Source organism: Lycium barbarum, chromosome 2, assembly GCF_019175385.1.
Source record: "Lycium barbarum isolate Lr01 chromosome 2, ASM1917538v2, whole genome shotgun sequence".
In the NCBI taxonomy this organism is placed as follows: Eukaryota; Viridiplantae; Streptophyta; class Magnoliopsida; order Solanales; family Solanaceae; genus Lycium; species Lycium barbarum.
In genome coordinates this window covers 134,191,896-134,306,563 of record NC_083338.1, presented here as the reverse complement: position 1 = coordinate 134,306,563, position 114,668 = coordinate 134,191,896, and the positions used below count along the sequence as shown (strand labels likewise).

Genomic DNA, 114,668 nt, shown 5'->3' with positions numbered 1-114,668 from the left:
TTTCCTTTTTCATTGCTGATATTTTTACACATTAATTCCTAATTAATTAGAATATAAATAGCTACAATATTTCATATACACTAAAACCCACCCACCAGGCCTTTATCTAACTGAAACAACCCATTTCTTCCTCTTTCATAAATCATAACCAACAAACCATCATAAAAGGCAACAAAAGAGAAAAAGAAGAGATTGGTTATTCTTGAAATTGAATTTTTGGGCTTGAATTTTATCGGCAGTTGCTACAAAGTGAAGCATTGGTAATTGATTGGAAATGTTGATGTAGTTTGCTAGATATTTCAGTTGGGCGTTAATGATTGTTGTTGGATACTTCAGATCTATTGGTTCTTTTTTAGTTGGACTTGTTCCTTTTGAAGATGAGCTGAAAAAATGGTGTCGAAGAACGTCAAGCTTTCCAACCACCCAAAATACCCCTCGACCTTTAACGTACTCCATTCTTTCTTCATTCCTTTTAATATCAAGTCAATGAACAAATCTCTTTACAAAGAATTTTTTTTTAACCGGGGGGGAGGGGGGGGGGGGGAAATGGCGTAGAAAGGGAGCTTGCAGTGACCTAGGAAGAAGAGAAGCAAGAAAGAGAAAAGGAAAAAAAAGAATCTGGAATGAAAAAGGTATATTAAGAAATAATAAATAAATATAATTAATCAAATATATCATCCAACTAGAAGATAGCACGTGTATAGTTTGAACCCAAAAATTTCCTTGGCCCGGCCACGGTGGACCTCTGCTAAAATTAGGGGTATTGTTAACAACTATACTAACGTCAAGGGTATTTTTTATCACATAATATAACAGAGGGCAAATGTAAACTATTTCGCAAAATAGAGGGGCAAATCAAGCCCTTTTCCCTATTAAAAATCATAGTAGAGTCGAATCTATTTATATGTTTATACAGAAGTGCAGTTGGTTCATGATCATCTGTCCTTAATTGTAACTCTATCCAGTTTTCTTTTAGCAAAAAAGAAGAAGACCAATAGCACTAAAGTTTTGGGATTTTAACACTAATTATTTAGAGAAGTTCATTCCTTCATTAATATAGCAGAAATTGGATTATTACATATTATATAATAACATAAAATAATATAAAATGATCAATATATATTGTTACTATTCTCTAATTGTCAATTTTGAAGATATTGAAGATATTTTAAATTTTCTTTTTCTTTTCTAGCTAAGCATTTTAATTAAGGAAAAAAATTTATATTGTCTTTTTTGTTTATGCTTAAAACAAGCAAGTGTCCACTTGTCAAGTAATAAAATATCCTCACATAAGTAGTGTTGATTATGTGACTTACAAAATAAAAAAAATCATTTTTTACTACTAATAAATAAATAAATAATTCAGGTTAGAGATACAACTATAAATTTGGGTAATTTTGATTAAAATAAAATAGTCCTTTAAATAATTTTGAGTTTGATATTAGATAGAGAAAATCCAAACTAAATCACAATCACACACACATACTAAGTTTGTCAAGCCCCGAAATGGATTACGATATGGCTGGCACACAATACCTATTAACTTGCACCGAGCGAACCATTATAACATAATAAACACCCTAAATCATATTCACGTAACTCAATTCATTAACCTAATAACAATATGAGAGCAATAAGGATTCAGTTGGCAAATAGTGAATATAAACACTAGGATGACAAAATGGACAAGTACTGAGGCCTACTAAACTATTCTGATGCTAATTTATTCTTATTTCTCGATATTTCTAGTTATGTAATAAACACAAAAATAAATAAACCCAAGAAAACGAAAACAACTTAAACCAACAAAATTATCCTAAATTAATAATAAATTTTTAAAAATATTTAGAAATCACTAATTAATTTAATTTCCTTTTACACAAAATCGAGTCAATCATATCATAGAAACCTCTAGACTCCAGGTATGAGCAGTGGGCGCAATGCTTTAAAAGGCAGGGTGTTAGGCTCGAGGAGTTAGTTGATTAGTACCCGAAACTTTTATTTTTCACTCCAACAAATTATAGAAATAAATTACACATCAAATTCGTGTAAAATTTGAAAGTGGAAGACGGAGGGTAAAATTTGAAAGTGGAAGACGGATTAAAATAACTTAATTATGGACAAGCAGGGTTTTCTAGATTTGCTTTAACAGTTAAGAAAAATATTGCTTCCCTTTATTTTTCTTTTGGTACAATGGAAAGACAAATAATTAAAAACGTTCATAAACAACACGGTTTATATCCGCTAGGAGAACAAACTCCATGTCTTTAAATGCATGACTTCGGAGTATCAAAGCCTCTTCTTGATTATGACTTTCATTTGCTAGAAAATCAGCACGCTGGTTTGCCTCCCTCCAGACATGTCTAATCGTGGTCTTGTCAGCCCGCAACAAATATCTACAATCTTCAATAATATGTCTAAGTGGAGGATGTTGTACGTCCTTTAATTTTTCATGATAAGCTTGAGAACCGGTAAGCAATATGTTTCCACTTCTACAACTTCATAACCCATTTGGTTTGTGACACGTGGCCCTTGCTTGACGCTTGAAGTAGGTTTCATTTTACTCGAGTATCCTAGCAGTCACTTCCCTTGAGCATCTCTAAAGAGTCATCCAAAATCAACATCACAAGATTACAGATTAACACTTTCATCGGTGTTCAATTTTATCTTTCCTGTACAAGGAAGGGATCGCGCTATTAGTTTAACATGTTTAGATGTAGTCCTTGGACTAGGAAATGCATTAATAATTTCTCGAGCAAAAGGGTGTAATATGATTGTATATAGTTTTAGCAAGTAGATAGTTATTTTCAATCAAATTTCTTTTACGCTCTTTCCATGCATGCACATTATTGAAAATATAGATGTGACCTGCCACAACGATTGTAAGCCAAAATTGATAATATCATCAATCTATTAAAGCATTGGTTTAGCAGTCACTGATTTAGACTTTGGACAAACCCTAATAATATGTGAATAATCCTCCACATCACTATCACATCGATTATATTTTGGTGATTCAATCATCTTTTTGTTAAAACTTTTGTAAATAGCGTTAAGAGCATTTCTGTCATTTAAACAGATTTACTGATCACTTTTTTATCATACATTTCATTTACTTATTATTATTTTCAACATTTCTATTCAAACACAGAGTTATTTGTTTATAAAATCAGTTTAACACTTGAAATTACTCTTTAACATTTGATGTTTATCAGTTATTCAATTAAGCCCAAGGATAAAATACTTTAGGCATCTACTTGATGATTTCCCCAGCCACCATGAGTCCATGAGGTTGGTGAAAAGTGAAAATTCTCATAATTTCTGAAAATTTTGACTTTATTTCGTACGACTTCGAAATCTAAAATCAAGCATACCAGTAGTAGGATGTTTAACACTTCATAAACTTCAAGAATCTTCCTAACAATAAATTAGTCTATATACTTTGGATTCAATACCATGCCTTAAATATTCTCTTTTTCACGTATTCATTACGTAGAAAATCTATTTCCCTTTCAAATCAACTTAAAGAAAAAGAGAAAATTTCATAAATAGTTATATTTTAGAGCGTAATTAAAAAACGTTGTAACAATTGTTATATCCAGCGGAAGAGATGCATCATGCGGGTATCAGCTCAGATGTATCAAACGGGTATAGTCGTATCAGCGCATGTTGTATCAGCTGAAATCTGTGAAAGAATTGTATCAACACACACTATATCAACGCTGATAGCTGTATTTCGTAAATACGATAATTATGTTTAATAATATTTTAAAATTATAACTATATTTCGTAAATACGGTCTAAATGTTTGCCACGTTATCCAAAGAGAATCCCGTATCTTGATTATTGGGCTTTTAGTAACAGCAGTAAGTCCATCTCACCGACAGCCCAATTGGCACGAAAATACATATAACCCTCCACGTGGATATTTCAAAAGTAGGTGCTAGAACAAGATAACTTAGCATGCACCCTCTCTCTTTCACAAGTGGAAGAATGGAACAAACAAACAAACAAACATAACGTAACATAACATTTTACAAGCTGTTATAAGAAAAAAAGCTATACATTAACATTAGCTTCCATTTACAATTTCTTTCAATTTCAACCCTTCACGCCTCCTCCACCTCCATTAACCTATCTCCGCCGTCCGATTCTCACCGTCCGATTCTCGCCGTCCGATCATCAGAACGGACCGAAACGAGAGCGGTTAAGTTATAGAGAAAAAAGAAAAGAAACGTAGAGTGAGGTTGAAACGGTGTCGGTTTGTTAGGGTTTAGATGGCGAAGAAACGGAAGTCGTTAGCATCGAGTCTAGATGAGGTGGATCGAACCATGTATTCGACGTTTTGTAGCGCAGCGAATTCGCTATCACAGCTTTATAGTCAAGCGTTGAATCAACAGAAACTTTCATTCCAGGCTGGTGAACGCCATGGCTTGGTATATATATATATTTATTTATTTATTTACTTTTTGTTTGATTAATTGATTAGTTTTGAATTTATGTTAATTTGTTTGTTGTTGTTGTACCGCTTTACGTTTGAATTTGATTAATTAAGCAGAAGAAAAAGTAAATAAGAGTTGTTTGATAAGTGTTGATGTTTATGGAATTGGTGTTTCTGTGTATTTTCTGAGACTTGAGGTTTTACTGTGGAGAATTATATGTATTTTTGTTTTGATTAATTAATGTTAAATTTTATGTTAGTTGTTTGTTGTTGTAGCTCTTTATGTTTTACATTTGATTAATTAAGTAAAACAAAAACTAACAGAGGCCTGTTTGAATAAATGCTGATGTTATGGTATTGTTGTATCTGTGTATTTTTGAGAAGGTTTTAGTGTGGAGAATCAATTTACTTATTAATTAATTATTTTTAAATTCTGTTTATGGTTTTTTTGTGGCTCTTTAAGTTTACAGTTGATTAATTAAGCAAAAGAAATAACTAACAGAGATTTGTTTGATAAATGTTGATATTACTGAATTGTTGTTTCTGTGTATTTTTTAGACTTGAGGCTTTAGTGTGGACGATTGGTATTTATCTATTTTGTTAAATTAATTTTTTTTTTTTTTTTTTTTAAAATATATGTTATTCGTTTGTTTTTGTAGCTCTTTATGTTTACATTTGATTAATTGAGCAAAAGAAGAAACTAACCAAGACTTGTTTGATAAATCCTGATATTATGGAATTGTTGTTACTGGTTATTTTTAGACTTGAGGTTTTAGTGTGGAGAATTATTTCTAACTTTTTAGTTTTATGGAGTTGTCATTTCTGTGTGTTTTTGAGACTTGAGGTTTTAGAGTGGAGATATGTTGTATTGCATATCCCGCGTTGCATCCTTAACCTTGAACTAGAGACCCGAGGACACCTCACTTGTTGAGAAATGTACATTTCAATTTAACTTTAGTAATGTTGTTTGAATATGTCATTTAAAAAGTGGAGTACTAGCCTAAGAGGGACTCGGTTTCTCTTTACGCTGGTGTTCAAAAGAAGTGAAACTGGTTTGTATCTGGCTGATTCAGGTCTAGATGTTTTGAACGATCGCGAATACTTGGAGAGCTTATGTATGGTATGAATCATGGGGCTAAGTTCTTTTTTTAGTTGTTTTCGGTGTGTCTGCTCTTCTCTACAGGAATTTTATTGATGTCTGCAATGGTTGGATTGGAATGGTCAACTGGATAACCGCGATTAGACAGCTATCATTTCAAAATCTTGCACTAGTAGCCTCATTTCTTGGTGGTAGCTAATGCCCTTTAGTCACATTTAGATACTTATTATTTTTTGGAATGATAATACCATCTGGTCCAGTAAATGTCTCTTCTTAGCTTGAGTTAGATGTACCATGTCTATGTCAACTCATACATCTTTGTTCTCTGGCTTAAGAGATTCTTTGAGTCTTTAATCAGGGCTTTACTTTATTAGGTACATTTGGTCTAATTTTGCAGTTTCATCTGGCAACCAAAAATTCTGTCTATAGAACACTGAATAGGAAGACATGACCTTAGATAGGAGGGGTTGGAGGACCCAAATTAGGGTAGAAGGCTAGTAGATAGTCTCGTTATCCGTTCTTATTAGTAGTCGCAGTATCGCAATATAATTTCTTGTGCTCCGATGTATGCTATTATCTGCTATTTCCTGTGCTTTGATTATCCTGTGGTATCTGTGTCGCTTGCATTATTTTATTTTATATTATTTCATTTCCATATCGCTTTGAATCTCTTAGCCTTATCTGACCTTTTTTTATGCTTTTTTTTTGCTTTTCTTGAGCCGAGGGTCTTTCGGAAACAGCCGTCCTACCTTGGTAGGAGTAAGGTCTGCGTACACTCTACCCTCCCCAGACCTCACGATGTGGGATTTCACTGGGTTGTTGTTGTTGTTGTTGTAGAACACTGAATAGGAAGTGGCCAGAAATTGGTTGCTTCTGTTGGTCCAAAAGTTTTCGAATTGGTTTGTTGTTCTCCTTGCAGAAATTCTTCTTTAAACACCAAATTCTCAACCTTTTGATGTTTGCCATGCTCAGTGATGGCAGTTTGTATCCAAAGATTAGAATGATTGAGCGTGAAATTGCAAAACTATGTTCAATGAATTGGTCTTTTTCGGAACCCATATTGCAGGCTTCTATAGCATCGCCTTAGCCAGTTGCATGAAGTAAGAGTTCATTGATTGGTTTGGCGAACAGTGCGAATAATAATTATTGATGTCAATCGGTTTTAGATAGGTAGTTGAGAAGACCAAACCACAAGAGCTATTTGCACGCGGGAGTTTTTCCCCTTCAATTAATGAGATTATTCCATGATTTTTTTTATTTTTTTTTTAAAAAGGACAAACTACAAGAGAAGGAAGGAGTGGGTGGTTAATATACGTGAAGAAACGTGGGGAGGAGTATGGAAGGGGAAAGCACACACCTGATGCACTCAGTTAGAATTTTGCAAGAAAGGGATTAAAAAGAACCAAACAAAGGTAGCAGGGAAAAGAAGAGACGTGAACAATTTCTACATGCTTCGGGTAGCTTCTTGTTGAAAAAACTAAGTAATGGGTGGCAGGGGAAGAAAATCCCTAAATGCTATATTTGTACATCAGATTGCCTTTGCATGTAGCATGAAATAAGAGGTCATTGATTGTTTTTGATGTGAAGAATGAAATTAATAACCAGATACCAATAGAATTTTACCTATCGGAAAAAAAACATTAATAGAATTTGGATAGGCAGTTCCGAATACGAACCAACCAGAGAAGGAAAAAAGGTAGAAGGTAATAGCAGGTTTGATAACAAAAGAGTAGAAGGTAGGTGGTAGGCAGATACTAGAAGGAAAGAAGCAGTGGGTGATTGATATACATGAAGAGGTGTGTTTGTGCAGAAACAAGCAGAGGCTTTAGAGAAGTTGGGGGAGGATTATGGAGGTGGAAAGCATGCACATGATGCGCTTAAGTGGAGTAATAAAAAGAAGAACCAAATAGAAGCATCTAAGGATAACTGGAAAAAGAAGAATGATGAAAAAGCGCTATATTCTAAGGACCAGTTACTGAACGCACCGACAAGTGGGTGACAGGAGATTGGAAGTGTGTAAGTTGGGAAGGCCCTAGATGCTAAGATTAGATGTCATTGTCCTCGTTGGTAGCATGACATAAGGGAGTATTACAACAACAACAACATACCCAGTGAAATCCCACAATGTGGGTCTGGGGAGGGTAAAGTGTATGCAGACCTTTTCCGTATTATCTTCTACTCTCTGCCCTTGGAAGATCTTCCAGATACTTCCTTTTGGAGCTCTTTCTTCCCGAGAATATCCCAGCCAAGGGCATCCCATGCATGTTTTTCCCTACCATACTCCTCCGACTTCTCTAAGCCTCAGCTTCTTTCGGCACAACGCATACCTCTCACGTATATCACCACCCAGGGCTTATCAGCTGTTTATCTAAAAGCTATTAATGACAATGAATACTCCCTTATGTTATGTTGGGCTTATGGTGCGTGAATTGCTTATGCGGTGAAATAGTGTTGAAGGGATTGTTGTGCTGTGGATAATAATGTATGAGTTATTATGTAGAGATTACCTACTTTAAGGGCGTTTTGTCTTTAAATTTAATCTTTGTTTGTTACGTGTTTTCTTATTTCACATTATCCCGCGTAAATAACTATTCCTGTTTTAGTTTATGTGATACTGTTTCATTATCAGTATGTTTCAATAAAATGACACATTTTTATATTTGAAAACGATTTAACTTTAAACTCTCATTTTACTCTTTAATGAGAAGCTTGTACGGTATTTATTTCTTATACGACCAAGTAAACGTTACCTTGACTATGCATATATTATTTTCTCTAATCCGTCAAATCTGGCCATTCGCCTTATTTTATGCAAAATCTTATTTGAGATTATTTTCTTAATACTTCCAACCAAAAGACCCCAAAATGCTTAAGGAAGCTTTAGCTCCCTGGAAAGAGTAACGTGGAAATAAATATGTGGTAATGTGTCACATAATGATGCACTTGGTCTCTAAATAATAGATCATGGAAAAGTAATTCATTTTAGTTTTAGATTGGACTTGGTGTTAACTGATATTTATTTACCAAATTGAACAACGTAGTTACGCCCTTAATATAGCTAGGAACGTGCAAGTACATCTCATTTCTAAGCTTTCATTATGCCTTGTGCCTATTAAGGTTTTTTGCTGTTTTTACTGTTATACATTTTGCTTTGTTATGTTTTAAAGTGAATGATCTAGTTAGGTTGTGGGGGTTTAGTTTCCAATGAATCGTGAGATTTATTTTTGACCTTATGTGACATGTCTTTATAGGAGAAAATGTATCAATGGATCTTGAGGCAACAAGAGGGAGGATCCAGAGTAACACCTGCTGACATGATGAACTACCTGCAGGTACGTTTGGCTAACTTTTAAGTTGATGTCTTTGATTTGCATTTGATGTCTATGCTGTGGAGTTCTTTATCTGCTAAGAAAATAGCTTGTAAGATTTGTTCTTTGGTTAGGAGCATTATGATCCATGAAAGCTAGATGTTTGAGATGCTCTAGTCCATTGATCTCTATTTGTGCTCAGGGTCCTTCCATAGTGGAAACTCATTCCTTTTCCACTGGAAAGTGGGGAGACCCAGATTTTGATATATAAGATGCTTCGCGTCCAATTGTTATCTTCTCTTTTACAGTTCTTTTCTGAATCTTATTCAGCATTCCTCGTGAAATCCCACAAATGAGAATCAACACTATGTTTTGTAGTATTGTGCATTCTCAATTGAGAATTTGTATTGTATTATGGTGCTTTTCTATATCAAAGAAATTACACTTTTCTTGATAATTGAGAAATCCTGAGGGCACGGTGCACAATAGAAACTTGGAGTTAAATGGGCCCGCACTTCTACTATTTATCACTTAAATACCAGGCATTTGTCGATGACAAACCTGTGTCGTGTGGCCAATCCATGCATCAGGTGTTACGCAATACATGAAAGCCCCCTTCCCCAGTAGAAAAAGAAGAGAATAATCTGAGTAGGAATAAAGGACTGAGATGATTCGATAGAGGGACGTGGAACCAACGGGGAGTCCGTGCAAGGAGACTCAGTATTATTTTATTTACTTTGCTTGTTTAGAAGTTGTCTTTGTCTGTAGATTTGTTTATCTAATCATTTTGGCACCAGCTTAGTGCAAAACTAATTAAGGCCTTGCAATTTGAAACCCCCCCGCCCACACACACACAAAAAAAAAAAAAAAAAAGAAGAAGAGAAAACCACCAGCAAAGAAGAAACTCATGCTTAACGTTTATTCAGAGCAGCCTCACTTCTTCCAATATGGTTTAAGGGTGTAGTATCTATCCCGGTTGGAGAAATTCAGATAGACATGAGAATGAAGATCTAGGACTTCAGATTGTTTCATTGACTCTAGACCTGCTGTTTGACAGGCTGCACATGCTAACATTTTTATTTTTATATGGACTTTCTCCATAAAGTTTGCTTAAAGGTCAGTTATCCAAATTGGTTAATGACTTGTAGATGGCTCGATGAAGAATATTTCAACCTTAATTCTTCCAATATGGTTTAAGGGTGTAGTATCAATCCCGGCTGGAGAAATTCAGATAGACAACCTATCAAAAAAAAAAAAAAAAAAAATTTAGATAGACATGAGAATGAAGATCTAGGACTTCAGATGGTTTCATTGACTCCAGACCTGCTGTTTGACAGGCTGCGCATGCTAACACTTTTTTTTTTTTTTTTTTTTTTTTTTTATAAATTATGGACCTTCTCTATATAGTTTGCTTAAAGGTCAGTTATCCAAATTGGTTAATGACTTGTAGATGGCTCGATGAAGAATATTTCAACCTCACTTCTTCCAATATGGTTTAAGGGTGTAGTATCTATCCCGGCTGGAGAAATTCAGATAGACAACCTATCAAAAAAAAAAAAAAAAGAGAGAAAAAAAAAAAGAAATTCAGATAGACATGGGAATGAAGATCTAGGACTTCAGATGGTTTCATTGACTCCAGACCTGCTGTTTGACAGGCTGAGCATGCTAGCACTTTTTTTTTTTATACGGATTTTCACCATAAAGTTTGCGTAAAGGTTAGTTATCCAAATTGGTTAATGACTTGTAGATGGCTCGATGAAGAATATTTCAGTTTCACTGTGGTTACGTGAAAAGTTTGTATTGTTTTACATTAATGGATGATACCGTCCTTTCTAGATGACGTGATCCTAGCTTTCTTGAGATTTCTCAAGGAATGAATATATGGTGTCAATGCTACTAAGTGTGTAGTAGATAAAGCCTACTGATTTCTGGACAATTCATGTAGTATTTGATATGGCAGGAAACTTGGACCAGGAGGAGATTTGAGACAGCAATAATTTAAGCCTCTTATGATTAAAATCTGATTTTCTTCAGTTATGATTTATATACGTGTGTTATTTATAAAAAGAAATTATTTGTATACTTGTCTTATGAAGAACCTTGTAAATTGTGAATGAGCTTGAATGTGTTCTGCATGTGGTTTCATGTTACAGTCTATTGAACTAATTGACTTCAAAGAAATGCTTTATGAGATAAGATGATTGCTGATTATAGATTTGTAAGTGTCTTTTTTAGCTTTTCATTTCATTTCTTCTGCAATATGTTCATTGTGGAGGACTCAGATTAGGATAGAAGGTTGGGTTGTTTATCCTTTCACCATAGTAGTTGTAGTTTTGCTCATTCGTTTATTGCCATTTGATTTCTCCTTATATTTGTTGGGCCTTTGTACTTTGATTATCTTATTTATCTACGGTAGTTAATGCTCCTTTCTATCATGACTTCCTCGCTTTTGTTATTCCTCGTTTTCATATTGTTTTTGATATGCTTGGCCCTATCTGACCTTTTGTCTTGTTTTCCTCTTGTTTTCCTCTCTTGAGCCGAGGGTCTTTCGGAAACAGCCGCCCTACCTTTCAAGGTGGGGGTTAGGTCTGCGTACACTCTACCCTCCCCAGACCCCACATGGTGGGATTCTACTGGGCTTGTTGTTGTTGTTGCAATATGTTCATTGTGATTATTTGGTTTCTAAGAGGACCAAGCGGCTTTTCAGCATTATTGTGATGGTGTTCCGTGCTTCTCGTGCTCTTTGAGAAGTATCCTTCTAATTCTCTCCATTTGCCTACTTTTACTTGAAGAGTGCATGTGCATGTGTTATTTATATGTAGAACAAAATTTATCAGGTACTGACAAGATGGTATTTCTATAATTTTATTATAATCTTTTTGCATGTAATTCGTGAGATCATGCATCTCTGGATCCTTGTTATAATGGAAAAATGGTACCCTAGTTGATGATAATTTCCTGTATTCTGTGCCTGAGAAGCTGATTTCATACTGTGGTGATACTGAATTTGAAAATTATGTGGAGTTGCAAAACGTGTTTCCTTAGGTTTCCTATTTTCTTTCTTTTCTGGTAAATCTTCAGTAAATGATTGGTCATAATAATCTGAGACATCCTCCACTTCTCTTTGTTCATCTGATCTGTGTTTTGTTTGTCTGAAAGTGTATTCACTGATCGTATCTGAAAGTGCATTTAATGATCTTGTCAGTCGGAACTGGACTATAGTGGAGAGGACCATTCAATGTCGCCTAGACCACCGCAGAACCAGCATTCTCAACCAATGCATTTTGCAAATTCAGGCTTCCCAGTCTCTTCAGGCTCAATTGGTATAGCAGCTCCAGGACATGGCTTACGAGCGGATCATGATCCGCAATCGAAGAATTATGTTTTCTCAAATGCTCTTTCAAGCCCTGTTCGGCAGAGCCTACAGAATTATCAAGTTGCTCAAGGAGGCTACTTTGTAAACAACGTTCAGCCTTCAAATGGGGCAAGAAACAACGAAACGAACCTGCACCACCAAAATAGGGAGTCCAATAGCTGTAACTCAGCTGATGCGTCCATGGATATGCATTCTGATAGCCCAGGTTGTGATTTTACTTACTGAAGTAGTCTGTAAATAGGATGTTTCGGCAGCTGCTTCTTGTCATGCCATGGTATTCAGCCGTTGTCAAGGAGCAAATGCATTGTTAAATTGGCTGTTTCATTCAGAGATTGAAAGGTGCGTCGTAAATCGTCATTATGTAGACATGCACATGTGCTCTTAGGTAAAATGCAATGTGGTGGGCACATTGCCAAATACACTGTTGTTTCTGTTGAACTAGTTAGTTCTTTTCGGTCTCTGATATATGTGGAGTGTTTCTTCAGTAGGTATAAATATATATATATATATATATGATTGCGCTCATTTGTCCTGGCCTTCGACTGCATATGTTTTTTGTCAAATCGACATACTGGCATCTTTGCCTAGACCCTTTTTTTCCGAATGATCGCCAAGTCGTCAGAATGTGAATAGAAATGAACTCCCTCAGTACGAAAGTGAAAATTGAGCAGTACTGGAAAACTTTTGGGCTCCTGAACCAGTTTATCAGCTCAGACCCTCACGCTTGGAGGTTCATTTAGTCTCCCAAGTTTTCTCCCCTTCCTCCCTCGCCCCCTTCGAAGAGCATGTCCCTGTAAGGAAAATTTTTACTCGTATATGTTGTGTTGCATTCATTTGTTCGGTGTGAACACCGAGTGCAATACATTTTCTCCAATCAGGAAACTGTACCCAAGTTGTATACTATAGGCTTCTGTGATGTATTGACTTTAGAACTTTAGTATAGAAAATTTTCTTTGGCCAAACAACACATTAGGCAATATAATTAGTTAGAATTTTCCAACGTCTAACAATGTTGACAACATCAGCTACTATGATATGTAATCAATATATATAATAAAGCTAGGAATCACCAATTTTATGTGACACCTCTTTATGGCCTCCATTGACATTTATCTTTTTTCTCATTTTTTCGACCTTTTCCTCTTCATTTCTCTATTTTACTCAATAAATTAAAATATTAAAGATTGCATCCATCCAGCCATAATAAAGACTCACTTACCATTTAATAGCATTATATTTGCCACCACTTCCCTTATAATTATTGTGATTACTTTGTATTAAATTTATTAATTAAAAGCAATGAAACTTTCCTCATTCTACCCATTCAATCTATATGTTATATTATTATATTATCTATTTATTTATTATATAATAAAGTTAGGCATAAACAAGGTGATGTGATACCTTTCTATGATTGCTATTTATATTTATCTGTTTTTTTAATTTTTTGAATTGTATCCTTATTTTATGTTTAAAGAAATCTTCAGAAATTAGGTACTCTTTAATTTTTCTCTTTCCTCATTATTATTACTACTATTTATGTCTGTTTCAAGACATAGAGCCCGTTTGGATTGACTTATAAGTTGCTTATAAGCTGTTTTCAGCTTTTTTGAGTGTTTGGCTGGCCAGCTTAAAGTCATTTTGTGTTTAAAATAAGCTCAAAAAAATAATTGGGCTCATTTGACTTAGCTTATCTAAAGCAGCTTATAAGCTGAAAACAGCTTATAAGCCAAAAAAAATAAGTTAGACTATCCCAACTTATTTTTTTAGCTTATAAGTTGTTTGCAGCTTATAGGCATAAGCCCATCCAAACAGGCTCATAAATAGTACTTCCCTCTTTCTGCCTTCTTTATCTTTCGTTTTTTCATTTAACATTTTTTGTTTGAGGTTGTTCTTTTCATCTTCCTCTATTTAAGTTTTTATAGAAAGTAATTATATTGATTAGCTCTATTTGGAGCACTAGGAAATAAACTGACGGAAGCTTTTAATAATAATAAAACTCATTAATCATTTGGAAGGAGTTATAGAAATGAAGAGTTGTGATTTGTGAGATGGATGTGGTCTATATAATGACTTATGGGGGAAGGAGAGGAAACAAGCATGGGAGCACGAAAATTTCTAGGATGGTACAATAAATTTAAAGGTGATCATCAAAGAATTAACAACTTATTTGCTGTAATATGATCTTCTCAATCTATTTATCTATTTCATCTTTTTTTTGGTCATTTTTATTTCATTGCTACTCAACCTCTCTCCTTCCCCTATAATTTTTATTTATTGAACAATATTCAAGTATTTTAGTATCTATATATGTGGACTAGATAAGCATTTTTCATATATAAAAATGAAAAATTTCAAGTCCTGTAAAAGGGGAAAAATCTGAAGAGGTGTGTCACATTTATAATACCTCTTAATTCTCTTTAAAGAATTACTTTAGCTTTCGGGTTAGATTTACACACATACAATCGGAAAAAATGAAGAGATCTGCCCCATTATAATCATCTCGACGCTTCAACAACAAAAGAAAAAGAAGAAAAGAATAAACACTTCCTCAATAATTGTTTAAGAGCAAAGGTATCAAAATATTTGAAAGGAATTTTTACTTTAGTCCGACTGATCTTATCAATCGATTTGATATAACTATAAATTGATCGCTATGATGAAATATTAGTTTGTGATACTTCTATACATGGAGTATTCCAATAGTTTTCACAATCATGGCTTAAGATTGTGGACTTCTCTCAACAGTCCATGTGAATGATTGGTCAATTAAAAAAAATCTCATTGTTGTGTAGGCTTTTTACAAAATTTGTCAATTTAAAAAGATCTCATTGTTCTTAATCTTATATGGCTGCAATAGATATGATAGTTCTGTTTTAAATTGTGGTGAAAGATTTCATTTTGAGTTATACACATCGAATATAAGAATTTTTTACGTTATCAAATTATCCAACTGATATTTATAGATAAACCTTCTTAAATATTAATACTGAATTTTATCCTCTTAAAAATAGAAACAAAATTACATTCATAACCGCGCGAAGCGCGGAAATATTCTCTAGTGAAATTATTATTGTCAAACTCTGTTAACACTGGCGATTTTTATTTAACGGCATAAACTATTTCGTAGCAAATCTGTTATGTTTTCTTCTTCAAAACTTCGTGGCCTCGTGCCAAGAACCACCTCTTGCACTTTTGAATGTTAGCCCCCATCAACTTGAAACTTAAACCCAATGGGAATATTTTAGCTTACAAGTTCGTTGCTTGTTACTAAAACTTTTACCCGATTTAGTAAATTAAGCATTAGTAGATCGTCAATGGCGGAACATACAATTACAATTTTTGAGCTAATTATAATAGTTGGGTTGGTTGGCTATTTGAACTTTCATTTTATTTGTCAGGAATTGATTTCCCACTCTGTACTCTGTTCAATCAATTCATGGTCTTCTCGTTTGTTATATAAACGACCCCCTTCTTGTCTCTCATCAACCAAACACTTGTTAAAGATTAAATTGAACGAGTGATATATGAAGTCTAATGGTGGTTGTTACCCAAATTTCTTCCTCACTTATCAAAAGGTAAAACAGAAAAGAAAAAAAAAAATCACAAACGATTTGGACCGAGAAGTTTATTTTAAATGATCTTTTTTTAATACTAATAATCCATGTTTTTGAAAGAGGAGGATTATCCCATGCCAAATTCAGATGAAGTAGCTCTTATTCACAATAAAATTTCCATTTCCTCTCATCACTAAGATGAAAGAAACTTGACATGGACATGTCGGCACAATTGTTCAAAGCTAAAGCTAGTATTGAAGAAAAAAGGCAAATTAAAGAGAGGGGGTCCAACAGTCCAAATTCCAAAATTTGTAGGTGCTATTTTAGGGCATTTGCATAAACAAGTAGGGTCTAAGAGGAAACCAAAAAATTCAAGTCACCTACACATAATCAAGTTGGTGCTACAAGGTGGAATCCCATGCAACTTGTTTGCACTTTTGTGAGTCTATAAAAATTGATTGACATGCCAATTTGGTCCTCTTGATGTGGAATTTTCTAGGACCCCTAAATTATTTAATAATATACAATAACATTTGTCACATGCTGTATTGCCCCACTGCTACTATTTAGCTCATAAAGATCAAAATTCTCAATCTTGAAAAGTGTAAGTGGAGACAAGCTGAAAGAGATATGACTTTTTAATTGCTAATAAACCTTTAATTTTTTTGACCAACTTTTTTTTTTTTTTTTTTTTTGCCCCACCCATTTAGGAGGATTTATAGTGTTTCCACACTTCCCCTCCAGTGTGATTCGAACCCAGGACCTATAAGTCGTAGGTGGAGGTGCTTGACCAACTTTTTAGACTTCAAACAAACAATTTTTTTTTTCCATTTCTAAAGGTAATTGAAGCCTCTTTTATAATTACAATTTACAACTAAAAATATTGTAAAACTTCTTGAGAATACACTTTTCTTTGCCGCTCCTTACTTCTCTCTATGTAGCATCATGTGTATAGGTTATCTCGATTTCAGTACTCTTTATTCTTTCTTTGGATGGAAAATATATTTCTGTACAAAGTGTTTTACTTTGGATTTTTTTTGTTCGAGATAATTCTTTAGTATTTGGTTGAATATCAAGGCATGTAACTTATAATAGAATTTGATGGACGGGGATGTGGATGGAATTGGTGTTCTAATGATAATTTTAAGAATTAATGGTTGGCAATAGTGTTCACACATAGGCGAAGACATGTGACATGAAGCATGAGCCTAAGGGCTCGTTTGGTACGAGGAATAAAGATAAATAGTTTCGGGATTATATTTATGATGAGTTTATTTCATGTTTGGTTGAAATAAAATCACGGTATAACTAATTTCGGAATTAGTTATCTCGGGATTGTAGTATTATTTTAATCCTGTGGGAAGGTGAATAAACTAATCTCGGAATAACTAATCCCAAGATAAGTTATGTTGAGATAACTCATTTCCAACCAAACTACCCCTAAGATAGTTGTAGCGGAAAGTGATATATGCCCATCAACATGTTGCTTATTTTAACAAGTTAGTGTAAATTAACTTCTTTCTTAAAACATTTCATAGTATATATATGCGACGCAAAATAAAAAAGTGAATTTTCTCAATGATTTTTTCCGAAGATGTCTTATGCCACATCAAACTAATGTTGATCATTTAGTCAGTGATGCCTCCATCCCGAGTTAGGCGAGATCGACTATATGAATCTTGTATTAATTGTTTCTCCTTAGTTCTATTATTCACAAAATTGATATATTTAGATTATCTTTGCGATAACTATGAACTTGTTTCAACTCGAATTATTCAATAAAGAAATGGACCTTCAGCCAAAATCAACCCAAAAGTTATCTCATGCGGTGAGAAGTGGCTGACCATATAAGGAGGATGGAGACACTTACACTCTCCCGATGTGGGACTCAATTTCACCATACGCTCAGGACTGACATTTGGAGCGTGAACAATATAAGATGCATGGGGCTCCAACATCGGATAGAAAATGAATTGAGGTGGTCTTGACTCTGATACCATAATAAAGAAATGAACCTTGAGCAGTTGAGTCTAACTCATTGCAAAAGGTAGTAGCTCATGCAGTAAGGAGTGTCCAAAACCATATAAGGAGACGAAGACACCCATAATCCACCGATATAGGACTCAATCAACTATTTATAAAAGTTTAAACAAACGTAATTTCAAAATTGGAGATGATTCTGTGAAAATGGATTTTGACTAACATGCGTGTTGGATTTTGGTTTGTCAAACAGATTGGTCTCATCTATCGCAATTAACAACCAAGAAACTTTATAGAACATATTAAAGAGTTTTTCTATGAATTTCAGGTGGACTAAACAAATACTAGATGCTATCTATGAAACAACGGACTAGAGTGCAGATGCCAGTTGGGGATGCAAAACAGGTGCCAGTAAGGATCAGGAAGAAGAAATGGAGGCAATTTTACAAGGAAGTTATAGTAGCACTTTAAGGTGCAATGATATACAATATATGGAAGACTAGGAACTGGAAACTCTATAAAGGAACACCTGTGAATACAGAAGCAGTGATCACACAGATAAAATAGGATTTTGGAACTAGACTAGATATAGTGAGGCATTCAAGAAAGGCCAGCAGATGTAAGACAATTCTGAAGTTTTTCTTGTAATTAGATGTTTTGTTGGAGGCTTAGTGCTATTGGTTAATAGGATTATGTGCTCTTTAGGTGTATTTTTTTTTTTAATGTTAATGGTAATATTTACATTTGCTAAAAAAAAAAAAAGGAAGAAGGGCCATTTCAAAATAGTATATTTTGCAACAACAAAACTCAACTTAATGTAGCGGAAATATATAGTATGTTTTTCCTATTTTTACAAAATTTGTTTTACAACTTTAGTTAGATAATGAAAGGGTGGAATTTACGTGTCCCCCCATTTAGCTGTCAAAACGAAGAGTAGGGCTTTCTATAGCTTTTGACCTATTAATATCCATTGTCTCCTAAAAGTTAACAGTAACATGTACTTCATGTTATTCGTAAATTAATAGTGGTACTACCTCCGTTTAAATTATGTGTCTTTTTTTGTTTTACATGCTTTTAAAAATAATACATTAATTATGAGGATATTTAACCTATTTTATCCTTATATGTATTTAAATTATATTTTTTCTCCATTAAGTATTTGTTATATTTATGTATTATCTTTATTAATAACAATATTCTAAGAGTAAAATAGAAAAAAAATTAATCATATCTTAAACTTTTAAAATGAAAATAATTTGAGATAATTATTTTTAGTAAAATTTAAAAGTGAGGGCTAGCTTAATTATTATCGAATTAAAGTGAAGAAGAAAAAGATAAAGAAACAAGAGATCTAGAAGTACAACGTGATTGATAAATTCTTCGTACCTACCAAGGGTGAATGAGGAGCACTAATCATACTAATGATTTGATTGATCCAAAATTCTTTTCAACTTCTTCCATCCTTATCAACTAAAATAATTAAAATATATTGCTCCCTCTGGTCTTTTTAAATGATATTTTAGTCTTTTAGAAATAGTTCAAAATAAGTGTCATTTAAAAAATTTAGAGATTTTTTTTTTATTTTCGACTTACTTTTGCCATAATAAATTGCGTGAACAGCTTTCTAAAAAGTCTTTCAACTACTTTACATTTTTTGGGAGTATAGAGTAGTATATCAAATTAAAGAGGGAGTATTTTTCCAAAGCAAAAATAAAAGGATTATATAGTTAAATGGCCACTTCAATTAATGTATTTTTTTTAATGATGTGTCACACCCTAGAAAGATATTTAAAATAGATTCGAGGGAGTAATTTTTTTCATATAGTTGTTGGACGATGGTTATATGTTTTTAATTAAAATAAAATAAAGACTTTTTATTCTTAAAACTACTTCTTCCATCTCAAATTAATTGTCATGTTTTGCTTTTCAAGAGTCAAATTGTGTGAACTTTGACCAATATTTTAAATTGTATATTTTTATCAACTTTACGTGAAAAAAGTTGTAACTCGTAGTACTTTTAATATAGTTTTTTGAATATCTAAATCTTAATTGTAAAATATTACATTGATCTAATTCAGTTTAATTAGCTTCGAAAATTAGTTAAATTAATTCTGACAAATAAAATATGACAACTAATTTGGGACGGAGGGAGTAATTGACTAAAAATTTTTGAGGTTCTTGGATTGGGCATTTTATAAGGTAGAGAATTGATCTTGTCAAGAAGTCAGCCTTGGTAAAAGCTTAGTTCTCGAGAGGGTACAAGTGATATCTGACTTCAATTTCCCATAGGATCTCTAGCATTAAGGTGCATTTAGAGAACATCATACACTATAGACGTATTTCGATGTAACTAAGAGTATATTTTGGCACTTAATACTCCGTTCACTTTTACTTAACCATTTTTTATTTTACACACCCCTTAAAAATTAATAAATGAAGTATGTATTTTACTATGATACGCATATTAATTGGTGTATAGTTTCATTGAGTAGCTAGGGATCTAGTAGTTCAGTTAGTTAACCACTTGAACTTTCACCTTGTTAGTGAGGGTTCGAATCCCCACATTATAATCCCTTCCCCATTTCTCTTTCCCCTACACTCTATGTAATAAAAACAATTTGAAAAAAAAAATAGTCTCATTGAACTTGGAGAATGATTTGGAAATGAATAATGGACAAATGTGCAAATATACCCCTCAACTTTGCGATTTAGAGCAGATATATCCCTTGTTACAAAAGTAGTGTATATATACCCCTGCCATTACAAAATGATGTAAATATACCCTTTTCGCTGACGGGAGTTTTTTAAAAAAAAAATCATTTAGGTTATTTTTTAATTAAAAAATGCCAGGTGACTTTTAAAAGAAGTCTACCTATTTTTTTGTTAGTAGACATATTTTCTAAAGCCATGATAATTTTTTTCCCTAGTGTGTCGAGTATGATTCATTTAACAAAATATCTCTGTGACTTTTAAAAAAATAAGTCTACCAATTTTTTTAAATGAACCAGACTCAACCCATGAGAAAAAAATTACTATGTGGCTTTAGAAAAGTATGTCTACTCAAAAGAATGGGTAGACTTTTTTTTTTAATTAAAAAATAACCTAAATGATTTTAAAAAAAAAAAACCGTCAACGAAAAAGGTATATTTGCACCATTTTGTAACACAGTGGTATATTTGCACCATTTTATAACGGCATGTTGTAACGAGGGGTATATCTATTCTAAATCACAAAGTTGATGGGTATATTTGCACCTTTGCCCATGAATAATTAATGTTAAGGGTCAAATAAGAAGAAAAAATACTTTGTCTTTCCTTGATATGTTAAAGTAAATAAGTAAAAGTGAAATTTTATTTTTAATATAGTGGACAAATAAAAGGGAACATATGTTAAAGTAAATAAGTAAAAGTAAAATTTTATTTTTAATATAGTGGACAAATAAAAAGGAACAGAGGGAATATTTATTCATCCTTCAACATAAATAAGATCAATCCATAAAGATAGTTTAACTAACTTCTACTCCATACACTAACCGTTTTTTAAAAAAAAAATGTATTATCAAGTCACTCAATACTCGATAGGCAACTACAGCAAATGAGGGCTTGTGACTAAGACAATAAGGCAACACGTTTGAATAGGTAAAATTACACTCATGTGGTAAAAATATTCTATACTATTAGCATATGTAAGTTAAATTTATGAAAATATAGTTTAATATGTATACTACAAGTGAGAAACTTTACACGCCAATCTCATCAAAACCCTAGTACATCCAGTCACATTAGCTAGTTACATGTTACATCTAGTGCCAGCTAAGGAATAAATAGGTAGCATGTCCTATAAATTATCCAATCACATAACGTGCTACTTATTTTTCAGTTTACCAAGTTTGCGGATTAATCAAACATTAAATGCTATGATTACAAATTATGATGGAGTGTTAATTACTTGTCATCCATCTTGAGCGAGTTCAAGTTTGAATCCTGGCTCCTGATGATGAAATCGCCTAGCGAGTGTTTTAACCCCCAAAAAATGAGATTTTAAATGTGAATATGAATTAATCGAATTTAAAACAGGTATGAAACATCGAATATTAAACAAACAAAGAAGCATTAATATTCAACGGTTGAGTTTGCTTGTGTTAGTCTTTCGCGCAATTATTCCTTTTTTCTGTTTGGTTAAATCCAATTGTCCTGAAAATGACTGCAAAACTAAAATTGTTTCTTTCTTCCTTTTTTGGCTCTGTACAAGTTTCCTCCAACTGAATATTTAAAATGTTCTGAACCTAACCGTTGATATTTCTCCCACACAACCTCTTATTGGGTTATACTTACTGTAGTTATAAGGAAGCACAAGAGGTTGTGTGTGGGAAATCTCACACACTATTTGTTTCATCCAACAATTATTTTTCTAATACGTACTCCCTACTCAATCTCATTTGGACCTCTCATTCAAACTCCCCTTATCCTTTCTATTTTCCTTAGAATACTATTTCGTCCTAATAGACATTATTTGTAGATAATGAAATGTGATTCGATAAATCAATGTTTGTTTTATAATTTTGTTTATTATTTAATTTTAATTTGAAACGGATGAAGTTGAAAATTTGGTTGAATATTACTTCGCGTGAAATAATGGTTTTTTCTGTCACAAAATGAATTCAACTTTTTTGAGAAATTAACGTCCAAACATACTTTTGACTTCTAGATGCTCTTTTTCAACTTTAACTTCTAACGATCATTTTTTTTTTTTTTTTTTGGGAAAAGGGCCTGATTTGCCCCTCTACTTTAGTAAAAGGTTCATATTTACCCCCCGTTATACTATCAGGCCATTTATACCCCTACCGTTAGAATAATTACAATATTTACCCCTATATTTAACCCTTATCCACTGTGGCCAATGTCGTGGGGCAGGCCTGTCCACTGTGACCAATTACATTGCCACGTAAGAGGCCATGTCAGCAACCCAATTAAATTAGTCCTAAAATTAAAAGATCAAATAATGCCTTCTTCTTCACCATTAAAATGCCATTAAAATGCCTGCTTGATTCCTGCATAAACATATATGTGTTTCTTCAAAAAAAATTAAAGACCAATGCATTTAAAGGGCAATCCGCACAAAAAAAAAAATGAAGAGCAAAAATTAAAGACCAGTCCAATTCGTGCAATTTCTTCAAGCAGTGCAGCAGATTATAGCACCAGATAAAAGCAAATCATCATCACAGCCCATTTTTCAGATCAATCAAGATCAATAAAACACTTTTTCCTCATTTTTAAGCTAGAATTTGATAAAGAACTTGAACAAAAACTGCAAAATCCTCTTTTTTTTTCTCCAAATACCTCTTTTTTAAGCTAAAATCCATCAACAAAAACTGAAAAAATCCCTTTTTTTCTCCGATTACCTCATTTCTGAGCTAAAAATTGATAAAGAACTTCAACAAAAACGAAAAAAAAAAAATCCCTTTTATCTCCTATTAACTCATATTTGAGCTTAAGTACTTCAACAAAAACTTAAATATCCCTTTTTTCCTCCAATTACCTCAACTTTTAGCTAAAAATTGCTAATGAACTTCAACCAAAAACAAAAACCAAAAAAAAAAAAACTTTTTTCTCCGATTACCTCATTTTTAACCCGAAATTTGCTTCTATGTTTCTGCAGGAAACCATATATGCGTTTGGCCATAGATTGCAAGTATATGTCTGCTTCTGCTGCTACTACTAGAGCTGTTTTTCGCAAATACCCACTTTTTAAGGAAATTTTTGCGAGAATTTGAGGGTCAAAAATTAAAGAGCAACCCTAAATAGGGACGTTTGTGCCAATGACCCATCTTTAAGAGTTGGGAACCTAAATGACGTGAATAAAAAAGGGCTATGATGATTATATTCTGGGCTAATAATCAATTCTTGAACATGTTGAAGACAACACTTTAATGGTGAAGAAGAAGAAGACATTATTTGATCTTTTAATTTTAGGATTAATTTAGTTGGGTTGCTGACATGGCCTCTTACGTGGCAATGTAATTGGCCACAGTGGACAGGCCTGGCCCACGACATTGGCCACAGTGGATAAGGGTTAAATATAGGGGTAAATATTGTAACTATTCTAACGGTAGGGGTATAAATGGCCTGATAGTATAACGGGGGGTAAATATGAACCTTTTACTAGAGTAGAGGGGCAAATCAAGCCCTTTTCCCTTTTTTTTAACTTCACCTGAATATTATCCAAACGGGCACCACACTTTGTGTTTGCACAAAATTATATAAGTGTATCATGATCAATGATAAAGTTGAAGAGTATATATTGATTAATTAAACTTAAATGGAGTAATAAGAATTGTTTGCACAAATCACATGTCATGTGTTTATTCAATTGGTGTAAGCGCAACGTGAGCAAGTTTTGTCAGCAACTCCTCCCCTTCCCCTCCGACCCCCGATATTCCTTAATGACTTGGCTTTAGGAGATAAAGGTCCTCTTATATTTTTCACCCGTCTATGAAGGGCTTTTGAATCCGTCTCCATGGAGATCTCCAGATCCTCAATCACAATTGAGATGGGACTAATATCTTTGGGAAAAAAAAATTATCACTCAGTTATATCATTGACGCTGATGAGGCCTCCTCTTCTACTTCAAAATTAGTTTCATCCAGCCCTATTTAAAATTATTTAGGACTTAGCGAGTAAAATAGTTTGAGTAGTCGCATTATCAATTGTTATACACTAGAAACTACAACAGTGAACGAATTGATAGGAAATACTGGCATCTTAGATAATACTGGCAAAAATAGTGTCATAGGATTTAAAAGAATTTCTTTTAAGATTATAGAGTGGACAGTTAAGTCATAAAGCGTACAAGAGATGATTTGGACATTTACTAAAATTGGTTACAAATACAATTGATTTTCAGATTTTACTTGCTCCATTTTTATGCTTGGGACTAGGAATGAGTATGTATAAGACAGATAATCTAATATATCAACCGACAATTATTACGAGGTACTATAAACTAGTATAATTAATGATGTCCACAAACTAAGAATAAAACCTATCTAAAGAAACCCTACTATAAAACAAACTATCTGAATTCAGCAGTGTCTTACATGTGACTGTTAATAGGGTGGGCCAGCAAGCTTATTAGGATCCAAGGTTTTTTTTTTTTTTTAACAGATAATTTTTTTCTTGTTTATTTTTGGATGTACAATTTCTTTTCTTCCATTTAGCCAAAGGACACTCAAAACAAGTACATGTTCGAGAATCATTAAACAATTCCTCATCAATCTCGGATTCTTTTAATATAAACAGCAATTCAAGTAATTTAATTTACTAGTATATAACAATTATTGGACAAACAAATATATTAGTATGATCAGTTTATGAATGTCAAGTTCTATATCACCTTTGTGAGTGTTCATGATTTCTTCTCTAATTTTAATTTCGGAGGCACTACAAGAAAAAATATATTTGGCAACAATTTTTTTTTGTTATCATAGATTGATTATTGTTACAAAAAGTACTTTTGACAATAAAAAAATAATAATTGTTGCATAGACTTTTCCCAACGGCTGTTATTGCAACAACGTGCAACAACTTTTTTTGTTGTTGCCAAAAGTATTTTTTGCAACAATAATCAGTGCTATGACAACAAAATTAAATTCTTTGGCAACAAAAAAGTTCATCTGCCAACAATGAAACTAAGTTGTTACCAAATATTAAATTTTTTGTTGCAATTTCTATACTTTCTTGTAGTGAGGTGTTAGTTTGGAGATAACGTTTTCTAATTTAACAAGTGGATATGTTCGTCGATCATTCATGGAGTCAATTCCTCAAATGGTTATTGAACTTGTAGAAAAGTCCTACCAAAGTAACTTTTGAATTTTTTTGGACAATAAGGTCATCAAATTATGCCCATATTTCCAAAAAGGTAAAATGTTCCATTTTTTGACATAAGACCCCTTGACTTATTTTTAAATTATATAACCCATTTGAATAGTTCTATTTTATTTTCAAAATGTGAAAAATATTAATTCAAACAAAATTTTCAAAATATTGCAAAATTGTGTCTAAAGTAGAAAATAAAAGGATATAGTTGACTGATAGTAGAATTAAGCACGATGCTTAATCATAGATTTTTTAACTGATTATAAATAATTTTTCCTGATATATAAAATTTTCGATTATCAAAAAAAAAAAAATTACTATTTTTATTTTCTTGAAGATGAACTTGAAATATTTTGATTTTATTTAACTACTACAAATAAGTGGATTACAATTAATATAAATATTTTATATTTTTAGAAAGTATACAACTAATTGTAAAAATGTTTTCATTTTTACGAAGTAGTTATCCAACACGATTTTTTCTTTGAGAAAATTTATCCAAATATTATACATGCATCATGCATCTATATAACGTGTCTCATGAGTTTCAATTATGTCCAAGCACTTTCATTCAATAAAATGTTTAACTTCCTGCTTTGAGCAATAAAAAAATATTAAAATAGTTCAAAAGAAGTTGATATAACAAAGAAAATCTAATAGCATACTTAAAGTTTGAATTGTGATATTGTTTTATTCTTATAACTTGACATAATACTTTGATTTTTTATTATTAAAAGATGAAAATATTATTTGAACAAGAATTTCAGAGTACCGAAAAGTTGTGCCTAGATAATGAATTTTGTAATTTAAAAATGGGTTAAGGGGATTATGTCCAAAAATGGATTGTTTTACTTTATTGAAAACTAGGGCATAGTTTGATGACCTTATTGTCCAAAAAATAACAAAAGTTACTTTAGTAGGATTTTTTTACAAGTTCAATGACCATTTGAGGAATTGACTCATCATTCAAGTGTTTTTCGTTGTTGTAGCAGTTGATATAGTGTAAGGATAACAATTTATTCTCTAGCTATTGTTGGAAATATTAATAATATTAATCAGTAAAACGAACAAAAGGATAGAATAAACTTATCGGATCAACGCTGCATCGTGGCAAGCTACTGCCTTGAAAGTAATTTCGTACCAACTACGGTGCAAATCGTTTAGTCCGGTCGCTCCCAAAGGTTCCACAACACTCCCAAACACTTGCACTAGTGATTGGAAGGTTGCACAAATTGAATTGGCCAGAAAACAGAAAGAAAAGCAGAACTCTGAAGAAGAGATGATTTTCGGTGTTGTAATTCACCAAGAAGACTGATTAATATAGGTTGAAAATATGAAGGGGTCAAAGAGGATTAACGGGTCATTTACTCACCATTAAAAAGACCTTAATGACCCATTAACATGGCTATTCAAATCCATAATAAATCAGCCTCTAAATGAGAATTGAAGATGTGAGGGGTTATTGATTTTCTTTGCATTACAGATTATTATTTTCAACAGATATACTTGATTTTTTTGTGTTTATAGAAATAAAAAAGTCACCCAAACTCGGGATCAATAATCTAATCAACCTTTACAAATTAAGTTTCAAGGTAAGATAGGCATTTTTGTGACTTAGGACGAAAGTAGCAAATATCTTGCATGTATAAGATATATTTAATAGTGCTTTCCAAGGGATTTTTAGAGATGATTAAAAAAAATTGCTAGGATACTCGGTAAAATATATCTATTCCCATCAAGTATTGCCACAGAATTATGCAGCATCAAATTAAAAAGCTAAAATTTGCAACAAAAAAAAAATGGATATAAAATATTGATACCGGAAACAAAGTACCTGCTTGTTATCAAACTTATCAAATAAGAGGAGACATGTAATATCACCCTCCTAAGGCTATAATTGAAGATCGTAAGTATTTGGTGGAAGCAAACAACAAGAATTTGATAATCAGAAAGAATAAGCCAAAGGAAATAATGTTTCTTCTCCTGACAAATTTGAGCTGTGTGACTTAGTGAAAGCATTTAAGATATTATTTAGTTAGATCTCCAATGTAACAGCAAAAAAAATATAGACTATCAATAGTGTATTAGACTCCTCTTGGGGTCTAATTGCTAAAGTTTTCAAACCTGAAAGGACCTAATAACGATAATAACCCCATTTTTTTCCAGATTGACTTTCATCCCAAATACTTTAGTTTTCGTCCCCCTAATATCAATAATAAATTTAAAAATAACGGAGAAAACTAAAATAAAAATAAAAAATACTATCGTGTCTCAAAAATAAAGAGGTACTCTTTGATAGGCAGTAGACTCAAGTAGGGTAGGGACAATTCTAAATGGAGACTTTAATTAATTAGGTAGTTCCATCAAAGTGCAGTTCTGGATTAAGTTTATGTTTGTGTTTAATCCTTTTATATTATGATCTATAAATTTGACCTACTTTGGGGCTGCATGCAATGATACAAGCACGACTCAATGAACTAACAATAGTAAAGCAATTGTATATACAGTATCTTTTTTATACGAAGAGAAAAAGTAGAGAGCCCTTGGAGTACTGCAATCTGCAAGAAAGGATATGTAATGTCTTTTTAGGACATTCAGTGAGACCAAATTAGAATGGGCACAAATAACAAAGAAGAAATAATAGACTTGCACAAAGATTGAGTTTTTGTAATATAAAAAAAAGCTGATTTACAAAAATGTCTCTTTTTAAGCATTATTTAGATGTTGTCCATATGTATTAAAGTCATGCAAATATAGCTATGATAAATTATATATCTAGATTCGATCTAATATTTGTTCATGTATGATTCAATCTTAAAAATAAAATATTGAACTACGATCTTAGATCGTCATCTAATGTTTTTCATAAAATTTTAGTTTTTCTAAAGAGATCTTTAAATTATAGTCTAAAAGATTCATAAGCTAAATAAAAAATAATTACTAAATAGCTATCTTAAAAAGGACAACTGCGCAAACATTTCAATTTAAAAAATCACTTTTAATTTAGCCTCTTTTTTTTGTTACTTTTAATTTAGCCTCGTGAGTCATGACATAGTTTTTTTACTCAATAAAGAATTCCTCCTTCAGTCTTTTGTTGCTTTAGATATTATAAAATCGATAGATTTCGTTATCACGTACAAGACTATATATAGTTCTGTTACATTAATCTTATTTCTTCAATTTTAGTCGATCTTTATAGATTGTTTCTTTTATACAGAATGGCGTGACAAACACACGATGCTTGTAACTATGCTAATATATACACATATTATTTAGCGTGATAATGTATGGGAAATGAATACAAAAGAGAACTCCAACAAAATTTTAATCTTTCTTCAAGATTTGATAATGGAAGCGAAGAAAAAAAGGGAAAAGGAAAAGAAGGAATTGGAGCCACATACTGTTTCTTTTGTTTAGATTAAGTAATACAACAGATCGATTTTATAAAAGATTTTCTCATTATAAAAACACAAAAGAGGTCCTGTGCATATGAGAATGAACTGTCGAGAGAAATAACTAGCTAGGGACAGAGCTATAACTAGAGAAAGGTAAAAAAAAAATCTATATATAAGTCAAATATTAGTTTACATGTAAGAAACAAATTTAAAATATTCTAAGGGACTTTAATTAAAGATGACTCAATAAGAAAATGAAAAAAGAGAAGTAAAGAATAAACGAGAGGCAACCACAGACTATGTTGCTACTTTATATATTTTAATTAATTAGGTTAAGCACTTTACAACTAAAATAATTTATCAGATGATACTATAGATGATTTTCTGAAGGCTTAATGCATATGCAGCCTCTTAAATTTGTCTTTTTATTTTGGTACCTCAACTAAGTTTTGTTCTTATTGAACCTCTGAACTCGTCCTCAAGTGTGTCTATCAAAGACAATCTGACTTGAATACTATTCTATCTGCAATGTAGCAGCATACTAGTACATATTCTAATTTAATTATGCCATCTTTTAGCTAAGATTAACAGCAATTGAGAGGGAAAAAAAAAGTAAGCTCTTAATTAAGCTGGTAGTGTAAGAGTAGAACCAACAGAAACCGACACATCCATGACCTAAAGATAGCTTACCACACGTCTAAAATATTACTTCACCTTCATTACATAATTTGATTTTTCTTCTAATAAAAATCAGATTTAGAGGGTTTGATAGACACGCTTGAAAACGAGTTCAGGAATTCAATAGGAACAACACTTAGTTAAGATGCTAAAATAAATTAAAAATAAATAAATTTAGAGCTGCATATGTATTAAGCCTTTTCACATTATTATTATTATAAGGAAAAAAAAAAAAAAAAGGAGAAAAACGGGCCACAGTTTAACAGAAGGGGCAGTAGCATCACAAAGTTGACTTTGACAAAGGCCAAACCACAAAAGAAGAGGCAAAAGATGTTGTTCCAGACAGGTTTGGAAAAGATACGATTCATTATTAGAGTTTATAAGACCCTTTCATAATAAAAGGAAAAGAAATGAGTTTTAACTGTTATATATGTACTTACAATATGAAATAGTTTTACATCATTATGATTCATGTCAAGGTGACAGGGAATTACAATATCAATTGTAGGTGAAATTTGATAACAGAAAAATAAAGTTAATAATATATATTACCTTCAACAAGTACAAATATAAAGTAATTCTACCATCAAAGCTTGGATAGATGAAAAAAAATTACCTAATACTTTTATCTATAATAGAAATTTGATTATGAAACCTCACGATTCTTAACATATTTCATTGAGTACTAGATTATCTCTTTGAATGAAAATACTAATTTTTTTTTATACAGTCCGCAGATAAATTAATTTCAAAGAAATGGCAACTTTTCCACTCCACCCCATTAACCTTCGTCCTTGTCAATTCTCACTGAGCTGACTTTCTACATATCCTAATATGCGATACGAATACTTATCAAAGTCCACGGTTTTAAGTTACTAATTTAAAGAGTAAGAAACAAATAGCATATAAACTTTGCTTTGTTTTAAATATTTTTCAAGAAAAGTAGAAGTTGCTTATATACAAACACAATTATATATTCAGAGTCAACAAGTAATCTGTTTTGATTACATGTTCTTACTAATTTATAACTTAAGTTCATTACTTTGGAGAATCGATCCTTCCCATCATCCTTAATTGTGTAAATTAATAGGCGAAACTCATTTCTCCCTTTAAACTTTGCTTTAAAAATTACGTAGTTAAATAATTTTGATCAACCATTGATATGAGTACCAGATACTTCTTTATCTCCCTACCCTTAACTAAAATATCACTTTAATAGCTGATCTCATATATATACTAATAAAATAGTTGATTACCTACATTCTATTTTTCTTGTTTTACCGACCGTCAATTCCTTTATTACGTATTATTAGTATTTTTTTCTTTTGGAGTCATAGTGATGTCAACTTAACTAACGGTTCAGACAAAGAATAATTGGATTTTTGTTTAGATACATCTTTAACATTGAGCTCATGGCAGTAAAACAAAATCTTGGACTAGTCAAATTCGTCAACTTGCATTAACAAATTGACTTTTCTATATTTATTATTTGTTTGTGTTTCTCTCTGAATGAATATATAAGCATGCCATTTTTTGTCATACATTTTGTGAACACCAATTGTTTTAGGGTATGTTACATTTGACCAAAACATGGACAGGTTCAGTCTCAATTGAGAGTTAGGTCAATGTGAAAATTAATTCCTCATTAATGAGAGTTGCCACTCCCTATTTGACGTATTCCAGATTTTCAGTTAAGCTCTCAAATCCTCTTCCATTCAAAAAGAAAATAGTAATTGTATCCCAAAGTGGAATTTCGTTTCCCTTTTCTAAATTAATGCCAAAATGAGCTCAATAAGCCGTAAAACCTCAAACATTTCTAATTGAGATTGATGTGTTTAACTAAAGGAAATAACATATTTCATGTAGTTAACTTAATTACCTAATAAACACTTGAGAATACACGCAAAAGTTTTATCAAAATTTAAACCGAAAGTGTCTAATAGAAACACTTTTTCATATATATTCAGGTGCTCAATTGGAATAATCTATAGGTCGAGTATCTAAATAAAATTTATAACCAATTTAAGTGGTTGTCATGTATTAAAACACAACTCATCAAGTAGTAACAATAACCACCTTTTGGCTGGAAGATTTTTATCCTTTTTAGTGGGCTTATTTGACCCCAATAACAAAAATAACAAAGTTAATTTAAGAGTCCGTTTGGCCATGGTAACTTTTTTTTTTTTCACATTATTTGAAAATCACCGCTGATCATGAAAATTTCAAATACAATTTAAAGTTTTATTTGAAATTTTAAAAAACACCTAAAATCTTGTTTTCACTTTTTTAATTTCACTTTTAATACATTTAAACAACTAAATATTCTTTGTAAAAAATTATAACCAAACACAACTCCACCTTCAACTCTAACTTCAAAATTCCAAATAAAATGAACAATATTTGATTTTCATGGGCAAACGCCTACTAAGTAGTGATTGAAACACAAAGAATAAGGAAGTAAAAAAGACGTAATGGTGTTGAAAACAAAAACAGTTCCACTTATAGTTTACACTTCATCCACTCGCTTTCCTAAAAGCTAAAACTGAAGAAGGACATAAATCCACAGCATTGTTTGTTATATACTAACTTTTTTGTTTAATTAAAAATAGAGGCAATCAAAAAGGGACCCATCACTATCATGCGCCACAGAGTCACTATCCCCAACTCTCCATTTTTATTATTTTACCAATTAATTTATTCACTTAAAACTAATACTAACAATTTTATTTTAGTACAATTTCCTAATATATACTACTATTCAGTAACTTCAATAAGCATACTCCAATAATATATATATCCCCATAACATAAGGCAATTTCTTCCTCTTTCAGCTCTTCATTTCCTCGGCGACTTTTTTTGTTCAACCACACGTTTTTTTGCCTAGAATTTTCTCTCAGATCTGTGAGTATTTTTATATCTGTGATTTGGATTTTGTTTACTTGATTTTCTAGTGGTAAATGTTTATTTTGCTTTGCTTTGTTCTGTGTGTGATTTAGAAGTTTCTAGATCTTTTCACTATATGTGACTGAGAGTTTTATACTCTTAATACTGCTCGGTTTATTCTTTGCATTGAAGATATTTATTAAAGTACGACTAGATGATTTTTTTTTTTTTTGTCTCTCTAAATTGTTGTTTAGTTGATTTTCTAGTGTTAATGTTGAATTTGCTTTGCTGTTTTAGATCTTTGAATATGTGATTGAGTGGTTTATTTTGCTTGTTTAATTGTTAATTTTGTGTAGATTTGTTTTGCATTCGAGATTTTTTGTTAAAGTGCGGCTACAAGTTTTTTATTTTTTTTATTTTATGTTGAAGCACAGATTAGTTTCGTGTTTTTTGTTAATAATTTTAGTTTTTTAAGTTTGATGTTTTTTTGAGTGTTATTTGCCTTTGATCTGTGGTGTCAATGCAAGTGTTGACTTTAGTGTCCACCTAGTTTGACTTCGATTTGACATATCTTGAACTGCTTTGTAGCATATGTTGAAGAATTGTATATTAAATTAATTTGATTGAAAATATTTTAACTATAATCCTTTTTGACAGTTATCTAGTGTTGTGCATTCTTACTGTGTGGAGTTGTGGCTGCAACAATTATTTAAGTAAATTAGTCTTAAAAAATAAATAGTAGTACAACCAGCCAGCAGGAGCACTCATATTAGTCTTTTGTGCATACAATTTCTTAGGCGATTTAATAATAACTGCCTTGTTTCATTTTACATGACTGGATTTGACTGAGTAGGGAGCTTAAGAAGTTAATTTGACTTATCTATTGTGTAAGTGAATCTGGAAGAAAAAATTAGAGTAATGGTTAAAAAGTCAAAATTTCACCTCGAAGTTTAAAATAGTTAAATGAATATGAAGTCTTACTCCAAGCTTAGCGCAAGGGGCAGGTTCGAGTGCCGCCCCATGCGATCTAAGGCTGGTATTTTAAGTAGAGGAGGGTAGGGGGGTAGGTCCATTGCCCCCCGAGTTTTGAAGGTTGCAGTTGGTCTTAAGGGTTGGCCCTAGACGGATTTCTCGGTCATAAAAAAAAAAAGAATTCATTATGGCTATGGAAGTTGTATAGAAGTGAAATGATGTCAAACATTTTAAAATGTCCCAAAAACGGGACTAGTGCAACTTAAATTGAAAAGCAAGGAGTATTAAACTCTTATACGTGTTTACAGAAATTATTTTTGTATAAATGAATTGTGTTCTACGTGTTCCTTTTTTTTCTATATTTGTGAAATTCCATATGCTGTCCATCTGACAAGCAGTTATGGGCAGTGTGAGGCAGGGGCTGCAGCTTTTTTTGAAGGTGGAAGTAGCTCTAGACACAATCATTTGCATGTTGACCAGATGAGCAGAACTGATGTTATTTGCAGTAGAAGGAGGAGGTTTCTTCTCGTCTTCAGCTTCTGGATATAGTAAGGGCCTGACCCTTCTACTCTTGGGTCAGAAGAACGAAGAGAAGCCCATGAGAGTTGCACCGTGGAACCAATACCAGTTGGTGGACCAAGAAACTGATTCTCATCTCCAGCTGGCTTCCGGGAAGAACAGGCTTGTCCGCGGGTGCGGCTCCTTTGTATGCTTTGGTCGTGCCGGCGCTGGACTTGAGAGCGCATCTCCCCTTAAAGTCGGCCCTACCCGACAGCCAGAAGTCTTGCCCAGCTGTGCCGCTTCTGACAAAGGCAACGATCAGCTGCAATGCGTTAATATTATTGAAGACAGTTATATCTCACCAAAGGTTGCTCTTAAGAGTAGCTTAAAAAAACCAGTGAATAGTGTTCCCATTTCTGGTGGCAATGGTAATGAACGTGACACAATTTCCGAAAAGATTGATGATGCCCCCAATCCTGTGGAGAAAAGGAAAGTGCAGTGGACAGACACAACCGGAGGAGAGCTTTTTGAGATAAGGGAATTTGAGCCCAGGTATGAGCTCCATTTCGTCATCTTTAATCTGATGTTTGTTTCTTACTGGTTCGCATTCTAGGCATTGTAAACTTTTTTACTAACTACTAAGGACATTCCAACTTTAAATGGTTTTAGTGATTTTAGTTCCAAAAATTTCGTCGTGGCTGCTAAAAACATTGGACTATTCATGTCAGATGGGGATCTAGACATATCCTGAAAAAATTGCTCGCCTAAAAAACTCTTGAAATGTCCTGATTAAGGCTTACATGCTGAATTCCATGGTTATTCAACTTAATTCTGTGTGCCTTGACTAATAGGCATGTTATTTGATGGTAGAATCAAAGGTTGTCTCTGACATCTTAGGCAGGTGGCAGCATGTCTTTCAATTATTCTTGTGAACCACAGCTTCAGGGCACAAGATAGATTTGATAAGACTGTATAGATTTGATAAGACTGTTGTGGTCCTTTCATTTGTAGCTTTATGAAGTATAATGCCCCATGATGCTGCAAACTGCTTATCATTTTCAAGAAGTCTTCATCTTGTCCTTCTTTACATTATCTACTTCAATGCTTAAAATTTCTGGTATTCAGTTTGTGGTAGAAACATAAGGTGCTGGAGATGATAATTTTTATATGGACATGCAGAGTAGATGCCCTTAAATATCTAGAGGCCATATCTACGGTTTAGCAGCTTGCTTTTCTGCAATTTTTAAATCCTCTGCCATCTTGATTGTTGCATCTTTTCACGCTAGTATCCTTAAAGTCTCAGGCGTACACTCTGAAAAAGCAATCTTTCCCTTGCTTAGGAGAGTACATCATTTAGCATTTTCTTTTTTCTTCTTTTTTTTTGCAAGAAATTTTTATAAGTATTTTATTTTGTTATATATTATAAATTAGTAGTTCCTGACATGAGATTGAGGTGTTGTTGATTGATTGAGTGTTGAAGCTGCCCTGTAGTCATCTAAGATATTACGTGTGCAGTAAACTTTCTGGAGAAGGGAACAGATTCCTCATAGATATCCACTTGGTTTCTTTAATCACATAGATACTCATTTTCCTTCCAAAGCAAGGGATGGAACAGAAGAGATTTTGGCTAGAGAAATAAAAAGTTGTCTCCAGTTGTCAACTGTGAGAAAGGGCCTGAGATTTAGGGCGCTACTGAAAGAGGTAAGCATGAAACTTTCAGTTGGAACAGTAAAAAATTTAGGATGTATTCAACAGAAGGTGAGGTGGTTAGAAAGGGAGTTTCAGCCTGGATTTTTTCATTTGGAGCATAAGATCAGAGTTGTTTATTTGTACTATATATTATAGTATCTCCAGACTCCAAGTGTCTGAGTTTATCAGATGTTTTAGATATTTTATATCTTCTTCGATTGTGGCTGAAGACTTTTCCTCCTTATCCGCACAATTGTGGGTTTGCTATCTGGTGTTTTGTCGCAATTAAGAGCCATGATGCTCTCAAACATGAAGTGTGAAACAACTCCAACGTCTGAATTGATTTCAATTTTTTTTTTCTTGTGATTAGCAGAACGTCTGCAAATTTTCAGTTTATAAGTATGGGGATCATCTGAATTTGCTTTTCTTCCATGAGTTGATATGTACCTACAGATTCATAACTAGTAGAAACTTTGGTCTGAGGCTTGTCGTTTTCATAACGAACACTTCCTACTTCTTTGTACAAGCATGCATATGTGTAATTTTTCCTGAAAGATTGTGTGTTTGTTGTATGTCGATCCCTTTTCTGGTGAATAGTCACTTGCTTTCATATATTCAGGTTGCCAGCTTCTTAAGTTTTGCATTTTACTTTACATCTGTCAAGTGACCCTTTAAACTGATTCTTTCATTGTGCCAAGCATGCGAGTCTTTTGTGCTTACTTTCATGTACTTGTGATTGCAGCGATGAGGGTGAATCAGATGATGAATTTGAGAATGGAAGTGAAAGAACTTGTTCTTGCAAGATAATGTAATTTTAGCTCCTTATAGTGGGCTGATTTTTGGGTAGGAAGGCAATAATCGAGGTGCTGCAGATATTTTTACGTGGAAAGTTGGTTTTGAGACGTGCCTTGCTCAACTATCATTCGATACAATTGAAATTTGAGGCTTTATTAGGTAGTGTCGTCAGTTGATCATGGGCTTTTCTGGTTTTGGCTGACTAATCTATTGTCTATATTCAAATTCTTGGGTGACATTTTTGTTTCTCTGGGGTCTGCTCGTCCATTGTTTTCATAATTACATATTTTATCTTTATCTTTTTTGATCTTCTTGTTTAAAAGATTTCTGGTCTTCTTTTCCCCCAGACAGGATGAACCAAATATGGACATATAAATTTGTAGGGAGCTTGTGCTTCGTCATATGGTATATATGTACATATATGCAGTAAATGTTTAAGCACTGAAGCTCGCCAGAACTCGTATATTCATGTATATCAGCTGTAAAAGGAGGAGGCCTAATCTTAGTGACAATGGCATACATTATCAGATAGTGGCGGAGACATGATTTTTATCAGTGATATTCATCATCTACACTCTTATCACTAAAGGGCAATTTAGCTCTTTGTGACATATTCAATGTACGCAACCAATTCACAGCAATTACCTTCTTTACTCTCTTTTGTATATTTGCTCATACTCCTATGTAATTAGAAACAACACATGCTAAACAATCGACTAACTGAAAAATTGAATGCTCATACATCACTCGTATTAGTTGAGAAGTTACTCGTCAGCATACTAACAATAAAAATTGCCAATTGAGGTACTCGTTGCTTTTATATTCCAAGATTGCCCTTTAGGATTTTGATCAATTACATTACATCCATTATAATCTAAGATGTTTTTGCAATGAAGGAGAATGTTTTTCTTAAAAATTAGTGTTTTTACTATCTTTTGGTATTTGGTTAATGCATATATCTTTCATCTTTCACTATTTCATGTATGAAAACAAAAATCTTTTGTAATATTGTGTTGTTAGTATGTTTGTACACTTAATTATATCCATTGTCTCACTAATTTTATAATTTTCTACAATTTTATGAAATTATACCTTTTTTGTGATTTATATGCTTATTTTATTAATTTAGAAAATATTAAAAAATTAATTTCCATGGGTCTTTTGCCTTGTCCAATTTGAGCTAAAACGTCTCACCTCACATCTGCACGTAGATTGGTTTAAGCAAACCCTACGTTTTTCCTAGAGGAAAAAAATATTTTTCCTAATTTTAGTTTTAGTGAATGGTAGTATCATCTTCAAATGCTTTCCGTTGGTGAATATAGCTTCCACGTGGTCTTTTCCAATTTCCACCACCAATATGCAATAGTCACTGATTGTAGCATAGTGACGCAGCAACTATATAATAAGTCTTTTTGTTCCTGTGTAAAAACCATACGACACTGATCGTTTAAATTTCTGTTTTATTTATTGTTGGTCACCTTTGTGTTTCCTGTTAGAGAAAGGAAACTATTGCTGCCATGGAAGTCAAAGGAAGCTCTGACAGTACTCTTTCCAATCAAAGGTTCTGCTTGAAAATTCTTACACTTTTTTTTAGATGCAACATTTGCTCAACTTCTTGTTTCATGTTAGAATTAGTTGATGTCTTTTCTTTTGAATGAATGGAATGCTCATGTTTTGGTTCATTTGTTATATGGAGATTGGTATTGAATATTCCCACCGTCCCAATTTATATGACGTAGTTTGACTGGGTACGGAATTTAAGAAATAAAGGAAGATTTTTGAATCTTGTGGTCTAAAAAAGCCAAAGATATTTGTGCGGTTAAATTGCTGCCTAATAAGAAAATATGTCATTTTTTTTAGACTGACTAAAAAAAACTTGTGTCATATAAATTGGGACAGAAAGAGTATTAGGTTGGTTTAATAAAATGCATTCTCTTAGTAACATTTATTATTGGAGAAGTAAACTTGGTTGAAATATTGCAAAACGTAGGAGCCATTGTCATTGTGTGGTGGAAACTGATCTACTGAGATAAGGAGTTTCCTTTTAACTTAACAGTGTAAAGCTCCTTTGGCTTTTTCTTTTCTGAAATAATTTGATATAAGATACACCATTCAGGTGTCGGCACATTATCGTTTACATCAAATCATCAAAAAATTCAACCAGTTGTTTAATACAATATGCAATATAATCTGTTGTAATGTAAAGAATGTTTTAATTATAAGAGTATTATAATCTGTTGTAACATGTAACCTGTTGTTGGCTTCAATAAAGTGGCATGAGTTTCTTTCAAAGGCGTTCCGAGGAAAAAGTTTCTTTCTTTATGCTCTGTATTCAATTTTTTCTTACTTTTATATCATAGTATGTTAGTTGAGTAATCAAATTACCTGACAAGTTATACTAATTGCTTAAAACAAGATTTTGTCTCTCATTCTTCCCCACCAATGAAGCCACTGCAGCCAGTGGCGATGTCTGAATTTTCATTAACAGGATTCAACATCTACTATGTATACATTAAGGGTCTGTTTGGAAAGCCACCTGGTAATTGGAATTGGTGTAATTACTACCCTAGTAATTACACAGTATTGTAATTACAATGACTTGTTTGTTTATCATAATGTAATTACAGTGTAATTACAAGCGTACTGTTTGGTTGCACAAGTGTAATTACACAGTTAGTTTAATTTTAAAATAAAACTTCACTATAAAAAATTTAAAATTAATATTTAAAATATGTGCCTTTATACATGATATTAAATTAACTATTTAATAACACATTATTTCTTGAAAATATGTTAATTAATAATCATATATTTGTAACTAATATTGTAAAAAATAGTTGATATATAATTCAATTAATAATATTTTTATTTTAATTGATTATAAATACTTTTTTTGTGAGAACATCATGGGATTTGATGTTTGAGAAAAAAAAAAAGAATATTTATAAATATAATGCCACAATATTATTCAAATGTTTAACAAGAATTCTATCAATTATAAGTGAAAAATAAACAACAAGCAATGTGAAATAACAAGTCAATAGTATTAAAACAAATAAATTAAAGTAAAAAATATAACCTAAATTCAAAATCCAAAAGAAATTTTTTTAAGATAATACTCTTATGTCAAATTCCAACATTACATAAGTAAGTTCTAACGTAACATAAGTAAATACTCCTATAATTCAAAAGAAAAGGAAAATATAAGTCTATAACCACATTCACAACGAAATTATACTTTAATAACGTCACTCATTATATGTCAAGTTTGTTAATGACTCATTCTTTCTAATATTAAGAGATGTAGTTTCAAAAATTAGAATAATAATACTGTTATGCTAAATGAATAAAAAAAATTAAAAACAAAATGAGCAATTACATGGAACCACAAGAAGTAAAGGTTGGAAATGAGAAGAAAGAAAATGAAATATAAATAATATAAAAAGAAAAATATATTTAAAAAAATAAAAAATAAATAAAAGTAAAAATAAAAATAAAAAAATAAAAAAATAAATAGAAATAAAAAAATAAATTAGAAAAGCAAAGAAATTAAAATAAAATAAAATAAAAAGAAATAAACTAAAAAGTAACTCTGTAATTACAGGGTGTAATTACACCCAATTCTCAGCCCCCCCCCCCCCCCCCCCCCCTGAGAATTGGAGAGTGTAATTACACCCTGTCAATTACACCCAATTCCCACCTAACTGTGTAATTATCTGGTCAAACAAACAGGCCAAACCGTGTAATTACACCCAATTACATCAAATTCTAATTACCTGGGTGGCTTTCCAAACAGGCCCTAAAAACAGAATTTTAACCTTATATGTATAGTGTAATTTTCTGGGGATGAATCCGCTTGCGCTCCCTAGCTCTGACCCTGACTGCACCCTCAATGTCATACTAATATATCTGACCATTTTGGAAATTCAGTTGACCTTTATAAGAGACATATTGTAATTTCATCTAATATATCACAGGCTATTGGGAAGAGTAGCTTTAGTCACGGGAGGTGCAAGTGGTATAGGAGAGAGCATAGTACGTTTATTCCACCAACATGGCGCCAAAGTATGCATTGCTGATATCCAAGATGAACTCGGACAACGTGTTTGTGGAACGCTTGGTGATGACCAGAACACGTATTTTATCCACTGTGATGTTACTTTAGAAGCTGATGTTAGTCAGGCAGTTGATTTTACTGTTGAAAAATTCGGCACACTTGATATAATGGTTAACAATGCTGGACTGTCAGAGCCCCCTTTATCAGATATACGCGACTATGAACTTTCTATCTTCGATAATGTGCTTGATGTGAACGTGAAAGGCGTTTTCCTAGGAATGAAACATGCTGCTCGCATAATGATTCCACGAAAGAAGGGATCGATAGTGTCTTTGGGAAGTGCAGCAGGGGCTATTGCAGGCCTCGGGCCTCATGCTTATACAGCTTCCAAGTTTGCTGTTTTAGGACTTACGCAAAATGTTGCAGCTGAGATGGGGAAACATGGTATACGTGTGAATTGCGTTTCTCCTTACGCTGTTGCAACTGGATTGGGCCTGGCTCACTTGCCTCCAGATCAAAGGAATGATGATGCAATCGCGGATTTTCATTCTTATTTTGGCAAGTGTGCGAACTTGCAGGGGGTGGATTTGATGGCTCAGGATGTTGCAAATGCTGTGTTGTTCTTAGCTAGTGATGAAGCGAGGTATGTAAGTGGGCATAATTTGATGGTAGATGGTGGTTTTTCAAGTGTGAATCACTCTCTTGCGGTGTTCAAATAGGTATATGTTCATCAGGATTCTAAGAAAGTCCCTAGAGATTGTAATCTTGTAAAAAAATACAATTAAACTATTATGTCTGTTCAGTTCAAATAAAAAGTACTCCACTACTATGTATTTGTTCTTTTGGAAAAAGGTGCAGTTGGTTTTATCTGAGTCTTACTGAGGGTCTGTTTAGAAAACCACCTGGTAATTGGAATTGGTGTAATTATTAGGGTAGTAATTACACAGTAGTGTAATTACAATGACCTATTTGTTTGTCATAACGTAATTATAGTGTAATTACAAGCGTGCTGTTTGCTTGCACAAGTGTAATTACACAATTTAAAAATAAAATTTAAAATTAATATTTAAAAAATATTTACCTTTATAAATGATATTAAATTAGTTATTTAATAACACATTGTTTCTTGAAAATATATTAATTAATAATCATATATTTGTAACTAATATTATAAAAAATAATTGATATATATTTTTCAAATTAATAATATTTAATTTTAATCAATTATAAAACTTAAAAGAAGACTTTTTTCGCGAGAACGTCATGGATTGGATGTTTGACAACAAAATAATATTTATAAATATAATGTCATAACATTATTCACATGTTTGACACAAAAAATCCATCAAATATAAGTTAAAATAAACAACATACAATGTGAAAGCAAATAACTTAAAATTGAAAATATAACCTAAATTCAAAAGAAAAAGTTTAACATAATATTCTTATGTCAAATTCCAACATTACATAAGTAAGTTCCAACGTAACTTAAGTAAATAATTCAAAAGAAAGGAAAAATATAAGTTTATAACCTCATTCACAATGAAATTCTACTTTAATAGCAGATTATCCATCTAGTCATTAATCTCTGAACTAAATTGGTAGTGTTACAAAAAAGATACACAGTATAGTCAGATTTCCAAATATATAATTGACATTACCCTCTCCTAAACGCATTTCATTAGCTCCTGTTTGGTTAAATGGGTTTTAGTTGATGGGGGAGGGCTGGTCAGGTTGTGGGGTTGGCGGGTTGAACCGGTAAACATACTTAAAAATTAATTAGATTAGTTAATAATATGGGTAACCAATTAAAAGCTGCCACGTGTTTAATGAAAAGGGGTCGTTAGCAATAAGGGTATATTAGACCCCATAGGTAGACGGCGGGGGTATTTGGGGGCTCAAAGGTGGATGGAGGGTATTTTTGCACCAATTTCAATAGTTCGAAGGTGTTTTAGGCCCTTTTCCGTATGCTTTTTTATGTCTCTACAACATATTTGATATCGAGTCCGGAGCCTAAAGGGCACGAATTTGCCACAAAAAGAAAAAAACAAAGGGGGTTGCCCTTTCCACGATAAACCGAAAGAGGTTTATCGTGGAGGGTGCTACGTTATACGGAAGAAAAATTTGTCAGATGATTTCGATTTTTTTTTTTTAAATTACAAGTAAAACGTTGGCTACCACATTTTACAAAATATAATTTTTCCCTACTATTTTTTTTAAAAATTTTTAGTGAAGCTGTTTTTTTTTTTTAACTCAAACATACACCACAAGTCATATAATAATTAACTCAAACAAATATTCTAACTCTAACCTTTCATACAATAATTAAAGATGTGTTTTCTAATACGTGAACATAAAAAAAAAAGCTAAAAATATAGGTTCAATAAACGTCACACATTATCTGAATAGTACATGTTAAATTAAATGCGTAACTAAACACCAAAAGACATATTATATATTTATTACAATAACGACAACAACATATTCTTGGAAGATTACATAAGGAAACAACAACCGTACAACTTAGGAAAAAATTTAAAGATTAAACTTGAGGTGAGTTTTGGAATTTTATCATTTGGGTGTGTTCTTGCTTTTTTCTTTTTCTTTTTTTCTCCGTGGAAAAAGATGAAGCTAGACCTTGATGATGACGACAGACGAGTCGAGCGGGGTGGGTCAACAAAAAAAGTGAGTAATTTTTTTGAAATTGGGTAATTTGAGAGGATTTGGGGATTTCCATCCAAATAGGGCATAAGTGTGAAGTTTGAAGACAACAGAGGTATTTTTATTAACTTTCACTAACGGAGGGTATATTTAACTCATAAAACAAAGTAGAGGGGTATATTTGACCCTTTTCCTTTTTTTTTATGTTCACATATTAGAAAACACATTTTTAATTATTGCATGAAAGGTTAGTGTTAGAATATTTGTTTGAGTTAATTATTATATGACTTGTGGTGTATGTTTGAGTTAAAAAAAAGCTTCACTGAAATTTTAAAAAAATGAAATAGTCGGGAAAAATTATATTTTGCAAAATGTGGTAGCCAACGTTTTGCAAAATATGATTTTTGTTTGTAATTTTTTTTTAAATTTTTTGAAATCATTTGATTTTTTTTGGGCAAATTCATGCCCTTTAGTCTCCGGACTCTTTGATATTGCAAGTCTCTATCTCATCATCAATATAGAAGCAATTGCCTATGGTCTCAAAGTTTTATTACATAAATATACATGGCCTGACCCTAGGTTAATGGGTGCTCGAGCACCCGTCAAACACTAACTTCTTACTCCCTCCGTTCCAATTATGAGGGCTGACCTAAGTCAAACTGTTCTTTCTTTGACTCAATTTCAAACATAGATTATTCAAGTATTTTACAATAAAATTTAAATATTTGAAAGCTACGTAAAAGTACTATAAATCTGCATAACTAATAACTCACAACAAATGAAAAGAGTTGAACAAAATCATAATCAAAGAAAGAACTGTTTGACTCCCCAAATATATCAACCCTCATATAAATTGGGACGGAGAAAATATTGAATTAAATTAAGATGGAGAAAATATTGAATTAAATTAACTCATATATTATAGGACTATTGAATAGCTGTAAACTAAATTCAAAATTCGATAAATATAATCCGGATTACGAGGGTGTTTGGCTATGGTTATAAGCATTTTTGGGCTTATCTCGACATTTGGTAAAAATGAAAGTGCTTATAAGCCAAAAATAACTAAATAAGTCATAAGCCATAAGTTAGTCTCCCCCCAACTTATTATTTTTGAGCTTATAAGCACTTTTAGTTTGATCAAGACTTCTACTATTCTATCCATAATATTATTTCGTAATTCCTGAAATACCCTTACTCTAATTAAAACCTAACCCTCTCCGTCACGTCACTTCCTCACCTTACGTCTTTAAAACGCAGCAGCTCTCTTCTACCAACGTTAAAAACATATGAGAATTTGAAGCTCTTCTCCATTAGAAGCAGTCGGATTGCTCAGGTTATTTGTAATAGCTGAATGTTTTAATTTAAGTAGCAACAAACAAAACTTCATTAATTGCATATGTGTTTATTCTATTCAAATATTTTGTGTACTATTTGAGTATGTTATACTAACGAACTTTAGTATAATTATTAACTATTTTATTAATTTAGCTTATCATAAAATAAATATATTCATAAGAAATATTTTATCTAATCAATTTTAAAATAAATATATTCATAAGAAATATTTTATCTAATCAATTTTGTATACAAAATATGAGGCATAAATTATTGTGTATTTGAACTAATTTGGGATTTAAAAAATTATAAAAATAACGTTTTTATTAGTGTAAACAATTTTAAGGATATTTAAGTTATTTTAATAGAAAAAAATACTTATCAACATTTTTCTTGCCAAACACTTCAACAGCTTATTATCAATTTCAATGCTTTTATCCAAACGCGTAATTATTTACTTATCAAATCAACTTCAGCATTTAAAATACCTATCAACAGACAACAGTTAATGCTTATCATATAGTTACTTTAAATCACCTAAGCCAAACCGGCCCTACAAAAAGTAGTATTCCCCTGTAACATTTTCCTTATATACTCTTTTCTATATTGAGTGGAGTAATCATTTTCACACGCCGTCCATTTGGCAATCTAACCGCCCACTGTGGTCCATCCCATAACCAAATACCATGTGCTTTAATTTTTCCCGTCAGTATCTACGTGTTCTTCTTGTCTTTATATGTATACTAGTTATGTGAGATCCGTGCTAAGTTTAGATCCAAATTCAAGATATAAAAGTAAATATTTTAACTAAAGAAATATAATTTATGTTAGTACAAGTGTACAACAACAACAACAACCATATACATATTGTAGTCCCACAAGTGGGTAGTTATATGAAAGTAAAATTTTCATTCCACTCTTTTAATATTTTAACTTTCATTTTGATGAAATTATTTAATTCAAATCAAATTTGGAACCAGAATTTGACATTATAACTTATGTATCCTAATTTTCTGAAGTTATTTAGTTCTAAATAAATAATCTATACATGGTTAATGAACTTTTAAGACAAATACATAATTTAACTTGTGCAGCGGATGGAGCTGCTCCTCTCTTAATTATGGATTAGGGGTTCGAACATGGATATGGAAAAAAATCTTTGGAGGAAGCGCTCCCCCGAATAGGCGCGATGCAGTGCGAATTATCTGGATTAATTGGGCTCAAATGCCGATATCGAGCACTAATCAGAAAATCAAATAACGTGAAAAATGAGGTAGGAGATTCGATAGCTTTTGAAAAGTAGACTTTAAAAACAAAAAATAAAAAATTAACTTAAATAAATAAAATTAGGACCTAAAAGTAATTAATTAAAAAGTTTTAAAAAAATTGAAAATTATTGTGAGGACTATAAAAGTCCTCAGGTTCGATAGCTTTTGAAAAGTAGATTTTAAAAACAAAAAATAAAAAAATTAACTTAAATAAATAAGATTAAGACATAAAAGTAATTAATAAAATTTTTTTAAAAAAATTGAGAAATTATTGTGAGGACTACAAAAGTCCTCACATTTGCTCTTATATAATATTACTACTTAATATAAGATTGATCCATGCTTTTTTGTCGTCCTCACATACGGTTTGATCCTATAAGGCTGCTACACGTGGCAGTTTTTTGAGATCTCTTTTATCACTTATTAGATTAACTTTTTGGATCATTTGCACTTTTACCCCAGCTTGTGCTGGTTTTTAGCTTTCGCCCTTCAAATGGGCATTTGACCCTGTGAAATTGCTCCACGTGGATGCTACTTTTTCTTTTGTATTCTCATTTCATCATTGATTTTCTTAACACAATTAACTTTGGCCTTTGTAAAAAGTGTAATTTTTTATGGATTTTTTCTTATCTCTTACTCCATCTGTTTCAATTTATGTGGTATTATTTTCTTTTTAGTCTATTAAAAAGAATTATATTTTTATAATTAGAAATAATTTAACTTGATTTTTTTTTTTTGCCCTAAATGAAATAATTTATAGACACACAAATGTCTAAGATTTGTTTTAAATTATAAATTTAAAAAATCTTTCTTTATTTTTTAAACGTTGTGTCAAGTCAAACGGTGTCATAAATTAGACGGGGAAATATTAGAGAAACAAATATTTCAATAATCACTTTGAAGAAGTTCAAATTACCTTGAATTTTGGTCATTATATGATGTCATATTTTATTCGTATTGAATCAGTGAGATTCTCATGTAATTAATTTTTTTCTAAGCTAATTTTTTAAACTGCAAAAGAAGATTTTGTGAACAATATTATCCACAAAACTTATCAACCACAAATGATTAATCTACCATTAGATTAAATTAATTATGAAGTAAAAAAATGTGACTCAAGTAACTATATTTTTTTAATTAAAATTATTGTTTCTCTATCATGAGTGTGAAAGCAGTCTCAGAAATTATATGCATAGTATAGCTTCGTAGTAATTATATAAGTATTTTATGAGCATGGATGAACTCACGTCTATAAACTGCAAATAACTTATAAGATAAAAAAAATAAGTTGAGGTAGTCTAATTTTTTTGTTTTGGCTTATAAGCTGAAAATAACTTATAAGATGCTTTACATAAGCTAAGTCAAATGGGCTCAATTATTTTTTTAAGCTTATTTTAAGCACAAAATGACTTTAAGCTGCCAACAAATACTCAACAAAGAGAAAAAAGCTTATAAGCAGCCAATCCAAACGGGCTCTATATGTATTTGCTTTTCTAGGTTCTTTTAGAAAGAAGGAATTAACTTTGCTGCCATGGAAGTTCAAGCAAACTCTGACAGTACTTCTCTTTCTAACCAAAGGTACTTCTTGAAAATTTCATATTGCTCCAAGTAATTATAATGCAATTTGTTTTTTTTTTTCCTTCAATTGGGGTATTCTCTTTTCTTTTTCAGAGTTGGTTATTGCCTTTTTATTTTCTGATGTTTTTTGGTAAGATAGATGTCTTGTCCTTTGACACTGTGAGCTAATATGTCTTTTGAATAACTGCTTAATGCTTATGGTCTGTTCATTTGTCATATGGTGATTGATAATTGATGTTTAGTTACTCTCTTTTTTTTTTTTTTTTTTTTTTTTTCTACTTTGAGAAATTGGTTAAAAATATCCTCTGTTATAAATTTGGGTAAAAAATATTCCTCTCGTCATTAAAGTTTTCAAATATACTCCCGTCTTAACGGAAATCCTCAACATAACCCGATTTTATTTTTAAATTCACTCTATTTAAATCCGATCCAACTACATAGAAAACTCATATGCCATCAACTTGTTCCTGAGTCCTACATCTGGAGCCACTAGACACCGGAGTGAGTAACCGATATGTGTTTTTTATTTAATTGGGTCGGATTTAAATGGAGCGGGTTAAAAAATGAAATCGGTTTATATTGATGATTTCCGTCAAGACAGGGGTATATTTGAAAACTTTAATAATAATAGGGGTATTTTTGATCCAAATTTATAATGGAGGATATTTTTAGCCCTTTTCCCGGCATTTTTGACCCTTCACCCCCCTCTCTCTCTTTTTTTTTTTTTTTTTAATGAGATCTATATTGAGGGTGAATTTTGATTGAAAATTTGCCAAAACCTAGGAGCCACTATGATGAAACTGTTTCATTGAGAAGCAGAATCTGTAACTACAGTGTAAAGCTTCTTCCTTTTGGTTCTTTTTTGTAGGATTACTCTAATTTTTTACCTGCTTCCATAGTTTTTTTTTTTTTTTTTGATAAGTCAGTATAATTTGATTGCAAATACACCAAGTTGGTGTCACTGCACATTGTGGATTTATATCAAACCTTCAAAAGAATTCAACTAATTGTCTGTCGAATATAGGATATCCTTTCTGTGCCAAAAGTACAATTGCCACAAACAGGAGCAGCTGATTTTCATAGTGGACATCTAGTTCTTTAAAACTTTAATATTCCCTTTTCTTGAATTTTTTTAGATCACTTAATTATTTTAGAAAAATTTAACTTTATTCCTCTATCTTACCTGAAGGAGAGCCTTGGAGCAACGGTAAAGTTGTCTCCGTGTGACCTATAGGTCACGGGTTCGAGCCGTGGAAGTAACCACTAATGCTTGCATTAGGGTAAATTATCTACATGACTACATCGCATCCCTTGGGGTGCGGTCCTTTCCCGGACCCTGCTAATGCGGGATGTTTTGTGCACCGGGCTGCCTTTTTTTCCCCTCTATCTTACCTGTTTTTGGTAGATTCTATATTATTTAATCAAAATAATTTGATTGATAGCCGGTAGCGCTGCACATTCTGGACATCAAGCTTTCAGAACAATTCAACCAATTTTCTACAGCTGGTATCATCCTTCCTACGTGAAAACACAATTGAAGCAAAAAGGGGATACTAATTTTCAAATACTGGACTTTCTACCTCTTTGAAGATTCTTCCTTTCATTTCTTTCTAAGTCATCCAAAAACTGCTCAGAGAAGTAGCCTTGTACAAATCCATTTCTTTTGGTATCCAACTTCTTCACACTCCAATGTCGACGATGTTCTGAAACATTTTTAGATAGCACCCATGCCATTTCAGACACACGAAGGATCGGCAGAAATGCGAAGCTGTGTATGCCACTTCCTCACTAAATGTGGTTCATATACAACACCAACTAATGACTATTCGTCTTCTGTTTCTCAAGTTGTGTGTCATTAGCATAACGTTCCAACACGCATACCTCATGAAGATCTTAGGTGCTTTCATCTTCCATATAGTTCTCTACTTGGACTAGAATCACTTATATCAATCAAACAATTATAGTGTGGCTTCGCCGATAACCTCTTCATAGTTAAACCCCTTCAAAACACTGTTTTAAACTAGTTTAAATTATGTTTGAAATATTTATTAATATGGTCCCATTTCCGGTCTAAGATAGGTTACCGAAAGGATATCCCAAAATACCTGGCATCATCTCGTCGAAGAAGTTCAGCCATTTGCGCCTCCTTATAATTGTAATCTGCACCAAGCAAGGAAACTCATACTTTAGAATTGAGTTCCAACGCCACATATCCAACCACAGATGTATACTGTTGCCATTAGCATCATATGACATTCCATTGGTTCATGATTCCTTTCTGTAAAGGTCATGACGTACTTGGAGAAGCATTCCTTTTGCTGACATACATATCTTGTGAGGATCACCCTCTACCATAGATAATTCTCTTTGCAACTAGACCTCCATAGCAGTGGCGGAGCCAGGATTTTTACTAATGGAATTCAATATAGGAAGTAAACACATGAAGAAGCCAAGGGGATTAAACATAAACTATATATACATAAAAAGAAATTTTGACCTTGTACTTGTATATACAATATAATTTTCCTGCAAAGGTGGTTCGGATGAAACCCCCCTTGTGCTTCCTACCTCCGCCACTGCTCCACATCCATTTTCTGAAGATGGACTTATTGCAGATGAGAAATATGCGGATGTCTCGGCCTCTCCCCTCGGCTAGAGCTGTTAGCTTATTCTATTCCACAGATGGTATCTCCTTGCCCCCATTACCCTTCCCATAAGAATCCTCTCATTATTTTCTTGATTCTGTTAGTATATATGGCACGATTAATGAATAAAAACATAAAAGTAGCCGGTATGCTCGATATAGTTGATTACTTGATTTACCTTTTTTTTTTTTTTTTCACGAATACTGGATCTTAGACCGCTCAGTCTCCCTTCTATTATGGGGACCAAGGTCCTAAATTCAACATCTTTAAACTTCCCTAAAAAACAAAAAGAGTCGTGACATGAACGCATTGTCCCTGCTCCTCTCTTTACCTCAAACCCAATTAGGTAAGGTCTTGGCCTTCTTACTTCTACACTCCTTTTTGAGATTTTCTATTATCAATAAAAACCTGCACATGTACATTGCCTGGGTGGTTATATTTAAAATCCACCAGGGATGCACTGTTTAAAGCACCTATTTATGAGATGGATCTGTGAAACAGATTGCTTTACTTTTCCGCTATTTTGATCCTAGCGGTGTGGTGCTAAAAAGATAGACTTCGATTCTAGATTTTGACCCTTCCCAGGTAGTTTGAGGTGACATTGATTCACGATTAATTTTTACCCTTCAATGCAGTTTTCTTTCTTTCTAGCATCTGATCCTGTGGACTAGAAAAGCCATGGGGTAAGTGTGTCGTTCTCATGTTCTGGTCAATTCTTACCATTACTTGGATTAGCATATTCTCAAATGAAATTGCTAAATTATGCATTCACCAAACCAATATTTGATGTAAATGGAGCAGCAAATGCATTTATATAGTCTCGATCTGGTCTAGATTTGTGTAAGGTACTCCCCACTGGTTTTGTACCTATATCATATCTTGTTTTTTCTCCAAAATGCCATCAAACGAAATTCTTCATTACTTTTTCTTCAACTATGGCTTGGGAATAGACTGTGTCGTAGAAAAAAATAATTCAATGTCTGATCAAATGTATATGAACTTGGGAATCATGATAGCATTTGGAGAACCCGTTGTACTTCCTCTAATAAGTCAGATTTCAACAGATTTTTTGAAATCATGATGTTGGGAGAAATGTTTTATCCGATTTGTTCTATTAGGCTATTGCTGGTCAGGGATGAAGTTAACTGAAAGCTGAATTTACTATCACAGGGAAAAGAAAATAGATACTCTAGTCTCTAGGTATCTTAATGATAGGCATCAGCTTTGATGACATGGGAAATATATATTTTAACTTTTTCAAGTTTCAAACGATAAGATTCAGATATACTCTCATGATAATTAATTATTGTTATACTGTGACCTGTAGCATATCTACTCTCAAAGTTATCTTTTACTGATCTTCATGAGAATCTATACAGCCTTATTTTTTTCATTTTGGTTAGTCCAATAGCCTTGTTGTTAATCAAACGAAAAGAAGATGAAAACTGTATAAATGCGCCTAGGATTTACTAATGCCTTTAATGAAGTGGCATGATTTTCTATCAAAGTGCTTCCTCATGTTTTATGTTCAATTTATTTGCTTGGTTCGTTTCCTCTAATGAAACTTTATTAAAATGCTTTTATATGATATTATTGTATTTCAGTAATCAAACTACTTGTGAAGTTGTACTATTAGATCGAGCTCACTTTTCTCTCTCATTATTTTCTCCTTTAGGTCGTAAACAACACTGAGCGTAGAAGAGAGTGATAAAAGAATTATAACAATTAAAACTTCGAGATAATATTTGTCTTCCTTTTTCCCTCTGCCCACCCTTTTTCTATCTCTGTTGCTCTGTTTGTGATCCTTCCTCCCTCCTCTCCCCCAAATATAAGTAATGTCTTTATTTTATAAATTGTTTCTTGCTCAACGGTTAAGATGCTGACTGGAATATAAGAGTTCACTTTGTAATTTCATCTGATATATCAGGTTATTGGGAAAAGTCGCTTTAGTCACCGGAGGGGCAAGTGGCATAGGAGAGAGCATAGTGCGTCTATTTCATAAACATGGTGCAAAAGTATGCATTGCTGATATTCAAGATGAACTTGGACAGCATGTTTGTGGGACCCTTGGTAATGACCAGAATGTGTGTTTTATCCACTGTGATGTTACTGCAGAAGCTGATATTAGTAACGCAGTTGATTTTACCGTTCAAAACTTTGGTACACTTGATATACTGGTTAATAATGCCGGGTTGTCTGGCCCCCCTATTCCAGATATCCGTGACTATGAACTTTCTGTGTTTGAGAATGTGCTTGATGTGAACTTGAAAGGTGCTTTCCTTGGAATGAAGCACGCGGCTCGAGTAATGATTCCGCTAAAGAAAGGATCGATAGTATCTCTGTGTAGTGTCGCGAGTGTCCTTGGGGGAATTGGCCCGCATGGTTATACAGCTTCCAAGTATGCTGTTTTGGGACTTACGCAAAATGTTGCAGCCGAGATGGGAAAACATGGTATACGTGTGAATTGTGTTTCTCCTTATGCTGTTGCAACTGGATTAGCTCTTGCTCACTTGCCTGAGGAGGAAAAGACCAAAGGTGCACTAGAAGGTTTTCGTGCTTTTGCTGGCAAGAATGCTAACTTGCAGGGTGTGGAATTGATGGTTCACGATGTTGCTAATGCTGTGCTTTTCTTAGCCAGTGATGAAGCAAGGTATATTAGTGGGCATAATCTGATGATTGATGGTGGTTTCTCTTGTGTTAATCACTCTCTTAGGGTCTTCAGATAGGTACATGTTGATCAATTTTTTAGTGTACTTTCAGAGATTGTCATACTGTTTGTGATTTTTCCATTAAACTAAGACTACGTATTTATTATTTTAGAAAAGGAATATCTGGTTGTAATCTGGTCTTTCATAGGATTATGCCCAAAAAAGAAAAAACAAGATAGGACTATGCCCAAAAATGAAAAAACAAGATAGTTCTCTTACAGATGTTAAAGGATGAGATTGGCAAGTTTAGATATAGTTGCTTTGTAGCTTGGTGTATAATCGTGTGTGGTGCTGGTATTTGTTGTGACATAGAAATTAACTTTTTCAGTACTAAGTGCATGTGCAGCTGAGATGCGCCGATGCGCCAGTGAGGAGGTGTGAGAGGATGGCAGTGGTGGGCCTGAAGAGAGGGAGGGGTAGGCCAAAGAAGGCCTGGGGAGAGGTGATTCGGCAGGACATGGCGTTACTTCAGCTTACCGAGGACATGACCGGTGATAGGAGGGGGTGGAGGTCGAGTATCAGGGTAGAGGGCTAGTGGGGGACCGCGAGGTTTCCTTTCTCGTATTAGGAGTATTTTATCCTGCTTCTATGTGTTGGTCTTGCCAATCTTTGCTGTTTTATCATGACTTCGTTGCTCTTGCTATTTCTCATTTTTGCATTGTTTTGATTTGCTTGTCCGTATCTGACTCTTTTCCCTTGTTTTCCTTGTTTTCTTTTGAGCCGAGGGTCTTTTGGAAACAACCTCCCTACCTTCCAAGGTGGGGGTAAGGTCTGCGAACACTTTACCCTCCCCAGACCCCACATTGTGGGATTCAACTGGGTATGTTGTTGTTGTTGTTGTAGTCCTAAGTAATTACCTATCCTGTAACCTCTTAGTTTAGATATCTTAGTGTATAAACTTGAGTTGGCATTTTGGGATCATTGCTCATTTACCTGTTATCACATATCTGGGAACAACTGAAAAGAACAAAAAGCATCCTTACATATCCACGTTACAACATCTAAAACCAAAGAACAGATATTATGAGGATTCATCGTACATTGACAAGTTTTATGTTGGTTACTAGCGTACATCAACTATCTTCCTTCATCCAGGCTTGGAACTGGCAATGTGAGCAAGCTCATGTTGCGGCGAAATTCTTATAGATCCATGTTATGGTATATAATTTCTTCTGATAGTGCAATTTTTCCCCCTGTTACAACTTTGTTTTTACCTTTAAGATCTTCAAGTCTTGACATAGGAGACTATTCCAGCAATCCAGGTTTCAGATTTGGAATTTTATTGCTGTTCGAGAACTCCCCTTGAAGTTCCACAGATCTTGTTTTCATTTGATAGGCTTTGCAGTTTGCATAAATAGACTTCCTTCTGAAGCTGGCTTAATATACACATATTTTGGTTTGGATTTGGTGTGCCTTGTTGATTATGAGATGAAATTAAAAGATCCATCTTCTCTCAAATGTCCTTTCATTTGTATTAGCATTGTTGGCCTAAAAATCAACATTACTACTATATATAAGAGAAGATCTCAAAGTTTTGTAGTCCTCACATAAATCTTTTCTCTTTTTATCCCTAATTGAAGTATTAATTACTTTGCAAATTTTGACACATTTTGGTAAATTTTTAAGAATTTTAAGGACTTTTGGCATGCTACTAAAGATGATGATGCCATGGAAAAGGTTGTGGCCCCCACAAAGCACACTCAGACATATTTGAGTCTTTTTATGTGAAAATATTACTATTCAAACTTATTTTAAATTATATTTTTTCTTAAGAATTTAATATAGACACGTAATAAATTACCATGTCATTTAAATTCTATCTTAATATAGGCTAAATTATTGAGTTAAAATGTTATTCTTATAATATCATTTATTATTTATTAATATTATTTATCATTTATCATTTGCTATTTTAATTTTTTATTCGTTCGATTAAACATATTTTTTTAATTTCTCATGTAATTTTAGGACGTATGTGCTAGCAAATATAAGTAATTAATAAAATTTCACTTAAGGTAGGGTTAAGCTTTAAATTAAAAAATAGATACAAATAACTTGTATCATTATTAAATACTTTCAAAAGTATAAAAAATGTAAATTATAGTCCTTCCGTCCCAATCAAAAAAATGAATTTCAAAGTAGGGTAGTTAATTAATCTAATTGTATGTGCACACACTTTCAACGTAAAATATATCTAATAAATTACTACATATTAAAAGAGGAATTATAAAATATAATTTTGTATATATTCTGAATTTTTTTGAGAAGAAACTGTAGTCAATTGTAAGAAGTATATATTTTATTTTTTTAATATTAAAGTATTTTGCAAATATATGGGATATTAATATGTTATACAATTTAGGACAAAATAGTTAAGTTTAACATGAAAAAGTTATTTCAATGTAGATTTCATTAAATGGTTCATTAAATTAAGATAAGAAGTTATTCTAACATGCATATGTTGGAAGGAAAAAGAAAGCTTAAAGTAACAACAATTTAATTGCATTGACTTTTCGGTATTTTTTTTGTGTGGTTTAATTTGAAAGAACATCTACAAAAGTATTTGTCAATACCAAGACTTTTAATAATTATATTTATTTATAAGTTAATTTTATTGATTTCATCGGATAACAGTATTTTTGAAAGTGTCAAACCGATGTTACAAAAACAAAGAAGTAAGAACAAGAAGTAAGAACAGAAAAAATTAAAAAGATATTTAAAAATTTAATCATTAACGCCAGTTTGCACGAGCCAAATAACACTAGTGAATTAAGATGCTGGCTGTTTGTCTAATTGGATAGTAAAGTACTGTGTCTTTGTGTGAGAGTATCCTTTTGGTCTAATTGAAAAAGGCCTTTTTTTTTCCCGTATATCTGGAGTATATTATTGGAATATGAGTAGCAGTGGGAGGTCTCTCTCATTCTCTATGTATGGAAGCAATGCTCACTGAGAAACAGAGAAGGGGTATGCATCATGCAGGATTTTATGCAAGCAGAATCGATCTATGATACAACTAAACTAATAAATGAGAATGTGGGTTTTAAAGAAGGCTTTACTTCTTACCCAGAGATGTTTACTTTGCATCATTTTCAAACAATGTCGTGTGTATATATATTTTACTTCTTACCCAGAGATGTTTACTTTGCATCATTTTCAAACAATGTCGTGTGTATATATATTAGTAATTTATTTATTTTTTTCAAAAAAAATTACAGTGTGCATATAGATATTTATTGATTTTATAAGATGCTTCCGGTGTTGTTCATAGCATCGGATGCCTGTTGCGTCCAGAGTGGATTTTGGGGCGTGACAAACTTGGCATCAGAGCCTAACCACATCAGAAGCAGCCAAACATAAAATACAATTCATCTCCTAGGACAAAACTTTGTTATTTTTTAACAACATATCATTAAGCTAGGTTCCCTATTAATTAGCCAGGCACCAACAACATTTTTCACGTCACACAAGCACACACATTAGGACACCAATTATGCAAGAGATGAGGTAGAGCTTAAAAGTTCACAACAGGTACCTATAATTTATAAAGTTTCTATTAGTAACTCGAAGAATAAGTTAGGTAACCTATTACGAAATGTTACTAAGTGCTTAAATGCTATTTTGGCTTAAAAACACCTAAAATAAGTCAATCCAAACAGGTTCTAAACCTTGTATGTATAAGTAAGTAAATCACAAATGCCTTAAGCAGGTGGAATTAAATCGAATCTCAACAACACGTACAATGTAATTCCAACTGACTAGTGTTTTTCTATGATTTGCTTTGCAAATTTAATAAGGAAACGCAAATCCTTTTTCCTCGTGAATTTCCTTTTCATTTCCGTAATATCCAAATCCTAGGGTTAATATATAGTGCCACCCGAAAAAGGAATTGAAAGAGAAAAGTCCAAACTGAGGTTTGTCAAGGAGTTTTTTTTTTTTTTTTTTTTTTTTTTTTTTCATTTTTTCATTTTTCCATCTCGTAGGTGAAATTCATTGGCATGATTGATACAAATTCGCACAGAATAGGCATACTAAAGGGTGAATCAGGTAAAAGCCACAAATAGTCACCTTTCAGTCGCTATAATTAAAAAATAGCTACTGTCATGAGATCTTAAATTTTATAGTAGTACTCAAAAATATTATCATGAAGTTTCACCTAAAGAATTTGAAATTCCTTGACATCGTCTATGTTTTAGAGCCAAAAACAAAAAGTGATCAGTAACTGTTATATCTACGGATAAATAGCTCCTTACTAAAATTTCACGGTTGGAATCGGAAATTTCTAGTTAAGGATACGGAGAGATCCTGATTAAGAAGAGCTTATGAATGTTGTGACTTGTGACTTGTATGCAAAGTACTATTGGCAATTGACAATCTCTTGTAAAGTTTGGTGAAACTTGGCCACATGCTATCCACAAAACACCTTTCACTATCCATACAATCTCCACTTTCTGATAAACAGTTAAACCATACAATTTTCCCTCTTCTTCAAGAATCCACAAAAAAAAAAAAAAAAAAAAAAAAAAAAAAAATTAACAGAAAAAACACACATATCAAAGAAAAAAATGTCAGTAGCATCATCATCTTCATTCCCATGCATCAAAATTCAAAACACATCTTCCCCAATTCCTTCTTCTTCCAATAATTTCAGTTTTTCTACTAAACTCACCATAAGAAGTTCTCAGGCTGATGGCCCTTTAAGAAGACCTATGGCACAACCACCTACCCCTGTTAAACCTGTCCCACCATCATCACCACCACCACCTTCATCTTCTCCTCCGCCTCCGCCGCCTAGTGCTCCGGCCAAGCAGGCTCTGGATGACAAGAATGTAATTACAATGGAGTTTCAGAGGCAAAAGGCTAAGGAGCTTCAACAATATTTCAAGCAGAAGAAGCTTGAGGAAGCTAATCAAGGACCATTCTTTGGTTTTATTGCCAAGAATGAAATTTCCAATGGCAGGTAATTAATTAACAATTTAAGAGAATTTGGATTAGTTTAATTGCTTGGGGGGTTCTTTTTCCTTTAATTATTTGAATTATTCCTTTTGAGAGTAGTGATACTGTGTGAACAGAGAAAAAAGAAAATCAATTTTGATATGAATTGTTTATCTGATTGACTGAATACCTCTTTGCAATGTGATACTAGTATAAAGTGTAGAACTTGAGCCTGGAATTTGTTAATTTAAGCAAATTTTGTATTGGCAGTTATTGATCATATTGAGAAATGAGAATATCTTGGACTTGTATTGAGAATTCCACTTAGCAATCTATAGAACATTATACTAGGTGTAGTGTTGGTTTTGGCCAAAATCTTGAAATGGTTTCATTTGAAGGCTGAAACGAAGCTGGAGTGAGAAGTGTTTTATTCGTCTGATAATTTGGTATATAGACTCTTAACTGATTAACGAAAACTTGATTGTCTTATCTACTCGGACTTAAAGGTATATTTACCAAAGAGGCTACAAGATCCCATTTTGAATGGGCAGAGCAGCAGAAAGAATTTGGCTAGAACTAGAATCATATGGAATCACTCTAAGTAACAGGCTAATAGCTATATTATCTTTTATATTTTGTTAATTAAATGACTATTAGTAATTCAGTATTTATAGTTTGCTAAGAAGTTTATATGACTGATTTTGGCATTTTGTCTAAGTTGTTCCAAAATGGTAGTTGGCAAAACAAGCTAGCAGAGGTTGATGCTTTGATTCAAGTTGGATTAGATGAAGATCTGGCTAACCAAAGATTTATGTTAGTCAAGTTAAAGTTTTGTTTCCTGAGAGCCTTGGACTTGATTATCCTTTAATCCATTGAATTGAAGAGACATTTTTGGTCATATAATATACTTGTGGTAGACCTGGCAGAAACACATGCAACTGACTCCTTGAATCTTCCTGTCAAAAAGAAGCTTCTAAGACTCGCCATTTCCTCGAGTGACTTAAGTTGCTGCTGCATAGAATTGTTGCCTATAGACAAGTTTAAAACCTTGATGTAATCTATACAACTCATTCTGGCTGGTTCGGTGAGAGCATTATATACATGGAGTTGATGCGCTTTCTTAGAGGTGTATTTCCCGGCTCACTGAGATTTGATTTTCTTAAAGGCGGGTTCGTTTTCCTTAGCCAATTTAGATAATGGACAGTATGAAGTGAGGAAAAATTGGTATTTTTTCGATAGAATGTACAACCACTTATGCAGCCATGCTGGTTGGAGTGAGAAATATAGTAGTAACAACAAACACTGCAGTTCCCATTAGGTAACAACGACTTTAATACCAGAACACCAGAAAGACTTTGAGGTGTATGATGATCGATCAACTATAACTCTCATGTCTTAACAGTTTTAGAGACTTAGATACTTAAAGAGAAAACCCGGAGAGCAAAATATTTAAAGATATGAAAGACTTCTTCTCACTTAGAAGTTGGACAGAAAATGTTGGTTTAAGTTGCATCAAGCATCAGTATTATCTCCCCTCCTTATCTGGCGTCGGGGAATAAAGATTGTCGTCCAAATAATAATAATGAAAGAGTATGTAGCTGACTTTCTAAAACAGTTTGTGCTAGCACTTCCATTTGCTGTTGTTTATTGTCAATTGCATAGAGGTGGTAAAAAGGGTAAAAGACTTATATTTCTTGGAACTATGTTACTCGGACCCTCCAAAAATGTTCCAACATCCGTGCCTAATCCTCCAAAATGCATAGATTTTGGAGGGTCATATCCAGTAGCCGACATTATTTTTGAAGAGTCCGAGCAACATAGCCTTGGAACATAGTATCTTATTTGCTAGTTTGACTAACTACTTTTTTTGCTTTGATATGACCTTGAATTCTTTTTCATTTGACGTAATAAGTATTAACTTGTACTGATATATGTTGGTTGAACAGATGGGCGATGTTTGGTTTTGCTGTTGGGATGTTAACAGAATATGCCACTGGTTCTGACTTTGTTGATCAAGTTAAGATCCTCCTCTCAAATTTTGGGATAGTAGACCTGGAATGAGGTTCCTCCTTATCACAAAATGCTGCCATAAAATACTTTCTTTTGTAATTTTATGTAAAAGAATCCAATTGGTTTCTTTAATTTTCTCACTTGAATTTTCAATTTTATTTGTTTGAGCCCCTTCATTGCAGTATATACAGTATTACTAACACACTCCTACCACTACAACAAAATATGTTTTTAGCGGCAATTAATTATATTCTAGAATCAATTATTACAGGCAATATCAAACTTTAGCCCTAACAATAAATGCCGCTAAAGGCTTTAGCAACCTTGGATCTAATGGCATTAACTAATTGCTGGTAAATATTTTTGTGGCAATAACTATTGCTGCTAAAAGAAAAATGTATTGCCACTCAAAGCCTTTTTGGTGTAGTGTACTTATGAAAGAGCATAAAAGTTTGTTGGCTTGCATGCGGCTTGAAAGAACTATTAGAAATTCTCTACGTTAATTGCAACTACATTAGAAAGCCGTTTGCTTGTTGCAAAACCTTGACCTTTGTTTCCAACAAAAGTGAATTGCTATTGTTGTATTTTAGGCGGTTCTGTCATGCTTGTTTGTGTATAGGCTTAGAGACCCATCTCGAAATAAGGAAGTTGCCTAATATCTCCCTTATTGTCTTGCTTGCTTTCATACAATTAACGTTTGTGACATTCTTCTACGTCAAATTCTTGTAATTACAGAAAAGAGAATAACTGAGCCGTATTTTTAAATATAAGCGTTTTTTTTTAGCTGGAGAAGGGGCGCACGTAAAAACACACACACACATCAAAAGCAGGCACATCTTTGTGTTATGGTAAAAGATTGGACTCACAAAGCATACATACTCGTACCTGGATTAGTGTTGGGTTATAAGTTTGGGTTTGGTGTGTGAATGGAAATGAAAATTTGAACAAGGGAATTTTGTCCTCATTGATTAAAGTGAGAAAGTTATTGTGCTTATATAAAGAGACACTTCTTCTAGCTCTTAAAGAGTTCAGAAGAAAGCAAGCCTCATCCCGTCGTCGTTGCTCGATTACCGATCTGATTGAATGATAATTATTTTGGACCAAATATTCTATTTTTAATTTTTTTTCATGACTTTTTCCATTTCGAAGACTCAGCTTGCTACGAACATGCCCCATTTCCTAATCGTTTGCTATTACAGAATAGTTTTTGGTTCTATTCTGAGAGGAATTAATCCAAATACCTTGGGCAACTGTGATTGTATTAAATTCCTGCAACTGTGATTGGATTAAATTCCTTAAGGACACGCAATGAATTCTGTAGTTTGATTTTTTTTCTTGTTTAACGTATTTCTATTTTCTAATTAGAAAACAAATAATGTTTAATTTACAACTGCTTTTGAATACAGTTTAATAGAGAAAATTAAAATAGCAAATCAACTTGATCTCCGAACTTGATCTTCCTGCCCTCAAACGGCACAAGCAGAACCATGAGATTGAAATTTCAGCATACCAGAACAACCTCCAAAATCAGATCTTTTAATTTGAAGGCTATCAAGTTTGACAAATCCAAATTTCTTAGAGTGTCCGAATGAATTCCTCAACTTTTAACTTTCTAGCTATGCCCTAACACAATTAACCTTTTCCTTGGGACCAACAACAATGTTTGCTCCAGTACGAGGATTTTATTAGCACTTGGTGTAACTCAGATAACGTTTTGCATTAATACTGCACTAGGAGAAGTGCTAGTCCTCTTAGCTTAGACTGCATAAGAAAATTTTAGTGCTTCTTGAAAGAAAATCATTATTACTATTTTCATATTTATCAAAATCTTCACATGATTTTTCCTCTTTAGGTTCTTCTAAAGAGGGAACCTTTGATTCCTTACATGATTTCTCTTCTCTTGGATCCGGAAGGATTTGATGTTAATACACGAAAGGGAAAAGGGTCAAATATACACATCTATTTTATTTTATTAGGCAACTTTATCATCCGTTTGTAATAGTGAATAAATATACTCCTACTGTCTACAAAGTTTATACCCGTACCCCTATTTGGATGGAAAGCCCCAAATCAAATTAAATTACCCAATCCCTTGCTTACCCGCTGCTACCCAACCCGATTTCATCTTCTTCTCCAAGTTAAATTTATCTGTGCCGTAGTCCTTATTGCTTAAGAGAAAACACGAAAAAACTACCATGCCATCAAAGATGAGAGAGATGGTAAAAGAAGCAAACAATAAGAAGGAAATAACAATACCAAAATTGACTCCAATATAAAAAGAGAAATTTATCATGATTTTAGGTGAACAAAGCTTTATTTTCCAAAGTGCATCTACATATTAACCATGCTAATACAATACCTGATAGATTTAAATGAAAAAGAGAGATAATAAAGGCAACATCATCACACTCCACGTGAAATTGATTTTCTTCAGAAAAAAGAAGAAGAAAAGAAGTAGCATTACAATAAGCAAAAGACTCACTTTTAGGGGACACAATGCCTTAGCGTGAAATCCATCATTAAGATTCAATCTCAAAATGTTAACAGAAGAGATAACAAAGTAGGTTAAATGTAAATGATCTCTGAAAAAACCGAGAGATTTGAAAGCTCAAAGTTGATGTTAGCCATGGTTAGAGTAGAAAAAATTTGAAAATGGGTTTTGTTGATTTAATGTTTGTTTGAAGAAAGTGATGGTTGAGATTTGTTCACTGAATTTTGAGGAAGTTGCATCTCAAAATTTGAGCTCATTTGATTGCGAATTGAAGGAGATTGGATCAAACTTTTTGAGCATTGTTTTTGGAGAAGAAATGAAATCGGGGCTCGATCGGGGCGGGTCAGGAAGGAAATGGATATATATTTTTTTAAAATCGGATAATGTAATTTGATTTGGGATTTTTAATCCAATTAGGGGTACTGATGTAAACTTTATAGATAACGGTGGTATTTATTCACTATTACTAACGGAGGATAAAATTAGCTACAAAACAAAGTAACTGGTATATTTAGCCCTTTTCCCCATATCAAAATACTTACAATTGTTCTCAAACTTATCGGAATGCAGGAAAATCATTACTACTGGTTTCAAGATTATCAGAATCTTCACGTAATTAAATTTAATTTCAATATAGGGAAATCATTACTAGTATCACATTTTTTACTAGAATCCATAGGTAGCTATGGGGTTTCCTTACTTGAGACAAAATCATAGTGTTAACCCTACGACGCCTAATTAAAATTAGTGTTCTAAAGTTAGATTTTAGTAAGAGACTTTTTTTCATATTCATTGTTTATAATATAGTATTCTTAAAAGGCATAAAACATTTAACTTAACATAGTACTATTATAATTTATCTTGTAAGAATTAGTTCAAGTTAATACGATGTTAGCCAGTTGTTTGCAATATATCACTTTGGATATGTGTTGTAAAAAATGTAATCTACTAATATGAAGATTTAAGTAGTTTAATTCATATATCTAGAATATTTATAATGTTCAAAAGATTGAGTTTTTTTTTCTTTCATTCTTTTTTTTTTTAATATAGATAACAACACCATACTTAATCCTACAAAGTGAGGTATGAGTCTTTTTTTAATATAGATATTTTGCTTTTTCATTCTCTCTATAAATTTCAATAGTAATAAGCAAAAATAAAATAATAAAATATATAATTTAAAAATTTTGGGGCTCAAAATTTTAGAGGTCTAAAACAAAGACTTTACTCGCCTCCCCTTAGCCATGCTCGGTCAAGACAAAAGAGTTTGAGAAAAGATAGTACTCTAGATATAAAAAAAAAAAGTTTTTTATGGTTGTTATTTATCACATTTTGTGTTAATTATGTTTCTCAAAGTTATTACTTAAGAAATAAAACAGAGTTTCCTGATTAAATATAGTCGGTCTAGAAAAAAGCTAGCGCTCATTGGACCGTTAATTAAAGTCCAAACTTATTTCATTGTTGTTATTTGGATTTTAGAATGGGTTATCGCATTTATAGTATTAAAATTACAAAAAAGTTATTAATTAAGTTTCCTAAAGAGAGCCGAGTAGTTTTCCTTAGTAGATGCATTTGACAACTAGAAGGCGTTTAGAATCATACTTCTCAAATATTCCATTGCATACTAGAGAAAATATAGGATTTTAACTAAAAAAAAGGAAAATGTCCAACTTTGTCTTTCTACTTTGCAATATGGTTTAAAATTTTCATTTGTTAATAGTTGGGGTTAAGTATATCTTGTCGTTGGTCCAGATATGGTCTTATTCACTAACGGCATGAACTATTCAACGCATGAATTTCGTTTACAAGTAAAAATGAATTTGCCCTACACTATGCCAATGGTCCAGATTTTCCCCCAAATTATGTGAAATTCTCCCGATTTTATTTTGCTCAACAACAATCCATCATTACTCTAAATCAATCACTGCATGAAATTGATTATCTCCACTCTCGAAAACACCACTTGGTCGAAGACCACTGTTACTCCCCCGCCACTTCACTCTGACAACATTCACAGAAAGAACAAAGAACACAGAAAAGTTCCATACAAAGACAACCCCATTAAAATGATCTTTACCACATCTTTATTTTTACCATTTTCTCCTGCCACCGTTTTACCTATGTCATAAGACCATCAGTGCTCAACACTGTAGCCCATCTTGATTGCTAAAGTTTGAAGCTAAATATATACTGCGCTTACTAGGGGGTTGATGAGGAGCGTTGACTCCACTATTGATGATCTAAGAAGGATGGATGATGGAGTTGTATCGATAGCGTTTGATAAAGGTGAAAATTTAGCTTAGTGGTGTAATTGTTCATTGTTTGAGTTCCATCCGGAATGATTTGAGGCTTGAGGTGGTTAATTTGATAGAGATATTATCATTAGAGGTTCTGAGTGTTGAAGAAGACAATGTTACACATTGATCCCTTCTTCAAAATTCAAGGAAAACTTTGGGTCATTTCGCATAGTTTCAGGCCGATTAAATTTGACCCATTGCCTTGTAAGAAAATGTCCATAAGTTGAAAAACTTTCGTTATTAGTAAATAAGAGAATATTTAGACCAATCATGTAACTGTAGGAGTATATTTGATCTCAATTATTAACCGAACAAATTTGGACCATTTCACAAAATTCAAGAACTAGTTTGAACCTTTTCTCTTTATTAAATCTTTTGCAGTTTTTCCCGAACTAATAAAAATATTTCGGAGATGTCTTTCAATTTTAGACAAAACCAGAAAAACTTCTCTACGGTATATGCTGATATAAACATGCTCTTTATTATGTACGTAGTTACGTACACTACATACGTACTACTATATAGTAAAATTTTCTTGATTAAGACAACACATTTTTTTTTTCGGAGAAAAGAAAGACGAAAGACAACACATTTTGTTTCGAAAAAAGAAAGAAGAAAGACAACACATTTTGTTTCGAAAAAAGAAAGAAGAAAGACAACACATTTTTTGGCAATAGCTGCCAGACCTAGTGGCGGAGCCAGGAAATTTATTAAGGGGTGTCAAATTTTTTTATTTTTAAAAAAGGCCAATGACTGAAGTAAAAAAAAATAAGCATGTCACCAACTAGAATCAAACACGCAACCTTGTTAGCCTGAACCTATAACACCCCTCAACCACTCGGCTAAGCTCTCAACTTATTACAAGAAGTGTTAATAGTAATACATATATGTATAAAATCAGAATTTCACATACCTATACAACGTAATTTTCCGGCGAAGGGGTGTCGCTTGACACCCCTCGGGACCAGGTAGCTCCGCCCCTGGCCAGACCTACATCATTAGCTCAAATTAAATCACTAAAAATAGTTTGCCACAGCAATAAAATAGCTGTGGCATCGTATCATAATTTACTAAGATTAATTCCGCCTCTTAGTACTAACACAAAAAAGAAGACGACACACAATGATGATAAAATCTTAGCTTCCCTTGTCAAAACGTTTTATTTTACTTGAAAAGATGTAGTAATAGAATAGGTCAAATAATAAAAATATATATTGAAGTTAATTTTTCCAGTGTCATGAAACTTTTGCAACATGAGTTCTTAAAACTGAAAAGCGAGAAGCGGAGAAAAGAAAAAGAAAATCAATGCATACATAGAAAATAAGGATTTACTAACATATATATATATACATTGACAATGTAAAATATGATTATACTACGGGTTTATTTAGATTGTAATAACAAGTTGCCTGCCATATTTCTCATGTTATTGATTCCACTTATTATGAACAAGTATTTATAATTATCTTTTCAGTGATTTTAATGTATAATGGTGTAAATACTCCGGAAACAAATATTGGCATTTATAACCTATTTAACACGTGTTTAACTCATTTTATTTGAATAAGCTAAATTAATATGCCATCTAATGGAGTACACAACAACAACATGAAGACGCAGCAAGATTATTCTGAAAATGACCAGCCTGCCGGCTAATTTCTCGTCACTTTCATCAACTTTCCTCTATTTCTCAAGATATTTTCTTTTAGTTTTTACTCAGCCTGCAGTGTGTTCATTTCCTTCTCTGTTCTCCATTTGTCTTCTGTTTGTTGGATTTGATCAAGAATTCATGACCTTGTCTTGAATATGTCACAATTCGTAGTCGGTTAGGTTAAGTTTCTAAAATCTATTTATTTCGAAAAGTGACTTTTAGTCAGAAGTGTTTTCTAAAGAAGTACTTTTAGAGCTTAGAAGTTTATGTTTGGCTAATCAGTTTGAAAAACACTTTTGTTAATATTAGAGCAACAACTTGGCCAAGTTACCAAAAGTCTTCCGGAAAAAAGCTACCGTTTTCGGCTTCTATTATTACTCAAAAGAACTTATTTATTCCTAAAACCTCGGCCAAACACCTCTCTGACTTTTAGCTTCCCAAAAGCTTGACTAAACGGGCTATCAGGCATCAAGATAATTATAACTATTTGAGAAACTTGAAAAGATATTGCAGCTTATGGGGTGTGCTCAAGCAAAACCTGCGATGGATTCGCCGCCTCGGGGATTAGAGAAGTTGAAGTTGGAGAATGGATATGCTGCTAGAGGTGATCAACAAGTTAGGCCAAGGAGGTCTACTGGACAGAGGCTTGATCAGCCAAAGGAGAAAAATATTCCTGATTATGGTGATGATAGGAGACTACTGAGTGATGGAAAAAGAGATATAATTAATGAAAGGAATTTGGTGATCACAAGTGAAGGGGAGACAAAAACTAATAGTAGTGACAGTGGTCTTGTAGCTGATGTTCCTAGGAAAATTAGCAAGACAATAACTGAGGATGAAGAGTTAATAGATGGATGGCCAAAATGGCTAGTTGATAATATTCCAAGAGAAGTTCTGGCTGGTTTAGTCCCAAAATGTGCTGATTCTTATGACAAAATTGACAAGGTTTGTCTCTTATTATTTTCACATTTATTTTAACTGTGGAAAATTGGTATTAAAGTTAAGAGTTTATGTTCTGTGCGCTAAGAGTATAGCAGAAAGAGTTTTTACACTGTCAGGTTAAGTTAAGGTAACTCTCCATGTGGTAACCTGAAAAATAGAGTAATGACCTGTTATAACTGGTTAGATTTCACTAATATATAAATTAACTCTTAAGTTATACTCTAGCTTTTGCTTCTTTGCTCTGTTCCTTCATTTGATAGCACTAGCAATTTCCAGTAAATATTCTTGTTTAACTAAGAAACGTCAGGCTTAAATTAGATTGTGTCTGTGCGCCTTCTTTTTTTCTTTTTGCGAATGTATTGGACGCAAAGCTGAGTACTGTAATTGAATTTAATGTATCCTTTTGATATTTTAGGTAGGTTCAGGGACTTATAGCAACGTGTATAAAGCGCGAGATAGGGATACTGGGAAGATTGTGGCCTTAAAGAAAGTTCGTTTTGATACCTCGGAACCGGAGAGTATAAAGTTCATGGCACGAGAGATTAGGATCTTGCAGAAATTGGACCATCCAAATATCATAAAGCTTGAAGGGCTGGCTACTTCCAGAATGCAATATAGTCTTTATATAGTTTTCGAATACATGCAATCTGATCTCACCAGCATAATATCTCGGGCTGATATGAGGCTCAATGAAGCACAGGTCAGCACAATTGTCCAGCCATTCTTTTCAATGTTTGATGTTTGCCATTGCAATTGCTGATTTTGAAAGCATCTGTCGTGTTTCAGATAAAGTGTTATATGCAGCAGCTGCTCTTGGGGCTGCAGCATTGCCACGAGAGGGGTATTTTGCACCGAGATATTAAGGGATCTAATTTGTTGATTGACAAAGATGGGATGCTAAAAATTGCTGATTTTGGACTTGCAAACTTCTTCAATACTGGAAAAAAGCGTCCTCTTACAAGTCGAGTTGTCACACTTTGGTATAGAGCTCCAGAGTTGTTACTAGGTGCTACAGATTATGGGATAGGTATTGATCTTTGGAGTGCAGGCTGCCTCATGGCTGAAATGCTTGCAGGCCGGCCTATTCTGCCTGGTCGCACTGAGGTACTAGCCTAACGTTGAAAACAAAAATCCAATTTTCTTATTAGATAAACATTGATGGCAATTTTTTCATTTTTGATGGCCAAAATTCAGTACGGGCGCTAGCCTAAATATACAAAACCTAAACACTGATTATGTATATTATATGTATATACATGTATATTTTAGGTATAGTGTATGTATAGTTAATGTATATATACATGTATATTTATACTTAACATACAAAACCTATACGTTTTATGGCTATTTTGTAAATTAGATTACCGAAAGGTATTGGACTATAGTTATCTCAAATTGATCGTCTGGATCGTCAAGAAGCTAAGAACTATTGATATCTCATCAATTTTCATTTGATTCAAGCATGTTCTGAAGGATATTTTATGATACAATAATTATTGAAAAATGCTCTAGGTGGAGCAGCTACACAAGATATTCAAGCTGTGTGGTACACCTTCAGAAGACTACTGGAGGAAAACAAAACTTTCAACTACCTTCAGGCCACCATATACCTACAGGTCTAGCAAGAAAGAAGCTTTCAGGCACTTTCCTGTATCTTCTTGGAGGCTCCTAAATGTTCTTCTTGCGCTAGATCCTGCAAATCGCAGTTCTGCTGGTTTAGCTCTCCAAGACGAGGTAAATGTAAATTGAAATATCAAATTCTGTGTCATTTGAACGACAAGTTTATTATCATACTTTAATTTAGATCATTTCTTTTATCTCTTGATTTTGGATAATGTTTCGATATAGTTCTTTCATTCAAGTCCCTTGGCATGTGAACTCTCGGAGCTGCCTGTAGTCTATAAGGAGGATCCTGAGGCAGTGTTAAAGCTTGAGAGGAGAAGGTAAGCGAGCTCGTCTATACACCCAAATTGTCTTCTTGAAAATGTTAGAATTCTTGTTTACCGTTGTTAGAGCCAGACATTAGTCGAGGGTATGGACTGAAATCTCTTAATATAGTCTTGTACAATCCGCACTTAAAAAGTTAGCTTTTGCGTTTGAGTTAGTCCAAAGTCATTTTCTTCACAACCGCTTTTGTCCTTCACTGTTTCTAAAGGTTTTATGGAGCATTCTTACGCGACCGATAATATTGTATCAGGATCAGTTTAAATTGCACATTTTTAACCAAGAACATGTCAAGCTGGAGCTTAGTCCAAATATTTAACGTTTTCTGACTTCTGATTGGAAACCCCAAAGGGACTACCTAGTTTTTGGAGAACAAGAAGAAAGATACAAAATTGCAGCAAAAATAACTTAAGCCTTATCTAAAACACTACCCTAGCAAATAATAATTGACTTTGAGCCCGTTTGGATTGGCTTATAAGTTAGCTTATAAGCTGTTTTCAGCTTTTTTGAGTGTTTGGCTGGCAGCTTAAAGTCATTTTGTGCTTAAAATAAGCTCAAAAAAATAATTGGGCCCATTTGACTTAGCTTATGTAAAGCAGCTTATAAGCTGAAAACAGCTTATAAGCCAAAAAAAATAAGTTAGACTACCCCAACTTATTTTTTTTAGCTTATAAGCTGCAAACAGCTTATAGGCATAAGCCCATCCAAACAGGCTCTTTGTACTAAAAGTTTCATGTCCTGGCACCATAAGCAAATTACATTGCCTGAATCATCTAATATCAAACTTAAATATCTGTTTAAAGTGATTTGACTTTCAAGTTCCTATTATTCCATTTTCCTTTCCTGCAGGCACAGGACTCGACAACGCTCTCAATCACAAAAGGAACGCAAAAAGAAAGTAATAGATTCGGAGGAAACAAAACCAGATACTGGTGGCTCTAATGAGGTACATTTCTTAATTTATGTTAAGATCTCGGTCAACCAAGAAACCAAAAACAACAAATGAAAACCTGGAAGACAAGCATCATTGTTTTATACGGATTTGACCTATATCCACTGACAGTATGATGAGAAGTTTATAACCATCAGTACAATTTAACGTACTACAGAAAGTTGCTTTAATTTCAGGTTACCAGTTTCACTTATTATGAGTAGTTACTTAAATGACCTGATAGAAGAAAAAACTCTTACAGTGTAAGTGTTTAAAAGTTAAACTCATTCAATCTTCTGCGTATTGAATGTTTCAGGAGCCAATAAAGAGTAGAATTTCAACAGTCATTAGCCTACTAGAGCCAGGAAGTAGCACTACTACTACTACAACAAGCACATCCTCAAGTACTTCAAAGCCAACTGAGAAAGTAGAGAGTCCTCAGGGTTCACCAAGAAGTACTGAATCTCATCCTGATGCTACTAGGAACATCAAGAATAATAGACCTCCATTGCCAAATGCTAGAAGAAGCAGAGCTAGTAAGTTCAGCAGCAGCAACAACAACAAGGAGGCGATGAACAAATTGAGTAAAGTCCAAAGGTCTCAATCCACCAAACATTTCCGAGATCTTGATAATAAAAAATTCCATAAGCTTCATGATCTTGTTGACTAAATCGCTTACAACATGTTAAATTACGCTGATAGTGTAAAAGTTCTTTATACTGCCAGTGTACATAAGTCTTTTCTTCTAAGATTTGGCTGGCAACTTAACGATCGGGTAAATAAATTGTGGTCTATGTTAACCGTTACGCATTCCATTGGTGTATTATGAAACAAGACACATTGTCTAATAAACAAGTATTTTGAGGTTATGCTATTCTTAAACATCAGAGTATTAGACAGATAAAGACCTGCAAAAAAATAGTTTTTGACTTTACATTTTCAACAATGTGTTTTTTTAAATATCTGATTGTAAAATGCTATGCCGCAGTTTCACATATAGGGAGTTCCGAACAAATTAATGTAAATTCAAACTTTGCAACACTTGGCCTAGTTCTATTGAAGTAGCCTGTCCACACACAAAGCTGGCTTCCTCACAACATAACTCATTGTGTACGTACTTTTGAAATTATAGATTCAGATTTAACATTTATTAGAATTTACTCCCTCTGTTTCAATTTATATGAACCCATTTGACTGGGCACGACATTTAAGAAAGAGGGAAGACTTTTAAAACTTGTGGTTCAAAATAAGTCTTGAAAATTTGTGTGGCTGTAAATCATTCATAAAGTGAATTTGTTTCTAAATTAGGAAAGTGGTCATTCATTTTGACACGGATTAAAAAGGAAATACGTTCAAACAAATTGAAACAGAGGGAGTAGTATTTTTCACATATGTATTTAAATTATGTAACGAATGTTGACACCCAATTTTGCCCCTCCTTTATTCCAATTAATAAATCAATATCTTATTTTACCCTTACTTCATTATAATTTCTACTACTACTATATTGTTAAATATTAATACGTTGTACATCACTACTTACTTATTATATATTAATCATAAGATATAACTTAGGTAATATTTTACTTTATTATTACTTTGCTTATATTTTATATACTAATGATAAGATTATTATATTAACTCTAATTATGAAATTTATTATTATTGTTATTATTATTATTATTACTACATAATACATTTGATCTAATTTAGAAGCCAAAGAAAATGTGAGAAGAATGGATTTTCAAATTAAAACAAGTGTCAAGTCCTCATGTGTATACATACTAATACACACGTGTATACGTGTATATCAGGTATATACACTTGTATATAGGCCCATTCTTTTCATCCAAATCTGGACCGAGCCCAATCCATTTAAGAATTTGACCCGGCCCAATCCAGTAAAATACAAAGGGGAGGCTTCAGCCCTTTTTCCCTTTCCTTTTCCCCTCCATTCCCGTTTTTAGCAAACCCTAATTCCCTTCCCCCCCTCCTTTTTCTCTTCTTCACCAGCCGCAGCCTCCCTCTTCTCTCTCTCGCTCAAACTCATCTCTCTGCCACTCACGTTCCTCTCCACTTACCCCTGTCCCCCACTTCGTTCTGCCATCTCCACCATCACTGCTCCTCACGTTCCCCCCACTTCACCCGACATCGCTCCTCTCTTTCCTCTTCCTCTCCCTCACGTTCTCTCTCTGCACCTCCACACTCCCCTGTCCCCCCATGCCCCTGCTCCCCACTTCCTTTTGTTCCCCACGCCAATCGTTTCTCTCTCATAAGCTCCTCTCTCCTCACTCTATAAAGGGAGAAGAAAGACGAAATCAATCCAAAAAAAAAAAGGACGGAAGAATCTGGAACCGCAAAATTCCCTACAAAACATCAATTTTAATCATAAAAAGGAGCCTTACTCGAAGGATAACAGCCAACAATCACTCACCCTTTTTCGTTTTTTTGGTTTTGAAACTTTAACTACTTTAATCGGTGTTCGAGTTCGAGCATAGATTCGACGACTTCGACACCCTAGTTCGTTGCACACAAAAGAGGTAAACTTCGATACATTCATTACTCATGGTCTTTAGTTTCTGTTTTGGTTAAGATTTGTAGTTTATTCTGCGATATGTTTAGTAGTTATGTAGTTTCTGTGTCGTTACATTATTTGCTTGATGTTTGGGAGCTGTTAGGATAGAATACTAATTGCTAAGAAATAATTTGAAAGGCGTATACTGTAGTTTTGAATATTTAGACTGAATTTCCAGGACTTGGAATCGATTTAAAGTCGAATATACATAGGATATACAGCGGGTTATCAAGCTAAGAAGAAGTTATACATTCGATATACATCTGATATATACACCGTAGAGTGTATATCTTAGGTATATTGCGTATGGGAACTAAAACTGCCCTGTTTTATCTGTGTCTTTTAGTTGTTCGAACATGATTTTAAGCCTGAACTTGTTTTCATCTAACTATTTTTGTTGGTATTGGACCTTTCTACCTAATTGCTAAAGATCCGACATATATACATGAAGAACACTAAATGTGATGCGTTGCTTGGTCTGTTGTTCAGTACTCTCCAGTTTGCTGCCTTTATGCATATCACTGCTACTTTGTATTTTCTAGGAGCTGGTCCAGTTGATCTGTGTATATGTAGGTGTTGTTGGTTATGATAAATATATACAAATGTTGTCCACGTTGAAAGAATACTGATTTTGAACATGTTTTGGACTGCTGTGTGCTTTTGTGCTCTGTTTGTACAATTCTGTTCATCGTGTCTTTTTTTTAGATTGGTTCAGTTACGTGCATAGTATCTAGGCTTTTGTTTTGTTTCTTTTGTTTAATCTAGTGATCATGCTCAGTATAGTTAATCTTATTACTTGTTTAGCATAATGCTTGTGCCTTGACTAGCATAGTTATCATGTTTAATTAAGGTTCAGTTTGTTTATCCTGCTTCAAGTACAATGGTAATTTCTTATTTAGTCTAGTGGACATGTCAATAGGAGGCCAATCTCCTACTTCTGTGTTAGGTCTTGGTTATTATTCTGTTTGAAAACAATGTTGATTTTTTTTGTCTCTCTATTCGGTATTTGTTATCTGTTTAATTATGGAGTCAGTCCGTTAAATTTCTTTGTGGAGTATTTCAGCCTGTCAACAGTATTCCTCCATTATAATAGGAGTTTGGATTAACTAACATTTCTCTGTGTCGACTTGAGTATTAGTAACCACTCAGTTGTTTCAAAACAGCAGCTGACTAAGACTTTGTTTAGCTAAACTGCTATTGCTTGTCTAGAATAACTATTGTTTTCAGTTGTATCTAAAAAATGAATCTCCTTTCTCTTTCAAGCACACTGCTATTTGTTACTATCATGAATGTTGAGTGTTTCTTGTCCCTTCCCTACTCTCTTGTTGATCAATAAGCATGTTATGTGTTTATGTGTTTAGATCCACATATAGGTTTTAACTCTAAAATACCTGACCTTATACCTGTTAAATCCTTTTGCTAAGTTCAGTGGAAATTGTTATTCTTGTGTCGATTAATCATATGCTAAGTGAGTTCCTTCATGTCATTTGCATATTTCCTAGTTCTTTCAAAAATTCCTATGTGGTCTGAATCTTGTCCATAGGATATTTGCTGGTGTGTTTCTTGAGAGGAATGACTGCTGCATTGTTGCTAAATTTAAACTACTGTGTTAGGGTGTGAACCAATTATTTCTGCCTTTAAAAATCAGTTATTTTGTTGCTCGAAATTTGGGGCAGATCATTGTTATTGGCTGCTTTCTAAACTACATAGTGTGCCATAGGATTGTTTCCTCTGTTAGTTGTTCTTGCCTTCTTTATGAATCTAAGAAACCATTGATGAGTTGATTTTGTGTTACCCACTGTAAATGGAACTGACTTATAGTTCCAAACTGTGGTTGTTTCCTTGTGTTCTTTCTAAACATAAACTAAATCGCGGCATTTGAAACGGGATGGTGGTGACCTCTTAGTTTTCCTCATTTCTAATCTTTGTTGTCATATTTTTTGGACTGAAGCTGCTGTTGCATTTTGTTATCTTTACTGCTGCATTTTGAGGATCAGTCATCGCATGTTCAAGCTGTGTAGTTGCCACTTTGATCAGATCCGTCGCGTTACTGCATATTCAATTTTGTGATTCTTATATTGCCAAGTATACCATGTTGATTATGTGTATATATATGTATGACCAGTAGTATACTATACACGTTTAGCCTTGTTTATCGATTGCATACTAATCCTGTTCTTTCGTTTTATGCATGACTATCGCATACGAGTCCAAGCGACTCGTCATCTCCTTCCGCATTTGGTGTTGGGCTAAAAGCCCAACGTAACTCCTCCTGCGTCAGCCCAATCCGCAGTCAAACAAGAAAGGGAAAAAAAATCTGGGCCAAAGCCCAATAGACGGTGAACAGTTCGCAGCAATCTATTAAACTTCATTGGGCCGAAGCCCAACAGTAGCAGAATAGCAACAGTCCGCAGTGGGCTGAGCCCATTTAAACCATTTTACTTTTTATCTTATTTCTGTGTGCATTTAACTTGTATTGTATGACTAACATTTGTGCTTGTTAATTAAGATAAATTTTAGTAACATTAAAGGTTTTAGTTTAGTAATGGGTAGTTAATTCCGTAAATTACATTCACTTCTATTTTTAAAACTATTTATAGTATCTATAACATTTATTTGAGTAATTGATTTTCAAAATAGCATGACTATATCTTTTGGCTAAGGGAATCATAATTTATGTTTACTATCTTAGAAGTTTAAAATGTCACAAATCTTACACTAACGTTAGCTTATTCTAAGAAATACAAAGCAAATTAGTTTCAACGGATAACTTTTTCACTTTAGTTCCTTGCCAACATTTGAAATACATATTTGTTTAAAACAACCTTCGCACAACATACATTAAACTAATAGTCTTTCTATGAAACTTTTAAAATTTATTTAACATTAATGTTACATTAACTCTTTTAATTTGTGAGTCGGCATAACTCACTTTTTCCAAATACATATAAAGATTACATGTTCCGCTTCTTTTAGTTTATTTTAACTAAACTCTTTATGCAATTACCAATTTTACTTTAAACAACTTTATCAATAATTCACAAAAAAATCATTTTCTTTCTATAATGTTACATTTAGCCTAATTAAATCTTAGTCTGGTTGGTTAACCATTGTTAATGGGTCTTAAAGGATGCCTAATCCCTTACCTTTAGACTAATTGAACCCTTACCTAGAATCTTAAGTTTCGCAGACCTTAAACAGAGTTAACTTTAAACATAACTTTAATAAACTTTAGGTGTCCTAATTCACCATAAATAATTAGGTGGCGACTCCTTAACACAAACAAAAAACAGGAATCTCCAATATATCGTACTTCTAATTTAACCGGGTTAAAAAGGGGTGTGACAGCTTGGCGACTTCACTGGGGAACACTTAGGTTCTAACCATAACGGACATAGCTTAAATAGGCATTGTGTGCTTATTTTAATTACTTTATTTGTTTGTTAACTGTTCTTACCTGCTATTAATTGTTTGTTTGATGTAAACTGTTTATGTGTTACTTGCTTTGATAAAACTGTCATTCCGTTCATACTTCCTCCACTCCTGGAAAATTCACCCAAATTCACACACCTAAAGCGGTTTCGCGGTTCGCGGCCGTACACTACAAGATTACCCCTTAGTTGGATCGATCTTGTGGATTTAGTCGATCGGCGGTGCAGTCGACGGCCACGGACTTTCCACTCCCAAGTTGTCCGCTTGGGGGAACCTTGTGTCATAAGAAGCCGACTCTTAGTCAGCCTAAGATAGAGCTAAACCAACACCCTTTATTAAGAGCATACATTTCATGACCTAGGAGGTTTAATACCCTTGGTGTATTAAGCCCATTAGATGACTTTACCCAAACATCCAAGTGGGTTCACGACCCCAGGTGACAATAATCATATTTTATATGCATGTTTGAAGGATAATTGTGCCTAAATATTGACTATTTGCTCTAATTAATTAAACTTTAGGAAGGAGGGAATGACTAACGTTTCTATGACAAGTATGGATTTGCATTGGAGTACAACAAATGACGAAGATCAAGGACATCACAAATGGAGCTAGAAGTTAGGCATAGGAAATTTTATTTACTTTATTTAGATTAGGAAACACTTTATGTTGTATTCATTTGACATGTAATAAATATTACATTATTTTGCACTTTATTTTTTGAGAAATAGAATTTGTTTAATTAATCAAAAGCAACGGGATGACGTATTATGGCACAATTTACCCTTCAAACAAACGTTAGACCTACCTCTGGCACAAAGAGGTCACATGCATCTTAGGACGCATTATTATTGTTGATACAATCATTTACATTTAGTTGACAACTTGTTTGACTTTATTTGATGAATTATTTACATGACTTACTTGACTTTACGTGATCATGACTTTACCTAGACACGTTAGTGAGACTGACACCATTTCTACTTTATGTTTCTTTTTATTCCCAAAAAAAAGTTGATTCGTGTTGACACTCGATGGCCGACCATCCTTATATCACAAGGTCAAAGACGTCATCGTTACCTAAGCGCAGTTGGGTTGTTCAAGGAAATGAAATTACTATGTCCGATCCGACCGCATCTATTTCAACTGGCATGAAAAACATCGTGATCTCTAGTGATCCCCTCGAGACTTCCGAACACGGAACTACTATTCAACGGGATGAACATATCGCCCGCCTGACGCAAGAAATTGAGAACCTACGTGGAGAACTGAATCGGGTTAGGGACTTGACCAATTTATCCATCACACTCCAAAGTCCGCCTCCTAAACCTGGAAATACTGTTAATTTAGCCTAATTAAATCTTAGTCCGGTCGATTAACCATTGTTAATGGGTCTTAAAGGATGCCTAATCCCTTCCCTTTAGACTAATTGAACCCTTACCTAGAATTTTAAGTTTCGCAGACCTTAAACAGAGTTAACTTTAAACATAACTTTAATAAACTTTAGGTGTCCTAATTCACCATAAATAATTAAGTGGCGACTCCTTAATACAAACAAAAAACAGAAATCTCCAATATGTCGTACTTCTAATTTAACCGGGTTAAAAAGGGGTGTGACAACGAAAATACTGGGATGTTGAACCCGTATCACAAAAACTGCATCCACCACTGTACTCGTTAATAGAGACAAATTTCACGTGAGCCCTCACCTGTCACGTGGGAGTACTTTATGTGTTAATTTTGATTAGACACTGATACTAAACAAGTTGCTCTAGAGTTCATTCTTCACTCCATGTACTTACAATCTAAATCCTCAATAATTTTTTTACTTAGTATGGAATTGCTTACCTTATGCAGGCATGTTATACTAAGTATATTTATTAAGATGATTATTTTATGCTCTTTTAGACAAGCTAATCCGTGGTTTAATTGACGAGGTTAGATAATACCCTTTGCAATTCCATCTTTATATTAGTAGTTGTTCAATTTTTCATTTCTATAATCAAACTTGGATGTCTCGGGACTTTCTCACTTCTTACTTTGTTTTTTGACCATATTTAGTGGTCGAACTTTTATCCCTTCGCCTATAGACAGAGGCTCATGATTAGGTATAGAGCCACGTAAAATTTCCAATTTTACCACCAGAATACCTGTGAGATAGTAATCGGCCTTTCAGATGCCTTCTTCCTAAATTGGAAATATGCTGATTACAACTACCATTTGAATTGTGATAGAATAATATCTAACAGTTTATAAGTTGTGGGATTGTTGGGTTAGACTGGACAGTGGCAGAGTTAAAATTTTCATTAAGGGTATTTCAATTATAATAAATAAAAATTATAATAAATAAACACCTGAAGAAGCTAAGAATTCTATATATTCATAAAAAATAATTTTAACCGTAAATTTTCTGGCAAAGGAGTTCGTCCTTTAGCTCCGGCCCTCATAATGGACGAGTATGAAGAGAAAAACCTGGTCCTAAATTCAAATTCACAGCAAGTTGTTTCACATTTAGCAAATTAAAGTAATTCATTGTCGACCAAGCTTGTCATTGATCATGCCTTTTTATCTTTTTGGGACAAGAGATTGATTATTCTTTTACTTTATCGTCATCTTAAGTTTTTTGAAATATTTTAACTCCCGATCTAATCTATGAATGCGCTTAAGGGATTGATTGGGCGTACATCACCATGTGTACGGTTCAATTATTCTCCTTCCCTCACATTACACCTCCCCCATTTTTTTTAAAAAAATTATTGTACTCGTGGTATCCTAGCGGTTAATGGATTAAGATGACATTAAGAGAGATAGAGTTCAAATTCCAGTATAGACAAAAAAATACTTGGTAATTTTTTCTACCGACATATTACTCGATTCATGTGTTGGTGGGATCGGTAATAATACAATTGGGCAATCTAGGTATAAGCAAGCTAATCAGCAAGTAAAGATCGGATTTTTTTCAGGATAGTTAAAGCTCAGCAAATGTTAAACGGTTTATAAATCTAATGAAAAGACGGCGTAATTGTTCTTCAAGACTATATGAGCTAATCAGATCATGAGAATATGAGACGATTACTCTTCTTTTTTATTTTGAATGTTGCGTTTTGATCTTATAATTAAAAAGAAAAAAAAAAGATAATCATAAAAGTAGAAGATAGTCAACTAATTAGATCTAAATTTTCATATATATACTTGATGATCATTCATGCATGACACTTACCCACAATTGAAATTCCATCAAACTGAGCAATACCATGAAGAAAAACCTTGACAATTCAAAGGGTAATTAACCTTTTTTCTTTTCTTGAACTTCAAACACTGTAACGAATATCACTAATTTTAGTCTTGATCCACTTGAAGCTCTCTCTCACAGTAGCTTTTACTTTACCTTCTGTTGTGAACATATTATATGCTGCAATTCTCTTCTTCCTCTTTATTTCTGGATCATTTGCTGGTGCAAATCCTTTTGTTGTTGGACCATTAAATGTGTATGCATTTGATTGATCATCTTGAAAGTTCCCAAATTCTCCAGAATAATTTGAAGATGAGTATTGTGGATAAGATCTGCTCTTTTCCATAACACTTCTTTCGTGTTTTTGTTCACCTTTTCTTGATTGCATTTGTTAACTATGGTGGCAGTTTATCTTTTCTTCTTGTTGGAAAAGTTCATAGTATATATAGTAAGTAGGGCATGCATGTTGACATATACAATAATGCATATAAAATATATGGCATGCATAATCACTTAGCTTAGGTTTGTTGTACATTTCATGTCTCTAAAAAGAGAGGAAAAATAAAAGTTGGCTTTGTTGGAAAGTAGATCGTTATAGCAAGGCATGCATTCATCAATGTATGTGATTTATCTTTTTCAACTTTTGTGGTGGGGGTGGTGTACATATTGATGTAACATCTTTGTTTCCTCTTCATTTTTTCCCAACTCTTTATTACAACTTTTCTATTGACATCAAACTATTCTCCGTAGTGTAGTTACCAATATAATTCATGATAACTCTCCCCGGAGTCAAATTTAGAATTTGATGGATTTGGCTTTTAAAATTTTAAGTATTGAACTCGCAATACCTTTCAAATCAGAGATTCAGAATCTAATATTTTTTAAAAGTTTATAGTTATTCACATATATATTTATGTTCCATATCATATTGAACCCGTAGCTCAAAAGCTACATCCGCCTCTGACTTTCATATTTCTTGAAATAATTTAATTAATTAGTATCTTATAAAAAATGATAAAATCGAAATTGAAGTCGGATAGAGAGGCATGTAATATTAACTTAGACTTGCCTATATAAGTTTGCCAAATGTTTCCTAACGTTAGGCAAGAAATCTCTAAGAAGATGATGTATGTAAGAAAGAAACTATGAATGGAGTGTGAGGGCCATGTGATAATGTTGGGGAGTTGGAGGGCTTTTTGTTACCCACGCTGAAAATGATGAGCGCCAGTGAAGGTGATGCCGCTGGGGACTTTACGTATTAGAAAAAGATGCCATTACCTATTATTTCCTTTTGTCCATATTATACAGTAGCGTTTTTAGCTTGAATACACTCTTTAAAGAATCACTTATCCTTTTAAAATAATAAATGTTTTCACTAAATTATTTATAATTAAATATTACTCATAATTAAATATATTTTTTGATTATGTAAAAATTTACTTATCTATATACAAGTAAATAAAAAGAAAAAAATAATTAACACCTTCTCGATTATATTAAAATTATTTATTTTAAACAAAATATAAAAGCTAAAAGTATCATATAATATGAATGGGAAGTGAACATTTAACATTTGAGGGGTTTCGCTGTAATGGGTTCACATGGAGGTGGGCAAATCAACAATTCATGTGGGGGCCAAATTCACAATTATGTCTTCTAAAATGATAGGTATTTAAGTGCTTTTAGAATAAAGGCAGGAAATAATGCAATTCCAATTAGTAAAGTATTTATGGTCCACATTTTGGTTTGTTTGTAGGGTTACTATAGTTGAAAGTAACAGTTTGTTAATGGCCAACTTGTTTCATCATTTTTTGCTTTTACGCTTTTCGTTGTGTGAAAAGCCTTTAGTTAAGAGATTATATTCACTTTATTTGCTTCTTAATTAGGCTAGTCATCATTACCACAAGAATTACTTTAACATGGATAGAAATCCACATTTGAATTCTTGCTAATTTTTTTAACAAAAGATGGGCAACTTTATTTCTACTTTGTCTAGTTCACATTGTAAAATAATGCATGAATTATGATATCGATGTTCTTTATTCATGCTTATTATTGTTGTTGAAATATCTAGATTTGTCGATGTGAAGCAATAGTTAATTCTAAACAAATAAGTTATAGTGAAAATTACTCGATTGCTTGATTGTTCAACAAATAAGAAATTTCAAATGTTTCCAGATGCTTCATTCACACGGGTGTGGGAGACTGGGAGTATATAGTTGTCTAGTATAAGAAAAGACTAAATTGTCCTTCAGTCAAGAATACAAATCACAACCTATATACTAAAAAGTCAAGTGGTAAAGTTGCATACACCGGATTCTAGTTAACTTTTTTATATTGTTATGCAGTACGTTTTCCATCTGCCACCTATGGAAGGTGAAAAGAAATAATTTTGCTTTTTTTTTATGTTCATATATTGGTTAATAATGTTCTAGTTTTGATCTTTTGTTAATGTGTTGATGATCGTTACGTTGAATTTAGTCCTTTGGTAATATATTGAAAAATTGACACATGCTATTGTGTCAGTATTGTAGTATATGCGATGTTTTAGCGTTTGTATTATATTTGGTGAATGTTTGTTTGTACTTTGTGATATGTATGCTGTTTGGTTTAGGATTGTGTTTTGTGATATTTGGAGGTTTAGATTGTCTTTGGTGGATGTTTGGAGGTTTGGTGGATGTCTGTGCACGTTAGGAATGTTGTTTGTTTATTGTCAACTAGCGAATTCTCGTTGCACTTCGCGCGATTGGGAGAAACACCTAATAAAAAAACAATTATTCATAAATTTAGTTAAAAAATAATTCAACTTTATGAATACACAATTCTCTTAGTCTAATATAATTATTCATGTATCTAAGGACTCGATTTTTTTTTTTCTGATTAGATTGTATAACTTTTATTCACAATGAACTTTTCTTCTATTCAAGTAAAAGAAAAGAAAAAAAGGTTATGAAGGAAAAAGTAATGAAACCAAAAATAAGAAGGAAAAGAGAGAAGAAAACCCTCAATTCCCTTTCCTTTTATTAATTTTTTCATTTCATTATTCTCCTTTTTCTTTTTCTTTCCCTTCCTTAATCTTTCACTCAATCGACCTCCTCCCCATCCTTTGTAATCTTTTTCATTTCCTTTTCTTTTTTTTCATTCTATTAATCTGCTACTTCCTTTGATAATTTTTTCCTCCCCATCCTTTGTAACCTTGTTCATACTTACATTTACAAATCTCTAATTTCCCCTACTTTTTTATAAAATACACAATAAATGTTACTCCTATTTAGAGAAAAGTAACTCTCCTAGAGAGAGATACATCCAAGTTCCAAAAAGACAAAAGATCATAATTTTTTTCACCAAAAGCATTTAAGATATGTTTTCTTTTAACATAATTAGTTCGGAAAAAGGATGAATAACAATTTTATGGAGCTTTTCCAAATTCAAAAGATTCGCGCGTTACAGCGGTGAACGTAACAAAATATTACGGCCGCCTGCGTTCGGTCTGTTTTTTGAGCAAGAATCACAGCCTTACCTTATCTTCACCCCTACTTAAGATTCCATTCATAAGGCGCATTTTTTGTTGTCGTGAGGTTTCTTCTTAGGAGTACTGCCATTTTACAACCAAGATATTAAGTTTTCATGCTTTTGTTTCTATTTAGCACAGTTAGGTAACTTACAATTATAAATATCTATTTTCTTCCCCTGATTCACTATAAAATATATACTCAAATTTTACTTCTACTTCGTTATTTTTGTCACTTGTCTTATAAATAGAGAAAAGTAACTCACTAAAAAAGAGATATTTCCAAGTTCCAAAATAGCAAATAACCGAAAGACCAAAAGAAAATAGAGCATCTCAAAAAATGTTCATGGCACGTGATCGATATATGACAACAATCATTTTGAAGAAAGTTAAGGAATTACACCTAAAGTAACAATGTTCTAGACAAACAAATTATAAAAGATAAAAAACACGAAAAGGGAAAAAAAGATTCAAAAGGGATTTTTATGTCCTCCATATTGAATCGGCGGTACGAACACAAAAACCCATTACGAATGGAAAGAGGGATTACATATGGTAACTTGCAAGTGAGAGAAGCTAGCGGAAGAAAAGGAGGTTAATTATGTTATGGAGATTAAAAGACAGGACCCTTGGAAGAGGAACACTGATTATTATCAGAAGATTAAGTAGCCGTTTGGCCATAAAAATTATTCATTTTTTTTCGGAATTTTTTTTTTACTTTTAGGCGTTTGGCCATAAATATTCGGAATACAACTTCGGAGTTGTATTCTGGAATACCAAAAATAAGAAAAACTTGTTTTTCAATTTTTTTTCCACCTTTTTCACCTTTTTTACGCTATATTTCACCAAAAACTACAATTCAAAAACTATGGCCAAACACAACTCCAACTCCAACTTCAAAAAAAGCAATTTTTTTTTTTGGTATTTATGGCCAAACGGCACCCAAAAGACACGTTTTTTTGTTTTTTCTTCTCAAGCAAACAAAGGAAAAATTGAGGCAAAGGTAAAAACAATTAACAAATCAGATATATATGAATCCTAAAAAATAATTTTTGATGGAGAAAATGGATTAAAAAAATACCAATAAAAATACAATAGTTAAAAGTTAAAACCTATAAGCAATTTCAAAGTCCTTCCTCTGCATTATAAAAAGATTAACAACCAGTACGTGTTCATAACCACAACCAGTGGGTGCATTAAAAAAAGAAACATTACACAAATACTAATTTTCTTCTGTGTTTTCTAAAAGTGGGGAAAAATTTAAAAGATGGAAGATTGAAATGAGACAGACATATATCAAGATCATATCGAAGTAGCACTTCATTACAAAAAAGGTACAGGATACGGAGTCGATATATGATAACTTCATATTTCACCATGAAAAAAGAAGTATTATAAAAAGAATTATTAAATTTAAATGAAAATCGATTAAAATAGGAGGATAAAAAATGAACACACCTCAATCCTCACGAGTGATTGCGGCCAGTTGTGAATAATTCTACTGGACTTTGAAGTAGAATGCAAAATTTGAAGGCCATTGGGGTTTTTTGTTTCCTAATAGAAAGTGAATTGTTAAGGACTTCTAGTAAGTAGTATTTTTACCGTAGAAAAGAACGTAGAATTTGCCTCCTAATTGGTCACTGTTCGCCAAACCTCAGTAAGTGAAGAGGTGCCTTTTCAGTAAGACTTTGTGTTTTGTTAAGTAATTAATGGGAGAAATAATTTAAATAGAAGGAAAAAATACAAAAAAAAAAAAAAAAAAAAAGAAGAAGAGAAAAAACATAAATGTAATTCCTGTGTTTAGGATGTGTCACGTCACCGGCCTTTGTCCTGCAATTATATAGATATATAGATTTGTAATTGACATGTCATGTGATCAGCAACTCTATACGTTGTGGTTGAGCTCGACTCAGCTGGGCTCGGGCTCATATTGACGCGCGGGCCTAATGGTCATCGTAGTGATCTGTCACCGCCTCTAAACGTTGAGGATTATCCCAATCAAAAAATGCGCGGATTGCCATTCATATAGACTGGTCCTTAATTTTTGTCCCTCAAATCGGCTTTAATTCTGGCCCCTCCTTCTCATTTAATGAAAATTTGTGGGCCAAAGTATCCTTATTCACTGGTCTATGAAACCAAAGATTCGGGTTCGAACCCGAGCAGAAGAAAAAAAATCGCAAGGCATAGTTCTATAGTATCCTAGAGACTATGCCTTAAGGCATACTTTCTATGTAGTTTCTTTTCCAGCATAGCTTTGTAGGATAACTTAATTTCTACAGAGATATGCCGGACAAGGCATACTTTACATAGGAATTATGCCTTAAGGCATAACTTTTGCCCGAATAGACATAATTTGCTATAAAATCTTGCCTTGTAATTTCTTTTCACTCTGGTAGAAATCGAACCTAGAATCTCAGAGATATTTTCGGCCACTTAAAATGCCGAAGGGTAAAAGTTCTAAGACCAGGATTTGAGGGGCAAAAATTAAAGACCACCCCGAAATAGGGCATTTGTGCGAACGACACACTTTTCTTAGGCCACTAAAAATATACCATCTATACTCTACATAATAGTCACCTCTATATGATCATTTTACTGTAATATAATAAGTTTTCTTTGAAATTGATTTTTATGTTGAATTTTTTCTCTATAACTACATTTTAGATATAATAACAACATTCAACAGATTACGTATGATTAAACATTCACAACTTGTTGAATATTTTTTATATATAACAGTAAAATAAAATTTAGATGTTCAATGTTGTTTTAGATGTATAATATTCAATTTATAAAAGGCAAAAAACAATCGAAACAATTGATGTTATGGAGAGATTTGATGACTAGAAGTCCAAACTAGTAATAATAGCAAAGGATACTAAGTTTATGCCACTTGATAATTCCTAGACCAGGAACGAAATTGATCATAACATATTGAATACGGTACACCCAACAGAAGGTTTTTAACTGCTCAACAAACCATAATAACTTCAGTTAATTATTAAAAGCCAAATTCAACACCCAATTAGGTGCCTCAATTTTTGCCAGTATAATTTATGACAAGGTGCCATCGACGCAAATCCATTGACCCACAAAGAGAGCAGTGCAGTTGAGGTTTGGATTGATAGCTCTAAACACATCGTTGGCCAAACTAAACCTTTTGGCAATGCGGAAACATGAGTCTATACTCCTCACCTTCACCACCTTCAAACATTCTAGTTCTCTTCCTGCACTTGGACTTGGACTCCCTGTTTCAACAAAATCAATTGGTCAATATAAAAAAGACAGATTCAAAATTTGAACCTAATATATGCATACGCTAACACACCCACACAAAATTAAAAAAAAAAAAAAAAATCGAGCCAAAGGCAATTAGTACGCGTGCACCATTAGCCGTTTATGTTGGATTGGACTCTCTAGCAATGTGTATTAGAAGAATGAGTAGTATTTAGGGCTTTGAACGGTGTAAAACACTTTCTGTATGAAGGAAATAATTTTTGAAGATTTTTCTTGCGAACTTCTTTTATGAACGAATAGTTTCTGGCGAAAATTATTCTGAAAGTTGCACTTGTTCAAACAAGTCATATCCATTAAATAAAAGTAGCCACATATTTTTATACACTACTATAAAGCAGGAATTACCGATGGAGAAATTCTGCTGCTAAATAACATATATTCGCTAATCCTATGTAGCCATGAATTATAAGAAAAAAAAAATTAGGTACGAGCAATTTAGCAACAAAGTTTGTAGCTAGTTTCATTATTTTTTAGAGATAAAAATTGTTCGTCGCTAATTTTTTTTTGGTTGCAATGACGTCCATAGAAAATGAAATAGAAGGAGCAAGTCAAGTCTTACCAAAAGAAACGACTTGGCATTGAGCCAAAGTGCTGAAGAGAAGAAGCAAGAGGATCATGAAAGTCAAGGCGTTGAACATATTAGCAACTCTCTCATTTGCCTTGGCCATCTTTTTATCTCCTCTAATGTTTTTATTTTCTTCTTAAAAAATATAGCTAAATTTTTTGATGTGATGTTCAAAACAAGTAGCCGTGAGAATATATAAGGGGAGTTCCAAGAATAAGAACAAAAAGGAATTAGTCTCAAATTCAAATTGCATTCGGCGTTTAATTTCAAGAAGACAAGTAATACAGCCGGCAATCGGCAATTGGGTGAATTGTACAAAAGAATGAAACAAAATGATTTTATGAGAACAAAAAAAATATCTTACTCTACCTAAAAAACATTAATTTGGTTGGATAATGAGTGATTGACATCAGTAAGCCATAAAGGAAAAATTCTAATATTTCAAAAAGAATGTACAAACTCAGAAATAAGCTAAATTAAATTGATCAAAATTAACATGCTAATAGGACAGATGAATTTTCATTCACAACAGGCAGAAACTCAACCAACACTTTTCTTGGGATTGTTTTTGCAGCTGCAGTATATCACACCTGGAATGAAAAAAACACGTGAAGATTTCAACAGAAGAGAAGAGCTAAGGAAGCAAGGGTTAGAGAAATAGTTTTAATGCTTCATATAGTTGGCCAAAACTGTAAATGAAAAAGAGTACTAGATACTTTAAATAGTTATCCATGTTAGTCTTAATGTGAATACAGAAGGACACCGCCCAATTCATCCTCAAAATGAGCTGTGGGTAGTTAACAGTGTATAGGATTACGCAAAGTTTATTTTTGTAAGATCCTGTCTCTAGAATCTGTAGACACATGATTTTTTGACTCTTTCAGGAATTTTTCACTGTCTTAGTATCTGATTTTTCTTTTTAGTCTAATCTTTGACATTTTAACTTTTATTTCATTTTTAGTAGGTTTGTTTGTGGAGATGAAAAAGGACAAAAAAAAACACTATTTTTAGAGTACAAGTTTTGTATTTCGAAGAAAGAAAAATTAAAAAAGTAGGTTTCTTTTAATCTAGCTTTTTATTTAATTACTTATTTTTTGAATTTTCCTTAATCTAGTTATTTATTTTTTTGCATAGATTTGATTTAAAAGTAGTTGATTAATATATTTATTTTGATATTTTCTTATATCGTTTTAATGGATAAAAAAAAATCAAAAATCGGACCAATGATAGCCATATACCATGCATGATCAGCCGCAATAGCTAAAATCCTAAGAGGTAGCCGCCGTCTAAACACACCAAAAATTCTCGGCTCCGGCACATCAAAGGGATACGCACATACTAGTATAGGTCCTATAGGATAGCTCCACAAATATATACATATAACACCTTCATCATCAAGGAGGATTCACGAATAATACATAGTACCTCTTTTCGACGGCCAAAAACACCATGTATAGTAAAAGACCACCTCTGTCACCTAAGGCCTCATTGAAACAGCCCCTTTAACCAGCCAAAAGTATCCATAAAACTAGCTGAAAAAATAATCCCAAATACCACTTACGACGAAGCAGAACACTTTTTCTCAGTTTCCCGGTGAGGTTCAAGGGAGTTCGAGGTCGCAAAGTTAAGGTTCCGGTTCAAGTTTTTGTTTGGTCGACAAAGTTCCAAAATGCAAAGGTGTTAAAGGTCCAATCTTTACTTATTCTTGATTAGTACATGAAGTTCCATGGTCAAAATTATGCATTTAATTGAAATTCGGCATTTGCATGAGATTTTGTACTAAATGATTATGTTATTTTTCTCCAGATTCGTATGTTTAATAGTGTATACGTTTGCCTTGTGTTTGTGAAGTTTCGTGCCTGCAACCTCCTCTGCAATTCACTTTCTGTCATGGAGTACTTAATGCTCTCAGTGTTTTATATAATATGAATTTAATAGTAATTTCATGTTTGTTAAACCACTCATGCACCGTGTTCTTAATTTTTGAAACTACTACAAGTATTCTCGGATTAGTCAAATCATATTGAATGAAAATGATGCTAACAAATTAAAAATTAATGTTCTTGTGTTTTAGTTTTAAAATTATCATCATCTCTTGCCTCAACTTGGATTCAATAATCTCAATATATAATGATTACATCTCAATCCTAAGCAACTGGGGGTGGATCATGTAAATTCTTCATTGGTTAGTTATTTCATTTAATTTAATCTATTTTGTACCGTGAAGATATTTCATAAATTGAACAGTTTTTGTTGACGTGACCATTGCCATTGTGGATTAGGTTTTTCTAACTAATTATTTCTGAGAATATCAAAGTTTTGTTTAATTAGTTGGCTTTATTCAGCAATTGTTGCTCTAGAAATTCCTCGTGGCCAGTTGTATAATGTACTATAGTCTTTTAAAGAAAATATGTTAATGCATACTTCTATTTACTTGGAATGTAAAATTGTGACACTTTAGTTTATGATATGCCTTCAAATGTCATTCTTTTTAGTTTTAAAGATTACATTAATAACTACATGAGGACCAATATATCCTTAAGCATGGAACTAAATCAGACAACAATCAGATGAATTTCTAGAAAAGGAATTGAAATTTCAGAAAATGAGAAGGACAACAATAGGTCTTGGGTCTTGAAAAACTCTTTCTATATATTCGTGATGAAAATTTAGGATTTTAGATTAGATAGGCGTTAATCGATGTTACTTTAACGCTTTAACTTGAATTCATGCTAGAAATCTTATCTTGGGTGGATTGGTGAAGCCCTAGGTCGTTTTTTTTTTTCCTCAAGCACTATCTGAAACGCTATAAAAACAAATGAGTTTCTCCTCCCCGAACTGCCCTTTTATTTTACGCATTTCTGGGTCACACAGGCCAAAATTTAGCGTCGCGCCACGGGTCACATGGAGCCTGCGCGGCAAGGGGGATTATCAGAGACTCGATTCTGCATTGTTGACCCAAATTTAGCCTGCTACGTGTGGCATATCGCGACAGAGTATTTTTTCGAGATCAAATTGCTGCTACACTAGCCTTCAATAAAAAGGTCATAATTTCTGGTAAGATTATCATAATGACGAGCGATTTAACGTAGTGGAAACTAAACTCAGAGAGCATTCATTTGATATTTATTGTTTGAAGTTAGGACATGTGTGGCTAAAATTCTTTTCATCCCTAAAACAATTTCAATTTATTCCAAACTACTTCGCATCTACTAAACATTGATCCCTACAACCTTCCAAACATAAGATTTAGATATCACACACCTTAATCACTTCAATCACTACCTTTACAATCTATCAGAATTAGTTTCTTTACCTTTAGAAGATAAGCGTACACTCTACTCTTTTCAAATCTCACCTGATGAGACTATACTGGATTTGTTTGTTGCTTTTATTGTACACCTTAATCACTTTCCGAATTAGTTATAGAATGATATGAGCCTTACAATAATAAGAACAAGCAAATAATTATTACAATAACTTTACCGAAAAATAATAACAATGATAAGTGAAACAGACTTGTACTTGGGGGCCTACTTGACAGACAAAATAAATGGGTTGACTTGGTCCAGCCCATCATTGACTCACCCATTGGATAACCATTCATGTATAGAGAGTCTATTCAATCATTTAGAACTTGTAGGAGCAGCTATTAGTAGGTCTCCTAAACATGTGATGGATAGTCTTAGGCCTCATTTGTTTGCACTTATTGGAAGTCTAAATCTGAATGGTTCAGACCTTAAGCCATTAAGTGCATTTGTTTGCATTAAGATCTAAACACTTATTGGGTCTGAATAGGTCTTTTAAAATCTTGAACCAAATCTTAATATCATTAAGAAGTATTTTTGTATGGAACTTTTTTATCACCAGCTCCAACCCCAACCCTCCACCTCAACCCCACCCCCACGCACTCTCCACTCCAACCCCACCCATCAACCATAACCCCACCACCCACCCACCTTCCACTCCAACCCCCCACTCTCCACCACCCCCACCCCACCACCAACCCCAATCCCACGCCACACCACCCAGCCCCACTCCCTACCACCAACCCCTACCCCATACCACCCACTCCCAACTACCACCACCAACCCCACCCCACCCCACTCCCTACCAACCCCACCATCAACCCCTACCCCACACCACCCACCCCCACTCCCCACTACCCCCACCTCCCACCACCAACCGCACCCCCACTCCCCACCAACCTCATCCCCACTACCTCCCACCCCTCACCCCAACCACCCACTCACCCCTTCACCCCCACTCACCACCCACCACAACTACAAAACATCTCCACCATTACTAGTGAACATAAATGTTTCATTTTTTTAAAATCAAACAATATTTTATTTTTTATTATTTAGTTACTTTGTAATTTGAATTGTACATTTATTATGTTTAAATAAATGCATTATGCACATTCAGATATTGAAAAACAAATAGCCTTAATCATTCAGTGTTCAGACCTAGAAACAACATCTTAATCATTCAGACGTGCATTCAGATTCAGACGTCTTAATCTTAATGAAAACAAATGAGGCCTTAGGCTACCTATTTGGGGGCTTTGGCCCAATCTTTCCAGACCAATTCTGGAAATCCTTCGATTCTTTGATTACAAGGTTTTGAAGATTTAATACAATATTCTAATGGCATAAGTATAGTGAATGAAGTGGCTATAGAAGACGAAAGAACGTGTTTATCGAAGCGATTCAATATTTTGATAATAGATCACCAATGAAATAAATACAAGTCACTTTTATTTACTAGATTGACATATTTAAATCCTATCGAATTTTGCTAATATATTTTTCATAACAAACATATATATGTGAAATTAAATTACTATGCACTCTGGATACCATTTTTCACAATAACTAGAAACACGAATTAGAGAACAAAAAATTAATAACATTAAAATAGAAATAAGGCTTTTCATTTTATATAAAGAAAAATAGTATTTCTCTTTAAGATGATACAAGGTGATAAATTAAGAAGATATCTCATCTTAAAGAAATAAAACCTTTATCCAATCATTAATGGCACATTACTTTGTTGTTGTTGTTGTTGGTGGTGGTGGTGGTGTTGAGCTCTGATCAACTTTTTCAACTTCAATCTCCTTTTCAACTTCACTGGATATCAAACTTACAAAATTATAAAAATTCAACAGATCTTTTCCTTCTACACGTATTTTACCATCCTCCCAACATGCCATTAAAATTGATTCCATTTCTGTGAATTTGCTCTCCAGACCCCGTTTCTGAAATTCTTCTTTATTCTTAGCAATAATTTCTGCAAGGAGTTTCTTGCTCTCATTCTTATCCATTGTCTTGTTGCTGTAGACTTAACACTGAGTATTATTGCACAATTTCACACCTTCCTTCAAATAGCGTTATTTATAGGTTAAAATGACATTCAACTATGGTAAGAGCATAATCTTCTTAATTGCTAAGATAGATTATTAGAATCTTTGCTATATTTAATTACTTACTAAAATTCATGTTATGCAATAGATTATTAGAATCTTAGCTTATATTCAATCACTTACTAATATTTCATTTTTTTGGTTTTCCACCCGATGTGCAGTATCCACGTGTAGGTGGATTATATCAGAATTCGAGCCACTTAGGGCCTGTTTCTGGGGAAAGCGCTCCCTACCAAGAATTTTTTCATATTCGGAGCTACAATTATGCAATTTGCGTCAACTTTCCAAACCTTTAATGAAAAAAATATCAAAATTTAGATGCATTTTAAAGTTAATTTTAAGATTATCTTTGAGTTGTTAAATTGTGATCTCGTGCAAGGACAAATACTCAAACCACTTTAAATTTAAAAAAATTCGTAACATCACAAAAAAATGAACTTATATTTACTACTCTATGAGAAAAATATTATAACTTTCATATCTCAATCACTTAATTTTAGATTTCTCAATGCTAATAATAATTTAGGATGCCTAATCGTAAATTACCTTTAGCGAGCGTATGCTGATATCTCTAACCTTAATTTGAAAAGGAAAAAAAGCGAAAGAGTGAAATCAACATATTCTGATTTTAAGAGACTGCTTTTATCTATCTATAAAATCACAAACTAGATAAATTAAACCAAACTAATCCAAAATCGATCGAACTGACCAAATAGCCAAGTGTATATATTAATTATAATCACCATATGTTGAATAATAATTTTAAAAATCAATGCACCAACTATTTTCAAATTTTAATGCTATCATTGAACATAGTGTTAAGACATGAAAATAACTTATATGTACATATTTTGGTCCTTTTATTTGAAAGGATGCCGACTTTGTGACATATAAACAAACATTTTAAATAGTAAATATTTGAGCAATCAAAATTAACTAATTGAGCTAATGAAGTTTAAATTCTTTTTCCTCACAAGACTATTTAATATAAGTTCCTTCTTATCTTATTGCTTACAATTCTAAAATTGTCACGATCCAAATATCACAGTCGTGATGGCACCCACACTAACCCTTCTGGTGGGCGTACCATCCCATTATACCTTACTTAATCAAATTACGAATCAACATAAATAATAAGAACAATCATTAATAAGTCTAAATCATATCATAAATACCAAAAGTGCGAAAAGTACAAAGTCATAATACATCCCCCAAGAATTGTAGTCACAGTACAGGAACGACTAGTCAAATCATGTCTAAGAGTAGTACATAAGTCTGAGTACATGAGAAACACTGTCTAGTGGAATGAGTAATAGACAGTAAAAAGATAGACTCCAGGTGTTGCAGGTAGGCAGGTAGTTGACCCTCAGAATCTCAACAGAAGTAGCCTCAAGGCTAGAACCATGGTTTTGATAAGGATCCCGGCTCAAACTCTGCACTCAGAAAAAGTGCAACAAGCTCAGTATCAGTACACACACGTACCGGTAAACTTCAAAGGCCGACTAACATTAGTTCACGCATATGAAAATACATAATCAATAAGTCAACAGGTAGACAACAATAACCATCAAGAGTTACAGAATATCACAAAACCAGGTGAAGCCTAAGGCTAAGCTCCTACACCACAAGTCTATCAAGTCCTCAATAATTTCTCAAAGTAACCACAACAATCCAGTCAATCGATGTATGATGTGATAATGAGACATGCAATGCAAATGAGATGGATGTCGTGCAATGCAGTGGCCAATAACTCAAACCTATAAATACATGCTACAGACGGAATCTCGACGTCTCAATAGTCATGACCCATGGGGGACCAACGAAGTCCATGTACCGTCACCGTATAGCCTGACTTTACCGCCATACGGTGACCCTGCCACTACACATCCGCATATACCTCGGATCGATAGCAACATCAATATACTTTTATCTTTCTCTTTCTTTCTTTTCAAACATTTCCATAACCTTTTTCCATCAAAGTATTCCACAATTCCTTTATCAAACTATTTCCATCATGTATGAATGTATGTATGCAAGAATGAAAAATCATTGCAATCAACACAAATGAATATGCTATAAAGATCACGAAGCACCATAAGTCAATCAATTCTTCCATGAATCATCAATCGTCATGGAAACGTATCAAATATCAAGCCCCAACTACTACACATAAGTCTATCACATCCCACTCCTCCAAATCATGTAATCAAATACACCACATGTCAATCAATGCATAAATAATTGTGACAAGCCCACATAATCAGAAATAATACCAACCTAATTGGATCACAACTACACACCATGTGTGAAGACCCATCATGCTTTCCCGTCAATACTACGTAAAATATACTAATGGCTAATCAAAGTTTAACTAAAGTAAGTCATAACCTACTTCGATGCCGAGCACGAGCCTCGAATCGTTAAATTGGGCCTTCTCCTTCTGGAGTGCTTCTAAATGCTCAAAGTCTAACAATTTAATGATCTACATCTACATTAGACTACGAATCCAATGATATAAATACTGCTATACTTTTAGAAAACCCCAAATTACCCTAAAGGTGAGTACGACTTTACAAGGGTAAGACGAGACATTATAGGTTGGGAAAGGTCTATCCGAAGTTTAATAAGTCAAATTACTCATTATCAACGCCCATTAGTACCTAATTAGCCTCAATTTCATCAATAAATGAAAACCCCCAAATTAGAAAGGAACCCTAATTTCCATGACTTTGATTCTTGAAATAAAGGAAGATTCAAGCCTAGAAGCTAATTACTCAATGATTAGATAGTAGAAATCAATAAATAAATCAATACAACCCAGTTAGATTAAGAGATTTATAGGCAACATCCCAGAGTTCATAAACTCATCTCCCCAAATAGCTCATAACTACCATAGATTCCATTCTTAATCATAAGAAAATCATAAAGAGATGAGTAGGAAGATTCTACCCCAAGAGCTCTGGAAATCGCCCACACAAACACTCTTTAGATTAATAAATTAGGGAACAGAATGAATGATTCGAAGTTGGGAAATAAAAAGAAAGGTTTCTGTTCAGCGATTTCCGCATCCGCGTACACCCCGTCTCGCTTCCGCGAAGAGGGCTCCGCCTCTGCAAAACCACTTAACCATGTCATCACTCATGTCTGCGGGCCAAGTCCCACTTGGGCGGACCCGCAGATGAGAACCAACTCTCGCATAATCGGGACACTAGAAAACCAAAAAACTCTGGTTTTCACCAAGCTCAACCCAAAATCCCGACATCCGTTCGAGACCTCCCCGAAACAAACCAAATGCATCAGACACAACGTAAAAACATGCTATGAACTCAACCGTGGCCTCAGAATTCCCAACGAATGTCATTTTGACCCGGTCAACCCTCAAAACCCCCAAAGTCAAGTTTCCAACCAAGTGCACAAAACGCCCCCGAAAGCTTCGGGAAAAAAACCGAACACCCCATCAAGTTGTAAACGACCCTCCGAACCTCACGGAATCGACAAAATTCCTAAAAAGGTTCGTTTACCCAAAACTCAACTATTAGTCAAATGTTTTCACTTAAAGGTTCTAATTCTCTCAAATCTTATTAACACTCGCCCGATGACCTCGAGAACAGGGTCGACGGGGTAAAATGGTTAAAACGCACATAATGACCGAACGGGTCGTTACAAAAACTGATGCTACGTATGGTGCGAGATTATGCATTACTCTATCTAATCTGCAATAACAAGGCAATGGATAGTGATAGATTAGAAAACTCTTTACAGTCCGTGCATTGAAGAAGCTAAGTCTGGAGAAAAAAAATTAAGGAGATGAATCAATCCTAGAGATATGCTTGGAGTATAATGAATGCACGAACAATAAAAATTTGGTGAATTTCTTTAATATTATAAAGATGTCAAGCAAGAGAAGTTGAAGCTCAAAAAACGAATGTATACATTAATTATCAGCATCTGTTGCATATAATTTAAAAAAGGCAGAGAAGCATATTATATGAAAAATTAATGAAGGAAGGAGTAACTTTTGGTGGGATAACTGGACAGGGAAGGGTGCCTTAGCCGAGCTAGTCCCTAACCAGTCCATTTATTCCAAGACCAAAGTCAAAGATTTTTTTCAGGAAGGACAATGGAACAATGACGAGCTTGCGCAAATAATACCTAGTCACCTGATTAGAAGCATCTCCAGAGTTCGTATAGGAAACAACAACAAAAAGGACATAGCTATATGGGATCCGGGCATAGATGGCAATTTCTCCACCAAGTCAGCATGGGAAATTATCAGAACCCACAAGGAAGAGCAATACATCACTAGCAAGGTATGGCACTCTAAACTCCCATTTAAGATATCCTTTCTTGCATGGAGGATCATCCATAGGAAACTTCCTTTGGATGATACTCTATGCAAGTTTGTTACTAATAGAGCTTGTATGTGTGTCTGCTGCGAACAGGAAAAACACGAAACAAGACACCACTTGTTTATACATAATCCGGTGGCCAAACAGATCTGGAAAACATTTGGAACTCTTTTGGGGATCAACACGCAGCCAACCTGGAGTATCGTAAGAAATTTAGAGAACTGGTGGAAATCCAAAACTAGTAATGAAGTCCACAAAATGACATTACATATCCTCCCTGTGATCATACTTTGGGAAATATGGAAACAAAGATGTTCTTGTAAATATGGCAGTCAAAGGAATTTTTGGCGCAGAGGAATGGAAAATCATATATGGTGGAATCTCAAGATGTCCTTAAAGCAAGCTTTCCCAAAGCTGGAGGTAGCTGGCAGCTGGAGTACTTTTTGTGAACACGTGGAAAAGCTAAGGCCCAGCACCAACTGGAAAATTATATTATGGACTAAACCCGTAGCTGGCAAAGTGAAGATCAACACTGATGGAAGCTGGTCCAGAAACGGAGCTGGCATTGGGGGCATAGTGAGAGATGAGGGAGGCAACCTTGTCATGGCATTTGCGGCAAAAGTGGACAGCAGCAGCAACAATTCGGCAGAGGCAGAAGCAGCCAAGTTTGGACTGCAGCTGTGTGCCCGAAAGGGCTTAACCAACGTTGAGTTAGAGCTGGACTCAAGGCTGATCGCTAATATGATTAGGGGAAGGGGTACAAACAACTTGAAACTCAAGACTGTTATCGACGAAATACTACAAACTATGTTGCAAATGAATTGTAGTGTGGAGCATTGTTATAGAGAAGCCAATCAAGTAGCGGATGGGCTAGCTAAATGGGGCGCTAACAGGGAAGGCACTTTTGTCTTTCAAAACTGGCAACAAATCCCGGGCGTATCAAGAGGAGCATACCATCTTGATAAGTCTCAGATTCCCAGTATGAGAATTAGATATGATAAGGCCAATTTCTTCGTTAGTTAGGCCTATTTTGTATCTTTGCTAGTTCTTATACTAGTAACTTTTGTAGAGTGCCATTGATTTCGATGGTGCTTCATGTAAGTTTTTGCTGAATGAAATAAAATACACATCCAATGATGGATGTAATTAATTAAAAAAAAAATGCACCTACTATTTTCAAATTCTAAAGCTATCATTGAAAATAATGTTAAGACATGAAAATTCACTTATATGTATATATTTTGTTCTTTTTATTTTGAAAGGATGCTGACTTTGTGTCAAATAAACAAATGACTTTGTGTCATATAAACAAACATTTTAAATAATAAATAATTGAGCAATCAAAAATTAACTAATTGAGCTAATGAAGTTTAAATTCTTTTTCCTCACAAGACTATTTAGTATAAGTTCCCTCTCTATGTTATTGCTTACAATTCTAAGAATGATGTTGCGTATGGTCTGAAATTATGCATTATTCTATCTAATCTATAATAACAAGGCAATGAATAGTGTTGAGTCAGAAAACTCTTTACAATCTGTGCTTTCAATAACAATAAAAGATTAATGAAACTAAGTCTGGAGAAAAAAAAAATCAAGGAGATTAAATCAATCCTAGATATATGCTTGGAGAATAATGAATGCACGTGAAAAATAAAAATTTGGTGAGTTTCTAGATATATGCTTGGAGAATATCATAGATATGTCAAGCAAGAAAGTTGTAAAAAGAAATTGAAGTTCAAAAAACTTTCTTTAAGCTCAACATTAAGACCTCAAATGTAGCATTAGAAATCTTGAAGGAAGCATTCATTACCTAACAATAACTATATATCTTCAAGATATATGTTGAAAAATGTGATTATCCCGCACAACAAAGATATAATAATAAGCATTCTGTATTTTTTTAGTTAACAAGTAACACTACTTATAATTAAATGGTGGGTAGAACACAGTTTGAAAAATAATAGAGATATATTATTGTGATTCATGGTATTTCACAACTTTCTAACAATATCTTATTGTTGCGACTTTCCAAAATCTCTAACCTAAATAGTTTCCGATTTAAGTAATTTTGAAAATACAATTCTTGTAACAACCTTGAATTTGATCCGTGTACGAATCTTGCTCCGATGTGAAAAGCTCTTGTCGATTCATGGGATCAATGTAGTACTTGTTATCGAACTTGTTAGGTAATCGGATGTCTAGGACATTCGTGTTCGTGGAGTTTGAGGTGGGACAAGTTGTTTTAAGGTTGTTGGCAAAGGTTTTATCCCTGGATGAATCTTGATTAGGGTAAAGTCTGTCAGTGAAAGAAGTGCAATGAACAATACCAATAGTGTGGCCACCAGAAAGTACAACAACATCTGTGGGGGTGAAGTTTTTTGTGGCAAGTGAAGTTAGAATTCCGCTTCTGTTGAATGAAGGTGGTGGAAGATTGGCTAGGGTTTCATTTCTTGTTGCAAAGTAGAGTCCATCCCTTCTGCCTAATGGTAGATCATAGTCCGGACCACCAGACTGCATTATTATTTATACAATCAAACAACTTATAAGATATCATAAATAGATATTCCCCATGAGTATCAATTTGTAACCTTATAAAAATAATAACCAACTGGTATTAAGAGCCGGTTTGGATTGGCTTATAAGTTGCTTAAAAATTGCTTATAAGCTGTTTTCGGCTTTTTTGAGTGTTTGGCTGGCCAACTTAAAGTCATTTTGTGCTTAAAATAAGCTCCAAAAAATAATTGGGCCCATTTGACTTAACTTATCTAAAGCAGCTTATAAGCTGAAAACAGCTTATAAGCCAAAAAAATATAAGTTAGACTACCTAACTTATTTTTTTTAGCTTATAAGCTGCAAACAGCTTATAGAAATAAGCCCATCCAAACAGGCTCTAAGTTATACTACATTGATATAGTAAAAAAAAAATATGATGTAATGTATAATCTAAATTTATTTATCATACTTATATGGGATGTGATGCATGTTGGTTATATATATATATAGAGAGAGAGAGCTGTCCTGTCAGTATTGATTCCAACTTGGAGCTAACAATCAAAACTTTGCTTTACTGCATTTGTTAATTGTTAGGGAGACCAATTCTGATAGTGTTATATTTGACCAATTAGTTTTATAAGAAAATGGTTATAAATAATAAAGAACAATAAAAGGAAAGAAATGAAATGTTATTAATGTTATGACAGTTTAGCTAAAACTTATTGACATGGACGCTTGAATGCGAACATTATTGGGAAAGGAAACTTGTCAATTATTTGAGGCTGTTGTACTAAAGCTTATTGAATTACTAGTGTACTTGTCCGCGCCTCGCGCGGTGGTAAAAAAATGAATCAAAATATAAATGATTATTAATCTTATAATATTGTGTATAAGTTATTTGATGGGAAAATTTTGTTGAGCAGCATTTTAGATTAAATATGAAAAATTTGAATAAGAGAACCATATATAAAACCCAACATAATTTAGTTCCGGTGCCAGTAAATGAGACTCGAATAAGATAAATATGTATCCAGCGAAGGACCGATGCCAGTATATGTGTTCCGTTATTTGATTTCCTTCCCTTATGTCCATTCTCCGAATTTTGCAGTAAATTTTATTCCATCAGTCGAGTATATAGCCTAGAAAAAAAGAAGTCATTTCATTAGTTCAAGAAGCCATGAATTTAAAATATTTGCAACACCTCCAAAATACTTGCTACTCAGAATCATTCTTGAGAGGAAAACAAACAAAAATTAAAAGAGATAAAGAGATAAAACTCATCTATTCAAGAAAATGGAAAAAAGTATTTAGAAACGATAGAGATGTAGTGTTTTCTTTTGTAATTATTAGAGGAAAAAATGGAAGAAAGGAGCACTGCATTATATTGAGTCTTGAAGCACTAATTATCCTGTTTCATCATCGACATACCGCCTCATTTCATAGACTTACCGCTTCATCATCGACATATCTCACTTGAATTTTTATATGCTATTTTTTTCCTTCTTTTTCAACTATTTACACTTTGAATACCGTAGAGCCTCTTGCTCATGGTTAATGTTGGCGTATATATTTGTAGTGAACTGAGTAGAAAATCTAGCAAATGGCGTAAAAATACCTTGATTTGGTACTTACCTATAGCTCTCCTCACTACCGTTTGGAGCCTATCGATCAGGCTATGAAAATTTATAAAGTTAAGGCTGGTGAATGATTTGAAATTTATTCATAAAATTAATTTATTATTAATGTGAAAAAAACGGCTGGCTTTGGTTTCTTTAGAGAAAGCTAACCGCCAGAAGTTTAATAGATATATATTTTTTTTAATGAGTTAGAAAGTGCTCATAAATTTGCAGGTCAAGATATATCAAGCATTGCATTAGTTTTCCACGTTACATGATAATGTGCTCAATTTGCATATTAATTCATTTGGTGATTATGGTTACTGCTAATTAAGAGAGGTGTGTTATGGAGATGTTTTTTTAAAATAAAATAATTAGGAAAAGTGAGAAAAAAGATAAATAGAAATGGTGGCCATAGAGAGGTGTCGCATCACCTTGCCTATGCCTAGCTTTATATTATATATAAATATAGATTAGTCAATGAAGCTTGAACAAATTTTGAAAGATGTTCCTGAGTTGTTTGTCGACGTATTATTTTTTTCTTTTTGGAAATAGTCGAACAATCTTTATCAAATCGTACTAGTATATCAAATTGGATTTAAGTTTTCAGCACTTATCCAGGTATACAAGGCATAACTCTATATTTTAGATTACTATATCAAAATTGATATGAATAGTTATCCGATTGTCACAAGTCAATTTTATCTGAGGATATAAAATTTATACACCATCAATGCACTTCAAGCAGATGAGTTTCTGAAAAGGAATTGAAATTTCAGAAAATCAGAAGGACAAGAATGAAAAAGACCAGAATAGGTCTTGGGTCTTGAAAAACTCTTTCTATTGTTGACAGAGGTGGAGTCAGGATTCGAAGCTTGTGGGTTCGGGGGTTCTAATTCTTTAAAGTTACTGGGTTCTTAATTAATAATTTGTACATATTTGACAAAAAAATTAATACTAATATATGATTCGGACAAAAGCTACTAGGTTCGGCCGAATCCACACCGGAAGGGCTAGCTCCACCCCTGATTGTTGATGAAAATTTAGATTTTGGATTAGATAGGAATTAATTGGTGTTATGCTAGAAATCTTATCATGGGTGGATTGGTGAAGCCCTAGATTGATTTTTTTTTTCGAGCACTCTCAGAAATGCTGTAAAACAAATGAGTTCCTCTCTCTCCCCGATGTGCCCTTTTATTTTACGCATTTCAGTTCACACGGGCCAAAGTTTAGCCTGTCATATTGCGCGACACATCGCATGGTGCCCGCACAGCAATGGGGATTATATGAGAGTTGATTCTGCACATTTGATCCAAATTTAGCTTGCTACATGTGGCACACAGCGAAGAGTATTGTTTTCGAGACCAGATTGCTACTGTGCTACCCTTGAATAAAAAGGTCAATTTCTTGTAAGATTATCATAATGACGAACGATTTGAAGGGGCGGAAAATAAACCTAAAGAGCTTTCATATTAAGGTTTAGGGTTTAGGGTTTTTATATATATCTCATAGCTCATTTCATTATATGTTGGGAGATATGATCGTTTGAAGTTAGAGTATTACAAACTACTTCCCTCTACTAAACATGCCTACGACCTTCCGAATAGAAAATTTAGGTATCACGCACCTTAATCACTTTTCTTAGTTATAGAATGTTATGGGCCTTACAATAATAAAAACAAGCAAATAATAATGGGAGAATGACCTATATATACATTAGAATAGGATATATTTACAAAATATGACAATACGTTTACAAAACATACCAATAGATTTCGTACAAAACATATACGAAATTTTTTGTTCAAGACTTAAAAATTTCGCTCAAAGTTGTGTATGAAAATGTGTATATCCCGCTCAAAGCTTAAAAATTTTCGCTCAGAATGTTGTGTATGAAAACTGTATGAAATATGTATATCTCGCTCAATCCTTAAAAATTTTGCTCAAATTTTTGTGTATGAAAATGTAAGAAATATGTATATCTCGCTCAAGACTTAGAATTCTCACATTTTTCGTGTATGAAAACAGTAGAAAAATGGTATGAAATATGTATATAACTCTATAAAATATGTCAAAAGGTTATGTTAGGTTTTTGAAAATTTAATACAACTACAACAACATTGTATACAACTTTTATACAAATTTAATACAAATGTTTCTTCTTGTTAAATGTACAAACAGAGAATTAACACTAAAAAGCTAAATTTACGCCTCCCTTTCTTTGATTTGTTGAGCAGGTCTCTGATATGGTAGATCTACTGCTATAGCGTGCAATGGGAAAAAATATTCTTTTAATTCATTGTACCCATGGTGGCCTAACAAGGACAACATAATAACCGATTGCAAATCAATTTCATTTAGTAATCCTCCAACTTTGAAGCCTAATCTGCAGGGAGCCAGCACTGTGCAGAGGTTCAGAAGACAACAATCATGTAATATCGAGTTCAGTTTCAAAAGACAACACAGCAATCACCGTTCTCACTCAACTCAAGCAAATCAGTAGATCTAAGTGCCTCCGCTGGCCGCCGCACTTCCGTTGTCAACCTCCTCCGTCGTTTCCATGTTTCCGACACAACTTCCCACTCCGTCGTTAACCTCCTCCACTCATTAAAAAGGGGAAGATGGAGAGAGATGTTTCCGCCTCTATATTTTTTTTTTCCAGATCTGTTGTGTGAACAGAAGTGGAGGGAAGGGTAGGCTTTTAATTGTTTCAAATCCATTATGTTTCATAATTTTGTTTATATGTTTTGTAAATAAGGAAAAGTATCCTTATGTTTTGTAATATAGCGTCTAAAATAATATTATTAGGTCATTTTTCCAATAATAATTACAACTCTACCAAACATAAATTACAATGGTAAGGGAAATAGACCTGGACATGGGGGCCTACTTGGCAGACAAAACAAATGGGCTAAGCCTGGTCCATTCATTGACTCACCAATTGGTAACCATTCCTATAGAGAGAGTCTATTCACTTTAACGAACTTGTCGAGCAGCCATTTAAATTGGGGCAATTTGCAGGATTGTCCTCGCTGGGGGTGGTCTTTAATTTTTGTCCCTCAAATTGATAGTCTTTAATTTTTTCCCTTCACTTTCGGGTTCGAATTCCCGCTCAGTCAAAAATTTTAAAAGAATTTGCAAGGTAGAGTTTAAATTTGCAAGGCAGAGTTTTGCCTTCAAAACTTCATCTTAAGGCAGAATTTTGCAAGCAAAACTCCGCCTTAAGACAGAATTTTGGCATGAAGGTAACAAAACTCTGCCTTGCATGGGCAGAATTTTGCAAATGTTTGCCTTGTGAATCCAAACATCTGTCTTGCGAAAATTCTTTTTTTTCTTTACGGAGCTGGGATTCGAACCTAGAACCTCAGGTATTAAGTGAAGGACGAAAATCGAAGACCACCCCAAATGAAGGACAATCCGCGCCCAAAAAAAAAAAAGTTTACATAGTAGACTACCTATTTGGGGGCTTTGGCCCAATCTTTCGTGAGCAATTATGGAGATCCTTCGATTCTTTGATTACAAGGTTTACAAGATTTAATACAATATTCAGCTGACATAAGTATAATGAATGAAGTGGATATGGAAAAAAAAAAAAAAAAAAAAAAAGCGTGGACGAACTTTCAGATTACATGTGTGGTGTTGTGAAGTTGGTATTTTATGTAATTGCTATTTGGTGCACAATTTTAGGGTTGCAACTACATATTATGGTCAATGATTATAGTTGGACATTGAATCTAAAAATTGTGTATATTGGGAATAAGTATAGTGCACTATGTGGGTTTGGAAATTTTACGTGTTATAACTAACATATACTAACGCATGCGTTAACTTTGAAGATGGATAGTTCGGTAAATATAAGCTTTTTGATAAGATTATATTTATCTTGAAAATATTAGTATTAAGATTCTTCTTCTCAATGAAAAGTTACAAATACCTACTTATTCTCGGTAATAAGAAATAATTTTACTGATTACTCAAAATTACTTAATTTTCTAAAAGATCGACCAAATACCATGGCCAATCACAAACAGAGCTATCTCCCCACGTATTTCTTCAATACCTAAATTTGAAATTGAGTGATTCTAAAATATGCAAAATCACAAAAGATTGGTCAAACGAGCCCTTAAATGGAGTCGAGATTAAAAGAGCTTTTCAATTATACACACACTATTAAATTCTTTTTATAGAAGCAATTTAACGTTTTGCTGATAGATGACGAATGAAATAAATACAAGTCACCTTTATTTACTAGATTGACATATCTAAGTCCCGTCCAATTTTACTAAATCTTATATATATATATATATATATATATATATATATATATCAATATGCACTCTGAATTAGTTATCATTTTCACAATAACTAGAAACATGAATTTAGAGAACAGAAAAGAATAACATTAAAATAAAAATAGGGCCTTTTCATTTTATATAAAGTAAAAACATTATTTCTCTTTAAGACGATACAAGGTGATAAATTAAGTAAATATCTCATCTTGAAGAAATTAAGTAAATATCTCATTAATAGTGTGCTACTTTGATATTGTTGATGTTGAGCTCTGAGCAACTTTGCCAACTTCAATCTCCTTTTGAACTTCGCTAGTTATCAAGCTTACAAAATTATAAAAATTTACCCGATCTTTTTCATCTACACGTATTATACCATCCTCCAAATATTCCATTAGGATCGATTCCATTTCTGTGACTCTGTTTTCTAGACCCAGCTTCTTAAATTCTTCTTTATTCTTAGCAATAATGCCTGAAAGGTGTTTCTTGCTCTCATTATTCATTGCTTATTGCTATAGACTTAACACAGAATGATATTGCGCAATTTCACACCTCCCCTCAAATAGCATTATTTATAGGTGAAAAGGACATTCAATTATGGTAAGAGTATAATAAAATAAAATATTAGAATCTTTGCTATATTTAATTACTTACTAATCTTTTATATTATTCAATTTACATCAATTTTCCAAAGCTTTAAAGAAAAAAGAATCCAAATTCAAAGGCATTTTAAACAAATTTTAAGATTATCATTAAGTTGTTAAACTGTGATCTCTTACAACGGCAAAAACTCAAACCACTTTAACTTTCAAAATTTCGTAACATCATAAAAAAAAAAAAATTATTAGTCTACGAGAAAAATATTAAAGCTTCAATATCTCTACCCTCCCCAGACCCCACGTTATGGGATTTCACTAGGTTGTTGTTGTTGTAATAGCTCAATTACTTGAGTTAATATTTCTCAGTATAAATAATAATTTAGGATGCCTAATCGTAAATTACCTCTAGCAACCGTATATTGATATCTCTAATCCTAGTTCAAAAGGAAAAGAAAAGAAAAGAAAAAGTGAATTTGACATATATTGATTTTAAGGGACCGGGTTTATCTCTCTATAAAGTTACAAACAAAAAAAAAAAAAAAAACCAAACTGATCCAATACCGATCGAACTGACCAAATAACTAAATTTATACATTAATTATCAACATCTGTTGCATATAATTTAAAAATCGAATGCACCTACTATTTTCAAATTCTAATGCTATCATTGAACATAGTGTTAAGACATGAAAAATCACATATGTATATATGTTGGTCCTTGTATTTTGAAAGGATGCTGACTTTCTGACATATGAACAAACATTTTAAACAATAAATAATTGAGCAATCAGAAATTTCCTAATTGAGCTAATGAAGTTTAAATTCTTTTTCCTGACACGACTATTTAATATATATTCATTCTCTATCTTATTGCTCACAATTATGAGAATGATGTTGCATATGGTCTGAAATCATGTATTACTCTATCTAATCTGTAATAACAAGGTAATGAATAGTGATGAGATCAGAAAACTATTTACAGTCCGTGCTTTCAGGGAGATTGCTCTTTATATCCACATCGGAGGGAGAGGAGGACTGCATTGGACAGCTTAAACAACTTTCCTTGAGTATTTTCTTGTTTGAGTCTCTGATGTAGGCCAATGTTGTTATTTTGCTTTCACAGTTTTTTTACATTGTAATGTTGATAGATGGCTAGACTAACAATTGATTAGGATGAAGTCCTTAGATAGCTGCAGTTTTAAATTCTGAGAAATAGAAGGTCTGCTTCTATTTGGGTATGTAATTATCACTTTGGTATCAATAAAAAATTGATTGTTTACCAAAAAAAGAAATCAATCTTAGATATATGCTTGGAGAATACTGAATGCACGCAAACAATAAAAATTTGGTGAGTTTCTTTAATATCATAGATATGTCAAGCAAGAAAGTTGAAAAAAGAAATTTAAGTTCAAAACACTTGCTTTAAGCTCAACATTAAGACCTCAAATGTAGCAATACAAATCTTGAAGAAAACATTCATTACCTAACAATAACTATATCTTTCAGATGCATGTTGTAAAATGCGAATATACCCGCACAACAAAAACATTACGTATAATAAGCACTCTGCAATTTTTTTCGTTAATATGTAACACAACTTATAATTAAATGGTGGGTTAGAACTCGATTTGGAAAATAATAGAGATATATTAAATAGATCATTCACCTGAAGCGTCTCGCTTAAATCATGTATCTAAAAATCTATTCTCATCTAAGTACGTAAATCAGGCTCCACTATAGCACAAAATAAAAAGGACTAAATAGAAATAAGAAGACGACGAAATGACATTAGCCGAAAACATAGCCATTTAATTTGTTGGAATAATAATAGCTATCTACATTAGCAGCTTTTACCTTTTTTTTTTTTTTTTTGGTTCCAAGTGTTACTTCTTTCCTTTTCATCTTCTTCCTCTTAAGGACTAACGCCAGAGCAGAATACGAATTGGCTATACTTACGTAAGAGGTATGGCGAGAGCGTACTGCCAACTCTGACTTCACCGGGAGTTTGGGCGAAACCGAGTAAGTTGGAAGCCGATGGAGATGCTTTGGTAGCGTCGGCATCATTGAAACTGCAACCAATATTAATATGTTCAGAATTGAAATTTACGATTAATGATTTTTGTATTCCAACTCTTAAGGGATAAAAATTAATAGGCAAGGCAAATTAGAAATAATGATCGACATTCACATGCAAATTAAATGCACCCAAAAAAAAAAAAAATCCATTACAGTATCCAACATAATAGGAAAGAGGAACGAAAAAAAATGGTCGAGAAAGCTACGCTGGGATGGTCGATTTTTGTCAATTTATCAATTGGAAGTCATGATCGAAGCTTCAAGTTCGATCATGGAGGTTTGCAGCATCGAGAGGAAACAAAGCAAAATGAAGAACTTTTATTTGATTGTATTGATTCGGTTACAACTCAATGTAGAAAATGAGATATTTGTAGACCTCAGCTGGCATTTAACTAAACATCACACTTAAATCTAACTAACCACTTAATCATCATAACAGAATCTGATCCTAATTAACTCTGACACGCGATATACCCTAATATACTGAATATACAGCTAGTTTTGACAATTTTAGCACACAACAACGATGAAACTGCAAAATTAGAAAGTATGAAGGCAACCCAGAAAAAGCACCGAAAGAAAAAAAGACTAAGAAGGAAGTAAGAACAGAACCCAAACGAGTACGAAAGAAAGGGAAAAAAAAAAAAAAAGATGAAGAGAAAAGAGAATAAAATCTGGGTAATAATCAGAAACGAGCAGCGAATAGAACTGAAAAAGTCAGACGGGAAGAAATCCAACCTAACCTAATTCGACGATAATACTCTGCAAAACGGAGTCTGACTCATTCTCAGTGCTTCTTGTGGTATACGCATGGCCAAAGAATATCTCAGATTCTTAGGATTAGCAATGGGGACTTAAGCCCAACTATAGAAGCATCAAAGCGGTGGTTTGTTGAGCTTTTGACCGAAGGACACGTTGCATTAGCTACTGTCAAAAGTCCAGAATGCCTTTAACTATGAATTTAATTCCACTAAGCTAACATGTCGAAACAATCCTTTTCTATATTTTATAGTAAAAGTAACAGAAACGACTTGGCATTGATCAGCCAAAGTGATGAAGAGAAGAAGTGAGAGGATCATCAAAGTCAAGGCGTTGAACATATTAGCAACTCTCCCATTTGCCTTGGCCATCTTTTTATCTCCTCTAATGTTTTTATTTTCTTCTTAAAAAATATAGCTAAATTTTTTGATGTGATGTTCAAAACAAGTAGCTGTACGGGAATATATAAAGGGAGTTCAGGAATAAGAACAAAAAGGAATTAGTCTCAAATTCAAATTTCATTCGGCGTTTAATTTCAAGAAGACAAGTAATACAGCCGGCAAGCGGCAATTGGGTGAATTGTGCAAAAGAACGAAACAAAATGATTTTATGAGAACAAAAAACATCTCTTACTCGACCCAAAAAACAAAACCATTAATTTAGTAGGATGATTGAGTGATTGACTTCAGTAAGCTATAAAGGAAAAATTCTAATACTTCAACAAGAATGTACAAACTCAGAAATAAGCTAAATTAAATTGATCAAATTTAACATGCTAATAGCAAAGATGAATTTTCATTTACAACAAGCAGAAACTCAACCAACACTTTTCTTGGGATTGTTTTCACAGCTGCAGTACTTATCACACCTGGAATAAAAGAAACACATGAAGATTTCAACAGAAGAGAATAGCTAAGGAAGCAAGGGTTAGAAAAAAGCCTTTTACTATTTCATATAATTGGCCAAAACCGTAAATGGAAAAGAGTACTAGATACTTTAAATAGTTATCCAAGTTAGTCTTAATGTAAACACAAAATTAAGGACACTGCCCAATTCATCCTCAAAAAATGAGCTGTAGGTAGTTGTCAGTGTATAGGATTCCCTAAAGTTTATTTTTGTGAGATCCTGTCTCTAGAATCCAATGAGCAGGAAGTGTAAATATTTCCGGTTGGTTGAAATAAAAAATTTCCTTTTCTATTAAAAAAAAATATATTTGATTTTATGCAAGCATTTGGTGCTTGTTAAAACCACTCACGGTGTTCTTACTTTTTGAAACCACTACAAGTATTTGTTGGATTAGTCACATCATATTGAATGAAAATGAAGCTAACAAATTTAAAATTAAAGATCTTGTGTTTTAGTTTTAAAATTATCATCATCTTGTCTTAACTTGCATTCAATATTCTCAATCTATAATGATAACATCTCAATCCAAGCAATTTGGGGTCGATCATATAAATTCTTAATAAGTTAGTTATTCCATTTAAGTTCGTCTATTTTGCACGGCGAGGATATTTCATTAATTGAATAGTTTATGTTGAAGTGACCATTGCCATTGTGTATTAGGTTTTTCTAACTAAGTATTTCTAAGAATACCAAAGTCTTGCGTAACTAGTTGGCTTTATTCAGCAATTGTTGCCATGGAAATTCCTCGTGACCAATTGTGCAATTGTACTATAGTCTTTTAAAGAAAATATGTTAATGCATAATTCTATTTACTTGGAAAGTAAAATTGTGACTCTTTAGTTTATGATAATATGCCTTCAAAGGTCATTCTTTTTAGTTTTCTAGATTACATTAATTACTACATGAGGACCAATGTATCCTTAAGTATGGAACTAAATCAGACAACAATATATAAAGCTTATTTTGATGATGTAACGGGCACTATTTTTGACAGACTTATTCCGTTTTGTAATGATCTGTTAATGGGTGTTAACCTAGAACAAGTAACGGGAGTGCGGCCCTAACTAGTATGCAATTAGCACATATATTTATATATATATATATATATATATATATATATAAGAAGTATCCGATCAACCAAAAAAAAAAAACAATCAGATGAATTTCTGGAAAAGGAATTGAAATTTCAAAAAATGAGAGGGACAAGAATAGGTCTTTGGTCTTGAGAAACTCTTTCTATTCTTGATGAAAATTTAGGATTTTGGATTAGGTAGGCGTTAATCGATGTTACTTTAACGTTATTAACTTGAATTCATGCTTGAAATCTTATCTTGGGTGGATTGGTGAAGCCCTAGATCATTTTTTTTCTTTTCTCAAGCAGTACTCTCTGAAACTCCGTAAAAACAAATGAGTTTCTCTCTCCCTGAAGTGCCCTTTTATTTTACGCATTTCAGGGTAAAACAGGCCACAATTTAGCATGTCATGTCTGGTCACGCGTCACATGGAGCCAGCGCAGCAAGGGAGATTATCAAAGACTTGATTCTGCACAGTTGACAAAAATTTAGCCTGCTACGCGTGGCACATCGTGACATGGTATTTTTTTTTAAGACAAGATTGTTGCTATGCTACCCATCAGTAAGAATGTCATAATTTTTTGTAAGATTATCATAATGACGAACGATTTGACATAGCGGAAAGTAAACTCAAAGAACATTCATTTGACATATGATCGTTCGAAGTTAGGACATGTGCGGCTAAAATCCTTTTCATTCAATTTATTCCAAACTACTTCGCCTCTACTAAACATCTTGACGACCTTTCAAACATTAGGTATCACACACCTTAATCACTGCAGTCTATCGGGAACAACCTCTCTATCTTTACAAGGGAAGGATAAGGTCTGTGTGTACTCTACCCTCCCCAGATCTCACCTGGTGAGACTATACTTGGTTTGTTGTTGTTGTAGTACACCTTAACTTTCCGGATTAGTTATAGAATGCTAGGGCCTTACAATAATGAGAACAAGCAAATTATAGTTACAATAACCCTACCAAAAATAAATTACAATGATAAGTGAAAACAGACTTGGATTTGGGGGCCTACTTGACAGACAAACAAAATGGGCTAAACTTAGTCCAACCCATCATTGAGTCGCTCATTGAATAACTATTCCAATATGGAGAGTCTATTCCTCCTAAACATGTGATGGATAATCTTAGGCTACCTATTTTGGGGCTTTGGCCCAATCATTCCTTAGCAAGAGATTCTTTGATTATAAGGTTTAAAAGATTTAATACAATATTCAAACGACATTAGTATAGTGAATGAAGTGGCTATGGAAGACGAAAAAAAAGTGTGGATAGAAATTCAGAGTACCTATGTGATGTTGTGAAGTTGGTATTTTATGTGATTGTTATTTGGTGCACTATTTTAGGGTTGCAACCACATATTATGGTCAATGATTATAGTTGGACATTGAATCAAAAAATGCATGAACTTTATTCATGAATACAACCGAATTGAAAATAGCGAAAGTATGGCTACAACGTGCAATAATCTACCAAACTATAGTCATTTCTAAAAATTCTCTTTTTTGGGATTAATGATACTATTTGAGACATTTGTACAAATACATATGCATCAATAATAATAATTTGTTGAAACATGAATGGCTTTTATTATTGTTTTTATCATATCTCAAATTATATAAGAAATCATTGTGTTCTTTGTTTAAGCTAAAATTTAGCAATTTACAAAATTAGCTTGAGATGCTAGGACGAGCCTAGCAAAAAACGTTTTAGCTAGGGACGTTCCTAGCTGATTGTAAAGTAAAGTCAATATCTTCTACATAAATTACGTATGAGTTTAGCTAGGATAATTTCTAGCTAACATTTGCATCGGATTGTTGCCTAGCAAAACATCCTAGGTAAATTAGCTACGGATAATCAAATATCCCTAGCTAAGATTTAGCTATGAGTATATTAGCCACGGATGGTAGCAGCCTCATTTTCCTAGCTAAAATAGTGTTAGCTAGGGATTTCTACAAGTTAGCTAGGAATTTCGTCCCTTGCTAATTCGATGTTCTCTTGTAGTGCATGTTCCACCTCACAGTCTTGCCGCAAGTAGGACTGTGATTCAAGAGTTAGTACTTAGCGGTCAAGCTACAAAATCTCTTGCTATACATAGAAGATATGCTTCATACTCCTACAAGGAAAGTGAAGCTGTGCGACACGCAAGAATCCCGAGTTAACACAAACCCTTACTCTACATATGGGCCTTATCGTTTAGGGTTTATTTAAGCCGACCTGTAGCGCATCACCAAGATAAATAAACACCAAGTCATCTCTTGTAGCAGTTTACACACTCACAAAAGGAAAATACAGAACTTGAGCAAAATCGTCAAAGCAAGAGATTGAATGTTCTGAGGTTCAAGTGCGCCCTAATACGAAGAAGTAGGTTGAAGAACATGTTTAATAAAGTTTTTGTTTTACAGTTCTTAAGTCTAGATTTGTATTAGGATTGTTTATCGAGTTGTACCTTTATCAACTTTTACAGAAAGCAACACATTATAGGTATAAATTGTTAGTCAAATTCAACTTCAAGTTAGGATAACTTAGAGTGGGATCAATAGTTTGGGGAGCTTGTTGTGATAGGAATTAGATTTTAGTTCCTAAGTTACATATTTTGTAACTTGAATTTGCACCAGGCTCAATGTTGTAGTAAAGTTTGGGGAAAATCCTGCAGAGTTGTGAGTCGTGGTTTTTTCATCCTTGTGAACCGGATGGTTTCCACGTAAAAATTGTTGTGTCTCTGCCTACTCTTCTTCATTATTCCGCACACGCTAACTTAGAACATATAGTGTAACATTTTCTATCCCTTAGGCAAAAATTTGGTATTAAGCAAGATAGAATATAGGGTGATGACTGGTAGCAGTTGTTGGCTATATATAATTGAGGTTGATGGTAATAATAGTATTGTGGTGATGATATAAATGGTGCACTACTAAAAAAACTGTATTTTCCGACCTAAAAAAGGGCAATTTCCGACCTCATGAGGTCAGTTTTTGCCCAAAACCGACCTCATGAGGTCGGAAAAGAGTGGGTCGGAAATATTACCGACCTCATGAGGTCGCAGAATACCGACCTCATGAGGTCGGTAATAGTTTTTTAGTCGGATATTAATTATATAAAGTACCGACCTAATTATATTAATAATATAATGATATTAGTTTACCGACCTCCTAAGGTCGGTAAGTTATATGAATATACAATATATTGTTTTAGATTTCTGTCATCATGAGATCGATATTTCTCAATTTCTGCAAAATGTTTGCTGCAAACCGAGCTCACGAGGTCGGTAATTTGCAATTTATGCGAAAATTTTGCAGAAAACTGACCTCATGAGGTCTGTAATTTGCAATATGTCGGATAATTTTACAGAAAACCGACCTCATGCAATTCCCTGGAAAATTTTGCAGAAAACCGACCTCATGAGGTCGGCATGAGGTCGGTAAGCTGCAAAAACAATGGTAGCACCTAGCTGTTATTCCAGCTGCCCCCTGTCAAGATGAAAATAATTTTACTTTCAACTAATACCAGCTCAAATAGCTGCCAACAATACACCAAACTACTATAAATACATAAAAAATTAAGCTACTATTACAACACATATATTACAACCACCAATACATTAAATTCAATTCGAAACTACTTCAAAGTTGAATAAAAACGTCAATCAAACATTCACAAGAGACAGGAAGCTACTTCAACCTTCGCAAACATCAAAACAACATTAAACTACTTCAACATTTGTAAACATCCACAAAACATTAAACTAGTCTACAACATTAGACTACTTCACCCCTCGCAAACATCCACAAAACACTTACACAATCCACAAATCCACCACAACATTAACATTCAAACATGCCTTTATGTGTTTGACACGTGAGTCCCATCATCATCCACACCACTAGATTGAGTATAGGGGTTACGAGCATCATTAGGACACGAGGGAATCCCCATCGAAGCAAGTAATGCATCTAATTGGGCCCTCATACCGTCAAACTGCACATCCTTCTGCCTCTCTCTTTCCTCCGAGGCATGTAGCTGGCTAGATAACTCAACAATCTTTTGCTCCATGGCCATAACACTCACTCTATCGAACGACTCGGTATTGGAAGAATGTAGGCATTCCAGGGGCAACCGGTATTGATGGAATGCACGATGTGGCATTCCGTAAGCTGTGCCAAAGCTAGTGGGACCACCAACACTCTCAAGCCACCTTTCCTCCATTTGTTCTTCTGTCAGCAGTGTGTTGGGTGGCTGAGTACGAAGAAACTCCGCCTTTGAATGTTGATATTGATTCTGAAATAAAAAGGTAAAATTAGCAACCAACTTAAATCTCGAATTCAACAGAAAAAACTATCAAACATTTAGTAAACAACCAAAATAGAACATGGTTCAAATCAATACTACTAACAATTCAACTAAAACATGGTTGAAATCAATACTACTAAAAGGAAAACAAATCAATACTACTAA

General features: G+C 33.4%; 7 protein-coding genes across 8 annotated transcripts; 6 read left to right on the top strand and 1 right to left on the bottom strand.

Moving 5' to 3' along the window:
• The first annotated feature begins 4,001 nt into the window (after window positions 1-4,001).
• On the top strand, window positions 4,002-12,749 carry LOC132627375 (uncharacterized). Its single transcript, XM_060342688.1, has 3 exons — window positions 4,002-4,436; window positions 8,792-8,872; window positions 12,054-12,749. Exons 1-3 carry the CDS (start codon window positions 4,278-4,280, stop codon window positions 12,447-12,449), a joined length of 636 nt encoding a protein of 211 aa, XP_060198671.1. The 5' UTR covers window positions 4,002-4,277; the 3' UTR covers window positions 12,450-12,749.
• A 19,701-nt stretch (window positions 12,750-32,450) lies between these two features.
• On the top strand, window positions 32,451-36,850 carry LOC132627374 (uncharacterized). The gene is made up of 3 exons (XM_060342687.1): window positions 32,451-32,609; window positions 33,972-34,616; window positions 36,496-36,850. The coding sequence occupies exons 2-3, from the start codon at window positions 34,057-34,059 to the stop codon at window positions 36,563-36,565; spliced, it is 630 nt and encodes a 209-aa protein (XP_060198670.1). The 5' UTR covers window positions 32,451-32,609; window positions 33,972-34,056; the 3' UTR covers window positions 36,566-36,850.
• A 178-nt stretch (window positions 36,851-37,028) lies between these two features.
• LOC132627373 ((+)-borneol dehydrogenase 2-like) lies at window positions 37,029-41,472 on the top strand. The gene is made up of 3 exons (XM_060342686.1): window positions 37,029-37,167; window positions 38,045-38,109; window positions 40,526-41,472. Exons 2-3 carry the CDS (start codon window positions 38,066-38,068, stop codon window positions 41,322-41,324), a joined length of 843 nt encoding a protein of 280 aa, XP_060198669.1. The 5' UTR covers window positions 37,029-37,167; window positions 38,045-38,065; the 3' UTR covers window positions 41,325-41,472.
• A 5,821-nt stretch (window positions 41,473-47,293) lies between these two features.
• LOC132627371 ((+)-borneol dehydrogenase 2-like) lies at window positions 47,294-53,069 on the top strand. 2 transcript variants are annotated; one of them, XM_060342684.1, is made up of 3 exons: window positions 47,359-47,450; window positions 50,731-50,778; window positions 52,023-53,069. In XM_060342684.1, the coding sequence occupies exons 2-3, from the start codon at window positions 50,774-50,776 to the stop codon at window positions 52,819-52,821; spliced, it is 804 nt and encodes a 267-aa protein (XP_060198667.1). In that variant the 5' UTR covers window positions 47,359-47,450; window positions 50,731-50,773; the 3' UTR covers window positions 52,822-53,069. The 2 variants fall into 2 exon arrangements, with proteins under 2 accessions (XP_060198666.1, XP_060198667.1); XM_060342683.1 differs by lacking the exon at window positions 50,731-50,778 and having other exon boundaries at window positions 47,294-47,450.
• A 4,158-nt stretch (window positions 53,070-57,227) lies between these two features.
• LOC132627372 (light-harvesting complex-like protein OHP2, chloroplastic) lies at window positions 57,228-59,921 on the top strand. The gene is made up of 2 exons (XM_060342685.1): window positions 57,228-57,760; window positions 59,682-59,921. The coding sequence occupies exons 1-2, from the start codon at window positions 57,366-57,368 to the stop codon at window positions 59,794-59,796; spliced, it is 510 nt and encodes a 169-aa protein (XP_060198668.1). The 5' UTR covers window positions 57,228-57,365; the 3' UTR covers window positions 59,797-59,921.
• Window positions 59,922-65,782: 5,861 nt separating this feature from the next.
• On the top strand, window positions 65,783-71,076 carry LOC132622547 (probable serine/threonine-protein kinase At1g54610). The gene is made up of 7 exons (XM_060337157.1): window positions 65,783-67,129; window positions 67,542-67,826; window positions 67,913-68,230; window positions 68,639-68,860; window positions 68,975-69,069; window positions 69,920-70,016; window positions 70,318-71,076. Exons 1-7 carry the CDS (start codon window positions 66,701-66,703, stop codon window positions 70,669-70,671), a joined length of 1,800 nt encoding a protein of 599 aa, XP_060193140.1. The 5' UTR covers window positions 65,783-66,700; the 3' UTR covers window positions 70,672-71,076.
• A 27,369-nt stretch (window positions 71,077-98,445) lies between these two features.
• Window positions 98,446-105,288, bottom strand: LOC132628950 (peroxidase 12-like). The gene is made up of 2 exons (XM_060344702.1): window positions 105,133-105,288; window positions 98,446-98,898 (listed from the first exon to the last, which is right to left on the bottom strand). Exons 1-2 carry the CDS (start codon window positions 105,286-105,288, stop codon window positions 98,446-98,448), a joined length of 609 nt encoding a protein of 202 aa, XP_060200685.1.
• Between the last annotated feature and the right edge of the window lie 9,380 nt (window positions 105,289-114,668).

Excerpts from the sequence above, each read along its gene's own strand:
- LOC132627374 (XM_060342687.1), top strand. The coding sequence starts at position 34,057 with ATGTTATTTGCAGTAGAAGGAGGAGGTTTCTTCTCGTCTTCAGCTTCT. Across the intron at positions 34,617-36,495 it reads ATAAGGGAATTTGAGCCCAG|CGATGAGGGTGAATCAGATG; the intron begins GTATGAGCTCCA and ends TTGTGATTGCAG.
- LOC132627375 (XM_060342688.1), top strand. The coding sequence starts at position 4,278 with ATGGCGAAGAAACGGAAGTCGTTAGCATCGAGTCTAGATGAGGTGGAT. Across the intron at positions 4,437-8,791 it reads CTGGTGAACGCCATGGCTTG|GAGAAAATGTATCAATGGAT; the intron begins GTATATATATAT and ends ATGTCTTTATAG. Across the intron at positions 8,873-12,053 it reads ACATGATGAACTACCTGCAG|TCGGAACTGGACTATAGTGG; the intron begins GTACGTTTGGCT and ends TGATCTTGTCAG.
- LOC132627372 (XM_060342685.1), top strand. The coding sequence starts at position 57,366 with ATGTCAGTAGCATCATCATCTTCATTCCCATGCATCAAAATTCAAAAC. Across the intron at positions 57,761-59,681 it reads AATGAAATTTCCAATGGCAG|ATGGGCGATGTTTGGTTTTG; the intron begins GTAATTAATTAA and ends TTGGTTGAACAG.
- LOC132622547 (XM_060337157.1), top strand. The coding sequence starts at position 66,701 with ATGGGGTGTGCTCAAGCAAAACCTGCGATGGATTCGCCGCCTCGGGGA. Across the intron at positions 68,231-68,638 it reads TTCTGCCTGGTCGCACTGAG|GTGGAGCAGCTACACAAGAT; the intron begins GTACTAGCCTAA and ends AAAATGCTCTAG. Across the intron at positions 70,017-70,317 it reads ATACTGGTGGCTCTAATGAG|GAGCCAATAAAGAGTAGAAT; the intron begins GTACATTTCTTA and ends TGAATGTTTCAG.
- LOC132627371 (XM_060342683.1), top strand. The coding sequence starts at position 47,404 with ATGGAAGTTCAAGCAAACTCTGACAGTACTTCTCTTTCTAACCAAAG. Across the intron at positions 47,451-52,022 it reads ACTTCTCTTTCTAACCAAAG|GTTATTGGGAAAAGTCGCTT; the intron begins GTACTTCTTGAA and ends CTGATATATCAG.
- LOC132628950 (XM_060344702.1), bottom strand. The coding sequence starts at position 105,288 with ATGAATAATGAGAGCAAGAAACACCTTTCAGGCATTATTGCTAAGAAT. Across the intron at positions 98,899-105,132 it reads GTGTAGATGAAAAAGATCGG|TCTGGTGGTCCGGACTATGA; the intron begins GTAAATTTTTAT and ends ATAATAATGCAG.
- LOC132627373 (XM_060342686.1), top strand. The coding sequence starts at position 38,066 with ATGGAAGTCAAAGGAAGCTCTGACAGTACTCTTTCCAATCAAAG. Across the intron at positions 38,110-40,525 it reads AGTACTCTTTCCAATCAAAG|GCTATTGGGAAGAGTAGCTT; the intron begins GTTCTGCTTGAA and ends AATATATCACAG.